General features: G+C 40.5%; 1 protein-coding gene across 1 annotated transcript; it reads left to right on the forward strand.

Annotated features, from left to right (window-relative positions):
• Window positions 1-3,532: 3,532 nt before the first annotated feature.
• LOC126457781 (uncharacterized) lies at window positions 3,533-115,526 on the forward strand. The gene is made up of 5 exons (XM_050094367.1): window positions 3,533-3,722; window positions 21,451-21,592; window positions 40,649-40,838; window positions 76,217-76,332; window positions 115,418-115,526. The coding sequence occupies exons 1-5, from the start codon at window positions 3,535-3,537 to the stop codon at window positions 115,508-115,510; spliced, it is 729 nt and encodes a 242-aa protein (XP_049950324.1). The 5' UTR covers window positions 3,533-3,534; the 3' UTR covers window positions 115,511-115,526.
• Window positions 115,527-144,179: the final 28,653 nt, after the last annotated feature.

The raw sequence follows: 144,179 nt of genomic DNA on the forward strand, positions 1-144,179 counted from the left end.
TGAGATCAGATGTTAAATCTGTGTGCTTGTGCAGAGATGCAATCAAAGATACGAACCGCACTTCATAGAATAAGACTCCATGGACATTGGGGATGCTGTCCACAAGAGCAAACCATGTCTTCAGGCTATCCTTTTTAAGCAGAGGCAGTTGTGGTAGACATCATGAAAGAACAGGCAGGAGTGGAACAGTGAACACAAGTGATGTTGCGGTGGTCTGTGGAATATACGGACGCTCAACTTTACATTGTTGTTGATGCTCGTACATATAATCCGATGCAGCAGATGTGGTTGCAGGAGTGACCGGCACAGTAGAAATGGCCATGGCCACTAAGAGATTCAGTACGCATGACACAGTACACTGCAGAGGTTTGTTTACTAGTTCTGGTGCACTGGGAATGCTCAGTCCAGGAGCACCAGGTGGGGTGGCAGTGAAAGTCACATTGTTCATTAATAAAAGGTCACTGTTCAAGCACCATTGCTGTTGCACTGAATCAAACACTTGTGGTTTACCACCAAATGCGATGAGGTTATGTGAATCTGCCAGCAATATGGCACCATGGTGCAGAGACAATGGCATCATATGTAGGTTACAATTAGATTTTGTCACACAGTAGCATTATTGCGTGCACAGAGACCCATCAGTGGAGAGGTGTAATGAGTAAATTGTCCTGGAAAATCTTCACAGGGCATAAGAGAATGTGCAGCGATGTTCATTGTCTGTGCACTTTGTTGAGCAAGTTGTGGCAATGCTGATGAATATTATTCACAGTTTTTTATTTTCACATGGTTTAAAGCACAATGATGCCAAATTGAAGCAGAAGATGTATGTGTAAGTGTAGAACTGGTGGATGAAGTTGGTTGCTACGTCGTAATGTCGGCCTCACCAGTGTGGCATGTAATGATATTTACAGCAAAATAATAACATTTAACACCACTTTATCATAATGATATACTTTATTCACTTCATGATCAGAAAATGTAACAACACAGAACAAAACTAGATATCAAGTCAGTTCAAAGATCAGCCTTAAAAGGGATCAACTGGATCGATGTATTGAACTGCCACAACCTCATATTCTGTTACACTTCTTAGGAAAAATGAATTAGGCCTGCTCATTTTAACTGAGTTTATTTGTAGTTGAACCATCAACTACTACCTTGAATGTCTTACTAAAATGTTTTATGAAGGCCTCACATAATTTCTCTGGTTCACTCTGTAAAAGGGACACCCTCCTCTAGCATTACTTTTCCTCAGCAGGAGTAGTTGATACCAGAAATGATTACAAACCTTTGAACAGGTTGATATTATCTCAGCTGTTTTTCTAAAAGAATTTCATATGATTTTGCACATGATGTGGTATATTTCAGGCTATAATCCATAAAAAGATATCACTTTATTTTCGTTGTTACAGTCAATATGCACTAGCTCTGTATGTACACTTAAAATTATTCTTTTTTTAAAAAATATTTGAAATTATGAAATATCTGGCACACTTAAAATTTCTATTATTAATTGTGCAATCTGACGATATTTATTATGTTTACTTCTGGATTCATTTATAAAATAATGATATAAATTGGTGGAAAGTCATTTGTCAAGAAAATTTGTGAACTCTGGAATATTGTTTGTACTGCAGAATGGATGAGGAGTAATGGGCATGCCTCTGATGTGATTGGACATGTTTTAATTTTGGTGATTGTGAAGTGGAAATTGTAAAGTCAGTGTGATATAGGAAAATGTAAAAGGATAAAAATTAGAGAAACAGAAATTTCTGCTCAGGCAGTTCTTCATAACCATGATAACCTATAATGCCAAAAATTTCAGCTTCAAGAATCAGCCCCTAGATGTGAAAAACTGGAGCCAATTATTAGAAAAGAAGATCAGTAAAAAGTTGATTGTAAATCTTACTCCTCTCGAAGCTTATGAAAAGAATTAATTATGAAGTCAGTGACAATCAACAAATGATGTGAGGAGGGGAAGATTACAGCTCACCAACAATCCATTTTCTTGTAGAATTATATTGCTGAAACTTGGACTCTCTTTACTTTCATGTTATTTGTTTAATACTTGTATTTTCCAAGCTCTTTTACCAACATTACTTGATTCACTTTCCTGTTAGCATAATAATGTGCTTTTAGAGTCTTCAGGGATACCCTGTATGTTTTTCTGGTGTTTTTGTACTTTGACAGGAAGTACTGCAATTTCATATCTCTGCAGACTAGATACAGGTCTTTCATATTTTCCTTTAAATTGTGGACTCCTGGAGGAACTTTAAGATTCTTTTTGTAATCTGATTTCCTTAGCTTTTTACTATTGGACAAATCTGATTAAATTTATGGTTAAATATTTTGCAGAAATGGCTCCACTATTATCTGATTTGTATATATTCTGACAGTCTCTGTGTGCAAAGTCCTCCTTAAGTTTATTGTTGTCAATTTTTCTTTTACAAATGGCTAAGCCATTATGCATACCTGTTTTGTGGTCTGTATTAATCTCTATGGATAGAGCTCTGTGGTCAAAGTACCGCTTATCAGAAAATCATTTGAATGTCCCATAAATTGAACAATTATGCCTTGAAGGTCAGAATTAGTAAAAAGTATGAGGATGGATTAACTAAATGCGCAGGAGGCATAGTGAAGGTCCAGAGCCTAAATGCAAATGAATATTATGTCAGACTGGTCTTTGAATATTGCATCCCATTTATGGAGTTAGAAACACACAAGCCAAAGGCCTTAAGCATATACAAATAGCTAGAATGAATGCTGGAAGCTTTACTGGGAAACTGGAAAGTGAACTAGTAGAATTTATAGAAAATTTTAGAGGATTATGTCATGTGGGCACTTAGTGTTTGTTTTATGCCAAACAGCACCACTTACAAAAATTCAGAATTGTACATGAATAGGCATTTTTCCATCAGTTTAAGGAGGGAAAAGTGATCCTGACATGTAGTCAATTAAATACTGATTGTAGAAATAAGGAAGCAAACTAAAAACATCTGCTAAATATTTTATAGGTCTAAAATATGTCACTCTGCAATGCATTACACCATATGGTATTATTTTACTAAAATTATTTAACAGTAAGTGTACATTTATGCAAATTAGTACATGTATACACTAGCTTACTTAGGAACAAATATTGAAGTTTAAATATTAAAAAAGTTTTTTACCATATTTTGATTTTGGGGAACATATTTCGTGGGAACTGTAGCAGTCAATGAAAAATGACAAGAAGTGTAGGTCTTGCCAGATATATAATAAGATGTTATTCAGGTGTACATGAATGGAAGATTTTTTTAAATGAATCTTCAGTGGAAAGTTCGAGAAGGACACTATTTGTTACTGACAGTTTCTGTTTTATAAGAATGTGAATCAAATTTATTATAAATATCACTCAATGTATGCTCTGAATAGCCATTGCATTTGTAGAAGAATTTATTTAAATATTGTCATAGAACTAAAAGTTTATTTTTACATTATATGTCTAAAAGTTTAATTAACGCCTTCACACTTACTTTTTATTTTCAGTGCATCATGCCAACTTGGTATTTGTCTGTAGACTTCCAGTTACAAATACTAGGAGCTATTCTTATCTACATGAAATGGCGTTTACCAAAGAGGGGATGGGTAGTGACTGGAGTTGTACTGGTACTATCAGTTGTTATGAGTTTCTCAGTGCTTTGCCAGAAGCAAACAGATATGTTCTTCACATATACTAAAGAGTGAGTACTACACACAGATGTTCACATAATATTTTACAATAATGTATGTGTTTGTTTGTTAAAGTCTTCTATCGTCTACTGCTGTTCATTTAAAAGTCCCAAAAATGTAATCCATAACCTATGCAACCTTCTGTTTCCTATATTACAGCATTTAGTTTTCAGTGAAGACTTGCCACTGAGTTCTGTTTCAATTCTTCTTAAAAAGTATTGCAATTAGGACGATTTTTGGTTTTCCAGCAAATGCAGTCAGCCACCTACAGCAGTTGAGTCAAGGAGGGATCTCTCCAAACAATGACTGGAGGAATTGCAAAGACAATGCCAGAGCACTTCGCAGTCACTCCCAGAGTGGATTCATTAAGTGTCAATTCATTATTGACATCAACTTTTCTGGTGGTGGCCTTACAACAGGCTTTTCTATACAGACAGCACTTTGTAGGAATATTTTTGACATAAGTAGGGCATACAATACAACTTGAAGGCACAATATTTCAGGGCAGCTCCATGAATGAGATTTCAATGGCCACATCTGCTCTCTGCTTCTATTTATTCAGCCCTTCTTGTCACAATGCTTTTTTTGCAACTAAGATGGTGAAGTTTGGTCTGACAGTTTTGAAGGGGAGAAAAGCATCTGTCAACTAAATATTTTAACTGTTATCACCTTTACCCTAGACACAAATAATATAGGGTGTCCATTAAGTCCCACAATCATTTCAAAAAAGCATAATTTGGAAACTATTAGAGATAGAGAATAGTGATTAGTTGGAAAATGTTTAGCAGCTCTCATTTTTTTTCCTTTGTCCTTTGTTGTAGATTTATGTCTGAGTGCATCAAAATGGTGACAGACCAGGAGAAGGTTCAGTGAGTCATCTGGTGTGCAGAATCCATATCTGTTGCAATAGTACTGCAGAACTATCAACATTGGTGTGAGAGGGCACAACTGACAAGATGAAGCATATTGAGGTACTTTAAAAATTTTAGTGGGAAATGTTTACCTAGACATCTTTGAACTGTGTCTGCTACCACAGATCAATGAGCTGCCCCCATCCGTCATCTTCCAGCATGATGGCACAGCCTCACATTGGAGTTTCAACATGTGAAATGTGCTGTTGATACATTTCCCAAGAGTTGGATTGGTCACGATGGTCACAGTGCATAGCCCACATGCTCTCCCGATGTTATGACATTAGACAATTTTCCAGAGGTTATGTTAAGTATTATGTGTTCACAACACCAGTCAATGATATTGCTATGCCTCATGTACAACCAATAAAGCAATCAGAAAAAAAATTAAGACCTGTTAAGTATTTTACAACAAACTATAGTGTTCTATCTGCAGCAGTTTCCAAGTTGTAATTTTTTGAATTGATAATTGGACCTTATGGACACCCTGTGTAGCATCCACATTAAGGAGTCCTGCACATTGTTCCTTATTTGTGTGCTTACTTGGTAGTTCCTAGTTTCTCTTCCAACCCTCTAACATGAAGTCCTCCAGTTGTAACTCACAGTGACGAGGTGGACTGCAGGGATAGATTTTTAATCTTTTACAGGTAAGGATGGATGTGCTGATTTTAATAGTTCTTCCCTTGCAAATGAGGGACACTATAGTACATTTAAATATTGCCACAAATTGTGCTGCATGCAAAGTGGAGTTACAGTTAGCATTACTAGCTGGTGCACTTCAAATCCAAACACCAAATAGTCTCTATTACTTATATTTATCATTTCTGGCAGGTTCTCAAAATTTCTTATGTTTGCAATGGTTGTATATTCTGGAACATTCGCAGTCTGTATAAACAGCAGCACTCTTTATAGTTCTGTTTCTGGCTGTGTTTTGCTGTTTCTAATACACATGCATTGAGTGCTAAGTGTTGTACTTTGTTGATGATCGTGATTCTGGATTTGGGCTCAGTAGTGATTATAATATGATATTCTCTGGTTGAGACATTAGGTACTTCAGAGGAGGGGGGGAGAAGGTCTACAGATTATGCTTATCCATTATGGATGTTTTAGAACCCATGACTGTTAACTCAATGTAAGTAAGTTACATAAAACTGCAACTAGTCACTTTTTTGAATAATTATGTTTTATTCCATTGACCGAAATATTAAAAAAAGGCACTAGTTGCAGTTTCGTGTAACTTATTTACAAAAAATCTACATCACCAAAGCTCTAATTAGGCAATGTAAAAACTATCACTTACATGAACAGGAACCAGAATACTACACACTTACAGATACAGTTTCAGAATGCCTTGACAAGAAAAAATTACCCATTGGCATATTCTGTGACCTGACTAAGGCTTTTGACTGCATTGATCACAGAATACTTTTACGAAAAGCAGCCCAATATGGAATCTGTGGACAAATGGGAAACTGACTCAGATCATTTCTAGAAGACAGAGAACAAAAAATAGTAGTAGGTGTTAACAGTATACAAGTAGGAGAGGTAGAGTCTGACTGGGGAACAGTACATCATGGAGTCCAACAAGGGTCAGTCCTTGGTCCCCTCCTATTTATTACATATATTAATGACCTACCCCTGTCCTCAAACAGTGCTAGCTATATCACAATGTTTGCAGATGACACAGGTATAGTGACAGCCAGCAAAACCTCCACTGATGTAGAGTTAAATGCAAGTTTCTAGCATTAAACCTCAGTAAAACAAATTACATGCAGTTCCAATCCAGTTACATAAGCCCAGAAGAGATTAACATTGCACACGAGAGCCAACAGCTACAGAGCATTCAGTGCACAAAGTTCCTAGGCTCAACTGGGAATTCCACAGACAGCAAACACTAAAAAAGCTTAGCTCAGCAACATTTGCCATCCGAATAATCTCCAAAATTGGAGACATCAACATATCAAAGTCTGCATATTTTGGATACTTTCATTCAGTGATGTGCTATGGAATAATCTTTTGGGGCAAATCACCACTTTCAAAAAAAATTTTTGTAAGCCAGAAAAAAGTAGTCTGAATTATATGTATGTTCCTCCAAGAACCTCATATCGCAATCTTTTTAAACAGTTAGGTATATTAACCATTATGTCACAATATCTCTCTCACTCATGGCTTTCACATTTCTCAATTCCTCTGAATATGGAACAAATGAGGCATACCATCATTATAACACAAGACGGAAAGGTGATATACTCTGTGAATGGAAAATGTCTCCGGTACAAAAAGGAGTAAAGTACACAAGTACAAAAATCTTTAACGCACTCCCGAGTAATATAAAGTGTCTAAAAGAAAAGAAAATGCTATTAAAAAAAAGCTAAAGGAATTCCTAATGGAAAATTTTTTCTAATCTTTAGATGAATTCTTCAGCAGAGATAAATAATTTGAGCAGTAATTCAGATTATTTCCTTTGTCATTGTATCTGCATTATTTTTATCACTATTGTATTGTTTATCATATCTATTATATTATTGTATTGTACCAGTTTTGAATCATTCATCTACCATGTGTAATATACCAGTATGTATTGTATTGTATGATATCTATATTGTATCTGCTTTGACATATTCCACATCCATGCATAATCACGCCATACTGGATCTATGGAATATGTATCTCAAATAAATAAAATACATGAAAATAAATATTGGTACATCATTCTGAGATCTGTATATTCAGAAGACTAATGGATTCCAAAACAGCAGTAAGTCAGCTGCACATCAAACATACATCAGTGTGTTCTAGAGACATTGGTCAGGAACTGACAAAATGACTGAAAGTATTTGTCTGAGCCAGAAAATACAGCAGGTATAAAGAGATTGGCAAATGTGTGCTATTATTTGGCCATACAGACCAGCAGTGGCTCAAGAAAATTCCAGGTAGAGCCCACATTTGATGGTAATCAGCAGCAAGTCTCTTTAGCAGAAGACATATTAAACAACAGGGCCCAGCATCATGAGGGAATGGTACAGTCTTACATACAGAATGTTTCGGCCCTGTATCACAATGTGAATCTGAATATGACAGAGGCTTACAAAATCTCACATTTGATGAAAAGGTCCAAAGAAGACCTGATCTAATTTATTGCACAACATAACATTATTTGGAAGTCACAGAAATGAAACAGTTGTACGTAGAAGTATACAAGTTAATGTGACATTATTGTAGATGCAATATAAAGTAAGGCAGAGTGGCTATATGCACAAAAAGTGGGGTAAAGCCCCAGTCCTTAGATCTAAATGAGTATTGCACTGAGATCTCTTCAAGTGCTATACTACAGTAATAGGCACAGAAACATAAGAGTGTGGCTGTGTTAATACACAGACCCCAACACCAAATATTGTAAATTTCATTATGCAGTTTGGGAGGACACTAGTGAGACTTAATAGAAATAACTATGAAGTAACTGTATGTGGAGATTTCAATATTTATCTCACTTCAGACAGTACTGGACAAAAATATGAGGAAACACTGTGAGAATGTGTGCTTGAATATTAATGCAGATACTAGCCAAGCCTGCAATTTGTGCTTTTGTATTTGACCATGAACAACACCTGTGCAATGTCCTCAATATGTTCTAAGAATCAGTTGTGGTCAGCACAGTGTTCTGTTTTCTTGTAAGTGCATTATGTCAGAGCTAAGTGAATTTGAATGTGGGCAAATTGATGGTGCTCATAAGAAGGGTGCTTCCATAACCAAAGGAGCAAAAGTGTTTGGTGTTCCAAGAGACACAATATCAAAGATTTACATTGGATACAGAGAAAGTGGAAAAATATCATCTACTAAGCCATAATGTGGATGAAAATGTGAATTGACTGACTGTGGTAGACTGAAGAGGATTGTAATGAAAAATAAGATGACAGTTGGAAAAGTCATTGCAGAACTGAATATTGCACTTGCAAATCCTGTCAGCATCAACACAACATCAAGAAAGCTAGTAAGCAGAGAACTATACGGAAAGCTGGAATTCCAAAACCAATCACCAGTGATGCAAATGCCTGTAACAGGAAAATGTGGTTCCAAAGCCATAAAACCTAAAGTGAGGAGCAATGGAGGAAATTAATTCAGACAAATGAGCCTTGATTCACATTGTTTCCAACTTCTGGTTGAGTTTAAGTTCCAAGACTGAAACATAATGGGGATTCGGCAATTATTTGGGCAGCCATATCATGGTATTCCACGGCCCACATGGTACAATGGTGATGCAGTGTTCCAAGACGAAAGGGGCCATGTTCACACAGCTCACATTGTCCAGGACTGGTTTTGTGAGCATGATGATGAATTGTTGCATCTCTCCTGGGTGACACAGTCACCAAATCTTAGTATTATTGAGGCTTTGTGGTCTGCTTTGGAGAGAAGGATACATGATCGCTATCCACCTCCATCATCCTAACATGAACTTACCGCTATTTTGCAGGCGGAATGGTATGAGGTTCCTTGAAAACTGCCCACCACTTGTGTTCATTCTGAGATGACTGGATGCTCTTTTTCATGCCAATGGTTTTTCTACATGGTAATGTGTTGTGTTTTTGGTGTTTTCATATTTTTGTCCATCCTCTGTACATTTATAAATGTTCAGCATTGGTTTTAATCCCACAGTAACATTTTTGTAATGGACAGAAGGACTTATTCTAAAAGTAAATATCTTTAATAATTTAGTTCTAAAACAAAACTGACTTTCACGTAAAGAAATAAAATTCAGCCCATAATAAAACAGTTGCCTGATCATGATCATCCAAGGCATCAGTAAAGCTCTCTATCAATCACCATTTAGCAATAAAGTAAAAAGATAATTTTTCACAAACTAACAAATTTGACTTGCTGATTTAATGGCGCCTAGAAATCTTACACTGTATTTTCACAAAGATACAGAGGTGATGACAAGAAAATAATTTTTTTCATAAAGATGGGACATTTCCAATGACAAACAAGTTTAGTATTTACAACAATAAAGTATCACTTACCACAAGCAGCTAATAAATGAAAGTAGACATCAAAATCCTGCAGACATGTTGCGCCAAAACTCACAGTAGTTATGAAATGTACAAATGATAAAGCCCAGAGTGGTTACATTAATATATAAAAATACTGGAAGCTTGTCAACATTTTGCAATTGCTAAGTATGTAGGGGCAGGAGCATGTACAGGAACTTTGGCTCAAGCGTAAAAGAGCAATTGACCATGCGCTGGATAGAAGGATAGAAATGTACTCAGTAGAACAGTTCATAATGAAAGGGAACCTCCATGGTATACAGTCACTGTAAAGAAACTTCTAAAGAAACAGAGATTAATGTATAAAAGGTGAAAAACAAAGTGTAAGGCTGTAGATAGGGAGATGCTGAATGAAACAAATTTGACTCTCAACAGAGCAATGCATGATGCCCTCAATGACTACCATATCAGAATATTATCAAATGATATTTCACAAAATCCAAAGAAATTCTGGTTATATGTAAAGACTGTTAGTGGCACCAAAGTTAATGTCCAGTCCCTAGTGAATAAGATGGAACTGAAACTGAGGGTAGCAAAGAACATGCTGAAATGCTTAACTTCATTTTCAAATGTTCCTTTTCAAAGGAAAACCCAGGAGAATTGCCCCAATTTAATCCCCATACCACTGAAAAGATGAATAAAATATGTATTAGTGTCAATGTCCATTATAATTATCCGGGCTGTTATGCCATGGTCGGTTGATGAATTCTGTGTCGATTCCCAACGTTTCGTCTCCGACTGCGGGAGACATCTTCAAGGGGATCCGTAGCTTGATGGAAGGTCCAACACACCCACTGGCTCGCTACTGGCTCTCCTCACAGAATTCATCAACCGACCACGGCATAACAGCTCGGATAATTATAATGGACATGATATTTCCAGCCGTGAAAGTCTACATTTTAGTATTAGTGTCAATGAAGTCAAGAAACAGCTGAAGTCGCTAAAAATTTAACAAAGCTCCAGAGCCTGATGGAATCCCTGTCTGATTCTATAATGAATTTGCAACTGAGTTAGCCTTTCTTTTAACTATGATCTATCACACATCCCTTGAGAAAAAACTTTGCCCAGCTCTAGGAACAAAGCACAGGTAACACCCTCCTTTGAGAAGGGTAATAGAAGTGATTCACAAAACTACTGTCTAATATCCTTGACATAGCTTTTTTTAGAATTTGAGAACACATTCTGAGCTCAAACATAATAAGGTATCTTGAACAAAATGACCTCATCAATATATATATATATATATATATATATATATAAGTCTTTCCGCTCCCGGGATTGGAATGACTCCTTACCCTCTCCCTTAAAACCCACATCCTTTCGTCTTTCCCTCTCCTTCCCTCTTTCCTGATGAGGCAACAGTTTGTTGCGAAAGCTTGAATTTTGTGTGTATGTTTGTGTTTGTTTGTGTGTCTGTCGACCTGCCAGCACTTTCATTTGGTAAGTCACATCATCTTTGTTTTTAGATATATATTTCCTACGTGGAATGTTTCCCTCTATTATAACTCTATATATATATATATATATATATATATATATATATATATATATATATATATATATATATATATATATATATATATATATATATATATATATATATATATATATAATGGAAGGAAACATTCCACGTGGGAAAAATTATATATAAAAACAAAGATGAGGTGACTTACCGAACAAAAGCGCTGGCAGGTCGATAGACACACAAACAAACACAAACATACACACAAAATTCAAGCTTTCGCAACAAACTGTTGCCTCATCAGGAAAGAGGGAAGGAGAGGGGAAGACGAAAGGAAGTGTGTTTTAAGGGAAAGGGTAAGGAGTCATTCCAATCCCGGGAGTGGAAAGACTTACCTTAAGGGGAAAAAAGGACAGGTATACACTCGTACACACGCACATATCCATCCACACATACAGACACAAGCAGACGTCTTTAAATATGTCTGCTTGTGTCTGTATGTGTGGATGGATATGTGCGTGTGTACGAGTGTATACCTGTCCTTTTTTCCCCTTAAGGTAAGTCTTTCCACTCCCGGGATTGGAATGACTCCTTACCCTTTCCCTTAAAACACACTTCCTTTCGTCTTCCCCTCTCCTTCCCTCTTTCCTGATGAGGCAACAGTTTGTTGCGAAAGCTTGAATTTTGTGTGTATGTTTGTGTGTCTATCGACCTGCCAGCGCTTTTGTTCGGTAAGTCACCTCATCTTATATATGTATATATATATATATATATATATATATATATATATATATATATATATATATATATATATATATATATATATATATATATATATATATATCAGACATATATATATATATATAGCAGACATATTTGTCTTTAAATATGTCTGCTTGTGTCTGTATATATATATATATCAGACATATATATATATATATATAGCAGACATATTTGTCTTTAAATATGTCTGCTTGTGTCTGTATATATGTGGATGGATATGTGTGTGTTTGCGAGTGTAGGAGTGTATACCCGTCCTTTTTTCCCCCTAAGGTAAGTCTTTCCGCTCCCGGGATTGGAATGACTCCTTACCCTCTCCCTTAAAACCCACATCCTTTCGTCTTTCCCTCTCCTTCCCTCTTTCCTGATGAGGCAACAGTTTGTTGCGAAAGCTTGAATTTTGTGTGTATGTTTGTGTTTGTTTGTGTGTCTGTCGACCTGCCAGCACTTTCATTTGGTAAGTCACATCATCTTTGTTTATATATATATATATATATATATATATATATATATATATATATATATATATATATATATAAAATCCTAAGACTATTAACATCAATGAATCACTGTTGGAATCAGCAGACTCTCACAAATGCTGGAGCATAATACTTTGTAGTGCTATGAAATGGAATGATCACATAGGCTCAGTTATGGATAAAGCAGGTGACAGACTTTGGTTTATTGCTAGAATACTGGGAAGTGAAATCAGTCTACAAAGGAAATAGCTTACAAATCACTCATGTGACTGGTTCTAGAATATTGCTCAAGTGCATGGGGCCAATACCAAATAGGACTAACAGGGGTTATTGAACATATACAGAAATGGGCAGCACAAATGGTCACAGGTTTGTTTGATCTGTGGGAGAGTGTCACAGAGATGCTGAAGAAATTGAACTGGAAGACTCTTGAAGATAAACTATTCAGAGAAAGTCTATTAACAAAGTTTCAAGAATTGGCTTTACATGAAGACTCCAGGGATATACGACAAACCCCTATCCATTGCTCACATAGGGATCATGGGGATGAGATTAGAATAATTACTGCATGCACAGAGGCATTCAAGCAGTCATTCTTCCCACATTCTATACATGAATGGAAAGGTAAGAAACCCTAATAACTAATAACTAATGACCTGATATATTAGTTGAAACTGACTACAGAAAATAAAATAAAACCACACATTTTCACAGACTGCATATTCTTTCTTGCAGGCACTTTCAATAGAAAATCTGTACATTATTGTTTAAAAAAAGGTATAGCCTCTGTCTATCTAAACATTAGTCTTTCCTTCTAATCCCATCCACTAAGTCTCCCCTGACCCACAGTTCTGGGTGACTTCCCTGAAATCTACTCCTTTTCGTAGACCTCTCCAGCCCTTTTCCTTCAGCCCTCTTCCTTCCCCTTCAACTCTTCTGCCTAAAGAAGGAGCCACTGGCTCCAAAAGCTTCCCTAAATATAACCTTCTTTTATGTGTGTGTTCTGCCATTGCTTGGTGAGTAGATTTTTTTATCTATTCAGTTACATTATAATATCAAAAATTGATTGCTTTCATTGTTATAAACATTAATAGAGTATCATGTAAAAGTCTGAAGTAAAACAGTCAAAAACTGTTCAAGATTTTTGCTAACCATTGTTGCCCTTTATGTATTATATATTTATGGTATATAGAACATATACACTGAAGTGCCAAAGATACTGGTATAGGCATGTGTATTCAAATACAGTGACACGTAAACAGGGAGAATAAGGTGCTGTGGTTGGCAATGCCTACATAAGACAACAAGTGTCTGATGCTATTATTAGATTGGTTATCGAGGTTTAAGTGCATCTGAACATGCTGTTATAGTTGACACTCGAAGGATGGGACACAGTATCTCTGAGATAGTGAAGAAGTGGGGATTTTCCCATATGGCAACTTCATGAGTGTACCATGAATAACAGGAATGTGGTAAAACATCAAATATCTGACATTGCTGTAGCCAGAGAAACATCCTGCAAGAACAGCACCAATGATGACTGAAGAGAATCATTCAGCATGACAGAAGTGCAACCCCCTCCGCAAATTATTGCAGATTTCAATGCTGGGCCATCAACAAGTGTCAGCATGTGAACCATTCAATGAAACATCATCAATTTGGGCTTTCAAAGCCAAAGGCCCATTTGTGAACCCTTGATGACTGCATGACACAAAGCCTTATGCCTCACATGGGCCCGTCAACACTGACATTGGACTGTTGATGACTGGAAACATGCGGTCTGCTCAGATGAGTCTCGTTTTCAATTATATTGAGCACATGCACAGATATGGAGACATCTCATAAATCCATGGCCCCTGCATGTCAACAGGGGACTGTTCAAGCTGGTGGTGGCTCTGTAATGGTGAGGGGTGCGTCCAGTTGGAGTGATATGCGACCCCTGATACGACTAGATGTGACTGACAGGTGATACATACTTAAGCATTCTGTCTGATCACCTGCATCCATTCATGTCCACTGTGCATTATGACAGAGTTGGGCAATTCGAGCAGGACAATGTGACACACCACACATCCAGAGTTGCTACAGAGTGGCTCCAGTAACATTCTTCTGAGTTTAAACACTTCTGCTGTCCACCAAACTCCCCAGACATGAATATTATTGAGCACATATCGGATGCCTTACAATGTGCTATTCAGAAGAGATCTCCACCCCTCATACTATTATGGTTTTATGGACAGCCCTGCAGGATTGATTGTGTCAGTTCCCTCTAGCACTACTTCAGAGAGTGGTTGAGTCCACGCCATGTCATGTTGCAGCACTTCTGTGTGCTTGCAGGTTCCCTACACGATATTAGGCAGGTGTACCATTTTCTTTGGCTCTTCAGCATATTTATATTATACAACAAATCTTTGTTCAGATGTTTACTGGAGCAATGCGTGAAAATTTGACCTAAATTAGTCAAGAGGTTTCGAGATTTTTGCTGACAGTCCCGCTTTTTATATGTCTATGTCAGTTCTAAAGATTATTGGAGTATCATGTAAAAACAGGAAATAAATTTGAAGTAAATCAGTCAAGAACTTTTCAAGATTCTTGCTAACAACGGTTCCCCTTAAATCTCAAGGGGTTCTGGACCAATTTATTTCCTGTTTTTACACAATATTCTAATAAACTTTAGAACTGACATTGAAGAGACAAAGAAACTGGTACACCTGCTTAATATCATGTAGGGCCCCTGCGAGCATGCAGAAGTGCCACAGCATGACATGGCATGGACTTAACTGATGTCTGATGTGGTGCTGGAGGGAATTCATGCCATGAATCTTGCTGGGCTGTCCATAAATCTGTAAGAGTATGAGGGGGTGGAGATCTCTTTTGAACAGCACATTGCGAGGCATCCCAGATATGCTCAATAATGTTCATGTCTGGAGAGTTTGGTGGCCAGCAGAAGTTTTTAAACTCAGAAGACAATTCGTGGAGCCACTCTGTAGCAACTCTGTACATGTGGAGTGTTGCACTGTCCTGCTGGAATTGCCCAAGTCTGTTGGCATGCACAATGGACATAAATGGATGCAGGTGATCAGACAGGATGCTTATGTACATGTCATCTGTCAGAGTTGTATCTAGACACATCAGTGGCTGCATATCACTCCAGTTGCGGAGCCTCCACCAGCCTGAATAGTCCCCTGCTGACATGCAAGGTCCTTGGATTGGTGAGGCTGTCTCCATACCCATACATGTTCATCTACTTGGTACAATTTGAAACGAGTCTCGTCTGACCAGGCAACATGTTTCGGTTCATCAACAGTTCGATGTTGATGGGCCCAGGTGAGGCATAAAGCCTTGTGTCATGCAGTCATCAAGGGTACATGAGTGGGCCTTTGGTTCCAAAAGCCCATATTGATAATGTTTTGCTGAATGGTTTGCACTCTGACACTTGTTGGTGGCCCAGCATTGCTATATGTAGCAATTTTTAGAATGGTTGCAATTCTGTCACACTGAATGATTCTCTTTGGTTGTTGCTGGTGCTGTCCTTGCAGGATCTTTTTCCAGGTGCAGCGATGTCGGTGATTTGATGTTTTACCAAATTCCTGATATTCATGATACACTCGTGAAATGGTCATCTGGGAAAATCCCCACTTTGTCACTACCTCAGAGATGCCGTGTCCCATCACTTGTGCACTGACTATAGCAGCACATTTGAACTCACTTAAATCTTGATAACCTGCCACTGTAGCAGCAGTAATTGATCTAACTGCACCAGACACTTGTTGTCTGATATAGACATTGCTGACCATAGTGCTGTATTCTACCTCTTTACATATCTCTGTGTTTGCATATGCGTGCCTATACCAGTTTCTTTGGTGCTTCAGTGTACAAAGTGGAACTGTTGTTAGCAGAAATCTCAAAACTTCTTGACTAACAAATTTAGTTAAAATTTTCACATGTTCCTCTAGCAAACATTCGAACAAACATTTGTTGTATATTTGTAAATATATGTTCAACATACCATAAATATACAGGGTGTACATAAAGTCTGGGAACACTTTCAATTATTTATTGCACAATAATTAAAAATTGTACAGATGTCATAATATTGCTTTTTGAAGAAAAACTGTGGAAGTTTTTGTACAAACATTTGACATGCAAACCACAAGTGATGTGGCAGGTGTCAATTTGGTAATCAAATTCTTGCCATACCTGTCCCAGCATTTCATCATCGAATGTGGCTGCCATTTCCCATATTCTCTCCTGGAGCCCTGCTACATCACGTGGTAGAGGTGGTACATACACCAGATTCTTTAATGTGTCCCCACAGAAAAAAGTCACAAAGAGTGAGAACTGGTGATCTGGGAGGCCATTTCATGAAACAGCTGTCCCCTTCTGTGGCACGGCTGATCCATTGGTGCAGCAGTCCTGTGTTCAGCTACTGATGAACTTCACAATGAAAATGGGTGGAGCCCTATCCTGCTGAAATATGAACAGAGAGTATGATTGCATTTGAGGCATCAGCCATTGCTGCAACATGTCCAAGTAGGAATATCCAGTGATAGTGCTCTTGGCGCAGAAGAATGGCTCTTACAGTTTTTGACATGACAAGGCACAAAAAAACATTTACCTTTGGGGAATCACACTCAAATTCAATGCATTCATGTGGATGCTTTGTACCCCAGATTCAACAATTGTGCCTGTTCACTTTCCCATTAGTGTGATAACTGGCTTCGTCGCTAAAAATTAAGCAATCAACAATGCCATCTCCATCTTCATTCAATTGTTGCAACTGCAAGCAAAACTCAAAATGCTTGTCTTTGTCATCATCATTGAGCTTCCACACTAGCTCCAATTTGAACGGTTTCATAGACAGCTTCTGTCGCAGGACTTTCCACACTGTCATTGGAGCCATTTCGAGTTCACGTGATGCATGTCGTACCAATTTCTTTGGACTCCTTATGAATGTCTCTCACAGGTGCTCCACATTCACTTCACTCACACTGGGATGTCCACTTCCATTTGCCAGGCACAAGCAACCCATCATAACGAATTTGTTATGCCAGTGGTAAATGGCCTTCTGGTTGCTTCTTACCATACTTGGTTCTAAAAATCTGTTGAACAGCTGTAGCACACTTGTTTTGTTGAACTCCAACACACAGAAAGCTCACTCCACACCTGAAGTCACTATGTTTGTGACTATCGCTGACTATTGGCAAATTACCAAACTACACTGTGGCGGTATACATGGGGGGTGGGAGGGGGTGGGGTGGGGGGTGGGGGGGGGGTGGGGGGGGGGGGGGGAAAGAAACCCTTTCAGAGTTTCTCTTCAGAATAACATATTTATGGTATATGTACAATGTTTGGTTCTTGTGCAATAAATAATTGAAATTGTTCCCAGACTTTATGTACACCCTGGATATGTAGTACATAAAGGGAATCATAGTTAGCAAAAATCTTGAAAAGTTCTTGACTGTTTTACTTCAGACTGTTATATGATTCTCTCTCTCTCTCTCTCTCTCTCACACACACACACACACATACCAAAAAAATATGTAGCCTACGTCCATCCAAACACTTTTTAGAGATTAGAGAATTGTGTAAAAATGTGAAGTAAATCAGTCAAGATCTTTTCGAAATTTTTGTTAACAATGTTTCTCCTTTATGTTTTAGGTATGTATTTATCTACTGCACATATTTAAAAACAATATGTATCCTATGTCTGTATAAATGTTTATTACCGCATCATGAAAAATTCGAAGTTAATTGTCCAAGTACCTTATGAGATTTTTTGGGAACAAGATAATTCAACAACTCGTTTCTACACACTAAGTATAGATAGGTAGATTTATTTATACATTATATGTATTTAAAAAATGTATATTCTATGTCTGTCTGAATTCTTATTAGAGCATTGCGTGGAAATGTTTAGTAAATTGGTCAAGAAGTTTTCAAGATTTTTTTGTAACAATTTCTCCTCCTAATATATTATATATATATTTATATATTATATATTGTAAAAATATACAGCCTATGTCTGTCCAAATGTTTATTAGAGTATCATGGGGAAATGTGAAGTAAACTTGTCAGGAACATTTTGAATCTTCTGCTAGCTATGTGTCTCCTTTATACCTGTATCAATGTTTATTAGAGTTTCATACAGAAGTATATATTTTATATTATATTAATACAATATTTAATATTAAATTTAAAAAAAAATTTACCCAGTGTCTGTCCAAACATTTATTAGGGTGTTGTATAAAAATCTAACATAAATCGGTCAAGAACATTTCAAGAATTTTTGTAACAACATTAAACTACAACTTGTCTTTATATAATAGTACAGATAATGATATGTGCTAATACATTCATAGGTGGTGATACATATTATTTCTTTATTATGTCTATGCATCGTATGGTAAAACAGCTGCACAAGTTATAGGACAACTAGAATATTATGCTTAGAACAAGATAAAAATAAAAAGAAATTGTATGAACTTATGACCAGTATAAAGCACATAGTGTTCTTAAGCTTTAAATTATAAAGGGGAGAGGATGGCATTATACAATTAATCCAAGTTTGCCTTCAGGTACTCATCAACAGAATAAAAAGTATGTTGCATTAGCATTTCCTTTAATTTTTCCCTAAATTGTATTTCAAATCCATAGAGGTTGACTATTGAAAAGTAGAATGCCCTTAATTATCACTGTGCTCAATTTGTGGCACACCTTGGTTTGTGTGTCATAATTGTGGATTTCTCCTTTTGTTGCAAGCAGATCAAGTTTTATTTACTTATTTGTTTACAAAACAGGCTGTATCTAGAATACAAATAGTGGATTCAGTACATTAAGTTACCTAAAAATAGTTTTTGTGACTGATATTCTGTTCATTATTTTTGTTATTCTTTTGGGCATTACCAAAATTTTTCTGTGAATAGTCCCCCAGTGTGTACACTTAGTGTCATAGTTTTTAGTGTGTTGTATCACATGATTTCTTGATGATTCTAAATGCTTAACAAAGACTGCTCAGTTTTTTTTTAACGGCTTCTCTATGTTGTGGTCCCATTGGAGTGAACTTCTAATCCACACTCCCAAAAATTCTGTCTCTGTTATGAGTTCAGTTTCCTTGCCATCAGTTTGTAAGGATGTAGTCAGTTTCACTATCCAATGAGAATTTGTAGGATGAGTGATGGGAAGAAGTTTATGAAGGGTAAATTCAAAATTCCCAGAGCAAAGCAAAGAATCCTACATCTACATCTACATCTACATCTACATCTATACTCTGCAAACCACCTTGAGGTGCCTGGCAGAGGGTATGTCACATAGCTGTATCTTGTTTAATATTCTACAAATTGCTAAATATATTGTACTATACACTTTGTAAAGTTGCCTATCTTCCTCAACAGGGTTCAAGTTACTTCACACCAAATTTCATGGATATTAGTTTAGTGGTTTAGTCATGAAAATGGAACAGGCAGAGTTACTTTTGCATTTATAATATTGGTATGGAAGTATGGATTGCCATAGATTAAACTTACTGAGGATTGTATAAGCATTGTATTCTAGCTGTTACCCACAGATGCACTCCATATTAGTAGAATGAAATGAAATGTGCATGTGGCTTTATTGTCCAGGAGAACCCAGTTTGAATGTTCCAGAGTTTGGGGCAAGTCCTTTTATTTGATGCTATTACACATTGATGATGATGATAATATGATGATGAGAATAATGTACACATCCACATATGAGCAGGAAAGAAAACTAACCCAGGTGGGAATTGAACCAAGGAACCTTAGATCATGAGACAACAATGCTAACTGCATGATCATGAGCTGTTACACACAAAGTTGAACACAAGAAAGAAGTTATGAGTAACGCATGATGTTCAGAGGCTAAAATGTGAGGGGATTGTGCCTCATATTAGTAAAGAAGTATAGATTAAACACATAGAGGATTGTATAAACATTGTATTCATTATGCTGAATCACATTATGTAGAACATATCAAACAACAAAAGCATTTTAACAAATATGACAGAGATCAAAAGTCAAAGAGTAAATAGCTTTTTCAAAGAGTAATTATTGTTCCATATTTCATGTTATGTTCTTCAAATCAATAAACATGTTGTACTACACACTTTCTAAAGTAGGCTATGTTCTTCAACATTCATGCTATATCCATATCAGATTTTATCAAGATCAGTTCAGCAGTTTAGTCATCTAAGTGTAAATGACAGAGTTACTTTCACATTTATAATGTTGGTATGGGTAGTAGGGATGTGAACACAGAGTTTGTGTGTGTGCGTGCATGTGTGTGTGTGTGTGTGTGTGTGTGTGTGTGTGTGTGTGTGTGTAGCATGTGTGGTGAATGATGCTGTGAAATTAATGAACAGCTAGTAGAAGAAAAAAAATCAGTCCAAGTTGCAACTTTTTACTTTTTATTCATTTCATGATTAGTTTCAGGCCAAGACACATTTTGAAATCATTGTAACATAGTCAAAAATGACATTTCCAAAGATATAAAAAATGTGCAATGAACATTTACAGTCGCATGTTTTAAACAGACAAGCCTATTATTTCGGAGGATGGGTGCTCTAATCCACATATGGTCATCCTGTTTTAAGTTTTCTGTGATTCCCCTAAATTACTTTAGGCAATCTTGGATGGTTGTTACTACATGACCATAACTAGTTAACTGTCTCCTCCTTGTCAAACTAGACCTACAAGAATGTAAATGGCTTTATATATGAATTATCTCTTTGTTCTTAATTGGTAATACTATGACAGGTTTCACTGTCTTGTAAAAGTGATCTACAGATGAAAAACAGCATCAACTAATGCTCTGTCTAGTGGTCTGTACCATCATCAGGGCCTCTGCTGGAAATTCTACATATTGCCTGTAAAATTACTTATATGAGCACCAATGTTCTTCATCTGTTTCTAATAAATGAATGCTTTTTTATTGACTGGAAAGGACAAAATTTGTGTGATATTACAAGATAATCAAGGTTTTATCTGTGAGAGGTAACTATTTGTTTTTTACTAATATTACTGTTCTTTGTATTTTATTCACAGATTTCACACAGATATAAGGACAGACCAAGTGTTTCAAGAGGTTTATATATCTACACTGGGCAGACTTCCTGCTTGTTTCATTGGTATTGTTGGTGGCCTAATTGTGTATAATCAGAGAGCTGCACCTTTCAGACTATCAAAGGTAATTAATATATAGGTGAATATTAAAAAATGGAAAATCCAGGATAGAATAACATTGATATTATGAAAAGGATAGATTCCTACTCACCATATTGAGGAGATGGTGAGTCACAGACAGCACAACAAAACAACTGTTAAAAATTAAGCTTTCAGTCAAAAGGCCTTAACACATACACATTCATGCAAGCACAACTCACACACACGTTACTACTTTCTCTGGCCACTGATGCCAGATTGTGAGCAACTTCACATGGTGGGAGGAGCAGTTTGGGTGGTGGAGAGAGGACGAGGCTGGGGTGCGAAGGGGAGTGATAGCAAGGGTGGGAGGGGGGACAGTAAAATGCTGTTTCCTCCCAATCTCCTCAAAATTATTTGAAGAATTGTTGCAACCCATTTCTAAAATTACAGAGCAAAATCTAATATCATCACATTAAATCAGTTTGGTTTCCAGAAAAGCAAGAGTACAACATGCGCCACCAACAAATTTGTCAAGAAAATTTGCTTATCTTTGAACCAGCCCCAAAAAGTCACAGGAACTATATGTGACTTTATGCAAGCTTATGAAAACTTTTTACTATGTAAAGCAGTTTTTACTGCTGCAGTAGAAGTTTGAAATAATTTAAACAATTTTTAACAGACAAAACAGAAAGGGTAGCTGTGATATTAAAACAGAGGAGTCTGGAAACAATCTGCTCTTGTTGCACTCCCATTAATGACTATATACCTTTCCATTGATTTTCATTTTGAATCTAGCAATCCATGCTCTGTACGTATTTGTTGCATGTGCCTAAATCTGTCTAGATATTATTTAGACCATATTTCACATTAATTCAGTATTCAGATCATAATTTTTGGTATGCTAATTACAATGATTCATTTAGTTATTTGGAAAACATGTTAAGAATAAATAATAACTGGAATTACTGCTATAGCAGGCAATGATAATTTTGTATAAAACATTCTCGGTATTCTTTCCACGTCAGTTCTAGATAAAATCTCGAGCTTTCGATGATTACCTCCATCGTCATCGTCAGGAGTTGACTGTCTCCACTGCTGCTATGATAGCCTCTATATAGCCCGAAAGCAGCTTCTGATTGGTCGGCTTATGATTGGTTGGCGATTACGTGGTGCTGTCTCAGATGGTGTCACTGTGTGCACCGGTGGCGCCACCACTTCCATTTGAACATAAACCTTGGAAAGAACGTCTCTGCTGCTTCTCTGCATGAAGCGCTCATTTCCACGCACAGCTCGGATGGTATCCGCTGTCGTGGTTAAAGTTCTTTTGGCTCATTCTTATTTCAACAGCCTCCTTAATAACAGAATCCCAGTATGTGGAGGCATGGGGCAGAATTTTAGTTTCATCGAACAATATTTTATGTTTGTTCGTGAGGCTGTGATCTGCAATTGCCATTTTCCCCAGCTCTCTATTTTCAATATGGTGTTGGTGTTCTGCACAGCGGTCGGAAACAGTACGAATAGTCTGACCTGTATAATTGCTTCCACACTCACAGGGTATATTATAAACCCCAGGGACCCTGAGGCTGAGATTGTCCTTAACAGGGCGCATCATCTCCTTAATTTTCTTAGGGGGACGAAAAATCGGTCTTATACCACGTCTACGCAGGACTCTTCCTATTTTGCTGGAAATTGCACCACAAAAAGGAAGAACCACAATCGGTGTTTCATCCTGTGAGGTTGCAGCATTTTCACGTTCTCTTCTTTTGGAGAATGCTGCCTTTATATTGCATGCACCATAGCCGCTCTTTCGGAACACGTTCTTCAGGTGATTAATCTCGGACCTTAAGTGGTCCTCGTCAGAAACAGTTTTGGCTCTATATACCAACATGTTCAAAACAGCTCTCTTCTGAGCAGGATGATGGAAACTCTGTGCATTCAGGTCTAAATCGGTATGCATCGGCTTACGGTATACAGAGTGGCCAACACGCCCATCTGCCTGTCGTTGTACTAAAACGTCTAAGAAAGGCAGTCTCCCTTCCTTCTCCATCTCGACAGTGAACTGGTTTTCGAATGGATGCTGTTCATGTGTTCCATGAATTGTTTGAGAGCTTCTTCGCCATGTGGCCAGATCATAAATGTATCGTCAACGTAATGATAATTTTTACTGACTTAATAAGTAGTTTTGGAAACGTTAAAACCTGCCATTAGAAAGCTAGAGATCCAGCCTTTACAGTAACATATTTTAATCTTCCTGGAACTCAGTAACTTATCAGATAACTGGTACTGAAGTTCCACCAAAATTAACTGTTGTTTTTGTGCCCTTAATACCCAAATTTATTATTACATCTTTGTTGCTCTAATTTTCCTGGAACAAATGACACTCATCATTAATCAAGTAACCCACTAATTAAGAATTTCCATAATTTAATGTAATTTCAAATATGGCAATGTACTCATAAATGAGGAATTGGGAGTGCATGTATACAAAATAGTTCTATAAGCTCTTGTAATTTACTAACTACTCATTATGCAAACCAAGTTATTGTTGGAACATACAGCTTATCCAACTTAGTAAATGTCAAGCATAAAGTTTTATACACAATTATGTAGTTTCCAAAATCACAAAATATCATCATGCCAGTCTGTAAACACATCTAACCCTGAAAATTCTACAGTCCTCCGGGAGTAGCACAAGACCAAGAACTACATAACAAGTCTGCTACCAGCATTCATACTCATTACACCTATGTATTATTAGGGTATCTTCTGTGGATATTGACTGTACTGCTGTCCTCATTTTTTCTCTAGTGTCTTTACTCTCGAGCAGCAAACTGTTGTTGTATTAAAGCCATCTGTTGCTTTTCCATTGCCATATGTTGGTGGTGTCACTCCTCAGCATCGATTTACAGAACTGTGCATTTGTGCAGTCATGTTGTTACTGTTGTGACATGGTGCAAAATCACATTTACTTGATGACAAGTAGAAGAAGAACATGAACAATTACACGAGTCCAGTACACAGAACCAAGTCCATTATTATCATCAGTAAACAGCAAGCATGAAACTAGCCAATACCACATCCATAGAGTGTCTGTAAAGTTTGCAAGTGACATTACAGGAGTGTAATTAAATAACATCAAACAAGGAATTACAAGAACCTGCTCATGCCTTGCTCTGTGGGCCAACTTATGCCATCCTGTGGTGGTGTCATATGATCCCACATGGTGGGGTGTGGGGGTGGCGGGTTATGTCTGCTCCTTGTGATCCTAATATTGCCACAATAAATAATAATTTAAATAATATGCTCATATACCATGAACAGTACAAGAAAAATGTTTTTGGTAAGTGAGAAGACAAAAATAGTCCTCCAACAGCAATACCTTGTAGCAGTCGTGAAAGAATGTGACAATCCTGTTGTACAAACTAAAGACAGCTTATTAATTGCCATATTATAGCTTAATTTGTAGATCAAATGGCTGCTTTCACAGGTAACCTTGCTTTAATGAGATAGGAGATGCATGTGAGAGGACTGGAGTAGGTGGCATTAGGAACATACGTGGGACAGGACTTGCATCTAGTTCTGTTACAAGGATATGAATATTGAGGCAAGTGGTTGGGAGTAGGGATGAACAGGGATATTGCATAGGTTTGGTGGTCAGTGGAACACCACTGTGAGTGGGGTGGGAAAGATAGTGGGTAGGTTACCTCATTTCAGTGCATGAAGAGAGAGAGTCAAAACTATGGTAGATAATGTGATTCAATTACTCCAAGTCCTGGGTGGAACTGAGTCTCAAGAGAGTGCTTCTTTGTAGCCAGAGAGTGAGTATGAGGGAGATAACTGGAAACACAAGGCATGGGAAAGCTGTTATTGAACAAGGCTGGAAGGCAATTTCAGTCTGTGAAGGCCTCAGTGAGACCCCTGATAAATTTGGAGAGGAACTGATCATCACAACAGATGCAATGACCACAGATAGGGTGGTTAGGCTGTATTGAAGGGACTTTTTGGTGTGGAATGGGTGGCAATTCTTGTCTTGGATGTATTGTTGGTGGTTGATGTGGACAGAGGTACTGATGGAGCCATCTTTGAGGAGGAGGTCTACATCAAGAAAGGTGGTTTTTGAGTTGAGGAGGACCAGGTGAAGTGGATGGGGATGAAGGTGTTGAGGTTCTAGAGCAACATGGATAGGGTGCCCTCACCCTTGGTCCAGATCACAAAAATGTCATCAGTGAATATCATACAGGTGAGAGATTTAGGATTCTGGGTGGCTAGGAAGGCATCCTGTAGATGGCCCATGAATACCATATTTACTCGAATGTAAGCCACACTTTTTTTCCAGTTTTTGTAATCCAAAAAACTGCCTGCAGCTTAGAATCGAGTGAAAAGTAAGCAGAAATTCTGAAAAATGTCGGTAGGTGCCACAACAACTAACTTCTGCCATCGAATATATGTAGCACTACACAGGCAAGCGTTGCAGGCACAAAGATAAATACTGGCGCCAAAACCTCTGCGTCAGTAAATAAATTAAAATAAAAGGTAGAAGAATGTAAACATTATGCCATGTATTCTTTCATGTTTGCTGCTATCTCATTTAAATCCTGTCTGCCTAATAAACTACGAAAAGAGAGTGAGACAACAGCAAATGCAGAAGAATATACATATCATATCATGTTTCTATTTGTATTATTCTTATGCTGAATAGTGTTACAGTCAGAAATGAAGCACGGCAACTGACTAGATTTTTAAATCTAAGATGAATCTAATTTCTGTGCAGAATGTAATGTACTAAAGAGGCGTCCACAAAGATTTTCAAATGGAGAAAAATTTTTGCTAAACTTTCGTTCAGAACATCTATCATATGCAGCCTATTATTTGGTTCTTGTTGATCATTATCAAAGAAAGCTGCAGTGTAAGTAACAACAAATAGCAGTCTCTTGCCACTGTTTTGCTTATGAGACAATTTCTCTCCTTTCTTATATTTAATCCACGGTAGCACTCATTATCAGAATGCGACAAACAATGCATGACACAGTACAATAATGCATTTTCAGTTTAGAATGACATAAACACCTATAACAAAGAGAATGGCACTTATCAGATCAAAGAAAAATAAGCAATCGATTCAAACCAGACGAAGCAAGTGAAAAAGGAAGGGTACCCATATAAATACGGATGGAGCGCCTGACATATACCAATGGCTACTTGGTAAAGCTTAACTGTTAAGCTTATGACTCGAACCAAACTACTGTAGCTGTATCTTCATCTGTTCAACCTCAATTGTGTCTCATGTTACAATGGACCAACTTTGTTTCGATTTGGAGGTGCGGTCTAAAACTTCTCTCTCCCCTTGAATTTCGAGTCTCAAATTTCAGGTGCAGCTTAGATTCGGGAAAATTTTTTTTCCTAGATTAGGAGTCTCACTTTTTAGGTGCAGCTTAGATTCGAGTGGGGCTTAGATTTGAGTAAATATGGTAGGTTGGCATAGGATGGTGTCATGTGGGTGCCCATTGTTGTATCTTGGATTTGTTTGTTGGTAAAGCTTTCAAAGGAGCAATAATTACAAGTGAGCCTATAGTTGGTCTCAATGAGCAGGAAGCAGGTTTGTAGGTGTTAAGTCAGTTTGGTGTTGAGAAAGGCAGTTTTCAATAGCTGTGGAGAGGAAAGCTATGGGTCAACCTAGTACGGCTGATATGAAGACGGTAGAAGATGGTAGATTCTGACCAGGAGAGGCAGAGGGAAGAATGCCATGTTGTGAGAGTCTCCTTGATTGCATGACTTTCATTAGATAGGGGAATAGCCAGCCCCTGAGAGTCAATCCACAACTTAGCAAAAAGGAATTTGATCTAAAGCTGCAAATCTGGGCACCAGAAGGATCATGGAGAATGGGAGTAAGTGGCTGCTTCCCCCCTCCCCCTTCCTCCACTCCAGCCAGATACTTAGCAACTTCTTTATCTGGGATACCCACATTGTGGCCAGGAACCAAAAGGAAATTAACTGAACAAGCATCAGCCCCAAGATTGGCAAGAAGGTCATGGATGGCAGAGACAAAGGGGTCATGGGAAAAACACTGGATGATAGTCTGAAGGCCGTTCATTGAGTCCATACATGACAAGCCTCTGGTGAAGGAGGACCATTTAATAATGCAGGAGGCCCAATACATGGCCATCAGTTCCACACTAAACACCGCACATGTGGCAGGCAAGAGATGGAATTCAATGACAACAGAAGACATAAAGGCGTATTCCATGTGACTGGCAGATTTTGAGCCATTGGTGAAACTCCAGAAGAGGCAGGCAGAACAAACAATGGAACATGACTGGAGTGATGGAGGCTTTCAGTCCCTTGACAGAAAAACACGTTTCATTCAGGATCTTTCTACTTATAGCCCTATGCTTGTTTTACACATATTAAGCAATAATCTCTGTTTCTTTAGAAGTTTCTGTACAATATCTGTACACCCAGAAAGTTCCCTGCCATTATGAACTGTTCTACAGAGTACATGGTCAACTAATCTTCTAAACTTGAGCTGTAGTTCCTCCACATGTTCCTGCCCTGTGCTGAAAGTTTGAAGTTCCTCATTCAGATATGACATTACTGATATTTTATCTAGTTGACTGATCATGTATATCTCTCTGTTTGTTTTTGTTGTCCTTTGTACTTCGGTTATCAGTGTTACCAAAACCGCATCATGGTCACTGATACCAGTTTAGATGTGGATATCTTCAAAGAGGTCATATCTATTTGTTGCCACTAGATCCATTATATTTTCATCATAAGTGGGATTCCTAACTAACTGCTCTAGGTAGTATTCAGAGAAGGCATTTATTAATGTTTCACAGGATGTCTTATCACACCCACTACTAAAAAAATTGTAATTTTCCCAGTTAACTGTTGGATGATTACATTGGCCGCCACTGATGATTAGAGTATGATTGGGGAACTTATGAACAAGTGAACTGAGGTTTTCTCTAATGTTCTCAGTTGCATCATGAGATCAGTCTGGTGGGTGATAGAACAATCTAGTTATCATTTAATGATACTTAGTCTTTGGTCTCCTACAATTTCTACAAATTAGAGACTCTATATTACAAGAGTGAGAACATTGAACTTGAGAGTTCAGAAACAGATCTCAGTATGGGCAATCTAGATTTAAGCATATTTCTTTGGTTTCGTCTCTTCCACTTCAGAAACTGTGACTCCAGATATGACTTGTATCCAATTTGGAATCAAAAGAAGACTCATTGATTGGTATATTTCTCCAAATGCACTTCCAGGATCATTTGTATTTATGCTTGTTTCTTCATCCACATTGCTGCAACTGTTTTCTAGTGCATTTCTTCTGTGTGATGATCATCAATGATGTATCAAGTACAAGAGCTTAAAATGACTTGTAAGTTTTTTCCATCCCATTTTCCACGCACATAATCAAATTTTTTACTGGATTTTCTTCTCCATATGGAAGTTAAGTCTACTCAGAACAAACCCTCTTGCATTTAATGTGGAAGACATTAGAAGTACTACTTGGTTCTTGAAAAGGAATGACCATACTGGCTTTCTCATACATTATCTGATCGTTACAACTCTCAGAGATGAACCACAATTATTGTTACACGAAGGACATAATCAGAAAATGGTTTTTCATGTTGGGGCAAAACTCTTGAGTTGAAAGTGAGTGTAAATGCAACTGTTTCTTTATTATGTGGCATTTTGTCTAATCACATTTTATATTTAATATTTCAGAGATCCGCTAAAACAGTCACTCCTTATTAAGCAATGTTTTGTTCATATATATATTGTCACTACACATAACTACCTCTAACTACAATTACAGGTTTTGTGCAATTCCCTTAAAATAATTTTGATTTCAGCTAGATGTTGGCTTTCTGCTATGTCACAGTTCCTAGCAGAAAACTTCTCTTCATTGATTTCAGAAACCCAGTAAACTGCTGTGCCCTGTTTTTGATGTAGAAAGATGAACCTTTTAAAAAGAATCTTCTTCACATTAACTGATATGTTTTGGTACACTGGCTGTGGGCAGTTGCAATATGTAGCTTTCAATTAAGAAGATAACTGATCACAAGGGTTATCATTTGGAGCTGTATTGGCTGATTTCTTGTTTTTACTGCTCATTGAAATACCCAAATCACTGAGAGCATTTTCCTTTTTTTCCCTCTCCAGATCTTAATCTGCCTGATCAAACCTAATACAAGTGTGGTGAAGTGTCCTAGAGTTTGTCCACTAATGATAGTTTCAGCTCAACAAGCATCCATGGCATCTGCATATAATGCATCTTGATACTGAGAATATTTTATATTGAGTTTTGTACCAGCTGTGCAATATAGGCAGTTGAAAAGACAAGACTCCATTTGTGTCTGATGGGCAATGTTCCACTATTACAATGCATGATGGTCACAGAAGGACACCAACAATGAGTGTTCTCCATACAAAATGCAATCAAGGAGTAATGTACAAGGCTCTGTTTGTAGACATATCAGAGCTACTTCATACTGGTAACAACAATTGGAGATATACTACTGCCTGACAGTTAGTTTCAGTGATCACAGTTTGTAGTCCCTCACCACCAACCATTCCTTGTACCACAGCTGCATGGCTCTTTGACTGAACAGTCATACATCACCCTGAAGAGGAATGGCACACTGTGTTATGTTGTGCTTGTTTCCTAGGCTGTTATGTCTGCTTGTCTATGACCTAATACCCACCAGAATGATATACAGGTTATTTGACTATTATAGGTACAAATGAAAGGGGGGAGTTGAGGAAAATGAAACAACAAATAATTCTAATAAACATAGGTTCAGAAACCAATGGTTCCTCTGATATGATGTATTATGATAGGGTACATGAACAAGTATAACAGAGTCCCTGGAGATCCAACCTGCAGATAACCACCTGAAGACAAACATGTAAGTTGTTTATAAGCATAAGCATATGATAATTATTTTCAAGTTCTTTTAGCTACAGATTATGATTATGCTGTGAGCAGTCCAAATGAACCACAGGGAAAACAAAATTACTTTGTGTTGAGGCAGAACATGGAATATTGTTATTGCAGTATTAAAAAATCAAACCCAAAGTGACCTCTAAAAATTTACCACCACAAAACTGCTCCCCTAAGGCATTATTAAATTATGTTAACAAAAAGGATGAAACAATGAGAAATAAATCTTTTCACACTGCAGAGGAAAGCCAAAAGTTGCTAATCTCCAAATGAAACAGAAGTAAAATTGAACTGCATGCAGGCAACCAATGGCGAAGTATAGCCACTGTATTTCAAAATAAGCGCAGTCAGAGTTTAACTTGCATAATAAAGCAAGGCTCAGAATTACTGTGTAGTCTATGCTTCTCTTTCTTTAGTATGGGATATGGACTGTGATTTTGGTGTTTAGATATGACCTGAGTTGGTAACCCTTTGCTCACAGCTCCAAGCAGTGCTGGCTTTAGTCACAAAGCTTGAGGATGTTGCCATTGGACTTCGCTGTGGGGGCCTGAAGGTGGGGATGCAGGGTATGTCTAGCATATCCCTGTGTCTCTGTACTGGTCCACTACTGTGAGTGCCTTGGTTACAACCTGCATTGAGGGCGACCCCTCACCCATGGTCTGGTGGGAGGTTGTTTCAAGATGTGGGAGGCATTGAAAGACTTTCTGGGTGGCCGATCGAAGGGCCTTCCTGGCTCTTCTGATAAACAAGTTCCAGACACTATCTGTGGCTGACAGAGATGGTGAGCTGGATACAGTCACTCACCCTGTTCAAGTGGAAGTCTCTGAGCCCACAAGATTTAGGCATTCATGAAGGAGGGGATTACTGGTAGTCAGGAGCTCCAATGTCAGGTGTGTTATGGAGCCCCTTAAGGATATGGCTGTCAAGGAGGGGAAGAAATCAAATGTACACTCTGTGTGCATCATTCCCAGTGTGGAATAAGTGCTTCCAGATGCCATGAAGATCACAGGGCGCAGCCAAATGCAGGTGATGGCTCATGTTGATACTGATGATGCATGTCACTTTTAACCAGAAGAGCTTCCCTCTGGTTTCAAGCAGCTAACTGAACTGGTAGAGGCAGCCAGTCACACATGAGAGATGGAGACAGAGCTCACCAACTGTAACACCAGAGATGTGACTGGCTGTGGACTTTTGGTACAGATCCAAAAGGAGGGTCCAAATCAGTGACTCAAATGGTTCTGTGATTATTTAGATTGCAGATTTGTTGACTTGTGCCATTGGGTGATGGGGTTTTGGGTTCCACTTAATAGGTCAGGTATCCACTACGTGCTGCAGGTGACTACACAGGTAACAGGGATTGTGAGGAATGGACTGGGCAGTTTTTTACATTAGAGGGTCTCAGGAAAGTGCAGAGAGTGCTTCAGCCTCATAGGGTGCAGGACAAACACAGGAACAGGGCAGACATAGCAACAATCAGTATTGTAACTGTAAATTGTTGTAGCTGTGTTGGGAAAGAACCAAGGCTTCAAGAGTTAATAGAAAGCACTGAAGCTCAAATCATTACTGATATCAAAAGCTGACTAAAGCCAGAGGTAAATTCAGCTGAAATTGTTACAAAAAACCTAATGATGTTCAGAAACAGTAGATTAAATGTAGTTGGTGGTGGTATGTTTGTTTCTGTTAGAAGTAGTTTATCTCACAGCAAACATGAATCAGCCAATTTCTGTAAGTTAATATGGATGGAGGCTATATTTGACAAGTGAAACAAATTAATAATTGTTTCCTTTTACCAACCTCCAAATCAGATGATTCAGTTGCTGAACAGTTCAAAGAAAAACTTGAGTATCATCTCAAATAGTTACCCCACTCATACAATTATAGTTGGTGGTGACCTCAATCTGCCTCAGTATGTTGGTGAAAATACATGTTCAGTGCTGGTAGGTAAAACATCATCAGAAATTGTACTAAATACTTTCTCTGAAAATTATTTTGAGCAATTAGCAGGAGCCCACTCAAAGTGTAATTTGTTGTGAAAATGTACTTGACCTCTTAGCAACAATTAAACCTGAGCAAATAGGGAGTGTCATGGCAGATACAGGAATTAGTGACCACAAGGTTATTGTAGCAAGATTGACCACTGCAACATCCAAATCCACTGGAAATAAATGCAAAATGTATCTGCTTAAAAAAAAGCGGATAAAAATTTGCTTGATGTATTCCTAATAGTTAGTCTACAGCCCTTCCCAACAAACTATGTAAGTGTAGACTGAATGTGGCTTAAATTTGTAGAAATAGTATCTGAAACAATTGAGAGATTTATACCAAATAAATTAATAAAGGATGGTACTGAGCCCACATTGTGCACATAACAGGCCAGAACATTGTTGCAAAAGCAATGAAAAAAGCATGCCAAATTAAAAAGAACACAAGAGCTCCAAGATTTGTAATGTTTTATTGAAGCTTGAAACTTAGTGCAGACTCCATTGTAAGATGCTTTTAATAACTTCCACAACAAAACTCTGTCTTGACATCTGACTGAAAATCTAAACAGATTCTAGTCATATGTAAAGTACACCAGTGGCAAGATACAATCAATAGTTGTTGAGTAATACCAGTGGTAATGCTGAAGATGACAGCGTCACTAAGTGGAGTTATTAAACATAGTTTTCTGAAATTCCTTGACCAAAGAAGATGAATTAAATATTCCAGAATCTGAATCAAGAACAATGGTCAACATGAGTAACTTAGAAGTAGATATCCTTGGTGTGGCAAAGCAGCTTAAAGCACTTAATAAAGGTAAGTATTCTGTTCCAGATAGCATTCCAATTAGGTTCCTTTCGGAGTATGCTGACACAATGGCCTCATACTTAGCAATGATATACAACTGCTCATTTGATGAAAGATCTGTGCTAAAAGACTGGAAAGTTGCATGGGCCACACCAACATTCAAGAAAGGAAATATGAGTAATCTGCTGAATTATGGACCCATATCACCGACATCAATTTGCAATAGGATTTTGAAACATATACTGTGTTCAAACATTATGAATTATCTCAAACATAATGGTCTATTGACACAAAGTCAGCATGTATTCAGAAATCATTGTTCTTCATTATTTGCATGAAGTAATGAGTACTATTGACAAGGGATCTCAAATTGATTCCATATTTCTAGATTTCCAGGAAGCTTTTGACGTCATTCCTCACAAGAGACTTTTAATCAAATTATGTTCCTATGGAACATGTGACTGAATTCATGATTTCCTGTCAGAAAGGTTTCAGTACACAGTGATCAATTAGACCTTTTCATGAAGTTTCAATCGCTAGCTTTCTCCTCTGAATGTGAAAATATATTGCTGTCACCAACCTACATAGGGAGAAATGATCAGCGTTATAAAATAAGAGAAATCAGAGCTCTTATGTAAATATTTAGCTGCTCATTTTTCTGACACACAGTTAGAGAGTGGAATAGTAGAGAAATAGTCTGAAGGTGGTTTGAAGAACACTCTGCCAAGCAATTAAGTTTGAGTTGTAGAATAGTGATGCAGATGTAGATATAGAGGTAGATACCTCAGTAAAGCTACATCAATCAAACAGGAAAAGATTTCCTCATTAAAGTTTTTTTTTTAAATCTTGCTTAGAAGAAGACTGCATAATCTGAGAAGAACAAATGTTACCACTTTTTCAGTGCTGCATCTTAATAACTTGGCAGATAGGTGATGTGTAAACAAAGAACTAAAAAGTGAAATACAGAGATACAAAATATTTGCTGGCAGTTTCAGAATGCAACATTTGTGTACTTAAGCAACTTACAGAAAAAAATCCATACTTCACATGGTTTTCACCTAAACAAACTAGGAAATAATGTTATAATAACAGTGATTTTAGAAGTAGTAAATAAGATCTCAGAAGTGTGATGTTACACACGTCATACTTCTCATGAACGAGAAGAATGTGTTACCTGGAAAATAAAGTATGAAATCTGCTGTTGTGAATCTACACCATTCCAAGCTGAATATTAGATTCTGTTGTAGCAAGGAAATACCCTCAATGAAACCAGTTCACAGAGAAGAATTCGAAGAACAGTGGTGCGTAGTGTACCTGGTACAACATATTATGGACTACCCTTGGAAGCGCCTCGAAGTAAGTGACCTGGGACAAATAGAGCTATGGTTCTGAGTGATATTTTTAATGGAATTATCCCAAAAATAAGAAAGCACAGACTTTGTCAGGGAGCCAGTCTAACAAACAATAACCTGTTAAACAGTTTCTGCAGCAATGTACCTACTACTAAAGAACAAGTGTATTTGATCAAAATACAAGGGGTATGAAGCAAACCGAAGTTTCTAAATCTTGACTTAGGTGGCACAGAATCCATAAGCCACGCACATATGTTATATCTCACAGAACACCATGTAGTGAGTGGAACTGAAATACCTCTAACTGATGGATAAACATTAGTAGCAAACTATTGTCAAACTATTAAAGAGAAAGCTGGAACTGCAGGTTATGTTTAAACTCTCATAATATTTAAATCCCTAGACATAAGTATTTACTGTGTAAATCTCCATTTTAAGCCTGTGGAACTGAAATTGCCATACTGATATGTCAGTTGCAGTGTTGGCAGTTTACAGGGCTCCTGCAGAGGAAGATGGGACAACCTTTGAACAAGATGTATTAAAATAAACAAAGGATGTAGATATTGTGGATGATTTTAATATCAGTTTCTTAGCTAAAAATAACATAAGGGAAAACTAGGACACCTGATGGAATTATATAACCTAACTGCAGTACTTAACTTTCCCACTGGAGTAACAAGTATCTGTAAGAGACTAATAATTGACAATATGTTTATTGATACAGGCAGGAGCACCAGTACCAGAGTAAGTCAAAATCTGAAGGTTCTCTCAGATATTTATGGACAAATTATTGCAGTAAATGACATAACCTGTGCTACAGAGTCAAACATCCTCCTAAATCTTTCAGGCCAGTCAATAATGATACATGAGGAACCTTCAACCTTTACTTGCAGTAGACTGACTGGAGCCCTGTTGCAAAAAGGGAAGTTAGTGACAAACTGAACCTCTTCGTCAATGAGTTTGTGTCATTTGCTTGAAGCTGTATTACAAATAATGATTATCAGGCTACTAAATGGAAACCCTCAGTATTACTAGAAGGATCAGAATACCCTGTAGAAGAAAAAGAAATTTATATGAATCAATGAGGATAGCTGATGATCCTTTAAAAAAGGAGAAAATAGAGAGTACTGTAATATTTTAAAAGGGTTATTAAAAGTCCAAAACTATGTAGATCACAACTGAAACTGACAACTCTAACAACAAAGCAAAAACCATCTGGAAAGTTATGGAAATGGAATGTGAGGGAAAAAAGTAGAGTGCATGTCTGATATAGAATTAGGTCAGCGTAGAAATATAATAAAAGCAGCTGAGGAAGTTGCTGATATCTTCAATAGGCATTTTTTTAACAGCTGCTGAGAAAACTGGTTGAAAATGCTCAATAACTGATGTGATAGCACTTCTGCACAAAACTAGGAGTGCCAAAATCAGTCAGCTGTGTGTAGCTCCCATCACAATAGGATCAAGAAAGCTGGAAGCAGAAAGTTTTTCTGGGGTTGATGTTATTTCCACAATGGTATCTGGACTGTGTAATGATTACATAAGTGCAATACTATATCACATATTTAACAAATCCCTATATCAAGACATGGTACCACAGAGTTAAAACACTAATGATGATGATGATTTGGAGGTGAGAATGCTAAACTGCAAGGTTGTGGCGGCAGCACCGTCCAACGCACAAAGGGCTGAACTACAGCACTGCCGACACAAGTAGGGGCAGCTGTACCGTTATGCGGAATTTCGGTAACGGTGCGTCGCACACCGGACCGCACGGGAACAAAGCCACCAGCAGTGCGTCGCCAGCGCGCCACGACACCCAAACCAGCAATCACGCGCCCGAGCCGCCGAACGCCGTCAGAATTCGGCGCCCACGAGCCGCCGTCCGCTGTAGAGACCCGACCTCCAGCTGCAAGTGCCTTCGGCCGGTAACTCCAGTCGAGCGTTCGTCACAGCTCCTGGACCTGCGTTCGCGTCGTTTGCCTCCGCCGCATCGGGCGTTGAGGCCGGATCGGCACCCGCGCCAGCTTACCTCATTCGCTTCTCCGTCGAGCTCCGGACATCGCGCACCACACCGCCCGGCTTGTCCGTAGTAGCTCCCGGACCCGCGTTCGAGTTCCGACGGTACTGCACTCTCGCAAGCGCCTTCGAGACGTCACCACCAATGACCTGCAACGCGCGCCTTCACGCGCATCGCTACGGACAGTCGCAGCCAGTGCCTGCTGCCGCTGTCACTAGCCGCCCGCGCGAGGACACGCCCACCGCACGCTCGCCGGTCCGGCGCGCTGACGTCACGGGCCGCTGCCCTTCCGACGCCGACCGACCCCCGCCAAAGCTGCCGCACTGCCATCTCGCAGTGCGCGAACTTTAAACACACGCGCACACCGAACGATTGCCGCTTTTTCGCAGCTACGGAGCTCCGCTCTCCAAGGGGGGATCTGTGTGGCGGCAGCACTGTCCAACGCATGAAGGGCTGAACTACAGCACTGCCGACACAAGTAGGGGCAGCTGTACCGTTATGCGGAATTTCGGCAACGGTGCGTCGCACACCGGACCGCACGGGAACAAAGCCACCAGCAGTGCGAGCTAGTCGACGCGACGTGACACACGTCTCCCCAGTTCTTCCGCCGCGGACCACGTGCGTCGAGTCAACGTGACTCCGCCGTAAATGCGTACGCGCGGTCGTAAACGCAGTCGCCGTTAAATTGTCTTTCGCTTCTTCGCGGACGTTACGGCGCCTCCGGTCGCGCCAAGAGTAGAACATTCTGTGACGCGGCCTTTTGTCTTGCTCGGTCCACGCGGCCGCGCCACGGCTCGTCACTGGAGTGTGCACCCTCCGGGATCGGTGACCGAGCCGTGCCACCAGTGCAACGCGCCTATATAGGCAGACATTAGCGAAGTATATTATTTGTCATTTATTGTAACGGCAGGAAAAATAAATGTGTCCTGTCCAGAAACCGCTTTAGTCATTTATTGCCACAAAGCCTCTCCCATGAGCATAGTGCGTGGGCGCGGCGATAAATGCCGGTTCACTGCACATGAGCGACTGTAAGCGGGGATACAACTCGTTCCCGCTTCAAGGTCAACAGCACTCTGAGTTAAAAATATTCGTGTGTGAAACTTTTTTCCGAGGTCCCAGAGAAACAGATATTTAGGAGAATTGTCAATCATTTGAACAGCTACAACTGTCTCAGTTAATGTCAGTTTGGTTTCCAGCAAGACTTATCAATTTATCCTTCTATTTTCTTCTTCATTAATTAAATTCTGCAATCTCTTAATTCTGCTATTCAAGGCTTTTGACTGTTTCCACCATAAAATTCTGCTAAACAGAACATAATTCTATGTATTAAGTTGAATAGTGGAAACATGGATTAACAGATAGGAAGCAGAGTGTAACAATTACTGTCAGCAATGGAATTCCAGCTTCATGTATGTGCAACACTGTCAACACTGAAGTGCCAAAGCCTTAGTGCAAGGGTCCTTGCTTTCTTATATTTATAAATGACCTTCCCCTCTGTACCACTACAGTAAGAAAATTCACTCTCACTGTAGATGATATTTCTCTCCTAGTGGATAAAATAGCAAGGAAAACTGGGAAACCTCTGTTGTCAGTATATTTAATGATATCCTCTACTACATGGATCAGTCATGCTAGTGGGACCACAAACGGGACTATGAACTATATTTGATGTCGATGTGCAATAAACACTCACAGGTGACAGGTGGCAGCACTAGCAGTGAAGAATGTATAAACTGTGTCACATGTCTGTGGAAAACAGTGCGGTTGTTGTTGTAATGTGTACATGGAGCAATTTATCTGACATCCAAGAGAGCCTCGAACCCTTGGATTTCAGGCCAATAGTGGAATCAGTTCAAGAATGGCTAGGTTTGTAAACAAAATCAAACCATGGAAAATCCAGGATGGAGTATAACAGACCCTGCATCTCTTCTGTATGTAAACTGCTGTTTGTAAACTGTTCATATGCCACTATTGTTAAAGTATATGGTACATGGCAAAATGGCACTGTCAAAAATTGGCACCAAGGCAACTGTGGTGCATTCTAGGCCATAAATGACAGGTGTGAATGACACATGAAGAGATATGTACAGGTGAATAGAAATGTGACTGTTGAGCAACTGACCACACAGATGAATCAAGGAGCTAACAACAGTGTCTCCTCAACAACTGTTCAGTGAACTTTGCTACATATCAGCCTTTGCAACTGACAATTTGTTGATGCACTCATGCTGACTATTGTTCATTGGTGATGGAGGCTGGAATATACACATTCAGTACTGCAACTGTAGGTCCACTGAGTGCAATAGGTGAATCGCAATTTATACTCCATCAGACAGATGGCCATTGGTATGTACGGCATGAAATGTCTGAAAGCAAACACCCTGCAACAATTTTTGGAAGGGTCCAGGCCAGAGCAGGGAGTGTGATGGTCTTGGGAATATTTATGTAGTCTTCCCTGGAAGATCTTGTCATTCTGGCAGGCACAATGCATCAACACACACACGCATCTATCCTTGGGGGTCATGTTCACCTCTTCATACAGGTTGTTTCTCCTCGTCATGATGGTATCTACCAGCAAGATAACACAGCATGTCATAGAACTCATTGTGCATGGCCATGGTTCAAAGATCATCAGGAAGAGTTTACCCTATTCTGCTGGCCACCGAGCCACCAAAGTCCCCAGATTTAAACCCAGTTGAGAACCCATGGGACCACCTTGAGTGGGCTTTTCATACCATGAATCCTCAACCAAGAAACCTATCACAGCTAGCCATGGGACTGGAGTCAGCATGGGTCCACATCTTTCCTACCACAGCTGGCCATGACGCTCGAGTCAGCATGGGTCCACATCCCTGTTGGTACCTTCCAGAACCTCATTAACTGTCTTACTGCTTGTCTCACAGTAGTCCATGGTGCAAAATTTGCTCATATTAATTTGACTAGACAGTGTAGTTTAGCTGATGACTCTTAATGATTGTTTGAAGAAATCCTTATGTACAATTTAATGTGACTCATAAAGAACAAGAGGACATCAATATAAAATGTAATGAACTTCAAATACAGGTTGGTTGGTTGATCTGTGGGATGGGACCAAGCAGTGAGGTCATTGGTTCCAGCAGATTAGGGAAGGATGGGGAGGGAAGTTGGTCATGCCCTATCAAAGGAACCATCCTGGCATTTGCCTGGAGCGATGAGGGGAAATCACAGAAAGCCTAAATCAGGTTTTCCAGACATGAGTTTGAAGCATCGTCCTCCCTAATGTGAGTCCAGTGTACTAACCAATGTGCCACCTTACTTGGTTACAAATACAGCAAGTAGACTCTGCTCAATTTTGGAGTGTGCACAGTAAAAGCAAATTAAATTGGTCTTACCATATCTCAGATCTAACAAAAAGACTTCATTCTGTAGCTTTTGTCTTGTGCATAATCACATCATCTACACATAAGGTTGCCATCAGATCTGCTTAGTTTGGATATTTCCATGCAATATTGTCTTCCAGCTTATCATCTGTGGTAATCATCTGCTGGAAATCTGTTCCAGAAACTGCAGGTTTTGACAATGATATCTTAGTACATCTTCTACTTTGTATATTTTAGTAATAAAAACTACTCTCTTTTGAAACCAAATAGTGTATGTCATGGCCATAACACAAGGCTGAAACTGGATTTTCATAATAATCAGACAAACTTCACCCTTCTGCAGAAAGGAGTAAAATGCTCAGGCATGAAGTTACCTAGAAGTATAAAAAGTCTTGCTCTTGAAACAGCAAAATTTATTAGTATATTGAAAAAATACCTGTTGCAAAATTCATTCTACTCAGTTAGTGAATTTATTGGCATAAATGAGTGGGGATGTGTGTAGTTTTATTATATAAGTGAGATGTCTCATTTAGTTTAAGCATAAATCTAAATTATTTTTGTTGTAAATGATATAATGATTTTCAATTATTATCTGCTAAACATTAATGTAATATGTATACATTTTCAGATCTGGTCCAATGTCTTGTTGGGTGCTGTAATTACTGTTTTATCATTTTCCCAATTTACTTGTTTTGTTATCTGTCCACCGGGCACCAACTGGCACAGTCTGAAAGCTGTAGCTTTCTACATACTACAGCAGATTGCTTTTGGTTTCATTATATGTGGAATAAGTGTGCATGTCTTGTATGGAGATACAGGTAAATTTAAAACTATTTAGTCTTTGTGTAAGGTCTTTTTCAACCCTATGTCATTCAGTAAAATTTATATTTTCTGATTGAATGATTTCTTAAACTTACATTTTGAATGTTGAGTGATCTGCAAGAAGCAAACATATACAAATCAGAAAGATTTTTAAGAGTACTGAAGCATATAATGTATTATTAATCTTCTCCTTTACGTGCTGCATTAGACCATTTATTGCCATTTGCTTCTATTTTTTCTTCTTCTACAAAGATTTCTTTCCCCATTCATCTTGATGGTTCTTTTTCTTATTTTTTCCTGGCAATCTTCTGACTCTAATCTCTGCATGTGCCCATACCATTTTCATCTATTTTGTTTGATCATTTCTTGAACACTACCTATCTGCAGTTCTATCCTAATGTCCTAATTTCTGATTCTATACTTCCTTTCATATCTTTAGTTAGTTCATATAACTTTCATTTCTGTTTACTGAAAAGATAATTCTTGTTCCTTTTGTAGACCCTATAATAACTTATATATCAAAATTGATCCATTGAGATAGCCATGCTTGCTTTGTGAATATGGTAGTACTAACTGTTGTATGCACTCAGAAGAATCAATGTGGAAAGGAGTGGGATACTGATGTACTCTGGAATGATTTGAAGTTATCTAAAATTGCAGATAATGTGATAATAAATGCCACACCAAGCAGTTCAGCTGAAGAGAAATGTACATTTCCAAAAAGGGCAATCACAGAAATACGACGGACAAACATAGGTACAAGAAAGGTAATTATGAAGAAATCTTGGGTAACAGAAGAAATACTTCAATTGATCAATGAAAGTAGGAAGGGAAAAATGTTAAGGGAAATTCAGGAATGAAATAAATAGGAAGTGCAGGAAGTTCAAGGTGAAATAGCTGCAGGAAAAAGTAATTAAATCAAAAAAGACACAGTCATCATAACGACTGATTCAGCATATACAAAAGTGAAAATAGCCTTTGGTGAATTTAAAAGCAAGGGCATCAACATTAACAGTGAGATAGGAATAACACTGTTAAACACAATGGAGATTGTAGACAAGTTGAAAGAGTACTCTGAAGGTCTCTCTGAGGCGAGGAACTGTCTGATGATGTGATAGACAAGGAAATATGCATTGATACAGAAGAAATTCGGGATCCAATATTAAAGCCAGAATTTAACAGGGCTTTGGAAGACCTGCATTCAAACAAGGCAAAATGAGTAGATATGATCCCTTTGGAATTTCTAAAATCATTGGGAGAAGTGGCAACCATGTGAATACTTAACTTGGTTTATAGAACGTATAAGTCTGGAGACAAACCACCAGATGTTCAGAAGAATATTATCCACGCAGTCCTGAAGAAACCAAGGGCAGATATACATGAGAATAATTGCACTAACAGCATCCAAGTTGCTAATAAGAATAATATACAGAAGAATGGAAAAGAGAATTGAGGATCAGTCTGTTTATCAGAAAGGTAAAGGCATCAGAGGGCAATTCTTTACTGTATGGTTAAATGATGACGGCGTCCTCTTGGGTAAAATATTCTGGAGGTAAAATAGTCCCCCATTTGGATCTCCGGATGGGGACTACTCAAGAGGATGCCATTATCAGGAGAAAGAAAACTGGCATTCTATGGATCGGAGTGCGGAATGTCAGATCCCTTAATTGGGCAGGTAGGTTAGAAAATTTAAAAAGGGAAATGGATAGGTTAAAGATAGATATAGTGGGAATTAGTGAAGTTCGGTGGCAGGAGGAACAAGACTTTTGGTCAGGTGAATTGGAATGCAGCATGGAGGGTAAAAATCGTGGAGGGAGACCAAGAGATGAATACACTAAACAGATTCAGAAGGATGTAGGTTGCAGTAGGTGTTGGGAGATGAAGAACCTTGCCCAGGATAGAGTAGCATGGAGAGCTGCATCAAATCAGTCTCTGGACTGAAGATCACAACAACAACAACAATAGATCAAGATAGAGCTGTGGACAAGGGATGCTCCACAAAGGTGTTACATGAATTGGCCGGGAGTAATAATGGTAGAGGGAAAAGTTGGAGCTCAGAAGAAAGGGACCAGATGCGGGTCACAATCATGGCAATCATAACCCCAGAGCTGGGCCAACATTGCAGGAGGTAGATGTCAGTATCTGAAAAGAGGAGACAGTAGTTTGGGTGCTTCATGAATCAGGAGTTGCATAACGCGTAAGTGATCAGCTGTTGCTAGTGCAGGACCTGCAGTGGTGGGACCTCTGCCTCCACTAGGAGGCTGATTACAGGGTAATCCAAAAGGCACCAGTTTCCAGTCACACCCCACAATGGAGTTTGTAATGTCAGAGGTGACACCAAGCTATATGCAAGTCTCCCATAATCTAGACAGGACTGGATCAATGCCGTGAACAGCAGTAGAGCAGTCCATGTGCCAATTGGTGTCGCTGGGGCATTGAAGAGTATTGAGGTGTGACCAAGATGGCCACTTTAGTTGACAACATTGGGGAAGTCATGTCAACCAGACATCAAAGACCGGATCCAGGAAACAATGATAGTCTGCTGCATTGAGGAACTGATCGTCATGGTGCTGCTCCATATGGGGATGGACTATATGGCGGTGACAGAAATGTATAACGCAGGCCTTGGCAGCCAAAAAATGGAGACCGAGAGCCCAAGATTGCTCTCGATGTATTGCTCCATGCAGTCTGCATTCAGCAATGCCCATTGTGGATGAACAAAAATAAATTCAAAACCATCAGCATACAAAGAGTAAGTCCAGCAGTAGCCAACAGATCATTGGCAGGCACTAAAAAGAGAGGGATATTCAAAACAGGACTGTGCACATCCCCATTCTCCTGCAGGTAGTAGGTGCTACAGTAGCTGCCAGCCTGTACCTGAAAAGTGTGACATGAAAGAATATTCTGGATAAAAATTGGGAGTGCACCATGGAGGCCCCACTCAAGTAAGGTGGAAAGGGTGTAGTGTCACCATGGATTTCATGCTTTATGCAGGTCAAGAAGACTGAAACAGGATGTTGACACTGGGCAAAAGCTGTTCGGATAGTATACTAAGGGTTAACTAAAGCGTTTGCACTAGAGAAACCTTGACAAAACCTATCCTGGCCCCCAGGATTCAAGAATCCAATACAGCCTTCGACTCACCTGTGTTCAGATAACTTGCAGAGGATATTAGTTAAACTGCACAGACAATAGATGTCAATCTGAAGAGGTTTACCCAGTTTCAAAACTGGAATAATGCCACTTTCTCACCATTGAGAAGGGAATGCCCCTTCGATCCAGGGACTGTTAAAAAGGGCAAGTATATGACGTTGGCTAGCCACCAAAAAGTGTCGAAGCGTTTGGTTGAGCACACGATCTGGTCCAGGAGCAATATTGGGGCAGAAAGCAAGGGTGCTCACTTACTAAGTGGGACGTTATAAACCCATGATTACAGTGGAGCAGCGCAACAGTGCATAGCAGAGCTGCACGTTGGGCAGCTGCCATTGTGCTGTTTTGCGCTCAGGTACAGTGAGGCAGGGAGCAGCATGGGGGCTGGCACACTCACTTGATTGTGTGGATGGCAAACGTGCAAGCTGGCAGATCTGCAATCTTTCTCAAACAATTTTAAAGAAACTATGCGGTGAAAAAATTTGATTCTCACATATCTCATAGCTTTACTCATCAGCTCCATGATAAACTGCTTACTATTTCATTACTGGTCATAGTTACAGTTATATTTAAATTTAAGTAATCTAGGACCTATTGCAACAGTTTCAGAAAGTTTGCATTGAAAAATAAGGGTCGCTATGAATTTGCATTTTGTGCATACTAGGCATATGTTTCTGCATAGGAAATGTTGCTAACATACTGAATTATTCTTTAAACTTAGAACAATATTGCTATTACCAATCTGGAGAAAAGTGATCATTTGTAAAGCACTTCATCCCAAACGCAAATGGCAGTCCTCCTGCGGGTCTGGGGGTTAGAATAGGACTGAGGTATTCCTGCCTGTTGTAAAAGGTGACTAAAAGGAGTATCACCTGTTTTGGCCTTTATGTGATGGTAGCCTGTAGGGTTTGACCTCCAATTTTAAAACTTTTCCTAAAGAGTGAGCCAATTGGAGAAGGGTGCCTTACATGGTGCATCATGTCCATCATGGGCTGAGACCTATTGCAACCTTTGTTGATGTGGATCTGCACTTCTGCTCATTCTCTAACTGTTGGGCAAGGTCACCCACCTGGGTGTGTATTTTTCCATCAACTGTGCAGTATTGTTCTCTACACTGATGATGAAAATGGACTTCTTAGCTTGGTCGCACCTGATATCCAGCGCGGTAGCCAGTCCATTGTGGTGGGACCACCATCCTGTTAGCTGTAGCCCCATGACCACACAGGGATCTATCTGCTGATGCCTGTGCCATTAACTCCCCATGTATGCTGAGGAGTAGATGTCTGTCACCCTGGGTCATCGAGACTCCTGGCAATGGCCTTCCTGCCAGGTGACCTTTGCTGTGGCTGGGTGGTGTCCGTGGGGAGGGCCCCTAGTTGGAGTGGGGGGCATCAGGGCGCATGACACGCAATGAAGCGTAGTACATCAACTCTTGCTGGTGGTCAAACACGGGCAGTCTCTAAGCGTTCACAGGCTCAATTCAATGGACAGAAGTATGACCCCAAATTGTTCCCCTCCCAGGCCACACCATGGGAGGAACGTCAGGCTAAGGATGGCAGTGGCTGTTATTTGCCCTGATACCTTGCATGTTCGAGAGCTGATGGGGAATCTTTCATGATGATGAAGCCTCAGTCTTTTGTTGAGCATTTAGAGGACAAGTTTGTGGAGCTGGAGGGCTTGTCCAAAATGAGATCTGGGTCAGTCTTGATCAAAACAGCATCCTCTGCTCAGTCATGGGTGTTACTCACTTGTGACAAGCTGGGGGATGTTTCTGTAACCATCACACCCCACGAGAGCTTAAATATGGTCCAGGGAATCATATTTCACAGGGACCTTTTTTGCAATCTGACAATGAGCTGCATGCCAATTTAGAGTGGTGAGTTGTACATTTTGCACAATGTGTCCACCAGGGCTGAGGGATAATCAGGTTGCCACCAGTGCCTTCATCCTGGCCTTTGAGGGTTATACATTATACTCCATGTGCCCCGTCTCCCAACTGTGTCACCTGTGGGGACATCATTCACCTTGCTCACCTGACTGCAGGATTCTCCAGAAAGAAAGGAGGATTACAGAATACAAGACCCTGGATTGACTGACCTTCACTGAAGCCAAGAGGAAATTTCAACACCTACATCCTGTACTTATGACATCATCTTACGCTGCCACTACAACAGTTCCAGGACAATCAGATCCACCAACCTCAGTCACCTCTCAGAAGCTGAAAGACTATACCTGCCCCCTTGATGGTGGGGTGCACTTGCCTCCCTGTTGCTGCTGCACCACCTACTTTGGGAGAAACACCTCCTCCCTCACAACCATCAGGGATATCAGTCTCCTCCACTCCTGCGCCAGAGAAGTCTAAGTCTTCTCATCCTCAATCCCAGAGACAGAATCAAAGAAGTCCTCCCAGCCAGAGAAACCCAAGGAGCAGTGAGAGAAATCCAGAAAGAAGATCTCCAAGACCAAGGGAATTGTGGTGGTACCCTCACCACTACTGCCTACAACTGGATATTCTGGCGTCTACTGAGGACCTAGATCTCGCTGGACCCTCAGACACAATGGATATAGACTGCTCAGACACTAAGTTGGTAGCAGCAGGTGACCCTGAGGTGTAAACTGCCTCATTGAATGTTCCATGCCTTCCCAGTCTCATGATGACATCATCCTCCAATGGAACTGAAGAAGTTTTTTCCACTACCTGGCTGAGTTGTGGCAACTGTTAAGGTTTACACCTGCTTTCTGCATTGCTCTCCAGGAAACCTGGTTCCTGGCAATGTGGACCCTGCCCTCTTCAGCTGTAAGGGATACTACTAGAACCGTAGAGACTGTAATCGAGTGCCAGGCAGAATTTGCCTTTATGTCCTAAACTCAATTGTAGTGAAACTCTGCTCCTTCAAACCCCTCTTGAAGCTGTGGCTGTCAGAATAAGGACGATGTAGGAAATAACTGTCTGCAATGTATGTCTTCCTCCAGATGGTGCAGTATTCCTGAATGTATTAGCTGCACTGATTGATCAACTCCCTAAACCTTTCCTACTTTTGGGAGATTTTAATGCTCATAAGCCCTTGTGGGGTAGCACCATGCTTACTGGCCTAGGCAGAGATGTCGAAACCTTACTGTCTCAGTTCAACCTCTGCCTCTTAAATACTGGGGCTTTCACGAATTTTAGTGTGGCTCATGGTAGTTACTTGGCCATTGATTTATCAGTCAGTTTGCAGCCCAGACTTCTCCCATCCATGCACCGGAGAGCACATGATGACCTGTGTGGTAGAGACTATAACACCCCCCCCCCCCCTCCCCCCCCTGCTTCCCGGGATTTGTGAAATTACAAGTTAACAATGACCGTGAATTATGAATTTTGCCCGTGTCAAGATAAGGCATCCGAATCCAAAGTATATAATGATTATTCCACAGGAAACAGGAGACGTTATACTTGATCATTATTGAATGAGTAATTTTATTCAATAACGATTGGTAAATGAAATAATGGAAATAATTTGGAAATAAATGTTGCCAGTGGAAATTTTCCTGAAAGAGATGATTAAGTTGTAAAAGCAATTAAAAAATCGGTCACCAGCTCAACTGATGAGCGACAGTACTGTTAAGTACGTGAATAATTGTGCCAAAAATAAGAATGGGAACTTTTATGTACATGCTGTGTCAGGCTCAGAAGTCATATAACATAATATCATAACAATCTAACTACACTTAAACATCAATTTGTCAGCTAAGTGCAATGCTGACAACACAGATAATTATTTATCGAGATTTTGAATAGTGGACTGTCATTCTGTCTTTAAAATTACGTACTTTGCACAGTTTAATCTACTGATAATGAAATATATTTTCAAGAATTGATTAACTATGATTTGAATGATAATAATTCATTAATTGGGCAATTGTCAGGTGGAATAAGATTTATAGTTTCATGAAATATCCTTGAACTAACTTCAGCTGAATATGCATTGAAATAAATCTTAATAATCAAATTTATTACATCAGTCTATTATTAAGTTACTACGGTTGGTGTAAGCTTATTAAGTGCAACAATGAACTAAGATAACCAATCGTTCAAAACAGTCTGAAATTTACTCTTCACCATCTATGCAAATAATTTGATAATTAACATATTTTCTCTTGATAGTGGCTTGACATACTCGGTTCAATAAGGTAAGGATCAGAAGGAACCTACTTGGTGTTACTGTCAGGTGGAATGTAACTGCAACACTTCGATTATAAAGTCCTTGTTATTAACTGTTCAACTTCAGAGAAAAGCATAGTCACTGGCAAGCCTTCTACAATTTTATCCTATGAAAATTATGTAGATCTTACTCCCCCCATTGTCGGTGGATCGACGGAAGTCCACAGCAGCAACACAATGTGGCAGTGGGCTTTCACTGTTGCAACTTGGCCCCACAGTGCGCTTCACATTTAAGCCCTCGTTTCTTCAGCACTATGCCCATTAATCCATAATAACTTGCCCAGCCATGCTTCCAGATATGCCAACCGATTACAGTCCTGTCGTACTTAGATCCACACACTAGCCATTAGGTATACCACAGCTAGGAATAGCGGCACTCTGAGCATGGCATCACTGCTACTACTGCCCGCTGGTGCGCTCCTGTGCCCGGTGGCACGACCAAACAATCTCTCTGACTTCAACATTAACTAAATATGCCCTGACTTGCCAGTGTTAAATATTACATAATTTAAACATAGTATTTACAATACATATTTACACTAGACAATACATTGTATACAAACAGTTTCATGTGTTAAGTAAGCGAAAAAATTCATAGCAAGGACTGTGTTGTAGCATCACAAGACCACTTTTCCATCTTCCTGACACTGCCCCGGCATCAGGCTCATGGACACCTGCCCAGATGGGCTTTAAACAAGGCAGACTGGGAAACTTTCACCTCTGCTGTCACCATTGAATCTCCCCCACACGGGAACATCAATGTGATGGTGGAGCAGGTGACTACAACAATCCTATCTGTGGCAGAAAACGTGATCCCTCACTCTTCAGGCTGCCCCCGGTGAAAGGCAGTCCCTTGGTCGTCGCTGGACGTCGCTGAAGCAATTAAGGAGCGTCGACGAGCTCTACAGCAGCATAAGTGGCACCCTTCCTTGGAGCACCTCACAGCCTTTCAATGGCTCTGTGCCCACTTTTACCAACTTATCAAATGACGGAAGCAGGATGGGTGACATACATCACCTTCCCAAGTCTGGGCAAGGATCAAACATGTTTTTGGGTACCAGACCCCAATAGATGTTCCCGGTGTTAACATAAATGGAGTGTTATCTACCCATGCAATCACAATTGCCGAGCACTTTGCTGAGCACTATGCTTGAGCCTCTGCATCGGAGAATTACCCCCCTCCCAGCTTTTTTCACTCTCAAATGGCAGCTGGAAGGGAAAGTCCTCTCGTTCACTACACGCCACAGTGAATCCTATAATGCCCCATTTACAGAGTGGGAGTTCCTCAGTGCCCTTGCACATTGCCCCGACACTGCTCCTGGGCCAGATTGGATCCACAGTCAGATGATTAAACATCTCTCATCTGACTACAAGTGACATCTCCTTGTCATTTTCAACCGGATCTGGTGCAATGGCATCTTTCCATCACAATGGCAGGAGAGCACCATCATTCCGGTGCTCAGACCTGGTAAAAACCTGCTTGATGTGGATAGCTATTGGCCCATCAGCCTCATCAACATTCTTTGTAAGCTCCTGGAAGATATGGTGTGTCGCCAGTTGGGTTGGGTCCTGGAGTCATGTGGCCTACTAGCTCCATGTCAGCGTGGCTTCCGCCATGATTGCTCTACTGCTGATAATCTTGTGTCCCTTGAGCCTGCCATCTGAATAGCCTTTTCCAGATGGCAACACCTGGTTGCCATCTTTTTTGATTCATGAAAAGCGTACGAAATGACCTGGCATCATCATATACTTGCCACATTATACGAGTAGGGTCTCCGAGGCCTGCTCCCAATTTTTATCCAAACTTTCCTGTCGCTCTGTACTTTCCATGTCCAAGTTGGTGCCTCCCATAGTTCCCCCCATATCCAGGAGAAGGGGGTCCCTCAGGGCACCGTATTGAGTGTATCTCTACTTTTAGTGGCCATTAATGGTCTAGCAGCAGCTGTAGGTCTGTCTGTCTCACCTTCCCTGTATGCAGACGACTTCTGCATTTCGTACTGCTCCACCAGTACTGGTGTTGCTGAGCGGTGCCTACAGGGAGCCATCCACAAGGCACAGTCATGGGCTCTAGCCCACAGTTTCCAGTTTACGGCCCCAATGTCATATATTATGCACTTCTGTCAGCATTGTACTGTTCATGCGGAACCAGAACTATACCTTCATGATGATCCACTCACTGTAGTGGAGACATATCAATTCTTAGGACTGGTTTTTGATGACCGATTGACTGGTCTTCCTCACCTTCGTCAGCTTGAGCAGAACTGCTGGCAGCACCTCAATGCACTCTGCTGCGTGAGCAACACCAACTGGGGTGCAGATCACTCTATGCTGCTGCAGCTCTACAGAGTAAGGACTCATTGCCATCCAACCTTGACTATGGAAGTCTGGTTTATGGTTTGGCAGCACCCTCAGCTTCTCTGCAAATGACCTGCATTCATTACTATGCCGCAAGGCATACATTATTATGCCACAAGATTTTGTGGCTTTGGGAGATGGAATGGATTAACCTCAATAGACACAATAAACTGAGTGCCATTAAGGAAACTACGAATGTGTGGAAGACCTCCATGCTGGCCTCTCGCAGGGACTCTGTGGTTCTCTGTTGGCTCCGCAAAGGCCATGCTTGGGTGACACATGGCTGCCTCCTGGGCCGCGATGATCTACATCAGTGTCGGTGCAGTGCCCGGCTGACAGTTGCCCATATCTTGATGACCTGTCCTTCTTTGGCTGCCCTGTGATGGACTCTTCAATTACCGGACTCATTGCCATTAATTTTAGCTGACAACACCTCATCGGCTAATTTAGTTTTACATTTTATATGTGACAGTGGGTTTTATCATTCTATATAAGTTTTCGGGCATGCCTTTGTCCCTTTGTGTTCTCCACTCTAATGCTTTTAGGCTGGATGTTTTAATGTGTCACAGAGTGGCTGGCTTTTCCTTTTTATTCTCATGGTTGACCAGCTACTGTCATCTGCTCTCTTGTTTCTGTCCCTTCTACCTGTTCCTTGCTTCTCTCTGTGATTTTCTTTTCCTGTTTTGTCCATAGTAGTGCTGGTTGTCTTTCTGTTGTTCTCCTGGTTCTTCCATTCTCCTTTTATTGTGCTGTATATCTCCTTTCTTTTCTTATTTCCCTTGTGTAATTATTTTAACAAGGGGCCAATGACCTTGCAGTTTGGTCACTCCCCCCCCCTCCCTCCCCACCTTTAAACCAAACAACCAACCAAATGGCAATGAAAATGCCAGAATGAAATGTCTGTAATATTCCTCATATCTCATAAACAGTTTGAGATAACCAGACAAGATTTTGGCAAATGAGAGTACACAAAGAGGAGAATATTTTGCTGTATGATTAATAAGTGAAACTTCTATAAGTAACCAATATTGAAGTCATTACAGATTTTTCCAGTGAAATAATCTCATTTTCAAGGACCATGGTTAGGTGATGAAATGAGAATTGCTACAGATTCCTAGAAACCAGAAGTCTTTGAGGTGTGGCTCTGATATTTTCAATGTGATTCACATTGATAAGTATTGTGGAACCAACCACCAAAGTGTTGTGGGATTGCCTCTAGCCACTCCACGTGTGAGTGCCTTTTTCTAAATACTGTAAATGATCTATGTAATGCACAGAATTTTACAACTGCACTCAATGATGTTGACAGAAAACACATTTGATTAAAAGACTCAGAAAATTCTATGCAATGTTTCATAGATACAAAAATTTTCATTTAATCTTACTACAAGCAGTTGCAGATCCTCAGGAGAAGTATATTATGATTGATGTTGGGGGGTATGGGAAGGACAGGGAAGGATGTAGATTTTATTTTTCTAGTGTCTTTCACTTGATGTAAGAAGGGCAGCTTAATATACAGCCAGACTCTCCACTTCTAAACACATCAGTTGGATTGCCTTTGTGTACATTGGAGGTTAGGCACATCCATTGTTGAGGCAGTTTATCAAATATTACACTCAATGAATTTTAGATCCATGGAATCAATATTTCAAGAAATGCTTTTCCAGACCATGAACAGAATGTGATTTTAGAATAATGAGCGCTAAGTGGAGCATATTTTTGATGCCAATATAAACTTCACTGTAATTTTCTGACAGTATTGTGAAGTATACATGCTCTCCACACTGCCATTGACCGACATGGATCCCTGAGTATCGATGAGCAACATACAGTAGACATCCAGTGTTCTATGAAAGGCAATAATCAGACAGGATGAAGCTTTAACAGATCTTCAAATGAAGCTGTCCAAATAAGATGGTTTTGAAAACTTTTTTTCACATAATAAAACACAACTTTCATGTGTTTCTCAGCTATACTACTTTAACTTTATTATTGCCTCTTGTTTTAAGACAATGAAAGAAATAAGAGATTAATTAAATGCATTTTCTATTTACAGTTTGTAATTCTGAAGCTACTTCATCATATAACTTCTCCAAAATGTATTAGCTGTGATGACAGATGTTTTGGTAGTCCTGTAAAGGATGCCTAGTAAAAACAGCTACTATCAAAGCTTCTGCTGATAACATTTTCTCAAAACTGCAACAAAAGAAACACAAGTGCCAGCAACAGTAGTGATGCTGCTACCTGCAGCAACAGTCAGATGCTACTGGTATTGCCCAACTGCAGTCTCCATCACTTGAACACTCTGTTTGCTGCTCTCAGAAACAAACATGTCTGATTTTCTCAGCCCCAATTTGTGCCACTCTGCTCTGCACAGCTCCGCTTGCAGCACTACAATAATCTATTACACTGAGCAGCATTGCTTTGTTTTGTAATTGCTACTCTGCTCGCTGCATCATACTGCCCCAATCATAACATGCTGCTCCAATGTAACCACAGGCTAAGGCTCCAGGTGGCAGGGAATGAAAGATAAAGGGAGTCATTCCAGATGATTGAGAAGACAGAATGTGGGGTGACAGCTGACCAGCGATGACACCTGGTTGAAATGCTGAGCAAAATGATCAGCAGTAGAATTTGGGGTGAGGATAACACCATTCAGGGAAACTCCCAGGACACATGTAGGAGGACAATGGCTAAAAATACACCTATCTTTGCCCATGCCTGCAAAGCAGGAGTATGCAGCCCTACGGCAGCAACATGTCATATCCAACAAATCCATTTCTAGCATTTAATAAGACAAGGAGTCTGGGCATGAAGACGTTTCAAGGCCAGGAGGTGGTCAAGAGATGGATGCCATTTGTAGACCTAGAGGGCATGAAGATCATCTCTAATAGCCGCAGCAATTTTGGGGGTTCACTAAGGGATAGTCTTCCATTGGGAAGAACTCAAGGGAGAAGGAATTGTTGAAGCAGCTGCCAGAAGGATAGTGGTGGTCAAATTCTGTATGGACTCATCAATGCTATTGGGTGGTGGAGCAGTTGGGATGGTAGCTGAGGAAAAGTCATCCCAATCCTCATTAGTTAAGACCCACCTGAGAGGGCGTCCAGGTGCATGCTACTGGAGAAGAGGTAAGACAATCAAACAATGATTGCTGTTGCATAAATTGTCACGAACTACCCATTAAATGAAGGAGAGGAATCCATGGCTACAGATGAAAAGATCAATAGCTCAGAAAGTGCTGTGTGCCACACTTAAGTGTGTGGAGGCTCCAGAGTTGAGGAGGCAGAGATGTAGCCCTACCAGCATGTCTTCAACGATTCTGTCCCGAGCAGTGGGTGTACTGTCACACCTCAGAGGGTTATGGGCATTAAAATTGCCAAGGAGAAGGAAGGGGTGAGCGAGCTGTCGGAAAAGGATAAGAAGAGCAGGAAGTGTTGGAGGCTGGTCTTGAGAAGAGATAAAGACTACATATCATTACTGCAGAGTCTAAATAGATGCAAAAGGTCACCACTTCCAGTGCAATATGAAGAGGAACCCAGGAACTAACAATGTCCTTACCAACCATTATACAGACACCACTGGAGCCTCACAAAGAACCAGCCAAGTTCTGGCAGAAGGCTTGGAATTCTCGAGAATTGGCGAATGGGTATCCACAAAATGAGAGTCTGTAATTCAACCCAAGTGACAGAGTAGGGAGAAAAACTGCAATTATGGAAGGTGATGATAATATTACACTTCCATTGGAGGAGAGTAGTACAAGAGGCCAGAAATGGTCATTGTGCCAAGTCAGTGTCTGTAACCGATAAGGACAGAGTGACATCTATGTATGTAAGATTGGGCACTGAGTGAGAGGGAGGGGCAACACCCCACTGGATGTTGGACTGGGGGGAGAGGAGGGGCCTTGTGCTAAGACTTAATGCATCTTCCTCTTCTCCTTTGGAGGGTGAGAGGGGGGTGTCATCAGGTAGAGAACAAGTCGCAGCAGTATCACGATCCGAAACAGAATGAGCGGCCTTGATGTCCACAGATCATGGATCTCACTTTCGACTCAACATAACAGGCTTCTTGTCTTGGAGACACAGGGTGGGTGGGCCTCATCCGCTGTGGGTGCCAGAGCAAAGGGCTTCTCCGGCCAAGGAGAAGAAGTGGTTCTGTGAGGGGAGTGAATGCCAACTGCCAGGGAGGAAGAAAGGGAAGGGGTTCAGGATGGAGATAAAAAGAATGAAAGAGGAGGAACGGACACAACAAAAGCAAAGGTAGACATTAAAGGTTCTGTTGGAGATGGTTGAATTTCCGTCGGGCCTCAGAGTAGGATAGACAGTTGATAGTTTGGAATTCCTGAATCTCCCTTTTCTTTTTATAGATCGAGCAATCCAGTAAGTGAGGAGAATGTGGGGCAACATTTCATGTACTTGTATGGTGGGTGCAAGAACTCCCCACATGGAAAGGGCAACCATAGTTGCTGCAAATAAGATTTGCCTCACATCCCGAAGACATGTGACCAAAACAGAGACATTGGAAACAGTGCATGTAAGGTGGGATATAGGGCTTCACTTCACAGTGGTAAACAATAACTTCAACTATTTTTGGAAGAGTATCCCCTCAAAAGCCAGGACAAAAACACTGGTATCAACACAATTGTCCTTAGGACCTATCTGGACCTGCAAAATGAAATGAACACCATGCCATGTGAGATTAGTCCTGAGTTCCTCATCAGACTGAAGATGGAGGTCCCTGTGGAAGACAATTCCCTGGGTCATATTTAAGGACTAGTGAGGAATGGCGCTCACCAGGACATCTCCTAAGCACTCACAGGCTCAAAGGGAAGCTGACTGACTGGCAGAAGCAAATCAAATCATATCTTAGTAAGTGAGCCAGCTTCACGAAACTTATCTCTGATATGTTCTACAGAAAACACCAGTTTAGAAGCAGTGGAAGCCTCCTCATCTCTCCTGTAACAAACCAAGTAACAAGGAGTGACCAGGGAGGAGAAGGTGATGAAGCAAATGTAGGATCATAGAGAGAACCATTTATGTCTGAAGAGATGACCACAGAAAAGTGGCCAGAAGTATGGAGCTTAGCACACTTTGTATGCAGTGCGTCCACCTGGTAACACCCACTCCAATCAGGGGTTCACTCTGTGGGCACCATCCAGCCAGAGCAAGAGCACTTGGCAAAGTGATCATTGCCACAAGTTCTGACACCCCAAAAGGATGAGCAACCACTCCTAGGCATATTTGAGGCAATGACAGCTCAGATACCAGAAGTGTGATCCCCGTATAGTCAGGGGGCTCAGCCATATGGGTACATAATATCCCCACAACATGGACTGGCTACACATGCTGGTGACCTAGTAAAGGGGGGATCTATAATGGGGTAGGATGGAGGGAAGGAAGGGGGGAGAGGAACTCACATCAGAGACACTATGGAGGATTTCTTTCCAAAATGGTTCACTCTATGGAAACTATATAGAAAGGGTCAAAAAAAGGGAGAGGGGAAACACGAGACACAAGAGGAAAAGGGAATAGCAGAATTGTGGGAACAGGTGGGTCATCGTAAAGAGAAACACCTAGGAGAAAGAGGATGGGAGGCAGGAGGGAGAGGAGCTAGGATGAAGGGAATGGTGAATGGAATGCATCCAGGGTGAGATGAAAGACTGCTATAGCCCAGAGCCCTGTGCATGCCGCACATGTTGAATGTAATGTGCAGTAGCAGAAATGAGATTAATTATAAAGTTAACATAAAAACTGTTGACAATAAAGCAAATGAAATTAAGGAATCCTGCTACCTTGGAAACAAAATAATGCCTTATAGATGAAATAAGGAGGACATAAGCAGACAAAAGCAGACTAGCACAGGCAAAGCAGGCATTTCTGTCCAAGTGAACTCTACTGGTATTAAACATGGGCCATATTTTGAGGAATAAATTTCTGACAATGTACGTTTGGAGAACAGAACTGTATGGTAATGATTCAAGAACTGCAAGAAAACAGAAAAGAAATGGATTGAAGCATTTGGGATGTGGAGCTATAGAAGGATGTTGAAAAATTAGATGACCAGTTAAAATATGAATGAAGAGGTTCTCTCGAGACTTTGCAAAGAAATGAATATATGGGAAACTCTGACAATAAGACAGGGCAGTATGATAGGACATGTGGTAAGACATCAGGGAATACTATCCATGGCAAAAAAAAAGACTGGAATACGTTTAACAAATAATTCTGAATATAGGGTGCAAGTGAAAGAAAGACTCTACCCAAATAAAATATTGAGTTACAAAAATTATCTAAAAAGCTTGTATTAGGTTACTAACATTACTGTAAAATGCTAAACTCCTGTCACCAGGCTGTGGTATCTAGTGACTAGAGATGATGTGGCTGCTATGCTGCCAAAAAGGGGGGCAACAGCAGCATATGTGGTTGCCTGTCAAGGAGGATTTCTGGTAGTTTTCTGACTCACCATTATGCTCCTAATGTGCTTCAAAATCATTTTAGTGCCTCCTTAGGTGATGTGAATACTAATATTACTTTAGTCATCTTGATTTTAAAATTATGTATAAAACCCTCAAACTCTCCACTGATATGGAGATGGAAAGGCTTGCACGTCAGATCAACTATTCCATTCCATTTGCAGAACTGACAAAATGCTTGTGCTGTGGATTTAAACCCATCATTCAAAACCATGTCTGTGGTAATCCTGCAGTTGAAATGATGGTGGAAAATCTTTTGGAGATCGTTACCTGCAGTGCTAGCTTTCATATTTAACATGTATGGGAAATTTGAGAGTATGGTAACTATCTACATATATATCTACACAGATACTCCACAAGCCACCATACGGTGTGTGGCAGAGGTTACCCTTTGCCACTGCTAGTCATTTCCTTTCCTGTTCCACTCACAAATACAAAGAGGGAAAAGTGACTATCTATATGCCTCCATACAAGCCCTAATTTCTAGTATTTTATCTTTGTGGGCCTAATGTGCAATGTATGTTGGTACAAATAGAACTGCTCAGGAGTCAGTTTCAAATGCCAGTTCTCTAAATTTTCTCAAAAGTGTTTCTCGAAAAGAACATCATCTTCCCTCCAGAGACTCCATTTGTGTTCCTGAAGGATCTCCGTAACAAAATGGTTCAAATGGCTCTGAGCACTAAGGGGCTTAACTTCTGAGGTCATCAGTCCCCTAGAACTTAGAACTACTTAAACCTAACTAACCTAAGGACATCACACACATCCATGCCCAAGGCAGGATTCGAACCTGCGACTGTAGCGGTCGCGCGGTTCCAGACTGTAGCACCTAGAACTGCTTGGCCACTCCGGCTGGCTCTCTGTAAGACTTACGTGTTGTTTGAACCTACTAGTAACAAATCTAGCAGCCCACCTCTGAATTGCTTTCATGGTCTAGTGGCTAGCATTGCTGCCTTTGTATCACAGGGTCCTGGGTTTGACTCCCAGCCGGGTTGGGGATTTTTCTCTCCCTGGAGACTGGGTGTTTGTGTTGTCTTCATCATCATCATTCGTGACAATGGTTAGATTGAACTGTGTAAAAATTGGGACTTTGTATGGGCACTGATGACCACGCAATTGAGCGCCCCACAAACCAGACATCATCATCATCATTATCATCATCATCATCATCTGAATTGTTTTGATATCTTCATTCAATCCAACCTGATACAGATTCCAAACACTCGCAACACTCAAGAATAGGTTGCACCAGTGTCCTACATGTGGTCTCCTTTACTGGTGAACCAATCTTTCCTAAAATTCTGACAGTAAACTGAAGCTGACCATTCACCTTCCCTACCACAGTTCTCATATGCTTGTTCCATTTCATACTGCTTTGCAACATTATGCCCAAATATTTAAACAACTTGACTGCGTCAAGCAGGACACTAGTAATACTGTATCTGAACATTACAAGTTTGATCTTCCTACTCATCTGCATTCACTTACATTTTTCCACATTAAGGGCTAGCTGCCATTCATTGCACCAACTGGAAATTTTTTCTAAGTCATGTTGTATCTTCCTACAGTTGCTCAACTTAGACATCTTACTGTACACAACAGTATTATCAGCAAACAACTGCAGATTGCTGCCTACCCTGCCTGCCAAATCATTTATGTATATAGAGAACAATGGCAGTCCTGTCACAGTTCCCTGGGGCACTCCTGACAATACTCTTGTCTCTGTTGAACATTTACTGTCAAGGACGACATACTGGGTTCTATTACTTAATAAGTCTTTGAGCCACTCACAAGTCTGTGAACTTATTTCATATATTCATACCTTTGTTAACAGCCTGCAATAGGGCACCATGTCAAATGCTTTCTGGAAATCTTACTGTTACCCTTCATCCATTGTTCACAGTATATCATGGGAGAAAAGAGCAAGCTCAGTTTTACATCAGTGTTGCTTTCTAAAACCATGCTGATTCAAGCACATAAGCTTCTCAGCCTCAAGAAAGTTTATTATATTCAAACTGAGTATATATGTTCAAGGATTCTACAGAAAACTGAATTTAGGGATATTTGTTTGTAATTTTGCAGGTCCATTCCTTTACCCTTCGCATATACTGGAGTCGCCTGCACTTTTTTCCACTCAGTTGTACTGGGCAACAGATTCATGATAAATGCAAGCAAGGTAAAGGACCAGTACCATAGGGTACTGGTAAAATTGAAATGGGATTCCATCCATACCTGGTGGTTTATTTGCTTTCAAATCTTTTGATTATTTCTCTATGCCAGGGATGCTTATTATTATGTCATCCATACAGGAGTCTGTCCAATGGTCAAAAGACTGTATGTTTGTATGATTATACTGTGTGAACCATTTCTTGAATGTGAAATTTAAAACTTCAGATTTTGTTTTGCTGTCTTCAACTGCCACACCAGACTGGGAAACAAGGGGCTGCATGGAAGTCTTAGACCAGCTTAGTGATTTTACATTAGACCAGAATTTTCTTGGGTAGATATTTTGATAATGTGTGGCAGTGGTAGTTTTTGTGTGCTTTGTGCATAGATCTTTTCACAGATGCATGAATCTCTACCAACCTTTGCTTTTTATCATTAGTGCATTCCATTTTGAACTGAGAGTGCAACAGTCTCTGCTTCCTCAGCATCCTCCAAATTTCATTATTAAACCATAGTGGGTCTTTTCTGTCCTTTATCCACTTACGAGGTACATAACTTTCCAGACCATGATTTATAATCTGCTTAAACTTTGCCCATATTTCCCCTACATCCATTTCACTGGAACTAAGTGATGCCAATTCACTGTGTAAGTGAGATGCTAATAACTGCTTATCTGCTCTATCTAGCAGAAACACTCTCTTAACCTTCTTGATTGACTTATCAACTTTTGTAATCGTAGTTGCTATAATGACATCATGATCTCTAATCCATATTTCTATACTAACATGGTTGATATGGTCTGGCCTATTTTTAGCTACAAGGTCTAAGATATTTTCATTTTGTGTGGACTGCTAAGCTAGCTGCTCGAGGCAGTTTTCAGAAAATATGTTCAAAAGTCTTTTGCATGACTATCTGTCTGTAACACATGGAATGAATCCATAGACATCCCAGTCTATACTCGGTAGGTTAAAATCAACTCCAACTAGTATTGTATGATTTGGGTATTTTTACACTATTGACCACAGACTTTCTTTGAATGACTCTAGAACTGTCACAACAGAATCGCATGGCTGGTAGAAACAATTAGCTTGGTTCCACCTATACCTGTTATATGTGACCAGATAACTTCACTGTGACATTCACCTTTGACCTCCATACAGACAATATTTTTGTCAACTGCAATGAGCACTTCCCCTCCTATGGCCTCTAATCTATCTTTCTGATATACATTCCACGACTTGCTAAATGTCTCAGAGCTTTCCATTTCAGGTTTCAGCCAGTTCTCGGCCCAAGAATAATTTGAGTGTGAGAATTTTCATGGGAGACAGTTAATTCCTGAACTTTATTTTGAATACTTCAACAGTTTACTGATAAAATTATGGCAGTGAAAGTGTCTTTATTCTGAACACTGTTTGACCTCCCTTGCTGCATATAGACTGGTGAGTGTTCATCGGAGCAACTCAAACTATTGCCTAGCCTATAAAAACCTTCATGTGCACTCCACAAGTACTCTGCTGCCTGAGTAGCTGCTTCCTTTGTGTAGTGCACCCCTGACTTATCAAGTAGAGTCCTACAAATCACCACATGATAATGCAGGTCTAAAAATCTGCAGCTAAGACCATCACAGAGTTGACAAAGCCTTTGGTTGAGACTCTCCACTTGGTTACAGACCAAAGGAACCTGATCAACTCTGAGAACAATGCTGCATATTGTGCACTCTGTTTGCACCTTGCATGCTAGGCTAGCAGTCTTAACCTCCTCTGTCAGCTGACTGTAAGAACCAAGGATTGCCTCACCAACATGAGCCACAGCTTGCAGACGACTGCACCCTGCACACTTGACAGCCACAGGCAAGGCCACCTCCGTATCTCGGATGAGACCCACCCAGTAGACATGCTGAGTGCACAGTGGCTTCCTTTCCAGTCCAGAACACTATCTGCCTAAGGGCTCCAAGTGCACCTAACATTGGAGCTCCCAGTAACTAGTAAACATCTCTCCCCTGGTGAAGGAGTGGCAACCTGTCCAACCCCAGGGTGAATGGGTGATGCCAGGAGGCCAGTCTCCACATTGTCCCTCCACCTCATGTGATGGGAATACTCTACCACATGCCAGTCACCCTGCTTTGAGGGTGGATCCACTGCATTGGTTGCACTAGGAACTACCTCAGAAGCAGAGTCTGTGAGCAAAACGAGTGACACCACACCTGAGGTGTCCCATGCAGTGTGCCAGATTCTACACCACTGCCACACCCAAAGGCAGTGGCTAGAAGATGACTGACCACAGCCAAAAGCACATTCAGCGGTTTGCGAACTGCAGGCTGCTCCTCCTGCATTCGTACACAGCATACACACATCCTAACCATCCTAGAAAGACTAAATAAAGAAGTAAACCATAAAAGCAGACAGATTCCAAGATATGCAGCTTGCTGCCCTCCTTATTTGCCACCAATGGATGCCAAAGTGTTAATGAACGATGTAGCTGGCTGTTTGGTGATCAACTACTGTGCTACAGACTGAAAGAATTTACACTTACAAAAATGCAGGATTAAACCTCTTCAACAGAAAAACAAGCATGAAATTTAATAAATATACTATGAGGAAAACAAAATAGAGAAAATATAACACTTAACTTGCCACTTTTTAGTTGTATATCAGCTGAGAGGTGGAGCCTGACTGACTGGCTTGCTAAATGAATAGATGGTTGCTTTCAAAACAAAACAAATGAGCAACTGCTGCACCACAGACTAAATGCATTTACACTTACAAATAAATGAGATTAAAACCCTTAATATGCTAAAAGGAAAACACCGAAAAAGATAAACATTTAACTTGCCACTCTGTAGTTGCATATCAGCTGAGAGATTGAGCCTGACTATGATCAGATTCATAGATTTGAGGAATGCTTCTGCAAACTTGATTTGCACATGCCCTAACGGTTCAGTGTTTACATACTGAGAGAGCCTCTGCATATGACCCTTTTTTTGATGCCTGTTGACCCGAGCTGTTGAGACACTTGTTTAGGTATTAATACCATAAAACTCAATATAAACTAAGTTCATAAAAGACTGAGGATTGGGGAATTCTTTGATTAACTGAATGACAACTATGGCAGTCACAAATTTGTATACAATTATTTCTGCATTTACAAAATGATGTCTGAGTGTTTCTACAATATAAAAGGGCTAGGCTAAATAGAAGTGGTTTGTGTATTTGGTGACAATAGCAATCACAGTAAATGGTGAACTAACTGACAATGTATTTATTATTTGCATTTATACTGTTACAATTTCAGTAGCTCAACCAGTGTGCTGAGTTGTTCTATGAGCTTTCTGGACCATCTGTTCTCATTGGAGTTTTCTATAGCTGTGAATGAATGGTATTCCTCCAAATTCACCAGCCCAAGTCTGTGTTTCAACCTGCTTCACACTTAAGAATGTAATTTTCAAAGACTACAGCAGCAAATTATTCATACTCTAATTTACCATTAAATTTATGCAGTATTTTAATGCAGCAAATTTCATATTTATTTTAAAATAATAAACAGTTACACCACATAGTAAACTTGTTATTTAGTGGTGATCACTTAAAACAGACCGTCATTTCTCATTTTGTTCAAAGTTGAGTAAGTTTTCTTCTGAATTAATCTAACATGTAGCTACACCAGAATTAACATTGTGGAATTGCAGAGCTCGTCAAGAGATTCCTGACATCAAAAGCCATTCTAGCACTGAGTCAGCTTGGATATGCAACATACCTCATACATGGTATACCCAAACTGTATGAGGTGGGGATCAGCCGTCATCCGCTGCACTTAAATATTTATCAATCTGTAAGTAACATCCAGGCTTAAAAAATCTGTTAAACTGATCATAGCTATCAGTAATGCTGTGTTTATATATTATTCATCAGTTTTCTGTCTCCAATAAAACAAGTTGGTTTTATGTGTGCAGTAAGTGGCAGGCATCAGTTGGTTGATGATTAATAATAAATGTCAGATGATAAAACAGAGATCTCTTGTGGTTTGGTTATATGAATTTAATGAGAATGGTAACTCCTCAAGTCCAAGGTATATTGAAAAGTGGTATGAACTGGTAAATTTGAACTATTAAACTACCATCTGAATTGCAGAATTTCAAATATGAAGTGAAATAACTAGAATACATTTTAAGTGCTGATATGTGCTCCTAAAAGATTATGAGAACTGTTATAGGAGGTGATGCTTCTTGTTGAAGTAGTATGTTGAAGTATTAACAGCCTTAATCAAACAATGGAAAATCCAGCAAGGAATGTAATGATATTAGAGAAGGAAAGTTGCTACTCACCATATAGCGGAGATGCTGAGTTCCAGATAGACACAACAAAAAGATTCTCACAATTATAGCTTTTGGCCATTAAGGTCTTTGTCAGTAACAGACAGACACATACACACACACACACACACACACACACACACACACACACAAAACTTGTACATGCCCTAACAAACAAAGGTTGAGGCCAGGAGGGTTATGGAAATGTAAGATGTATTGCAGGGAAAGTTCCCACCTGTGCAATTCAGAAAAGCTGGCATTGGTGAAAGGCACAGGCTGTGAAGCGGTCATTGAAATAAAGGATATCATGTTTGGCAGCATGTTCAGCAACAGGATGTTTCACATGTTTCTTGGTATCTTGGCCTCAGTTTGTTGGTGACCATTCATGTGGACAGACAGCTTGTTGGTTGTCATGCCTACATAGAATGCAGCACAGTGGTTGCAGCTTAGCTTGTAAATCACATGACTGGTTTCACAGGTAGCCCTGCCTTTGATGGAATAAGTGATGTTAGTGACCAGACTACCAAGGGTCTCACTGAAGCCTTCAATGACCATAATTATCCTTGCAACTTTGTACAAAAACAAATCTCCCATGCCTTATCTTTTAGTCTCCCACCTCCTCCCAGTCCCACTGTCCGGCCACAGAGGAGCATTCCCCTAGTAACTCAGTACCACCCACGACTGGAGCAACTGAATTACATTCTCCACCAGGGTTTTGATTACCTCTTGTCGTGCTCTGAAATGAGAAATGTTCTGCCCACAATCCTTCCCACCCCTCCTACAGTGGTATTCTGCTGTCCACCGAACCTACACAATATACTCGTCCATCCTTACACAACCCCTGCTTCCAGTCCCTTACCTCATGGTTCATATCCCTGTAATAGACCTAGATGCAAGACCTGTCCCATACATCCTCATACCACCACCTATTCCAGACTGGTCACTAACATCACTTATCCCATCAAAGGCAGGGCTACCTGTGAAAACAGTCATGTTAATTACAATCTAAGCTGCAACCACTGTGGTGTATTCTATGTAGGCATGACAACCAACAAGCTGTCTGTCATGGCCAAGAAACAAGTCAAATACCCTGTTGCCGAACACGCTGCTGAACATGATATCCTTCATTTCAATGACTGCTTCACAGCCTGTGCCATATGGATCCTTCCCACCAACACCATCTTTTCTGAATTGCGCAGGTGGGAAATTTCCCTGCAATACAGCCTGCCTCAACCATCGCTAATCACTGCCCTCACCCATCCAGCCGCCTCCCTGTTTCCGTTCCAGCACTACACAGCCGTTGTTTCACCACCACACCCAATCTTTTTATTTCTCTCCTGTTCTGCTACCTTCCCCCCCCCCCCCCCCTCCCCACCTTCCCCTGCCATCTGTCTAAACTGCAGCACTTCACTGTCTGCTACCCCCACCATACTATCCCTCCTCCTCCCCACCCCAGCCTCCTCCTACCACCACCCAGTCACCACTCCCATTATGCACTGGTGCTGCTGCTCACAGTGTAGTTTCAGTTGCCTGAGACCGCAGTCATGTGTGCGAGTTGCATTTGTGTGTGTGTGTGTGTGTGTCTAATATTGACAAAACCTTAATGGTCAAATGCTATAATTGTGAGAATCTTTTATTGTGCCTATCTGCGACTCAGCATCTCCACTATATCGTGAGTAGCAACTTTCCTTCTCCAATATTATTAACTGCCTTCATCACATAGTGGAGAACAACCACATTACTTTGAAGCATGTTAATGATCTGTTCCATTTTCAGGCATCAAAGAAACACATGTGAAAGCTAATCTGCAAATTTCAAAATTGTATGATGTAGAAGTCATGGAAGAGGTCCTTAGCTGTGCCTTACATTGCACTGTTAGCCACGCAGTTTTCTTATGTACAGGGTGTATGTAAGGTCCGGGAACAATTTCAGTTGTTTATTGTACAAGAGCCAAACATTTTACACATATCATATGAATGTCATTTTGAAGAGAAACCCTGAAAGTCTCTTCCCCCCCCCCTCCCGCCCCCCCCCCCCCCCACACACACACACAGTGTAATCTGGTACTTTCCCTATAGTCAGTGCTAGTTGCAAACATTTCGAATTCAGGTGTGGAGCGAGCTTTCTGTGTGTTGGAGTTAGACAACAACAGATGTGCTACAACCTTTCAACAGATGTTTAGAACCAAGGAAGGCCATTTACCACTGGCACAACAAATTCGTTATGACAGGTTGCTTGTGCCCGGCGAAGAGAAGCTGACATCACAGTGTGAGTGAAGTGAATGTGGAGCATGTATGAGAGACATTCATAAGGAGTCCAGAGAAATTGGTGCGTCGTGCATCCCATGAACTCGAAATGACTTCAATGACAGTGTGGAAAGTCCTGCGACAGAAGCTCTCTATGAAACCATTCAAATAGGAGATTGTGTGGAAGCTCAATGATGACAACTAAGACATGTATTTTGGGTTTTGTTCGCTGTTGCAACAATTGAATGAGGATGGGAATGGCATTGTTGATCGCTTAATTTTTAGCGACAAAGCCACTTTTCACTCTAATGGGAAAGTGAACAGGCATAATTGTCCAATTTGGGGTACAGAGCATCCAAACAAATGCCTTGAATTTGAGTGTTTCCGCAAAGGTAAATTTTTTTGTGCCTTGTCACGCCAGAAACTGTATGGGCCACTTTTCTTTACCGAGAGCACTGACACTGGATATTGATACTTGGACATGATGCAGCAATGGCTGATGCCTCAAATGCAATTGGAATCTTCTTTCAGCTTTCAGCAGGATGGGGCTCCTTCCCATTTTCATTGTGAAGTTTGTGGGTACCTGAATACAGAGCTGCCACATCAATGGATTGGCTGTGCTACAGAAGGGGACAGCTGTTTCATGAAATGGCCTCCTTGATCAACAGATCTCACTCCATGTGCCTTTTTTCTGTGAGGACACATTAAAGATCTGAAAAAAAACTTTCATAGTTTCCCTTCAGCATACAATATGTATCATGTCTGTACAATGTTTAGTTCTTGTGCAATAAATAATTGGAAGTGTTCTCGGACTTTATTTACACCCTGTACTTCCAGGATGATTTCAAATGTGAATCTATACTGCAAGAATTGCCTTTGGAGATTCTTATCTTCTCATCTTTCCCCGACAATTGGCATTCTACAAAATGGAAAATACTGTGACTGTAGATATCACTGCATAATTTTGGTTTGCATGGTTATCACGCTGCCCAAAAGAAATTATTCTGTTTTCATAAAGTGTGGCTGTCTCTATTCTGTACTGTAGTAGGGTGGATGTGAACCTTTACAGAACACAATCAAAGCAGAGTCCTTAAACTTTTCTCTGTCCCTTGCTTATACAGCCCATATCAAGCTACAATAAAGAGTCAGTTCAACACCCAATGTGGAAACTGATCCCAACTACAAGGGCATCTTTTCTTTTCTCACCAGTGGTTCCATTATAATTGGCTGATATACATCCCCAAATACCACAAGAACAGCTGCTTCCTCTGCTGCACAGCCTAATAACAATGGGACTTCCCCTTTTGTCCATGGACAAATAGAACTTTTGATGATTTCCTGAGACTGCATTCAGTTTTACCTGGCAGTGTGATTGTAGCAGATTCCAACAAAAAACTAATGTCCATGTTATACTGTAAGTGTGATCATATAGTTTCAAATGTGGACCCAAATGCATCAGTCAGAATGAGAAAAATTTTCAGTGCTACAAGAGAGAAAAGGGCACTGTACAAGAAGGAAGGAAACTTACACCATTTTTAAGTTTAGAAAAAACATATGACAATACTGACTATCATACTCTCTTTGAAATTCTGAAGTTATCAGGAAAGAAATATATATTATGTAGAACATGCACGGAAGTCAGAATTCAGTCATAAGAGGCAAAGGACAGAACTCCAGTTGTGTATCTGTTTTAGCAGGGCTACTTACTTTGCTGTAAGAGTATGTGTATTTTGCGAACAATGTTTGTAGTGTAAATTTTAGTGCTAGTATTTATTTATCTTGTCTACATTTTGGGTCCACCTGTTTTTAGTAGTGTTCATTTACACTGCCTGCACTGCCACAGTTAGATGATTTTATCCCTTGTTGCAGACAGCTTGTTCTTTATCAAGCAGTAAGCCCTGATTCCTTAAAAAATCAAACTCAGATGTATAAAACAGCTTCAAACTTCTGATTACTCTAAAAATAAGTGAAGGTGCTAGATGTGTGACATTAAGAATGCAAGTGAGATAAAGTTTAGAAAAGGTGAATTGAAATTATGTTTAAAGTTCTGTTGGAAGTGACTCTCATTATCAAACACTGGATGAGTATAGTCTGGGTAATTGGCGCTCCATTTTAAGTGAAAACTAGTTTTTCATGCATCTCAATGTTTATTCACATCTTCTGAAGTATGTGTTGCAAAATGATATAATTTTGTAGGTACATTAAGCATATATGTGGATACTGACAGCAGTTTTACTGCATCAACAGTCAAAATGTAGTAAGCAATGAACTTTTATTCTTTCATCACTCTGGGAGGGGGGGGATGTCACTGAGAAAAAGCTTTTTATATGTTTGAAGTTATGTGTAAACTTGGTTGCAAGTTTCTAAGTGCTCAGATACTGTTTGGGCATGGTGAGTTACACTGCCTCAAGACACATACACAGTTTCTAACTGGAACACATGTCAACCCCCAGTAGCTGAGCGGTCAGCCTGACAGAATGTCAATCCTATGGGCCTGGGTTTGGTTCCTGGCTGGGTCAGAGATTTTCTCCGCTCAGGGACTCGGTGTTGTGTTGTCCTAATCATCATCATTTCATCCCCATTGACGTGCAAGTTGCTGAAGTGGCAACACATCGAAAGACTTGCACCCGGTGAACTGTCTACCTGACGGGAGGCCCTAGTCACCCAAAATTTCCATTTAACTGTAACACTTGTCTTACTGTGGTAAATATTTAACATAAGATTATATCTCTTAATGAATAGATTATCACAGCATTTTAAATTTTCAAATTCAAACAATAATTTTATGAAATATTGAATATCAGATTTAGTTGCCCCTGGTAGCAACCTGCAACTGGGATCATGTGTGACAAACCATAAACCAGAATGGGAGTGTGTGCTGATATGAAGCTTCCTGGCAGATTCAAACTGTGTGTTGGACTGAGATTCGGACTCAGGACCTTCGCCTATTGTGGGCATGTATTCTGTCTGGCTGCCAAGATACCCAAGCATGACTCATGGCCCATCCCCACAGCTTTACTTCTGCCAACACTTCATCTCCTTCCTCCCAAACTTCACAGAAGTTCTCCTGCAAAACTTACAGGACGAGCACTTCTGGAAGAAAGAATAATGTGGAAACATGGCTTAGCCACAGTCTGGCAATGTTTCCAGAACAGGCACAGGTCCTGAGTTTGAATCTCAGTCTGGCACACAGTTTTAACCTGCCAGGAAGCTTTAACCATAAACTGGGTTGGCCATTTAATAAAATTGATTGATTTGGTTTCTAATTTTTTTTGTGATTTTACATCATAGGATATAGATAGGAACTTAGGCAAATTGTGTGCAGACACGAGGAGAATTGGACACTGTTTGGAACAGTTAGAAGCTTCATTGGACATGACTGACAATATTGAGGTTGTAGCAATGGTGTTAAGGCATCAGTGTTGAAAGCCATAACATCTTTGGTGCCAGTTGAATCCTCTGGAAACTCCAACATCACTGCACTTTCCATTGCAATTCATCCGTTTAATTTGTCATAAAGTAGTGGCATTGCTTACTTCTGTGGAGAAGGTAAATGTGGAAACTGGCTACGTGAATGACCCCTTCTGCCTTAGCAACAGATATGACATGCTGCCATGTTTTGATAACACATCTGACCTAGCACAGAATACCTCTAAATGTTGTGTCAGTGCTCAAATTTTCTGCCAAGCCTGGACAAGAATTGACTGTGGCTATGATGGTCATTGTGAACTACAATGTCAGGCAGATAATGGAAGTCCTCATGGAAATAGCAGACAGATCAGGAAAGGATGACAATGTGCACTCAGTATGTTTTCTGGACATTCATTTGAGAATATGGTGGAGGTCATATTGGCAGCTGTTGAATGCACTGGGTGCAACAAGCTGCAAGTTGTAGCTCGTGTAGGACGAATTGTGTTTGCTGCATGTGTTCTGAGACCATCCTCAGTTTCTTTTGCCAAGTGCATAGACTGGTGAACACAGCTAGCTTCATACATGGGGTGCAAGTATGGCTCACTCTTTGCAATATTCTATCCAGGGTCAATTGCAGTCATCTGATTTGGAGCTGAGTGAAAGGACTAGACTAGAGGCTTAGTAATGCACTGCATTTTTTTATTGAACCATTCTTTATAGAACATAATGAGAATTACACACGTGAAAGATTGGTGTTTTATCTGGACACCCTCTTTTTCTGTGTAATCTCCATCCCTTTCTATGACCTTCCTCCAGTGCAAAACAAGGATGCGTATGCCCTGTCAGTACCAATCCTTGCCCTGGTGGTGGAGCCAGTGCTTCACAATGTGCATCACCTCCTCATCCTGCTCAAAATGTCTTCTATTTGCGACATCATTTAATGGCCCAAACAAGTGGAAGTCCGAGGGTGCTAGGTCAGGTGTGACAGCCGTGGATGGTCTCCCCAACCACTGCAAATTGTAGAGCTCCATCTAACTGCCTTGTAATGACCTCACCCTCCGTGCCCAGTGACTAACTGTGCTTCTGTCAACAGCAGATGCTCCACACACTTTGCATAAGCATTTGTGAATATTCGCCGCAGTTTCTTTCTCTGTGGTAAAAAATTCAATGATGGCACATTGCTTGCAACACACATCACCTACAGACGCCATTTTGAAACTGTCCTGCAACTATGCTATCTGTAAGAAGTGACAGAAACTTGGTGCACTCATTCAGGAGATAATACATATGTAATGTTTTGCATTCATAGTATTGTTTTCGGCTGAGGAAAAAAATGTGGTACATTACTTTCTGGGCAACACCTGTATGTATATTTGCGTGTGTGTGTGTGTGTGTGTGTGTGTGTGTGTGTGTGTGTGTGTAAAATCCAGGGGATAATCCTGGAAGCTCTATGAGGTTGTTTGCAGACCATGCTGTCGTCTATAGAACAGTTGCAACACCAGAAGATTGTAGCAAAATGCAGAAAGTCCTGTAGGGTATTAACAATTGGTGGAAGGACTGCCAATTGACTCTAAATGTAAATACATGTAACATTTCATACATAAATAGGTGAATATATCCATTACTGTATCCATTAAGCTATTGGTGATAAGCAACTGCAAAGAGTACCATAAAATATCTATGAGTAATCAACCATTTGGAGCAACTTGAAGTGAAATGACCGCATAAAACAAATAGTAGGTAAAGCAAATACCAAGCTGAAAATCATTGGAAGAATCTTAAGGAAATGAAACTCATCTATCAAAGAAGTGACTTATAAAACAGATTCTCGAATGAACTATTGTTCATCAGTCTGTGACCCTTACCAAGTTGATTAACAGAAGAGACGGGGAAGAGTCAATGAAGCGTGGCCATTTTGTCATGGGACCATTTAGTCAGCACAAGAACATTACAGAGAGGCTCAACACACTACAGTTGCATACACTGCAAGACAGATGTTGTGAATTACACAGAGTATTGCTCTGGAGATTATGAGAGCATTTGCTCCAAGAAGAGTTGGCCAACATATTACTTCATATCATGTACAGATAGTGAAATGATGAAGATGAGAAAATTAGAGAAACTGGAGGTCGTACAAAGATTTATGGATAGCTGCTCTTTCTATGTATCATTTGTGAATGGGGATAGGGCGGGGGAGGAAAGATAATGATAACAGAAGTGCAACTGCCCTCTTCCACACACTATTAGGTGTGTTGTGGAGTATAGGTGTGAACGTAGATGTAGATGTAGAGGCAAAAGAGAGGCCTCAAGTTATTAAATTTGTAAACAGATCAAGCAGTAAAGAGAAACTAAGGAGTCATTCAAAAAAGAATTAAAATTGAGGGCAAGAAAATTTAAAAAAACATGTTATTAGTGATGGGAAATGACTTGGGAAATCAGATGGACAGCAAATAAGTTTGTGACATAGCATGGTGGTTCTACCCCTCTGGTATGGTTTAGACCTCTGCTAATAACTATTTTTTTTTCCTTTCTGTAATTTTCTGCTATATTTTCAATACCATTACACACTGAGGTGACAAAAAGTCAAGGTATAGTGATATCCACATGTAGAGATGGTGGTAGAATCGCAACATATAAATGATCAGTACATTGGTAAAGCTGTCATTTTTATTCATGTGATTCATGTAAAAAGATTTCCGATGTACTTATGGCCACATGATGGGAATTAAAGAACTCTGAATGCAGAATGGTAGTGGGAGCTAGACATATGGGACACTCCATATCAGAATTTGTTAGGAATTTCAGTATCCTGAGATCCACAGTGTCAAGGGTGCACCGAGAATATCAGATTTCAGGCATTACCTGAAGAGCAGAGGCATTGATGTACAGTTGTCAGTGATAACAGACCAGAAAAACTGCATGAAATAACCACAGAAATCAATGTGGGATGTATGACAAACATATGCATTAGGACAGTGCAGCAAAATTTGGCATTAATGGGCTGTGGCAGCAGATGACCAATTCAAGTGTCATTGTTAACAGCATGACATCACCTGCAGCACCTCTCCTGTACTCATGACCCTAGGTGACTGGAAGACCTTGGTCTGATCAGCTGGTAAGAGCTAATGGTAGGGTTCAAGTGTGGCCCAGACCCCATTAAGCCATGGACCCAGGTTATCAACAAGGCACAGTGAAAGACAGTGGTGGCTCCATAATGGTGAGGGCTGGTCCAACTGAACCGATCATTAACTGGAAATGGTTTTGTTCAGGTACTTGGAGACAGTTTGCAGCCATTCATGGACTTCATGTTCCCAAAACTTGATGGAATTCTTATGGATGACAATGTGCCATGTCACCAGATCACAGTTGTTCACGGACAATTTGAAGAACATTCTGGAAAATGCAAGTGAATGATTTGACCACCTAGGTCACCCAACTTGAGTCCACTGAACATTTATGGGACATAATCAAGAGATCAGTTCATGCACAAAATCCTGTACTAGTGACACTTCTGCAATTATGGAGTGTATTTTAGGCAGTGTGGCTCAGTTTTTCTGCAGGGTGTTCCAATGACCTGTGGAGTCTATGCCATGGCAAGCTGTTGCATTATGCCAGACAAAAGGAGGTCAATCATGGTAGTAAGAGGTATTCTACCTCAGTGTATAAGAAATAGGGTGTACTTAAGCTTCCCCTATTTAAATTTATTGTTCAGACTTTCCTTTTGGCTAGGCTGATTCAAGAAGTAATGTTAGTATGGCTATAGAGCATTTTAATTAAATGTTACATTTAGTTAAATATGTCACTATAGCTTGATACACATAAAACTTAGTGACTACTCAGTGTAATCCCATATAACGTTGCATATAATCTGAAAACTAAGCATTTTGAATTTTCATCAATGTATCTTACATTACCCAAAAGTAATTATCTTATACAACAGTTAAACTTGAAGTTCAGAGCCATCTCAAAATGCACTGCAGATTTTGTCATAACTAAAAGGTGTACCACTTTTCTTCCACCGTTTGCCAATAGTTGGCAACAACGGTAAGTAGCGGTCAAAAGAAACAGATTGCAGATGTCAGGCAGTTAGCTTGGACCTCCATCAACATAACCTCATTCAAACTTTAGTCAATTTGTGTCTGCATCATGGAGTTGTTCTTGATTGAAAATGTCAGATTACAAGCCTAATTCTCATCATTTGTGGAAGGTGTTACTGTTTTGTTTCAATATGAAGAAAACAGCAGCTGAGTCTCATCAAATGCTCTCAAGTACATATGGTAAGAATGCTATTAGTGAAAAAACGTGTCATGAGTGGTTTCAATGCTTCAAGAACAGTGATTTTTAACATTGTAGACCAGCATAGTGGTGGAAGAGAGAATGTTTTCATAGATGCAGAATTGGAGACATTGCTGAGTGAAGACTCACATCAAACTCAAGCAGAATTGGCACAATTAGTGGGAGTGACACAGCAAGCCATTTCAAAATGTCTTAAGGCTATCGGCATGTCCTGTGTGAACTGAAACCAAGAGACGTTGAATGGTGTCTGTTTGTTTGTGAGCAGTTGCTTCAGAGACAAAAACAGAAGGGATTTCTGTATTGCATTGTGACTGTAGATGAAAAATATCTTCATTACGACAACTCTAAATGCAAAAAATCATGGGTATATCCTGGCCATGTTTCCTTGTCAACGGCCAAACTGAATATTCACAGCTCCAAGACCATGCTCTGCATTTGGTGGGACCAGCTTGGCATCATGTACTATGAGGTGTTAAAACCAAGTGAAACAATCACAGGTGCTCATTATTGAATGTAATTAATGTGTTTGAGCAGAGCATTAAAAGACAAATGGCTGCAGTACAGTGAGAGGCTTGATAAAGTGATTTTGCAGCGTGACAATGCTCGACCCCACGTTGCAAAAGAGGTCAAAGCATACTTGGAAATGTTAAAATGGGAAGTCCTACCCCACCCACCATATTCTCCAGACATTGCTCCCTTGGACTATCACCTGTTTAGATCAATGGCACATGGCCTGGCTGACCAACACTTCCAATCTCATGAAGAAGTCACAAATTAGATCGATTCATGGATTGCTTCAAAAGATGAACAATTTTTTCAACATGAGATTCGTACACTGCCTGGAAGATGGGAGAAAGTAGTGGCCAGCAATGGAAAATACTTTGAATCATACAAGCGTAACCAATTTGTTTCACTAAAGCCTCAAATGTCAGGGAAAAAACGGTGGAAGTGAAGTTGTACACCTTGTATGTTCACACAGAAAAAAAAATTTGAACTGATCTAGAATCTTAATGCTTGTTTTTCTGAAATACTGTAGTCCAGTCACTTTTTGTCAATACTCTGCTAATGAATGAAATAGATGTATGCTATTCACTACTGTCAGTGGATAAACAAAATGGTAAATTTAGATCTAGATGGTTTAAATCTTACTCCTAACTAATTCTCTCAAAAAATTTTCATTTTTTCACATCTAGGTTATATTTTTGTTCCTTAAATTTGATAAATGAGGATCATTCAAAAAATAGCTTCAGAACACATCTCCTATGAAATTTGCATCACCCAAAAAATGATATGAGCATCCACTGCTTTCTTAAATATTTTTAAGGGTGGTAATGGGCAAACTGTTGATAGCTACCATAAGATCTCTATTTGGTGTTACCAAAGAAGGTGGCCCAGTGAACTCAAATTTGGGAGCATGGCAGTTTAAAACATGTCCAGCAATCCAGATTTAAGTTTCCAATGGTTTCCATAATTTGCTTGAGACAATGATAAGTGTCAATGATAGATACTCATCTAGTTTAAGATAAAATGGAAATGTGACATAAAATGCAGAATCCTGGTCATGATAAGCCCAACATAATGTAAAAATATAAGACTGTAATCACTTTAAAGTGAGCATAAATTTGCAGAACAGGATATAGTTAGCAGAATATTTAAATATGGCTGGTAAAAGAAATATTTAGTCACATTGAGAAGTAAATGTGTTAGTTTCCCATGCATTTGTAGGACATTTGACCCACTTGTTAAGTAAAGAATAGGATCTTCATCAGATGGAAAACATTAAGGACAGAATGAGAGCAGATGATAACATTCTGTATTAGGACATCAGCTGTCACAAAACATGCACATCTTTCAGCAAGCATTCTTATAAGCAAGTTTCTCAACTTCATATTGTTTTGGATACTACAAAGTCTATATGAAAAATTTGGTGATTGTTTTCAGGAAATGAAGGAAATAAAAGTTGCAAAGAAAATTTCTTTACTAATTCTCAAAGTAAATACCATTAGCTACAACACATTTCTGACAATGATTGTAAAGCTGTTGGAAACCATTTCTTGTGGGATTGCACCATGGTCAAAAATTGTTGAATATTCATGTCGTTACAGAGGATGACAACTGCTGCTATCAGTATGATCCAGAGACCAATTGACAGTCAATGGGATGGTGTTCATCATCTTTCTGGCCTCCCTAAGGTAGAAATTCATGACAGACAAAGCCCTTGCTGTCAAAAAGGTGATGAACATCATCTTAATCTTGGATTTTCTGAGCTAAATTTCTTTGAGAGGCAGGGAAGACAATGAACGCCACGTCACTGTCTGCTGCTTGTTCTCCAGATTGTATTGATAACAGCAGGTCTCATCTCATGTAATGATACAGATATACAGCAATGCATGACCAAAGTGCTTTGAGCGAGTTCACAAGAAGCTTTATGAACAATGTCAGAAGTGTATTGTACCTAATGGTGATTACTTTGGAGGGCAGTAAAGGTATTTTGTTTGTAACTATTGACTGAGTAGATGTCTGAAGATGGTCTTGTAAGTCGAAAACCAGTTAATACAATAAAAGTAATAATGTAGAACTAAAAGCAAACTGGTGCTTTTCATATATTATAATGTTGTTCTACCAAGGACCGACAAAAGATTCTGTTAACTATTGTTTCCTTTATTTTCTGATGCCATTCACCAAACTTTTCAGATGAGCCTTGTATTTAACACTTTATTCTCTCATGAGAATTTGTTTGTTGTTTTGAGTGTATGTGTAATGTTTTTGTTCAGGTGTGGGCACTAGTGGCAGACTACTGCATAATTCACTTTGCTGCCCTCCTCCTGTACCTCACAGTGGAGGCACCATTGCGGTCAGCAACCCGACTACTCTTCCTCTCTTTCAGATAGTAAGTACATGCTGGCTAAATAAGTTCAGTTAACCCTCACAGTGAAAACTATAAAAGCAAAAAATATTTATTATTAAGCTGCATTATGGACTGACATCACACTACCACATCTGTCTAAGAATATGCTACCTAGTATGGATGACATCTTCCAAATGGGTAAAATGGGTACTTGAAATTGAATGCCGAAGAATGGGAACAGTTACTGGAATGCTTAATCATATATACAATAGACTCATACATCAATCAGCCTATATAAAACCTTACAGATAACAACTTATTTGCTAAAGATGGGCATTGCACACCGAAATTTAGATATGATATGTATATCTGGCCACTCACAATTGCTCAGTTAATCAGAATGTTAGATGATGACAACACAAACTAAATCCCATCAGTATCAAAAATTGAAATACAATCACATGTTACATCAAAACCAGATAAATTTTGTAAATGCACTGCAACACAACCCTGTTCCAGGTACAATTTCTACATACACATCTATAGTTTGCAATTCACCATACAGTGTTTGGTAGATAGTACACTGAGTACAACCTGCTTGTCATCACTCTCCTATTCTGTTCACAAACAGTATACCAGAAGAAAGACTGTTGGTACCTACCCATTTATTTTCTTCTTTTCCCATATCGCTCTTGTGATTGGTTTGATGTGGTCAGTCATCCCCTCCTAGACTAACCTTTTCATCCCAGAAGAGAACTTGATTTCAACAACCTAAACTATCTGTTGGATATATTCAGATCTCAGTCTTCCTCTACAATTTTTACCTCTACATCTATTTCAAATACCATGGAAGTTATTCCTTGTTGTATTAACACATGTCAGATCATTCTTTTCCTTGTTGTTAATGTTTTTCGTTTGTTCCTCTCCTCACCAGATCTGTGGAGAACCTTCTCATTTCTTATTAGACCACTTAATTTTCAACATACTTCTATAGCACTGCATCTCAAATCCTCTTGTTTTTTTTTTTTAATTTTTCCACGGTGCATAATTCACATCCATAAAATGTTGTGCTTCAAACATACATTCTTAGACATGGTCAGTAACGCCCTCTTTGCTGGTGCTAGTTTGCTTCATTCATCATGTGCTACTTTGCTTCTAAAGTAGTAGAATTCTTTCACTACATCTTCTTTGTGTTCTCCAATCACAATGTCAAGTTTACTACTAAGCTCATTCCGCTACACACCATCACTTTAGTCTTTCTTCAGTTTACTCTCAATCCACAGTGTGCACTCATTAGACTGTTTATTCCATTCATCAGGTTCTTCTGCCCTTTCACCAAGGATAGCAGTGTCATCAGCAAATCTTATCACCGATATCCTGTCACCTTCAAACAATGGAAAGTCCAAGATTTAATGGCAACAATATTATGAATGCTACACAACACACAAAGGAGGAGCTAATTGCAGGTACGCAAAATGAAAAGACTACTAAACATTTCAGCTTTTGGGCAAAAGAATCCTTCTTGGGTATGGAAAACCCACACACACATTCACACAAAGACAACTCACATAAACAAGGCCACTGCCTCCAGCTGCTGAGGTCCAGTGAAGGTTCCTGTCATCCACCTACCCATCCTGTTCCCACTCAAGCATTACATATGCCTCCTATTCTGCCAGTACATCAATGGTCTTTTCCCATTCTCTATCATTCATCTTATCCCCTCTTCATTTTATCTTATCTACCCCTCTATGCAGAGCCTCCCAACTCTGCACCTAACAGCTCTGTCCTGTCGCCACCACAGCGACCTGCACATTCTCACGGGCAGCCAACATCTTCTCCCATCCCTACACTTCTATCCCTGCCCCTTCCATCCCATGCCTCCTCCTTAACCCCACTGCCCACCCCAGATTGCTGCTCACATCAGAGGCAGTTGCAGTCCTTAGTTGGGCCACAGTGACCAGAGACAGTGGATATGTGTGTGTGAGTTGTGCTTGTGTGAACGTCTCTGTGTTTTCTATTTCCAAAGCAGGACTCTTCTGCCTGAAAGCTTAAATGTTTAGCAGTCTTTTCATTGTGCCTGTTGTGAATCAGACACACAATACCAGACAAATATCACATATCAGACACACACCTCTTTAACTCATATCTGCAGGCCTAGAAAACCACAAAATGCATAAATATGAATGGTTTGAGAAAAATTTACATTTACGCTGTAACCAAAACAGTAATGCAAGGCATGCTACAGGGATCAATTCTGCGACCATTTATTTTTATGGCTTATGTAAATGACATTGTACATTCTTCTAATTACCATATAATTACTTAAGCTGATGACACCTCTCTGTTGTTTTATGATGACAATGAGATTTTTCATCACTAAATAATTTAATGTCATGGTTGTTGTTATGATCTTCAGTCTAGAGACTGGTCTGATGCAGCTCTTCATGCTACTCTATCCTGTGCAAGCTTCTTCATCTCCAAGTAACTACTGCAACCTACATCCTTCTGAATCTGCTTAGTGTATTCATCCATTAGTCTCCCTCTATGATTTTTAATCCTCCACACTCCCCTCCAATACTAAATCTGGGATCCCTTAATGCCTCAGAACATGTCCTACCAACTGAACATCTAACAGATAGTTCAGTAATTTTCACACCTGTCAATGCCTGCTTTCTTTGGGATTGGAATTATTACATTCTTCATGAAGTCTGAGGGTATTTTGCCTGTCTCATACATCTTGATCACCAGATAGAAGAGTTTTGTCATACCTGGCTCCCCCCAAGGCTATCAGTAGTTCTAATGGATTGTTGTCTACTCCTGGTGCCTTGTTTCAACTTAAGTCTTTCAGTGTTCTATCAAATTCTTCATATCTCCCATTTCATCTTCATCTACATCCTCTTCCATTTCCATAAAATTTCCCTCAAGTACCTTTCCCCCATGAACCATGGACCTTGCCATTGGTGGGGAGGCTTGTGTGCCTCAGCGATACAGATGGCCGTACCGTAGGTGCAACCACAACGGAGGGGTTCTGTTGAGAGGCCAGACAAACATGTGGTTCCTGAAGAGGGGCAGCAGCCTTTTCAGTAGTTGCAGGGGCAACAGTCTGGATGATTGACTGATCTGGCCTTGCAGCACTAACCAAAATGGCCTTGCCGTGCTGGTACTGTGAATGGCTGAAAGCAAGGGGAAACTACAGCCATAATTCTTCCCAAGGGCATGCAGCTTTACTGTATGGTTAAATGATGATGGTGTCCTCTTGGGTAAAATATTCCAGAGGTAAAATAGTCCCCCATTCGGATCTCCGGGCGGGGACTACTCAAGAGGACATCGTTATCAGGAGAAAGAAAACTGGGGTTCTACGGATCGGAGTGTGGAATGTCAGATCCCTTAATCGGGCAGGTAGGTTAGAAAATTTAAAAAGGGAAATGGATAGGTTGAAGTTAGATATAGTGGGAATTAGTGAAGTTTGGTGGCAGGAGGAACAAGACTTTTGGTCAGGTGAATACAGGGTTATAAATATAAAATCAAATAGGGGTAATGCAGGAGTAGGTTTAATAATGAATAAAAAAATAGGAGTGCAGGTAAGCTACTACCAACAGCTTAGTGAATGCATTATTGTGGCCAAGATAGACACAAAGCCCATGCCTACAAGTTTATATTCCAACTAGCTCTGTAGATGATGAAGAAATTGATGAAATGTATGATGAGATAAAAGAAATTATTCAGGTAGTGAAGGGAGATGAAAATTTAATAGTCATGGGTGACTGGAATTCGAGAGTAGGAAAAAGGAGAGAAGGAAACATAGTGGGTGAATATGAATTGGGGGAGAGAAATGAAAGAGGAAGCCATCTGGTAGAATTTTGCACAGAGCATAACTTAATCATAGCTAACACTTGGTTCAAAAATCATAAAAGAAGGTTGCATACATGGAAGAATCCTGGAGGTACTAGAAGGTATCAGATAGATTATATAATGGTAAGACAGAGATTTAGGAACCAGGTTTTAAATTGTAAGACATTTCCAGGGGCAGATGTGGACTTTGACCACAATCTATTGGTTATGAACTGTAGATTAAAACTGAAGAAACTGCAAAAAGGTGGGAATTTAAGAAGATGGGGCCTGGATAAACCAAAAGAACCAGAGGTTGTACAGAGTTTCAGGGAGAGCATAAGGGAACAATTGACAGGAATGGGGGAAAGAAATTCAGTAGAAGAAGAATGAGTAGGGCTAGTAGAAATCCTTGGGTAACAGAAGAAATATTGAATTTAATTTATGAAAGGAGAAAATATAAAAACGCAGTAAATGAAGCAGGCAAAAGGGAATACAAACGCCTCAAAAATGAGATCGACAGGAAGTGCAAAATTGCTAAGCAAGGATGGCTAGAGGACAAATGTAAGGATGTAGAGGCTTAACTCACTAGGGGTAAGATAAATACTGCCTAAAGGAAAATTAAAGAGACCTCTGGAGAAAAGAGAGCCACTTGTATGAATATCAAGAGCTCAGATGGAAACCCAGTACTAAGTAAAGAAGGGAAAGCAGAAAGGTGGAAGGAGTATATAGAGAGTCTATACAAGGGCAATGTACTTGAGGACAATATTATGGAAATGGAAGAGAATGTATACAACATTCTTTCATGATTCTTAACCCTCCGTTACTCATGCAAAAATTCATGACATGGTCACTCGCACGGATGACAGGTGTCATCCTCAAAGCAAGCAGTCTATTTGTATACTTTGAATGGTCTTTTTGACTGAATTTTTTGTTAAATATAAATATAATACATTTAATAATCATACACAGTATAATATATTCTAACATTTGAAACAGTTCGACTGTTCGAAGAACAATATCTTCAGCTGAATTACTGGCATTAAATGGTCCCTCTGGTTGCTTATCAACATACAGTTCTAAATTCAAAGGGTAAGCTGTTTTTACATCAACCAAAGCAAACACTTTTAACCCATACTTTGCTGGTTTGCTAGGGATATATTGCCTGAATGAAATGGGCAGTTTACTCTAAATGCCAAAAGCTGTTTGTCAACAGTAAGATTTCACTAGGTGAAAAATATTTTTGGCAATTGTTCGTGAATAATTCAAGTACCTCTCTGATAGGAGCCAACTTGTCAGTCTCTCTGCAAACATCTTTATCATGGATATTATGAGACCTAAAACATCTCAATAGAAATCTGTATCAGTTTTCACTTATGCATAAAGAACATGATTCAAGTCCATTTCCCTTTGAGTTATCCCACAATTTCGATATACTCTTCCTAGAACATCTCAAAGATCCACACAGATATAACAAACCACTGAAAGCTCTGATATCTATTGCATCTGTTTCTTTTGTATCCCTTTTCCTAGAGAAGTTACCATGACCTTCACTGATGGATGTAGTAGTGCAGGTTGTGATAATGCTTATTATCTTCTCATCCAAGAACAAATTCATCATTTCTATTTCTGTCTTTTTACTCGAGCTTGATTTTTTGGTCCAGGCAAATGCATAATAACATTACAAGATCTGCTTCTAACAATGGTAGGATATTTATTTTTCCTCTGTTTGTTATGCATCTTTCCCTAAAAGAAATGCATCCTCTTGAGTTACTTCTTCCTGTGACTCATATTCATCATTCTCTGGCACTTCTTGTTCTGTTCCTGAATCATGACCACTTTCATGGGCACAGTCTTCAGTCTCTGAGGCAGTGCTATCACTGTGAGCATCTTCATCACTCAGCTCATTGAACCATTCCAACCATACATTAGGATCTCTACTAAACTCTGTCCGAGGTTTTTTTGCTTTTGACATTTCTTCCACAATTTAAAAATAAAGAGAATATTAGGTAACATGGAAGGTAACTGCAGTCAGTTTCAATAAGTTCAAATTTATGCACATGAAAGTTCGATTGAATCTAGGAAAGCAATAAAGTAATACAGACTTACTGTGTTTCAGATTGTAGCAGCAGAGCTCGCGCGGATGACTGGTGTCCTCCAGACTATAATAATGTTTCATAAACAATGTATCTTTTGTAACTGAGAGCCAACAATAATTGGAGATAACTGCTGGAGAGTTAACAGAAAGGTACTGAAAATGGCGCAATCTCAATCCTGCCTGTCAGACAAAATTGAGCAGGAAAGTCATGTGGATGATGAGTGTCATCCGCGTGAGTGACAGAGGGTTAAACCAAGCTTTGGCTCTGTTTAAGTTATGCTCTGTGCAAAATTTGACCTGGCAGCTTCCTCTTTCCTTATGCCCATTCCATATTCTCCTACAGCTTCTCCGTCTTTTCCTCTCCCCACAGTTACTGAATTGGAATTCAAAGCAAGCAACTCATGTCCCAGATTTATAGAATACATTTTTGGAATTTCACAGACAGACAATGAAGACTGTAAATTTCTTAGTTTACAATTGGATGGCAATCATTGATGGGAAAACCATGGAATTTGATGAAACTTGATTTTCTCGTAATGTGTAAAATGTTCAAACAACTTACAGGAATCAGGAGGAGGGTAACAACTCCAATATGAATATTTTGATAGGTGTACACCTCCTCATTTTCAAGGCACAAAGGCAATGAGCATCACCACACAACCAACGATGAGAAACACCAGAAGTTATCAACAATGAACATTAATTACCAAAGGGTGAGCAACCATCATTAACTCTGTTGTTTCATGTGGTAGAGTGCAGGATTCCACGCAGAATATAAACAAAATCCTCTGTCTCTATTTACAAGGTCACTTGCTAATTTACTCTCAAGTGCTTACTTAATAAACATACCCCAATGCCTGGAAGTTCAAGCCAGAAACTATGTGTCATTATATTCTATGAGATGACCAGTACCAAGGCAATGTTATGCAATACTAGATTTTCTCAGCTATTACAATCATGTATGACGTTTTCACTTAATTCACTGGTCCTTCACAGTCCTGATGGTCTGACCAATGCATGACATGCCATGACTGAAAGAGATACAGTAGAAACCCAACTTACACAAATGAGATGATCATTTACAGACCCTAAACAGGCCCTAATCTTACACGGGGGTTGGACAAAACACTTCACACACTGTTTCTGCAAAATATAACCAATCCTATTGGACATGCTACCAGTGTGGTAAAAGTGCACAAAATTAGGTGCCACCTCATTATTTTCAACTCTCATCCAACCAACAGTTGGTTGTTAGCACAATGCACATCTGATCTGTCTTTCACTATAAACATTCTGGCAAAAGTTGATTTCAGGGTTGGTTAACTCAGTTGACAAACTTACAGAGTCTGAGATGACAAGGGTCCTATGAACCCTTCATACTGCACTGGATGGTGTCAACTATCAGCTGAAGAGAAAAATCATTATGAGTTTGCTTCATATAACAGCATATCATGAAATACCATCAACCTTCCTCCTGATCAACATGTCAGGGAAGGGAAGGCAACCATCCTTTTCCAACTTCATAGTGAAGTGAATATCTGGGTGGATTGAATTCAGAGGTACTAAAAAGCTATTTTCATTGAGTAAAAACAGCTTTTTAGAACACCTGAATTCAATCCACCCAAATATTTGTTTCACTATGGAGGTGGAAAAGGATGCCTGCCTTCCCTTCCTTTATGTGTTGGTCAGGAAGAAGGCCAATGCCACATTGAGACATGCTACTTATAGGAAGCCATCTTACACTGATTTGTGTCTTCAGGCTGATAGTTGCCACCATCCTGCTCAATGTGGTGAGGTACTTCATATCTTGGTTCATAGGACACATTCCATCTCAGGACCTGAAAGTTTTTCAGCTGAATTAGTCCACTTTAAAGTCAACTTTTGCCAAATGCCAATAGTAAAAGACAGGTCAGACATTCATCGCACTGTCAACCAGCCATTAATCAGGTGAGAAATGAAAATATTGAGGTGGCACCTAAGTCCATGGCCTCTTAGCCTTCTGCAGGTAGCATTATGATAGGTTTGGTTGCATTCTACACAAATGTAGAGTAAATTCTGTTTTTTGCCACTATCTTAAGATAGTGCACCATACAAACTTTCAACAGCTGAGCGAATCTGCTACTGAAGAAAACTACCTTGGCATTACTCATCCTATGGAATATAACAACACAGAGATTGTGGTGCACACTTACAGCTATGGGAATAGTGTTACTAAGGAATTGCTGGAGATTAAACTGTCAAGTGACCCTGTAACAAAGCAGTGGATCCTATCCAGCTGCTATATTTCTCTCTCCTCCCTCAGATTATTATTATTGAAAATTCTGTTATACATTTGATATTGTCATTTATATACCATATGCACAATACCTAAAAATTTCAAATGCTGACTAAGGACTTGCTGAACTCTATTATCTGTTACCTTCTTTTGGTTAGAAATCCATAAGTCTGATTAATTTCCAAAAATATCATGTTTGTTACAAAATATCAGTAATTTCAGATTTTGGTAGCATTGTTCTTATGTAAACATATACCCAATTACTAACTTCTTGGTAAAGTGGTTGCAGAAGCTATATAAATAACTAATGTATCAACCAAAGACAAAAATATGTTAGCAACTCTTGGACTCAATTAATTCTGGAATAATTAACAGCCTTAGTTATAAAATGTTACTCAAATATTATTCAATATTCAGTTGAAATTTGTACTGTATCTGAAAGTCATTGTTAAAATGAATTTCCCTCCACAATCCATCAGTCAGAAATGTAAATCGTTAATTGCAGTCAGTGAAAATATAGCAAACAACAATAGCTAATTTCAATTTTAATTATTGTAAACTTGTAAAAGAGTCATATTAGAAGCCTTTTTAAGTTCAGTCCGGAGAGAGTTATGAAACATACAAGATCTACAGCCACCAATACAGGGAAATGTGCCAGAGAGATCCTAGTACAAGTTACATGTCAGAAAATGTAATGCATTTTATCTAAATATCATATCTTGTAGTTAGTTCATTGACTTATTGACTGATTAAATGAATAATTGGTAAATGAATGATTAAATGTAATGGACTATGTCAAACTTCAATAATGTTCACTGTGACAATAGGATCAGACTGTAAACCGTGTTATTACCAAATGCTAATTACTCTGCACATTATGTTGATACCTATTAGAACACAGGATGTGAAAGACAACCTTTCAAGATCATAATTCTGTGACTGTGTTAAATATTTGTTTACGACATTTGAACTTTCATGAATAGTTACTTCAGTATCTGGTTGCATTTGACCAACATTACAGGACATCAGTTTAGTATGTGGCTATCCATTTAGCTGTACTGTAATTATAATAATAGATGAGATCTGATCTGGCCATAAACATTAGTTTATCCAACATCCAAGTGCATAAAATGCTTGAACTGCAAAACTGGTGTAGACTACATAATTGACAGCAGCCTACTTTCAACATCCACTTTTCAGCCTGTTTCAAAGGAGGCACAGGTTCCAAAGGTAAAGATGTGTAAGTAACAGGTAGGCTACAACCTGTGGTAGTAATTTTTAAGTTAATTAAAAGACATGCTCTCTGACCACTAGATAGCAATAACATCTGTGACAACGATAAAAGATAGCAAGGCCAGAGATGATTATTAATGAGCAATCCAGTGCTCAATAATTAATTAGTAGCTGTCTGTCTGTATTTAGATCTGAAAGAGACCAGGTGCATATGATGACTTGTTTAAAAAAAATGTATGCACACCAAGTATTATTAACCATGTGAATGTATAGTGTAAAGGTTGTGTTTGAATACATATTCTGGACAGTTTTAAAAAGTTGTTTGAATGTTTACTTATTAGTACATGAAAGTACATCATAATAAATGTTTCAACAATCATGAGGATCTGCAAGGACACCACAACACTAAAGAGGTATAACAAAGCATTTGAAGAAGGGACATAAGAACATTTTTAATTTTTATATCTATGTATTCATAACAAAATTTTATTGTTTGACCTTTTCTTCATTAGCTTCAGTGACTGTTCAGACAGTTTAAACCCCTCTTTAATATGCTAATATATTCCAGAATAATCTTAAAAGACCATTTAACTCTTTAACTAATATTTTATTTATTGTTTCCAAATCCTTTTCCCATAATTTTATGAAACTTATAAATAAAGTCAAAGGTTTCTGTTTAAATTCCACTTGGAATCCTCTCTCCCTGGTCAAACAACAGAGGAACAGAGTGAATGCTACATGCTCACACACTGGTAATTGATATTCATCTTGATAACTTCTGATATGAATCATCTCTGGTTGTGTGGTGGTGCTTGTGTATTTGTGTTGTCTTTCCGCACATGCTCTATGATGATTGGCATAGCTGTATCTATTGAAGGTTTAAATTTCCTAGCACAGCACTCTCTCATTGCACTTGTTTCTTGAAAATGACAGGATGTGCACCTGTTGAAATATCAGCAGTTGTCGCAAGTGTTATCTGGCTGCATTCCCATTAGTTGTTTGAACAAGTTTATATGCAGGAAAATAAGCTGTACATTGTACTTACTTAGCCTGTTGTCCAAAACAGTATGTAATAAAATGCTAAAAACATTATACTATGGTATAATTTTCCATTCGTAAATTATAGAATAGAATTGTGAAGTTGTACCGCTGCTGATCTCCACTTGAAACGAATACTACAGACATAGGCTGATACATGATCTGAGGTACAGGAAGACTTGTTATGGTGCTCTTACCCAAAACATCTTTGTGTGTGTGTGTGTGTGTGTGTGTGCCAGCCGCGGTGGTCTAGCGGTTCTAGGCGCTCAGTCCGGAACGCGCGACTGCTACGGTCGCAGGTTCGAATCCTGCCTCGGGCATGGATGTGTGTGATGTCCTTAGGTTAGTTAGGTTTAATTAGTTCTAAGTTCTAGGGGACTGATGACCACAGATGTTAAGTCCCATAGTGCTCAGAGCCATTTGAACCATTTTTGTGTGTGTGTGTGTGTGTGTGTGTGTGTGTGTGTGTGTGTGTGTGTGTGTGTGTGTGTGTGAGTGTGTGTGTGCGCGCGTGTGGGTGGGTGTGTTTTTATGTGTGCGTATGACATACCCAAATTTGCTGCGTTGTACTGGTATATAACTACAATACAAGAAATACGCACAGTTATTACAAAGTACAAAATTAAAAATAACAGACCACAGACCATTTATCAGTGGCTCTTTGTGGTATAAATAATTGTCAGAATCCGTAAGACATACACCAGGGATGCATTAATACAAAATTCAAATATTTTCTTATAAATAGATGTCCGTATACACTGAAAGAATTCTAAGATATATAGGGTGAGTCATGTAAGGCATAACACCGCTTTTACCTCAGGCATTGACATAAGGTTTTTGACAAATAATAGTACATTAAGGGACATGTACCTTGGTATGTGATAAGTTGTCTTAACTCTTGTATTGACTGAGATATTGAAGCAAGTATGATTTTTTAAACATAAAGATATATTTTTAATGGCATCCGAAAGCATTTGAAAAGACAAGTACAATGATATAATGCTTTTAATGTTGAAGCTGAAACACTTTGTCAAAGAATCCAAGAAATATTCTAACACTGGGAAGCAATTTGGTCAGAGTCAGCTATAGTGGTGTCAACACCTCCAGGCAAAGCTCTCATGTGAAACTCGGTCATTACACGCACCAAGATAGGCCTATGATACTAAGATAAAACATTTCCTGTATGAGACAGATAAAAGCTATGAATTTGTATTTGGAACTACAGCATATTCTAGCTTCTCGTGCATCAGATGGGGCTTAGGAAAGCTATTTCAAACGAGTTTATGTTTCCAGATTTTTGTAGAAACAACTACTTACAGTTCGTAAGGTATTTTTCCACTCAAACCTTTCCCATTGCTGCTTACTTGTCAAAGCTAAAACACAGGTTACATCAGTCATTCATAGTTCATAATGATAAACAGCCCTTTTCAATGAAAAAATGAAACTACTATGTTAACTTTCTTTGATTTGAAAAGAAAAGAACAATACTTGACCTGTCTCTGCCTGGAGATGCCTGAATAATTCTTAAAGCAAACCACCTGCTGTCTGACAACTGTGTTTGTAAATACCACTTGCAATTGCAATTAGACAGAATACACCTGAAATAAACTTAACAATTTATTGAGAATGACTGACAACATGACACCCACAAAATTAATACTTTTCTTAACAAAAACACACTTTTACACTTTTCTTAAGTATGTGCTCAAATTGTTTGCCATTGACTGGAAGGCACATTTGCAATTGCCATTTGAGAGATAACTGGACACACAAAAGTGGGTGTTATGCCACTGCACTCTGTGGCAGTTCAGCAGCACATATTGTCTGGCATACTAAGGGCACCATGGTGAACAGCATCTTTCAGTGCTCCCTGTAGAAAGAAATCAAGAGGAGTCAAATCAAGAGCCTGGCCAGCTATTGTACTGCAGCGATCCATCCCATCGAATGGTCAGGAATCTTTTCATTCCATACTTGCACTGCAATACTGGAAGAGTAGCTGGGCAGCCATTGTTTTTCAACCACATACTCCTGCACTGTTGATTACCCAGTGGGATCTCTTGTAGAGAAACAGCAGACTGTTTGTAAGAAAGTGTGCATACAGATTTCGATTTAACATTCCTGGGATGAAGTAAGATCCAACTGTGGCGTTTCCTATGATGCTGCATCATAAGTTTAAGCTTCGCCATCATTGTTGTTGTACCTAACGAAGCCAGTGTGTGTTTTCAGATGTCCAGTAGAGATGTTACTTAAATTTCCATTACTGTGGTTCATAACTGTTACTTCATTGGTCAAGGGCACACAGAAAAATGAAATTATGTCTCCCAAGTGATGCAGAGCAAACAAAATTCTATACGACTTTCAATATCACATCGTCTGAGTGCCTGATGTAGTGAGAGATGAGGAGGGTGGAATTTATGTCAATGTAAGATGTGTACGATATTCTTTTGCTGTTCATAGTATGCTTTTACGCTAGAAGTACCACGTGGGTCATTTTTGACCCACAGTGGCTTTTCGAGGGCCCTATACTCTCCATAATCATCGCAGGACCAAATTCTCCCGTCACTTTTCATCATTTATAGTGTTGTACAAGTCACCAGAACTTCATCCTCCTAGCCCACATACAAGTATGAAAAACTTAGCTGTTATACCAGTAGTACCAAGTGGGCAATTTTTGAGCCACACTCATTTTAACGCTGCTTGATCTCAGGGGCACCAATTTTCAGACACTAAATAGCTTCTGGGTGTACCTCGACATTATTCACAAGATGTTGGAGTGTATTAGGACACTTTGGGTCAGAAAGAATGTGAAATACGAAGAATTCTTCGGAGGTCGGGCTATACTTTATATCAGCACGGCTTTCCATTTTATACAGACTGGCGATATGCAGACCTATGGAGTGACATTGGGAAGCTACAGAGTAACATATTCTACAGTTGGAAGTCCCCCCCCCCCCCCCCCCCGCCCCCCCATACACTGCTGCTGCACATGCACGGCTAATAGTTCTCTTACACAACAGCAGCTGTCAGGAGGCACTTTGCCCTTACAGAACATCACGAATGATCTCTGTGAAACTGCCAGATGAGCCGAAACAGAAAGGAACAAGTGTAGTTGGCATGCTTCGCTGATCACTCAAGGAGATCACTCCTGCAGCACGAAGTGGAGACGATGCATTGTACGCAACATACTTACAAATCAGGCGACAATCTTCTCACAGCACACCAAGGAAAACAGAAAAAAATGTCACAGACAGACAAACAGGCGGAACATTGGAGCCCTCCGCAGATTGTCCTTTTAGCATGTTTTTAGTTCAAGAATGTATACCTTTTAATTCTGTTACTGTGCTGCATGAATCAAATATTACTAACGTTGTTGTTACTAATGATAACCAATATTAATTAATGATTATAAATAATTACTTGTTCATCATTATTGTCTTTTAAAAATTACGTTGATAATCTTATTAAACCAAAAAAGCTACATTATTGTGTTGACTAAATCATTTAAGTTATCCCAAAAGCTAATTCCTGACCTTATGTTTGCTGACATAGTCTGACACTTCACAGACAAGCTACAACCTAGCGTTAATAATTATCTGAAATCTTAATTTTTACATAGTACATTATCTGTAGGGTTTAGTCCTATTTGCGAAACCTGAGTTTCTCCCAGTGTATATAATGTTCAAATAAATTATGGGAATGCAGCCAGGTGGCAAGGGTGTGCTCCTGTGAAAATATCAGCACTTGTCGACGACATCACCTGCTGCATTCCCGTAAGTTATTCGAAAAGAGACACATTATTACAGTTTTATGGATATAAATAGGTTTAAAAAATCGAAGAGCGTTGTTCTCCGCTGTTGCCGTCACAGCTGCTACAGTTCTACCTAGTCGCTCAGACCCGCTTTTCTGTTCAAATTTGAATAAGAAAAGCTAGAAATAGAACGAATCCTTAGCTGTAAAGCTAAACATCAACAAAGACCTACACAATCACATAGGAAAATAATTCGCAGTCTAGAAAGAAGCGTCCTATTGGTTGCAATGCAATGAAATCTTTTCATGATACATAGGTGTAAGGTTAGCTGCATAAGACTAGCAAAATACGAAGTATCTCTTACACACTAACTGATACAGTCACAGTAGTTATCAATAGGCATCAGTAACAACATACTCAGTTTAAACTTCATTAACTAAATCTCCGATTCCGTGTCTGAAAGAAAATCGCTAATATAAAAGCAGGATCTCATTTTATGTAACTACACAACACAGGGTATCTTATGTTTATTTACAAGCGCAACTCATCATATCTATAAAACATAACTGTCATATACACTGATGAATCAAAACACTACAGCCACTTGCTTAAAAGCGTGTTGGTCCACCTTTGGAAAGCAATGAAGTAACGATTCTGCTTGGTATGCCCAGAGCACGCATTCGTCGTTAAGTATGGGTCGGTGGTCTCTGGGCGCTAAGCTGGTGCCCTATAGCGTCCCAGATGTGTCTCATTGGGTTAAGAACAGGCGCATGTGGTATCCAAGTCATCAGCATGTGATCACTATGACGCTCTTCAAACCACTGTAGCACAAGTTTGGCCTTGTGACACAGGCAGTTGTCTCATTGGAAGATACCAGGGAAGACATCAAACTCCGTCCACAGGCCCTGGTCAGCACAACACTTCCCTGGACGTTGTCAGTTTTTGTGACCTGGAGCCGCTATTACTCGGTCAAGTAGCTCCCCAGTAAGCCTCTCGAGGATGAGTGCACTCCGTTGCAATCCTCCCACCTAAGAAAACTCCTACAGTATAATACTGCCCCACCCATTCTGCTTCTGTGGCGCGCTGCATGTTTAAAGCAGCCATTCGTTAGGCTGCAATGTGTCTGGACACGGCCATCTACTTGATGTAACAAGAATTCTGGTTCATAAGGCCGCTTTGAGAACATTTTTCCACACAAGCGACTTATCATTTGGCGCCTGCATTTCCCCTCTTTACCCTGATACACCTTTCCAGTATCAGTTTTCGCTACTAATTGTGATACGCAGTGTATACAAATCTTACCCTTGTGCTAGTCATTCATCCAACCAGGCGCCAGGTTTCCATTGATCTACGGCCCATTATCGATGATCCCGTGCCTACTGCAATCGTAACTGACGATGTCGTTGGGGCAGCATGGGAACACCTGGGGATCGTATGCTGCAGAGCACCGTGTTCAACAACTCACGGTGAATGGTGTGCCCTGAAACACTTGCCCATGCACCGGAATCGTAGCCTGTCGTAGATCTGTTGCAGATCACCCCCTACTTTGCTTTACAAGATTTCGACCTCCAGGTTTTGCGATGGGACGTGGCCATCCAAAACTTTGTCGCCTACTCGTGGTATCACCGTCCTTCAACCCCTTCCATAAACTAGATCTCATATTCTATGCATGAAAAAAAGTAAAACTGCGTGCTTATGGAATATCGTCTCAGTTACGTGACTGAATTTGCGATTTCCTGTCAGAGAGCTCACAGTTAGTAGTAATTGACGGAAAGTCATCGAGTAAAACAGAAGTGATTTCAGGTGTTCCTCAAGGTAGTGTTATAGGCCCTTTGCTGTTACGACGCTGTCGTTTATCGACTAATAAAGTCATCAGAAGATCAAAACAAACTGCAAAACGATTTAGAAGAAATATCGGAATGGTGCGAAAAGTGGCAGTTGACCTTAAATAACGAAAAGTGTGAGGTCATCAACATGAGTGCGAAAAGGAACTCGTTAAACGTCGGTTACATGATAAATCAGTCTAATCTAAAAGCCGTAAATTGAACTAAATACCTAGGTATTACAATTACAAACAACTTAAATTGGAAAGAACACATAGAAAATATTATGGGGAAGGCTAACCAAACGCTGCGTTTTATTGGCAGGACACTTAGAAAATGTAACAGACCTACTAAGCAGACTGCCTACACTACGCTTGTCCGTCCTCTTTTAGAATACTGCTGCGCGGTGTGGGATCCTGACGGAGTACATCGAAAAAGTTCAAAGAAAGGCAGCACGTTTTGTACGAGGGCAGTTCAATAAGTAATGCAACACATTTTTTTCTGAAACAGGGGTTGTTTTATTCAGCATTGAAATACACCAGGTTATTCCCCAATCTTTTAGCTACACAACACTATTTTTCAACGCAATCTCCATTCAATGCTACGGCCTTACGCCACCTTGAAATGAGGGCCTGTATGCCTGCACGGTACCATTCCACTGGTCGATGTCGGAGCCAACGTCGTACTGCATCAATAACTTCTTCATCATCCGCGTAGTGCCTCCCATGGATTGCGTCCTTCATTGGGCCAAACATATGGAAATCCGACGGTGCGAGTTCGGGGCTGTAGGGTGCATGAGGAAGAACAGTCCACTGAAGTTTTGTGAGCTCCTCTCGGGTGTGAAGACTTGTGTGAGGTCTTGCGTTGTCATGAAGAAGGAGAAGTTCGTTCAGATTTTTGTGCCTACGAACACGCTGAAGTCGTTTCTTCAATTTCTGAAGAGTAGCACAATACACTTCAGAGTTGATCGTTTGACCATGGGGAAGGACATCGAACAGAATAACCCCTTCAGCGTCCCAGAAGACTGTAACCATGACTTTACCGGCTGAGGGTATGGCTTTAAACTTTTTCTTGGTAGAGGAGTGGGTGTGGCGCCACTCCATTGATTGCCGTTTTGTTTCAGGTTCGAAGTGATGAACCCATGTTTCATCGCCTGTAACAATCTTTGACAAGAAATTGTCACCCTCAGCCACATGACGAGCAAGCAATTCCGCACAGATGGTTCTCCTTTGCTCTTTATGGTGTTCGGTTAGACAATGAGGGACCCAGCGGGAACAAACCTTTGAATATCCCAACTGGTGAACAATTGTGACAGCACTACCAACAGAAATGTCAAGTTGAGCACTGAGTTGTTTGATGGTGATCCGTCGATCATCTCGAACGAGTGTGTTCGCACGCTCCGCCTTTGTAGGAGTCACAGCTGTGCACGGCCGGCCCGCACGCGGGAGATCAGACAGTCTTGCTTGACCTTGCGGCGATGATGACACACGCTTTGCCCAACGACTCACCGTGCTTTTGTCCACTGCCAGATCACCGTAGACATTCTGCAAGCGCCTATGAATATCTGAGATGCCCTGGTTTTCCGCCAAAAGAAACTCGATCACTGCCCGTTGTTTGCAACGCACATCCGTTACAGACGCCATTTTAACAGCTCCGTACAGCGCTGCCACCTGTCGGAAGTCAATGAAACTATACGAGACGAAGCGGGAATGTTTGAAAATATGCCACAAGAAATTTCCGGTTTTTTCAACCAAAATTGGCCGACAAAAAGAATGTGTTGCATTACTTATTGAACTGCCCTCGTATTATCGCGAAATATGGGAGAGAGTGTCACAGAAATGATACAGGGTTTGTGCTGGAAATCATTAAAACAAAGGCGTTTTTCGTTGCGACAGAATCTTCTCACGAACTTCCAATAACCAACTTTCTCCTCCGAATGCGAAAATATTTTGTTGACACCGATCTACATAGGGCGGAACGATCACCACGATAAAATAAGGGAAATCAGAGCTTGTACGGAAAGATATAGGTGTTCATTCTTCCCGCGCGCTACACGAGAGTGGAATAATAGAGAATTGTGAAGGTGGTTCGATGAACTCACTGCCAGGCACTTAAATGTGATTTGCAGAGTATCCATGTAGATGTAGATAGAAACAGCTTCGCCGTTACCGACATGCTCGTTCCCAGGCACCGGACCTTCCGTTCTTTCAGACGTGCATGCATGTCCGAAGGAACAGGCACTGCGGCGGCTACAGCCGTTATGAACTGCATTCGCAATTGCGAATACGAACAACCATCAGCTGTAAAAGGAAGTGAGGATGGTGAAAATTTTGTCAGGACTCGAACTCAGGTTTTCCGCTTTACCTTAACCGTTTTGCCTATTCGTGCATGACCCGCAACTGCAACCAGCCCCAAACTTTCACATGTCGTCATTCCTGCGTCACAACCCTACTCGTACACAAATTATGTAATTCCCGTACAAAGCAGGACATTTTAATTGAAAATCGGAGCCTCGTACCGGCAGATAAATATGATATTGCAATGTCTGTGTTGTTAAGAATGATGCAATGTTCCTTCTGGCATACGGGAATTACATTATGTGTGTACGAGTAGGCCTGTGACAGAGAAACGACGACATATGGAAGTATGGGTGTGGCCGTGAACTGTGCGCGGACAGCCATAGTGGTTAAAGTGACTGTGTGCGTAAACGAGAAATACGGATTCGAGTCCCGATCCGGCACAGATTTCCATTGTCGTCATTCCCTTATACAGCTGACGGTTGTTCGTCTTCGTAACTGCGAATACATTTCAAGTAAAGTCGTTTATGTCAGTATATTTCCGCATTTGCAGTCAGTATCGTCGCTAGAATGATTCCCCATTCGTCTCTGCTCCGCTAATAAACTTAACCGCATGACATGCAGGCTACGCCAGCAGGAGGGGTTAAGTTTCACGATGGGCACTGGTCAAAGTGTTTTGGCTCAGCAATGTATAACGTTATAGCAAGTATTCAGTGATATACATGTTGTGTAAAATATTGAGAAATTTTTTCATTTCCACACTCTGCGAACCCAAATATCTTACGAATTGAGTGACTACTTCGCTCTAATACCTTTCTGTTTGTAAAATTTCAGTATTTTCTGAGTCACCTTTGTCGGAAGCTAAACACTGCCACTACTCCATGACAGAAAACGGGACTAAGAACAATGCTGCAAGACCTAATAGGCTGGTGGTTTATCGGCTCTTGCAGAATATGGGAAAATGAATTGCAATCTATATTCCATTTAGTGTCAGAGCTGCTAGGAGAAAGTAATCACGACCTTTAGAAACGACATTACAATAAAAAAATACTGGAAACAATCAATCACAGTCATATGACGTGCTACAATGCAGGATATCGCTTGTTTGCTTGGGACCATACTTCAAAAACAAGTGCCACGTACCACTTTCAGCTATCGCTCGAGAATAACTCTCAGATTTTCCTGTAGATGTTACCTCAGGTAACTACAAATTGCTGATTTACTGCCCATTCAACCGATTCATTCCTCCATAAGTGTAGCAGTGCTTCCACACAAGGGCAGAAAGAGCCTGCACTCTCTTAATAGAAGGCTGTATGGAGAGAGGCTGTACTCCTCACCCCTGAGCAGAAACGTCTTTACAATGTGGACTATGAAAACTGGTTGTGTACTGTCCTATACAGCAGCGATATTTAGGCCAAACTGATTGTATCCTATACTGTGCAGAGTCGTGAAGTATTTTGGACAAGTGTTTATTGCTTCATTCACATCTGAATGTCGAACATACTCGGTTCACAATGAAAACATTAGCCACAGAAACAGTGTCACTGACAGAATAGTGAAATGATACTGACTGTGTTATGGATTAAAGAAATCGGTTTCTCAAAAATAATTTCAGGACGGCTGTTTGTCCCGGATTTCGGAGCAATATTTTCGCACTATTTTTTCTCCAAATTCTTGCGTGCGCCTCCAGCTGTTACGCTAAATACGAAACGTTTTATATCATTATAACAGACCGCGTTTCCTTTATTGTCCCTTTACTCTCTTCAGTTTAAGTTTTGCACCAATGTGGTTCTCTTTTTCCCTGTCTGAGTCGTATCGCGGTTAATTTGTTATTAAAGTACTTTTTTTTCTCAAATGAAACTCAAAATGCCAAAGAGAAAGTTTTCATTTCAAGAAAAATAATAATATCTTCATAAAACAAGGGAGAAGCGAGTATGAAGTAGAATGTGTAATTTGTATTATGCTTCCGTTGCAGCCACTCACAAAGTTGTAGATAGCGAAACTTGATAGATATGATACTACATTAATGTAGATTCGATTTATAGTGGAAAAAATTGTTTCCCATTTCGGCCACCAGTGCAAATCTGGCTCTGTAAAGTACTTCGTCGACGTCTCCGGTGTTCGTACTGCACAAAATTGTGTAAGCGGCGGTTACTATTAAAATCAACATTATGCCTTTCTCGCATGTTTGACCTTTTCTCCCCAAGTCTTGCTCCTAATCCATTACATATAGAAACATTTCTGTACATCTCTTCTGTATTTACGTCCGATTTGCGTCTGATGGCCAAAATTGGATCCTGCATTAACACATTAGAATATCTACCAAGTTTGGCTGTCATACGATAATTACTGCCCACACTGGACATCTGTGAATAGTTGCACTTTAATTATAACCACCCGGTATTAATGACAATTTAGCTAGTGTAAAACATAAATAGAACGTGTACTCTGCAAGCACTTAAGAATGGATGGCTATTTTGTTTTAAATTCCCTTAAACAGGAAAAATTAGGAAAAGCAGCGGAATTAGCAATGTACTGTCTTACCGTTAAACATCATATGTAATTGAAATCAGTGGACTGTACTTCAAAATTAAACTCCAAACTTTTAATGATTCCGAGGCAGTAAAAAATGTGACGTTGGGCAGAACAAAATCAACAGCAGTTGTGAAATCAGTGTTAGCACACGAAACTGTCAAACAAAAAATGCGATGGTCTTTCAAAGGTCCGGTATTTTCGTATAAAAACAGACGGTAGTAATCACAAAACCGAGGAAATTTTATCATTAATTAATTAACATTTTTAAGCGTAAGAGAAGTGTCATGGTTTCTGCCTCCCAAATTACGTCCATTTTTACTCACTTTAAGAAAAATGTCATAGTTTGTCAGACAGACATAATGGCAATCCTATTTTTCTATCAAAATAAATGTACAAGAGCAATATCTGTAAGCATCCTTCTCTCAAAAAACGAAAACACCACTTAAACTTGGTGCGCTTTCCAGTATTGGTGCTGTCCATGAACATTAATGTAGACGAATATACACTCAGACTGTACCCCCGTGTGTGTTAAACTTCTCAAGGACAATAAATTCCGATAAGAACTGCGTATCCTCTCCTTTAGCGAACTGTTTATCAGTGGACAAGTATCTGCTGAAGACTGATAGTTTATTTCGGACATTTCAACATAACCTTCAGGACACAGACTGTTCTTTACAATGCTATATTCCAAAACGAAGTTTCCACCCTGCGTGGAATCTGTCTGTAAACAAACTTCCTGAGAAGCATCTAGAGTCGAATCCGAATCTTTACGTTTTTCTTCCCCTTTAACTTTCGCCTTTACGAATTAAAAATTCTTTATTGCAGCATTGTTAGACAAGAACAAGTATTGTACCCACATTGCATTCCATTGCAACAGTAGAGACTAGTTTTTCTGTGCCACTATGCCATGAATATAATTATGATTATCATGCACACAACATGAACAATAATTTAAATATGTAGTTTCAAAGTTTTGTTATCCCATACATAAAGAACTGTCCAACCCACCATGCGTAATTATTTTTCTCATTCAGTATGTTACCTGCGTGACTTGCGTCTCCTCTTCAGTCGAATCTCTGCCACTATGAACAACGCAAAGGATCCCTAGTGCTCTCAGTTTCCTGTGATGTTGATATTCCTTCATTCTCCAGCTTTATAATGTTTTCTTCTCCTCTGTTTCTTTTTATAGTGAAAGTACTCAAAGACTTTTGGTAAGTCCAGTTACCTGTTTTCTCTATATGTCTCCGGATAACTGGATCCTCCGTTTTCTTATAGCCTCTGATATTCTGTCATATTCTACTCGGTACTTGGTTGCCGCGCAGCAAGAAACATCCTTTTTTTGCCGCACTTTTATTTGGGTCTTTCGCTCCTCCTCCTGTGGCAATTCAGTGTTTTTTCGTTATTACTAATTCTATAGACTCTGAAGTATACGGGCACTGAGATTTAACCACTGGAGGTGTCTTAGTTTCTCTGAACAGAACTAGTCAAAGATCCTGCTGGTTACCGAAATAAAATACCTGTCAAAACGTGTCATTGAATATCACTCGTCAAAAGTGAAGAAACAGGAATAAGCCATAAAACGCGACTTGTTCTATTCTCACAAAATTTACGCCAATTGTATTACCGTTAATGATATTTGTATACGGAGAAATCGCAACGCCAGAGAAATTTGGCTAAATGAAGAAAAACCTACAGAGGGTCGGTACTCGATGCGGAGACTGGCAGTTGTCCCTTTATTTAAGAAGGGCGTTAACTAACTAATGCAACACATTTTCTATCGACCAATTTCAGCTTAAAAAGTGCGGAATTTGTTGTGGGACATCGTGGAATAGCCCCGCTTCAGTCCCGACAGTTTCATGAAGTTCCGATGGGTGGCGTGAACAAAAGCACGGTGAGTCGTTGGGCGAGGCGTCTGTCATCATCTCAACAAGGTCGCGCAAACCTGTCCGATCCACCGCGTGCGGGCCGGCCGCACACAGCTGTGGCTCCTATAATACTGGAATGTGAGCTCAGTCAAACACCCGCTGCTCAAATAGACGTCTCTGGTGGTAGCTCTGATGCAGTCGTCCACCAGTGTGAGTACTCAAAGGTTTGTGCCTCCTGTGTTACTCGCCGAGACCATAAAGAGCAATGGAGCCAAACGAACTTCTGCTTCTCCATGACAACGCAAGGCAGCACACAAGTCTGCGCACCCGAGAGCAGCTTACAAAACTTCATCGGGCTGTTCTTTATCGTCCACACTGCAGCCCGGATCTCGTACCTTTCGACTTCCATCTGTAAGTGGATAATGGGAAGGTTATTGTTGCAGCAAGACCTTGGCTCGGACGTCGACCAACTATGCTGAAAAAAAGGGTTTTGTAGCCAAAAGAGTGGGGAATAATGTGGTGTACTGCAGTCCTGAATACGAACAACCTACTTTCAAAAAAAAAAATGTCTTACATTACTTATTAAGCGCCCCTCGTAGACAATCATATTTAATGTACTGAGCATATATAGGGCTAAGTCTCCGTCACTATATGATTACATGACTAGCGATTAATCAAATTGGTTCAAATGGCTCTGAGCACTATGGAACTTAACACCAGAGGTCATCAGTCCCCTAGAACTTAGAACTACTCAAACCTAACTAACCTAAGGATATCGCACACATCCATGCCCGAGGCAGGATTCGAACCTGCGACCGTAGCGGTCGCGCGGTTCCAGACTAATGCGCCTAGAACCGCTCGGCCACATCGGCCGGTAGCGATTAATCGTTGGAAACAGTCGCAACATTAAACATCTAGATAAATGTGAATATCGCATAGCATTGTCGCATGGATTATTCTCTGTCAGTTCAGCCACCTAGTCCAAAATGGCTTTCTTTATACGCGCTCACTGAGTACTTTTAACCTGAGAAGTGCTAATGTTGTGTCTTCAGTGTGACTGTTTTACTGTACCTGCCTATGAATAGTAAGCGTGGTAGCACCGAAGAAGGCCGTCGAGATAAATGTCCGCATCCGACTAACGGAACACCAGCAGCAACATGTGCCCTCACTCCACGAGGTGCTGCCGAGAGATTTGGGTTGGGTTGGGTTGTTTGGGGGAAGAGACCAAACAGCGAAGTCATCGGTCTCATCGGAGTAGGGAAGGATGAAGAAGGAAGTAAGCCGTGTCCTTTCAAAGGAACCATCCCAGCATTTGCCTGGAGCGATTTAGGGAAATCACGGAAAACCTAAATCATGATGGCCGGACGTGGGATTGAACCGTCGTCCTCCAGAATGGGAGAGATTTGGAATTTAATCCAGGATATTGGTGTAAAGTCTGGTACATCCTTTACCCCTACTACCACTTTGCGTCTGAATACTGCCGAAGAAACGTCTTCCAGCCCCAAGATTCGAACTGGGTAACCCCATTCGAGACCCCGACAATGTTGCGTATTACCAGCCTTGGTTATGGAGGCGGGTAAACCTTTAGGAGTATGCGTATGGAGATATTTAAAGGGCCCTTACCACATTAAACTTGTTGTAGGGAAGAGACATATCACACTATTTTTCATTGGAATAATCAAAGCCAACGTACTCCACTGACGAAGGGGAGGAGGGGTGGCAACTTACACCACTTTAGCATTCTAGTTTGACTCCTTCCTATTGTTCGTCAATTGGGGATTCGTTTTATAAACTCAAGATTGCGAATGAGATACTCATGAAACTACTGCTGTAGACGCTACAAGAGAGCGTCGTGTGAAACTTCCTGGCAGATTAAAACTGCGTGCCGGACCGAGACTCGAACTCGGGACCTTTGCCTTTCGCGGGAAAGTGCTCTACCAACTGAGCTACCCAAGCACGACTCACGCCCCGTCCTCACAGCTTGACTTCTGCCAGTACCTCGTCTCCTACCTTAGCGTCGTGTATCGCAGAGAGATCTGCTGTTAAAAATCGGAGAAACACGTTCCATGAAGAGTCAGGCCACGTAAAATGTATCTCGCTTATAGGTCATAACGGTAAAATAATAGAAATTCCACCTCTTATGGAAGCTTATAGATAATATTTCATTCTGTGAATGGGATAGGAAAAAATGCATACTGAGTATGGGTGTAAAAGTAGAATATATTGCATCTTTTCATAGCATCAGTTTTTTAATGCTGCCTAGTATAACTAAAGCTCAACAAATGTTTGTTGAAAGATAGACTTTTTGTCGTTTGTGTAAAGTGTAGCTAATTCCCAACATTCCTATAGATGGACTGAGTATCTCACATGTTGTAAATCAGGAAATCATCTTTTACCTCTTTTTGACACAGTACGAAGATAAACTTAACGAACTTGCAACACATTGCAGGTGAAAAATACGTCCGCAACTTGGTTTTTTAACTGCAATAAATGGTTGTTGCTCCTTCATAAGTTGCATTGACAGGTATATTTTTTTACTTCTTGATAGTGACTTGTTCGGACACCTGTGTCCATTTTCAAATCCTCCTACAAAGAAAATTACAGGTAGCATGACAATTTTATACAAATGAGGTACATATTTGCAACACAGTTATAGTTCACTAATATACTTGACATTCGTCATGGTTATTCAGTTTTACGAACTGCCTTACTAATTACATACCATATCGTAAGTGTAACAAATACAGGCGGTAGCCTATGTGCAAAAACTGCTCCTGCAGTGATGATCAAAGCGGCACTATGGCCGACTCAGAAACAGTAAATAGATCACACAGGACGGAGATTAGAGAACTGGTTTGCAGAGACACCAGTGGTTATCAGGTAAAATTCTAGAGGCTGCTAACATTCTTTCGTTTATTTAATATAGAATTATAAACACTACAATGCCATAAAATTCTTTTGCTCAGAGCATTCAGTGGTCTCCAGTGGATCGAATTACACCTAAGTGCTATGCGGTATGTCATGACATGACGTCACCTCAGAAGACGCTGCAGTTGCATGAGCTACGCTCGGTAGTTACAATGTTATGCATTACACGTAATTTACATCCAGTCCCTAAAAAGTTACGTTTCTTTACTACAACTCAAAACCAAAGTGTGCGGCAGCCCCCACTCCAAAAATAAGCCTGTCAATTTACAGGAAGACTGCCTCCTAAGCAGTTCATCTCAACAGTATTTCATTAGTTTATATTCAGTCCTCTACTGGAGAAGTGCCTTACTTTCATATAAACAGGGCGTAAACGTGGACGAGGAAAAAAATTCCTGGATTTTTCCCGGATTTCCCGGTTAAAAATACACTTTCTCCCGGATGAAAACATATTATTTCCGTGTCAAGTAACAGTATACTTTTCCTCGGAACTGTTAAACTTATCAATCCTTTCAATGGTAGTGGTTTTATACACCGACCTAAAATTTCCCGCCACTTTAAAAAACAGAACTCAGGGGAAAAAACACGTTTTGGAAAGATGTCTGATGTGCAGCAACATGTACACTGCATATTTTCGTATTACGAAAGTATAAATTCGAATTCCACCAAACAACGCATGTTACTTTCCGAAGGATTGAATTCAAGATTGCGGTGCGCATTTGTAAGCCAGTCGTAGCTCATGTCGAGCGATCTCGCCAGCCGATAACAGAAGATATTCAGAGCATAGGACATGTGATGTAGTCAGCCAATAGCAACATCACTGTTAATAGGCACAAACACACAAACAGGAAAAGGCAATGGATTAAATTAATATACAGATTGTTGCTACAAGAAGCTTTACGTATAATATTGGTCTCTAAGATTAATAAGCTGCAAGAGAAGCTATACTGTCACACATAAAGGTGATCTTTCTTGTGCGAGTAACACTTTAAGATAGATCACACAAATGTGCCAGTAAAATTTTTAACAACGACATAAATGTCTGATCTTTTGGGCTCGAAAATATTCTAAATGGTCATCCTCAAAGATCTGATTTTTGAATGAGAGTCAAACGCTCAGTGATTTTAGAAATTCATCGGACATTCGAGCATAGAGTTCATCTTGCAAAATAGGAAATTTACTTTTCAAACAACAATTCGGAATATTTTCCCGCGACCTGTCAGAAATAGATTCGTTTCAGTAGTTCCAGAGAGCGCCAGATAACAGGCGTCGCCGCGCTTGCGCAGCTACGATGACGCAGAAAGTCAGTACACTCGTACGTATAAAACATGAAAAGATCTTACATTATGTCACAAAAGAAACAAGACATGGAAATTTTATGAACCATACTAAAAGTGCATGATTCGGCCTAAAGCGCACATTCGTATGTCCAGATTCAGATGTAAATTTTCTTGGAGTACCAGTGCTGTATTATCTTATTTTTGAGCAGAGTCAAGCAGTATATTGCTCCCTCCTACGTATATCTCGCGAAGAGACCATGAGGATAAAATCAGAGCGATTAGAGCCCACACAGAGGCATACCGACAATCCTTCTTTCCACGAACAATACGAGACTGGAATGGAAGGGATAACCGATAGAGGTACTCAATGTACCCTCTGCCACACACCATCAGGTGGCTTGTGGAGTATGGATGTAGATGTAGATTATGGCATAACGCCATACGTGCTAGAAGATGAAAACGTGAACTTGAAATGCAGCGAACAGTTGAAACTAGCCAATAGTGCTGAATTAAACACTTAGTTTCAAATAAACTGACTGCCTCAGCAGAAAAGATTAATAAAAGTCAAATTTCTTTAACAACCCGACAAAAATAACTTCACTGTTCTACAAGGCGATTAACGCTTGACTGTCAGAAAGGTGGAAACAAAAAACAATCTGAAACCAATAACATATTTTACCCTTCCGTAATTATGTGAATGTATTTTAATTCACTTGATAGCTCCCGGCCACAGAAATCCGTTTTGTTTTCATTTGATGTAAGAGCAATAAACGAAGAGGAAACAGCGAAATCGCCGGCCGGGGTGGGCGAGCGGTTCTAGACGAGCGCGCAACCGCTACGGTCGCAGGTTCGAATCGGGCCTCGGGCATGGATGTGTGTGATGTCCTTGGTTAGTTAGGTTTAAGTAGTTCTAAGTTCTAGGGGACTGATGACCTCAGATGTTAAGTCCCATAGTGCTCAGAGCCATTTGAACCATTTTTGAAGCAGCGAAATCACTTAACGTAAGCACGGGTCAAGTGGAGACTACCATCTCCCCGCTACAGCTCAGATTGCTCTGTGCATCAAGTCCAGATCTACAATATTTCCGAACCGGAGCAATATTAGATAGTGGCATCCCTCCCTCGAGCGTTTGAGGTAGGACGCCAAAAATTTAAAAAATCGACCTTTCAGAGATATCTTCATTTTTTAGCACTCATCTTCCTGAAGAGTCTGTTACATAAAACGTATGTGTTCGACGAAGCGTAATACATGTTATTTGGTCTTAAGTGTGCCGAAGTGCAGTGCCACGCCTCATCACACAGCATTCTTCCATCGCACGTCTATTTCGCTCTGTGGAATTCAAACGTGCAATATTTTGTAAAGGAGCCACCAAACTATATTCAGGTAAGTCGAAATTAAAATGTCCTGCGGTGCCTCTCCTGCTCTCAGTCGGCCGGTTTGACATCCCACCCTTCTTTAAAAAAAATCTTGGAATTAATACTGGATAGGATTATTTGTAACCGGCAGAACAAGAGCTCTCATTACTTTATATTCAGTCCTCTAATGGAGAAGTGCCTTACTTTCATATAAACAGGGCGTATACGTGGACGAGGAAAAAAATTCCCAGAGTCTTTACTGTCTGTTAGCTAATAACTGTTTTGTGTGACACAAAATTAAATACAGGATACATAAAACGAGTAAAAACAAGAGACAAGCAAGACAGTACACATTTCTTCAATCCTTAAGTCCTAGCTTTTTCTCTCTCTCTAATCTTGCCACAGCTTTGTATCGCGTACTTTCCTTTCTGGGAAAGAATCTATTACCTCATCAAAGTTCGTCAACATTTTGCTACATGAAAAAACGAAATGTCCGTTGTCTAATACTAGAAACTCTGTTAATACAAATAGTACCCAAGACTGGTGTGGTTTCTCGATCTGATTACATGCATTTTGTCACTGTCTGCTAGATAAAACGAAATAGACCTGGCTAATATTGCAGCAATTGTTACACACACCAAATAAACGAGACTGTTTTGGCATAAATGGTCATTTTTATAACACGACAGAATAAAATATAACATAATATAATGTAAGTGCCAATATCAAATGCCTATTAGGCCTACTACAAGCAAAAAGTTTTATGTTAGGAAATAGTTTCACATTTCATTCATACTCTCTAGCTTCTGAAGCATGAGATCGAAAAGTAGTAGTACGAAATTTTTATATACATTTTGAATCGTCATATTCTTCCGTAATTTGTGTGAGTCCCCTTTTCTTCTCCTTCCTCGTTCTAACAAACACTCTTATCATTAACTCTGTGACTATTCCTGCCAGCGTCAAAACTTATTCTCTGGTTAACTTCACTAAGCCTGCCACGATCACCGGTTTAGTTATCCCGCATTTATTCTCCGGTTAGGCATTATTACGTGTTCGTACAACGCGTTTTCCGCACGACTCCCATAATAGAACTTCAGCGGCTGCTAGCTGGGGACTGTATAACTGGCCCTTAGAAGTGTAGCGGTCTGGCCAAGAATTTTCTGTCAAAATTTCATTTTCTTGGATACTCGGAGAAGACAAGACATAATATTTGTAGCCTGTTATTCCTGTTAGTCACTTATTTCCACTCTGGTAGTCTGAATCTATGGAATTCGCTAGTAATTATAACAATGCTCATCATTTGCATACCCACTCAACCACATAAACAGTGATTGGCATTCACCCGTTCGGCTCTATTCGCTCAGCTCTTTTGTCTGCAGAAAAGTTTATTTCTAGATGCGACGGGGATTCCCCTGGCAGAGACATCACGTACACATGCTTTCAAAAATCGACTTACGATTCATTCAGAAATCAACTTAGAATTTGATCAAAAATGTTAAAAAAACAACAGGGATGCGTAAAAAATCATATGAGTAATCGATAGACCAACGTGCGCTGGATGATGCTAGGCGCTTTGTGGAACAAGGACTTTTTCCTCAATAATATGAATTTGCCCCCCCCCCCCTCCACTTGAAACTGCCGCCTGGGGAAGATACCCCGGTTTATCAAATGGTTCAAATGGCTCTGAGCACTATGCGACTTAACTTCTGAGGTCATCAGTCGCCTAGAACTTAGAACTAATTAAACCGAACTAACCTAAGGACATCACACACATCCAAGCCCGAGGCAGGATTCGAACCTGCGACCGTAGCGGTCACGCGGTTCCAGACTGAAGCGCCTTTAACCGCACGTCCACACCGGCCGGCCGACCCCGGTTTGCCCCCGCCCCCTAGTTCCGGGCCTGTTGCGCATACGTGAATCTTGCAGCTTAGGCGCACCAGTAAAAATTTTTCCGGATAGTATCTGGTTACTTGCTGCTATTGCTTATGCTGCTATCTCGCTTCTGTAGCCAGAAGCGGGAGAAGGTACTACTCATACGCGACTCAACTGCACATGCGCATTAGCTCGCTCGCAACCGCTCACACGAATCTAAGGTAAACAGTTGTGACGTCACGCTCATCGGAGGCAATTTGTTGTTATGAAACATAGCATAGTCTTCCTAAAGCCTTTGACACATCTTGCTGTTGGTAGACGCTTGTATGAGGACTGCGTTTTGTTGTTGTATATGGTGCATTTCCTTTGCAACTTAAGTTTTATATTAGTTTTTCTTCTCTCGTTCGTGTTTTATTGCTGCAGTATTATTCTGCAGTAGCGAGATACAGTAGTATTCTTCGTTAGAGTATTGTTTCTTACCAGTCGAAGTTACAAAGATTTCACTGAAAACTAAAACAGTGAAAACTTCCCAGAATTCTAAAAAATTCCCGGGTTTTTCAAAAATGGCTCTGAGCACTATGGGACTCAACTGCTGTGGTCATAAGTCCCCTAGAACTTAGAACTACTTAAACCTAACTATCCTAAGGACAGCACACAACACCCAGCCATCACGAGGCAGAGAAAATCCCTGACCCCGCCGGGAATCGAACCCGGGAACCCGGGCGTGGGAAGCGAGAACGCTACCGCACGACCACGAGATGCGGGCTCCCGGGTTTTTCCCGGATCTCACGGTTGTCCCGGGTCGTATACACCCTGCTAAAACAGTAAAACAGTTTTATATAAAGTGACCGAAAATTACGTTTGATTATTACAATTAATAAGACTACGAAGTAGAATCAGACAATCAGCATACAGTACATTACACTTAGACAAGCCATTTACCACAGATTTACGTAGTTTTACATACTGTGCTCTAATTGACAAACATTTCTTTTTTTACAAATCAAATTCATAGCACAAATAGTACGACAGTACATCCAGTATTGTAAAGTCTTGCACCGCCGACTGGCGAAAACCAGATGAAATTAGCAAAATGCACTTTTAAAAATTCTTAAGGTAAATCATAAAAGTACTAAATCCTTTCTTTTTACAGATTAAATTTCTTATTTTACAACTCAACTTCGATTCTCAGTGCAAACTGGTGCGAGAGCACAGTCTCATATTAAAACTTAATTGAGTTACGGTAAAACAGCCGATTGGCGGAAACCAAATAAACGAGCAGAAATTGCATTATTTAAAATATTTAAAATACATCATCAAATAACAAATCCTTTCTTATAGCAAATTAACTTATTACGTGGCTAAATTCTTCCATGGAAGCGGCGTGTTAGCGCGTACAATATAGCATTGCACCGTTAGCACAATACAGATACGCCAACAGAAACTGCTGTGTGCATGGCATGAGTGATGGCACTTACTTGCTCTAAAATATCCAAAAAATTATGACTACACGTTGGTCTTAAATGGCTAGAAATACATTAAAGTACTCTTGCGCTGCGTCAGACAATGATGCTACATGTTGTTGACACTACAGTACCACAGACTACGCTCTGTATTCATACTACTGTACAATGTACCTTAATAAAATATCGTACCTAATGAGACGAAAGTTACCATGGGAAATCGTCTCAACTGTTGATATAGATTTACTCTAATGCCTGACCTCGGGCATGGGTGTGTGTGTTGTCCATAGCGTAAGTTAGTTTAAGTTAGATTAAGCAGTGTATAGGCTTAGGGACCGATGACCTCAGCAGTTTGGTCCCATAAGACCTTACCACAAACTTCCAGTTTCTAATGCCTGAGATAAGAGGTTTTTTTCAGTTACAAGTTGCAAACAACATTAATGACGGTGTTTGCATTCATTCTTCCAATGAGCAAAAATGCTACAGCATCGAAAACCATAATGTGCGCAAACACGCACGAAGACCGAAATAACTACCTGCTTATAGTAATCCGATCGCCATGTAAAGTTACGTTGTGCAAGACGCGACAGTTGGCTGCGACTGCGACGCTGCCCCCTCCTCTTTTCCCACCCTGGCAGACGGCGACACGGCCGCAACTCGACTGGAGTCGTCGCTGTTTCCCAAGCTCCGGTCGGCGGCGGCGGATTCAAATACATAAGAAAAAATAAGAATTCCGATTTTCTTGCTGTAAAAAATACTGTATGTTAATGCAACAAAGTTACATCGGCTCCCAGAGTTAGTTTTTCGATACAGATTCTCCTTTTACTTTAAAAAATTGAAAAGTATCTCTTCCGGTTTTGCGTGTTTTTTTCGCTGTATATTACTTCTCTATTAATTGTGAGGAAAGTAGAGGGCACAAAAAATTGATGTTTGCGTATCTTACAGTTTCACATCACAGCTTGACAATGAGGTGTCTATTTTTCCGATATTCGTCACAGTTATTCCGATACTTAATTTACAAGTAACCTACTGCATAAAATTTGAATTGTGTACAGTGAAAAATGTGGTCGCTGGCTACTTTACGTATGGTTCACGTTAGGTCATACATAGTTGCCGATGAAAAGAAGCTAACATATCGAAATTATTTTTAAAGTTGAGATCAGAATGATATCGATCTCCGTTTCCGAGATTTGGGCTCATGTATCTCCGGGAGCGTCGCGACTAGCCGCCAGTTCTGTCGACGCGCAACGAGAATCGTGTGGTCATCACACGATAGAGAATGCATTTGTTTTGTTTCGCTGACACATTTGGACCTAATGAAACCATTTTATGTCATATTTCTCCGGTATGAGTTACTAATATTTCTCCATATGCTCTTGACAATTTCATTTAAAATGCCACGAAATGTAGGTTTCTTAAAGCCAAGTGATCAAGCAGAACCCATTTTTTTGGTTTTGCTGGTGGCATCTGAACCTGTTCCAAGCTTTCTTTCTCGTTTATTTCTCTGATACGAGTCCCGAATATTCCTCCATCTGTTTTTGCACATTTCACCTAAAATTCCAATGAAAGACAAGTTTATTAACAATAAGCGCACGCTAGCGTCATTGCATTGATTCAAGTTCTTGACAACAAGATCGGGTTACACCTTAAACATTTCTAGAATTTTGATTCTGAACGTCTACAGTATACACTGGCAGAAATGTGGAAGAAATAATGTCCGTGCTTGTTCACAAAATTTCCCGAAATTATACTTGTCAGTTTCTGCTATGCAGAAACTTTTGGAACAAGCTAAGGCAACTTTCATAGCCGACTGAATCTTTATTCCCATCCAAATGAACTTCCATATTCTTATATTCTGACAGCATACATCGTTATGGATGACATGAACATTTAATCTTGCCAAGCTGCACTCAAAAGATGACTCCAGGATTTACAAAAGACGAATTCCAATTGTGAACTGTGTCAGACCAGAAGGGCCTTGTAAAACAGTAGTGCACTTTTGGCACAAGTTTTTTGAGCACCATCTTCTACCAATGAATTGAAGTGAATGTGACAAATTACTTACTGCAGCATACTGTTTGCGCAATCTGTTGAGAAACGCCTTCCTCAAAAACGGACATCTATTGATTACAGAAAGCTGTACAACAATCTGGTGATGGTTTTTCACAACTAGAAGGTATCATCAAGACACCAATTTACCGTTTACTTTCAAAGTGAAGGTATTGTAAAATGTAACCTTCTCGTTGTACTTTAGATTGTTCATTTCATAATGTACTTGCCGTTTTCAATTTTTATCGTCACAAAAAAGAGTAATGCGAAAATTGACCTTCAAGTTCATTTTCATCATTCTAATTCTACATCTGCATGGATTATACTGATTTTCATAACAGGCCTGAAAAATTTGCATTAATGGGAAAATATTATATATTTCACTCACCTGCCAGTTTCAAGTGTGCACCAATTTCTTCCCAAATTCTGTCTCTGAACATAGTGTCTCTATATTTAGGGTTCTTCAAATCGTAAAGGCAAGGATGTTGCGAGACCAGCTCACAGAGCATCACATCCTGTGAGTGGCTTATTTCAGTTTTCCTTGACTGGCTCTATATCTTTCTGGCAGCCGTACGTCTTTGTGTCGTGCGACTTCCGTCGCATCACTGCTCACTGGTGCAGTGCTGCGGCAGCTGCCGCAACAGTCGCGCGTCGCATCCCAAACTCGAACTGCGCATGCGCCAGCAGGCAACTTCTGACGTCACGTAGCGACCGTCGCAGTCGCTAGTGTGCGTCGCGTCTTGGACAACGTACCTTAAACCGCTGACAACTAAAAATCACCTGACATTAGGAATGATTGCAATTTCTTTATAACCACATAAAATAAAACATCAACTAAACGCTGACGTACAACAACCCATTATGTGCAAAGCAAATGAAAAACCACATTATACAAACTATTAACAGCCGAATGAGCTGCATATGATGTCCACCAGTTTAATAATATTCAAAATGTGTCCATAGTAAGCACATTTTAGTCCTTGAACCATTCATTGTAAGGGACAACAGTCACATCAACGAACAGGCTATGCAACTTCGTCCCCTACATTCCAATGCAGGGAGCCATGCTCCTCATATTTCAAAATAACCAGAATATTGTACAAACGCCTATGGTGCGAAACAGGTCAAAAACACCGTAAAATACATGATGTCATTGTGACGTGACATACGATAACCAACTGTTTACAGTGTGTTTACACTAGCAGTACACACTCCATAGCAGGAGTTGGTATCCCCTCCCCTACAGTTCCTGTTTAAACAGAGAAAAAAACCGTTATATCTAAAATCTGCTTGTCCGTTTAGTACTTTATCTGATTCCTTGATTTATTGCCTCTAAATTCCTTATTCTTCAAGAACGTCCAATTGCAGGCCTTTGGAACAACGTGCAGCACTTCCATCGTTTCTTGTATCGTCCGCGCTACCTGCCCTTCACTCCTTAAGTGCAGGCCAAATGCCGTTCTGTTATTCCAACTAACGTGTGTCCTGAAGCTAATTGATAAGGACCTGCCCGTCTGACCTATATAAAATTTATCATAGTATCTGCACTTGAGCTTATAAACCCATGACGCCTCAATTTTTTGAGCGTTACCATTATGAACTCCATTGCCGTCTGTGCGTGTCTATGCTTGAGGTGACCATTTGTACGAAATGCCATTTGGAATTTTTTCAGGAAAGCAGATGCCAGTTTTATAGACATAGGCCTCCGTTACTGTAAAGTCAAGAACTTTTTACTCTCATTACATGGGATCTTACACTGTCTATGTTTTTTATATATCTGTGTAACTAGGTTATTTCTGTATCCATTCGCCACCATAGTCTGCTTCAACAGCTCAAGCTCTTTTACTGAGTTCGCTTACCCTTAACGGGAGTCTGTTCATCCGTGCCAACATTGCGTGAAGAAAGTCCTTCTTTTGCTTCACCGGATAATTAGAATCATTGCTCATTATGATATCTGTTTGAGAGGGTTTCCGAAAAATCGAAAAACCTGATTCACTCCCCCTTAGTATCACCGTTAGGACCAAAAAGTTAATTTTATTGTCTTTTTCACTATTGTGCATACATTTAATATTCCCATGCTGTTGGTTAAATAAACTATGCACAGTTGATACCTGCCCCACTCCTCCATTTACTACAAGGAATCATTCACATAACGTTTACAGACAGTGATTGTGTCCGCTAACCATAGATTACTGGCAAATACCTTTCACTCTAAATCATTAATAATAACGTCCGCTGACAGGCCTGAAAGGCAATTGCCTATCGCTAAACCTTTTCTCTGCTGATATCCTCCCTCATGGAATCCAAAAAAATTGTAACTCAAGGTAAACTACAAAAGGTCCGTAAACTCTATTATTTCCCCTTTCCCTACGGCGTTCTTAGGCAATAAATTCTCTTTTATAATTTTAAACGTATATTCAATGGAGGCGTTCGTATAGAGATTAACAATATCAAGGAAGGCAAATACCGTATTCCCTGTGAGTTAAATTTCCTTAGTCTTACGAGCAGAGACTGCGGTATTCGCCAGACTAGTTTTTTCGGAACTTACAAAGATTTTGAAGTTTTTTAAAAAGTAAATTATCCAATGCAGCCGTGGGACCATTTCTACACTCACGTTCCTGTTCTCTTTATGCAACTTTATTTTTGCGTTCAAAGAGGGTAATTTAGGGTTAATACTGATCACCTTACGTTTCTCCGCGGGAAGTAGCAGGAATTGGCTCCCTTCCACTTTCTTTTTAAATCCCACGTGATAATATCTAGTGGGGTCTTTAAGTACTTTCTCTTTGTCATTTCGTGATAAGAACTGCTACACTTTAGTCCTATACTCTGCTTCAAAGATAACCACTGAAGTAGCACCCTTATCTGCCTTTATTATTATTACTTTCTTCTTACGTAATTTGTAATTTATTCCGTCAATAAGCCACAGTACTTTCACCAACATCCTATTTTCTTAGTAGTTCCCTGGACAAGAGTCCTGTGCCTTAACTGCTGCCCTTGTTTCTTCCAAAGCGTTAGGTTTCCCCTTAGCACATGCTGACTAATTTCAGTTATAACTTGAGCTATAGCTGCGTCTGAAAGAGGGACGTACGGAGAAAACTCCAACCCCTTGTTAGGGATTGCCATCTCTTCTGTACTCAAGGAAGTGTTGGTCAAGTTTACCACCCTATCGCCAAAAGTATGGATCCTCTTTCTATCACTATAGACATTATCATTGTAAATCTGCTTCCCAGACAAACGTCAGATATTACCATTGTGCTTCAAAAAAAGCTCCCGACGTTTATCTTCTACTACCTCCTCAATATTCTCGTGGAAAACTTGAAACTGTAAATAATCCATGCTCATACGTAGCTTTAGGTATAACGAACCAATGCTTTTTTTAGTCTGTCTTTAAAACCATAAGCTTCTCTAATTTTACTTTTACCCTTTGAATTTCGGTGCTACGTTTTATTGCCACTGCACTTTTACTTTTGGTGCGTATTGGGACCTTCGCATACACAGGCATCACACAACACAGTAACTCACGACAGTGCTACAGTGCTAGTGGTGTCCATTCTAAGCAGAGCAATGACTACCATAAACGAAGCAGACATAGTATTATGTTTACAACAGCAGTTGCCGAAGTTGACATTCCGTCAGAAAGAAACTCAAAGAATTTCGCAGAGTGAAAAACAAGTAGCAGATGAAATATTAGCCTCTCTGCAAGATGAGTCAGTGGCATGTGCGGTGTCGTATACGCTCGGCTGTGAAGACAATGTACATGAAGAGTACAATGATGATGATACGTGCTTAACAAGTGAAAGTGATGTGAAACAGGTGTCGATCCATGTAGTTCATCATCCTTATCGGACAGGGAGCCACAAATAACATCTGCAGTGAAACGTAGTAAAGGATACTTGTTGTCCAAGGAGCGGGTACTAAACGTAATTAGATACATGGAAGATCATCCTCAGCATAGTAAAAAAGCCATTATGAACAGCTTTCGAATAAGTCCGCTGTAATATGACTGTGTAGTGCATAATGAAAACTACGGATTTTCCAGGGAGGACAAGGTGCACCTGTTACAAAAACTTGTGTTCGTTCATTTCAAGGATACTCGATACAGTTTACAGGAGTACAATGATGACGACATGTGCTTAACAAGTTATGCATATTAAATTGCGCACGACGTAGATTACAGTGATTTCAAGGGAAGTAGGGGTGGTTGCATAACTTCAAACAGTGCTGCAGAATTAGAAGATGTATGATAACGAAATTTCACACAAAGAGTCATCCTAACGATGCACAGCAAACTGTGAAATCAGAAAGAAAAAGCAAACTTATCCAATCGTTCAGTAAGGAATATGTTTTCATCTTCGACCAGTCGGGATTTGAAGAGGAAATGCATACGAAAGAAACCCTGGAAATTACTGGTACCAAGTGAGTTGTATCAAGATCACCTAACATCAGTGCCTTAACGCTTTCGTATTCAATTATGCCGACTGTTAATCCATATGGTAAATTGACTGGAAAGTTATTTACTGTGCTGCGAGAAGTTGGAGGTTCTCTGCTCCATACGATCCTTTCTCGCGTGCGTAATCTTGCAAGGGCAGTACGTAATATTTACATCGCAGCAAGGAAGAGGGGAAAATGGGCGTTAGAGAATTATAACTATGGTGTGAGTACTGCTTTTGGACACTAGCTGGTCAAAATAACTTGCTTTTGCCTGATTCCTGGTCTGCGTATAAAAATCATACTCATTTAGAGCAAACTATCCCTCCTGAAAAGTTGCAGTTCGTACCATCTGGAACCACTGGACAAATTCTGTCTCTGGATGTTTGTTTTTTCCGTGCCTAAAAAACATATTATCGCATTATCTGCAGCTACGCCTTAAAGGATAGCTAGTTTCACGATAAGGTCCACGACAGACTGTTTCCCGTTTGGTTGAGTTCTCATCACCCCGCTACACCAATGTGATTCTATATGCATTCATTAAGAGTGGATATCTAACTGGACTTACTGCGCGGTTTGTAACGCCCAAGGAGTTCAGTCTTCATGGTGCGAACTTTTATGATAACTGTGGCGTGATTCGGTGTTCGTGGTGCAAATTAATGACTTGTTTTGAATATTTCTTGAATGTCGACGATGTCCATTTTGTGAAGTGTAATACATACATCTCACAGAAGTTTGATCTCTGGTCCTCCCACACATTCATTTTTTGTCGCCCTCCTCATGCACATGGTGAGTCGTTAGCAGCTCATATTTTTCCTGTCATAATTGTCAACACAATACTTTCAAATGAGCCTTACTAAAGTTTGAATTTGCGACCTCGAACTCAAGGGGTTGAGTACTGGAAACGAAAACAATTGACAGCATGAATACGAAACTGCCGTATTTCTGATTTTCTAGCCATGTTGTAATAGAAGTCATAACTGAGACCCATTTATTTATCTAGTTGTTTTCTTTTCAGGTTACATGGACTCAAGTGCAGCGTCAAGTTTCAACACATATTTCGAGAAGAAAACGGCGCAGCATTGAACATTATGCACCTACTGTCACCTAACGTACTTCAGACTAACACCCGTCAACAGCTGAAGCACGGCAACGAACAGTGTCAGAATGACAGTTACTCAAGTCTGATTTTGGCTTTCAGGGCGGGTCTAGTGACTATCGAGCAAGCAGCTTAAACGGAACACACAACTGCAGCAGAATGTTCCGGTGTTGCAAAATATCGATTTTGAGCTTAACGTATGATTATATGATTTTTACAAAACTGTGTAGATGTTCAAGTTTATGTTTCATTTAGAATTAAAAGTGGGTCAAATTGAAATATTACTGTATCTCATTGCTACCGATCAGAACCCCTCGGAGAGCATTAAAGATAAACACCAGTCCTAATTGCCTGATTGTAAAGTGACCGGTTTCCAAATTACATACAAAAATAACCACTATTTCAGTATACATATAATTCGAAAATGATGCTTTGCTGATTAACATTGTTCTTATGTGAGAAACATAATATAAATGTGAAATTAATACTGTAAATAATCGAAAGAAATGTAGCACATGGTCAGGATGTACCAGTAAACCTATCATTATAAAATTACAACAGCAAATTAAATAGAACACATAAATAAAGCATGTTAATTGAATCTCTGATGTATGTTAGCACTAAAATTCAGGCACTAGTTGATTTGTTATAAACAAATTTAGAAATGTAATTGTTACCTGTAACACAATTAGTCAGAAAATGTTATATTAACTCATAACTAAGTTGAAAATAGGTTCACCTTGTTCAACACTATGATTGTAAATTTTTAGCAAAGTGTATCTCATATTCGGTTTAACTTTTAATTGTGATTTTACATAAAATTGTAATTTTCATTGTAGGTAATTGTTAACAAAAGTATAGCTGGAGGTCTCGCAGGCGCCTTGGGGCACTCGTATTTTGGCTAGGGTTGCGAGCAAATGTATTGTAGGCTCACTCGTTTGTTGATTGTTGTGAACACTGTGTCGTTTGATGTTAACTTTGGGCACATGTGATGTAACCGGTACAGTTCACCGGGCTCGGACACCAGAGTCCTGGAAATATATTGGTGTTAAAACTGCACTGTACTTTGGAATTTATTTGGAAGTCTTCCGCAATCCTTTTCATAGGCTGCACAGCGACGAGACATGAATCCAGGAATTCTACAAAACCCCGAGAACTAAACAACTCTCAATGTTGGTAGAATTGACGTGAAAACAACAGCGCATCGACTGGGCATTTCACACAAAAAAAAACATTTGCAACGCGGAGGTGGGAAAACATAAACAACTCAAAATGGAACAGCGACAAATTTTAAACTGGAGAAAACAGTAAGGTTTGCTCATTTTACACAAGAGTACAGTTGATAATTTATGCGATATCAGGTGAGTCCACTCCTGTAGCAGGGATCACTAAGTGACGTTTGCACAGTGATACCCTGCCAATGGTAGCTGGTTTAAATCCTGCAATCGGAGGTATCAGTATGTAACTCCTGGTGAACAGAATATGTTATGACGGGACGGTTCATTTCGATCTAAGTGTAGGCTAATTTTCGCCTCCTAACTGAGGCATTTCTACGCTCTCTCGGCCTATAATTTTTAATTATTGTCTGTGGCACTGGCGACAAATACAGGGGTGGCCCATAGGAAATGGTACATATTAATGTTGTTATTACGAGATTTAGCGTATAGTTGCAGCAATGTAACTTATAAATAACTTTTCTGCACACATTACCATTACTGAAAAGCCATAAAAAATACATTGCACATACGAATTTTATCACTGGCGATGCACTACAGATGACGTTCAGTAAGTTACCTATTATGTCCTCAATCATTTCTTGAGAAATAGCCTCTGTCTCTTCCCGCATTGCGGCATTTAACTCATCAGTGTTGTGGATTCATGTAGTGTGTAGTGAGTAACTCAGGTTTTTGAAATGCAGCCCGCCATCAGTTAAGCACCGGTGACTGGAATGTAATAATGTACCACAATAGTACGAATTAAGACATTTCTTATGATTTCTAATTGTTGGCTACGCCCGAAACGCACAAGCAAATATAATTTTTAAGAACAAGTGATCTGTTTATGTAGCGACCTAACGAAGCAATGATATCAGTGACCTAGCCGCGGTGAATCGCCCAAATTAAGCGCTGTCCGGCTTGGCTAGCACCTGGAATGGTTGACCGTCTGGGTCTCCCGAGTGCTGTTGGCAAGTTCTGTGCATTCAGCCCTTGTGAGCAAACTGAGGAGCTACTTGACCGAGAAGTAGCGGCTCCGGGCACGAAAACTGACAACGGCCTGGAAACGGTGTGCTGACCACATACCCCTCCATATCTGCAGCTGCTGACGCCTGTGGTTGAGGATGACACGGCGGTCGGTCGATACCGTTGGTCCTTTACGCCCTGTTCGGATGGATTTTATTTTAGTGAATCAGTGATGTAATACGTGCTCAAAGTTAATTTGAACTGCTGAAACATGTTGCATGACGTCTTTGGCTTACTGTTGCTTCCAGAATGGAGCTACCAACCATATCTTAGAAGATGCAGTGAGATATGTGGTGCAGTGACTAAAAGTATGGACTCGTATTCAGGAGGAATACAGTTTGACGATGGGCCCAGGCCGGAAACCAGGCCGGCCGGTGTGGTCGAGCGGTTCTAGGCGCTTCAGTCTGGAACCGCGCGACCGCTACGGTCGCAGGTTCGAATACTGCCTCGGGCATGGATGTGTGTGATGTCCTTAGGTTAGTTAGGTTTAAATAGTTCTAAGTTCTAGGGGACTGATGACCTTAGATGTTAAGTCCCGTAGTGCTCAGAGCCATTTGATTTGAACCGGAAACCAGTTACGTTGAAGTTAACCATTCATTCAAAAAGCGCAGCTGGTTTAAGTTTTTTATTCAATGATGAAACGCCTATCGCCACATGTTGGAATATGGCAGCGACACCATCAAGGCCTATGCAGACTACCTTTTACCGTTTCACAATATTGCTGCTCTTATTGGTCGAGATCTCACGATTATCACACGCATACGGAATTGATCGGTTCAGGAGAGGCATACTCAACTCCATGCATTATCTCAATGACTGCACTCAACCGGCTCCCGAGGGGACAGATACGTTGATCGCTCGGACATTGAGGACCGTGCAGCCACGTTATGCACCTCAAGTGAGAAAATGGGCTTCTTTGTAGCAAGGCAAGTAGCCATAAACGTAGTGAGACGACGTTTGGAACACCACAGAGTGCCAACGTGGCGACAGTTGCTGCAGCTACCCTTGTCGCTAGAGGAGAGACCGTTGAGTCGACTGTGATGTTGCCATTCGAAAACACTGGGCGCCTTGTCAGTTTGTCAGAGTCCCTTTCCTGCGTATTGCATCACGATGAATGTATCTGTGAGTGGAGCCGTCAAAGAGGTTGAGTCCAACTGCATTCATTATAATCACACAGTTTCAACATCTGGCATGGTGGTATGTGACGCCTTTCGATGTACTAGATGGTCACCTCTGGTTCGTACAACCGTTAATTTTGACAGCAGACCTTACACTTCTGGCGTGTTAAGGTAAGTGGTAGTGCCCTAGCTTCGAGACGTTGTCTTTTAACAAGATAACAGAAGACCACGTGTTGCCTGTGCCCTCTCAATGCAAAGGATGTTTTCCAGATCTGTCACTCACTGATAACTCCTGGTCACTGGTTGCAAAGAGACTGGCGCACCACCATTCACCAGACATTACGACTGATGAGTTCTGGCACAGTGTTGGAGCAGCATGGAATGCCGCACTGCGGTCGGCAACGCCTTTATAAAAAAAAATGACGCAGTTGTTAGAACGATTACTGCTGCTGTAATGGTAGGTTATCAAGTTTTAAGTGAGTTTGAACCTGGTATTACCGTCGGCGCACGAGCGATGGCACACAGCATCTCCAAGGTAGCGGAGAAACGGGGATTTCCCGTACGACGATTTCACGAGTGTAAATAAAATATCAGGAAACCGCTAAAACATCAAATCTCCGACGTCGCTACGCCCGGAAAAAGGTCCTGCAAGAACGGGAAAAACAACGACTCAAGAGAATCGTTCAACGTGACAGAAGTGCCACCCTTTCGCAGATTGCTGCAGATTTCAATGCCGGGCCATCAACAAGTATCAGCGTGCGAACCATTCGACGAAGCATCATCGATATGGGCTTTCGGAGCCGAAGGCTCACTTGTGTACCCTTGATGTCTGCACGACACAAAGCTTTCCGCCTGGCCTGGGCCCGTTAACAGCGACATTGGACTGTTGATGCCTGGAAAGATGTTGCCTGGTCCGACGAGTCTCGTTTCAAATTGTATCGAGCGGATGGACGTGTACGGGTAAGGAGACAACCTCGTGAATCTATGGACGCTGAATGTCAGCAGGTGACTGTTCAAGCTGATGGAGGCTCTGTAATGATGCAGTTGCAGTGGTGCTCGTCTAGAGACGACTCCGGCAGGTGACAAGTACGTAACCATCCTGTCTGATGACCTGCATCCATTCACGTCGATTGTGCATTCCGACGGAATTGGGCAATTCCAACAGGACATTGCGGCACTCCACATGTCCAGAATTGCTACAAAGTGGCTCCAGCAGCACTCTTCTGAGTTTAAACCATTCCACTGGCCACCAAACTCCACAGACATGAACATCATTGAGCATATCTGGGATGCCTTGCAACGTGCTGTTCAGAAGAGACCTCCATCCCGTCGTACTCTACGTGTTTATGGACAGCCCTGTAGGATTCGTGGGGTCAGTTTCCTTCTGCACTACTTCAGACCTTAGTCGAGTTCATGTTGCGTCGTATTGCGGCTCTGCTGCGTGCTCGCGGGGCCCTACACGGTATTAGGCAGGTGTACCAGTTTCTTTGGATCTTCAGAATATCTATAAGAATTAGCAGTTAACGATGGAGATCAATATGAATTGATTTTCTTTGTGTTTTCTTCGTAAGTTCTTACTAATACATCTGTCTTTGTGCAGATTCGAGAGTCCACAGTAATGTGGAATTCAGTTAATGTTTCGAACTTTGCTGGGAGGAAATATAAAGAACATGGTATGCATTGTAAATCACCTACTTCTGCTGAAGACATACGTATGTCTTATTGATTACTTAATTTCTTGGACATTCATTCGAATCATGCCCATATTTCGTTAGAAATTGTGGAAAAATTGAAGAAAGATGAAATGACTCACTCTGGCAGTTGCGTAAATTGTGGCTCTAACGATGATTATTGTGCTAATTAAAGTTTGGAACAAAAGTACAGCACCTTCCTAGCCTAAAGAAAACATGTTGCGTAATGGCTTTCAGTGACAAAGAAAAGGCTGTAAATTTTTTGGTTAAACGAAGGAGGGAGAAAGCGCTTACAGTAAGCAGTGACCAAAGCCGGCTTCGTATCTTAATATTTTGAACGTGAGTTGTATGAATGGAAGAAAGGTTTACACGAAGTACAAAATATGCACCAAAATTAAATTTGCAAAAGTGTGAAAGCAACACTATTCCATAGATTCAGAACTGCTGATGAGAGTCTATGCACTGTTACCGAGGGAGATCTGCGAGATTGGGCCCTCTGAATTGCAAATGAGATGAACATTACTGATTTCCAAGCTTCTTCGGCGTGGTTAAACGAGAGTCAGAAAATTACGGAAAAGAAAGTCTCAAAATTATGAATTTTACTTCAAGTAAACATGTAGAAGTGATGTCATTAATAGGTAATACTACAGAGAAATTTGTAGCTGACATGAAGATGAAGCTTCTTGTTATCTCCTAAAATGCTCTGTATAAAGCCAATTAATCAGGTATCGCGAAAGAACTGAGTGCAAACCGCAGTTTATCTTTTCGAGTCAAAGAAAGAGTATCACTTGTGCAGTCGATGAATGCTGTGACACATTCATATACAATAATGCCATTGATAGGTATCAGTGGATTTCTGTTTTGGCAGCTTTACATCATTCTGCCATCAGGAACCTCAATGTACGTCATGACCAAAAATTTAAAGAAAAGAGTTGTTTAGTTGCAAACATCTAGAATTCAACGTAATAAAACCTGGAAAAATGGTAGAGATTAATTTTCAGTATTACATTCGAAACGTCTTCTTACCAGTTACAGAAAATAATATAATTCGTATTCCACTTGGAACTAATGGCGTGAATCAGCCTCTTGATAAAGACAGTGTTTGTTTTCGTCATCCAATACTACTCTTCACAGTTTTGTGGCAGCCACAGGGGATAAGCAAGAGACTGTTTCATTATTAGTAAAATATACATTAGGAGTATATAGAGGGTCTATACAAGGGCGATGTACTTGAGGACAATATTATGGAAATGGAAGAGGATGTAGATGAAGATGAAATGGGAGATATGATATTGCGTGAAGAGTTTGACAGAGCACTGAAAGACCTGAGTCGAAACAAGGCCCCCGGAGTAGACAATATTCCATTGGAACTACTGACGGCCGTTGGAGAGCCAGTCCTGACAAAACTCTACCATCTGGTGAGCAAGATGTATGAAACAGGCGAAATACCCTCAGACTTCAAGAAGAATATAATAATTCCAATCCCAAAGAAAGCAGGTGTTGACAGATGTGAAAATTACCGAACTATCAGCTTAATAAGTCACAGCTGCAAAATACTAACACGAATTCTTTACAGACGAATGGAAAAACTAGTAGAAGCCAACCTCGGGGAAGATCAGTTTGGATTCCGTAGAAACACTGGAACACGGGAGGCAATACTGACCTTACGACTTATCTTAGAAGAAAGATTAAGGAAAGGCAAACCTACGTTTCTAGCATTTGTAGACTTAGAGAAAGCTTTTGACAATGTTGACTGGAATACTCTCTTTCAAATTCTAAAGGTGGCAGGGGTAAAATACAGGGAGCGAAAGGCTATTTACAATTTGTACAGAAACCAGATGGCAGTTATAAGAGTCGAGGGACATGAAAGGGAAGCAGTGGTTGGGAAGGGAGTAAGACAGGGTTGTAGCCTCTCCCCGATGTTGTTCAATCTGTATATTGAGCAAGCAGTAAAGGAAACAAAAGAAAAATTCGGAGTAGGTATTAAAATTCATGGAGAAGAAATAAAAACTTTGAGGTTCGCCGATGACATTGTAATTCTGTCAGAGACAGCAAAGGACTTGGAAGAGCAGTTGAATGGAATGGATGGTGTCTTGAAAGGAGGATATAAGATGAACATCAACAAAAGCAAAACAAGGATAATGGAATGTAGTCTAATTAAGTCGGGTGATGCTGAGGGAATTAGATTAGGAAATGAGGCACTTAAAGTAGTAAAGGAGTTTTGCTATTTGGGGAGCAAAATAACTGATGATGGTCGAAGTAGAGAGGATATAAAATGTAGGCTGGCAATGGCAAGGAAAGCGTTTCTGAAGAAGAGAAATTTGTTAACATCCAGTATTGATTTAAGTGTCAGGAAGTCATTTCTGAAAGTATTCGTATGGAGTGTAGCCATGTATGGAAGTGAAACATGGACGATAAATAGTTTGGACAAGAAGAGAATAGAAGCTTTCGAAATGTGGTGCTACAGAAGAATGCTGAAGATTAGATGGGTAGATCACATAACTAATGAGGAAGTATTGAATAGGATTGGGGTGAAGAGAAGTTTGTGGCACAACTTGACCAGAAGAAGGGATCGGTTGATAGGACATGTTCTGAGGCATCAAGGGATCACCAATTTAGTATTGGAGGGCAGCGTGGAGGGTAAAAATCGTAGAGGGAGACCAAGAGATGATTACACTAAGCAGATTCAGAAGGATGTGGGTTGCAGTAGGTACTGGGAGATGAAAAGGCTTGCACAGGATAGAGTAGCATGGAGGGCTGCATCAAACCAGTCTCAGGACTGAAGACCACAACAACAACATTAGTCAAAAATTATCTTAAGAGCTCTGCTATAAGAATTATTACGAAATGTTTCATGACAATAAATGAAGTCCCGGTTGATGGAAGTTGTCTCTAACACCATAACTTTCTTGGTTTTCTTTCCTCTGTTTGTCGCTTGTGTGACAATTACATCTGGAACAGTGTAGCTATCAACATGAATTGCAAGTTATTCAAAAAATTAATGGTTTGAGACATTTTTGGTATAATTTAAGTTCTTAAAATATGCGTGTGTGCACTTTAGACCTCGCGCTTACGCGGCGCTACATTCTCCGAGTCTGCGTACTCGCCAAATCGCAAGTCAGGAAGGAATGTCTAACAAATTGTTGTTATAAGCTCTTCCTTGTGCAGCAAAAATGAGAAACATTTTTAAAATAATACTTGTAGCTCGTCTTAGAAACTAAAATTTTGACAGTGCATTCGTTTTGGTATATTCGGGATAGATTTCGATATGTTTGACTGGACTATTCTCTTGTTAGTTTTATGCAATGCCACTGTTGCTACCAGAGGTGGTAACTCGGTCCACTATATTTTGAACTATTTATGCCACCAAATCACCTACAAATTTAACAGCGAATTCTTCCTGCTGCAGTGGAAACACACATTAGGCAAAATTTCGTTATTCAGTATCTTTCCTGGTGTTGTAGCTTCATTGCCTAACCGTGTATTTTTGCTTCAAGCACCCCTATGTGCTTGAAACTATGAAACTGTCGATTGCCAAAAAATGGTTCAAATAGCTCTGAGCACTATGGGACTTAACTTCTAAGGTCATCAGTACCCTAGAACTTAGAACTACTTAAACCTAACTAACCTAAGGACATCACACACATCCATGTCCGAGGCAGGATTCGAACCTGCGACCGTAGCGGTCGCTCGGTTCCAGATGTCGATTGTCGTTTACAGCTCGGCTGTAAACGATGGTAGTGGCAAGTTGGTTGTTTTGTGAAATTGTCCTGCAAAGTTTCAATAACACCTCACAATGATGATACTTAAATAACATTCCTTGTGATTTATTTATTACGGTAAGTCATTGTTTTCAAATATTTCTAGGGTAAAGATACATTTTTAAACAGTAAATTAGACCTAAAATTTTATCCTTAAAAATAGCTCAGTGAATATTTAACATTGTTTGCTTATAAACTGAATGCACTTTACACTTATCACTGTTTACTTGCTTAACGAGTTAACGAAACAGTGCTGTGAAGCCACCCAAAAATAAAAATTTTAATGGCCCCACCTATTACAGCTTACGATAAAAAGATCTGCATTACCAATTTTTGCAGCAATAGAGTATAACAACCTTACAAATAAATCTCTGATGCAGTACAATGCAAAATTAATTTCATTGTTGCCTTGTTACAGCACGTAAAAATGTTAAGGGTGACCCTTAGCATTTCATCTAGCATATTGTCACGTAAATTCGTGTAAACCATGGCAAGCGACGCGACACTGCTTACTTGCTTTAATAATTATTCACGTTTACCTGATTAGCAACCAATTCTGAGTCGTATTTCCGTTAAGGAATATATTCAAGATCGTTATCTAAGTCGTATTTGTCCACGTCATCCCCAGATTTGTAGGAATCGTCCCTGAGAATCATTTTCCTGGCAGGAGTACTTCACATGTCACGACTACCATCAGTCTTGCTTTCAGCATTTATCGCTGTTTACATGCATCCGTCCTTCCAAAGTTACCATTAGAGACGTAGCTGCCATTTCTCGGTTTATCATGGAAAAATCAATTAATATGAATAAAGCACTTCACGTGTCATGTTTTACATGCAATAACTGTCTCGTACCATAGGTTACAGCTGAGCTCTTCATATGTACATCCTTCCAATTTATAACCATTTATTAGTCTGTTTATTATTGAAATTAGTGTGATATTGAAGCAAAAGGGAAGCAAATTTTCCTAACAGCGACAACAGGCGCTACCTTCACTGTTAGTTTTAGTAGGACTTAATTGGACACCTGAAGCCTTCCAGCAGCATCTTACACGTAATCTGATTCCCTAAAATACACTGGCTGCAGTAGATACTAGCTAAATATTTTTCTCGTTCTGTGCGTCATGTTTGTGGTACTTAATCATGACAGGACAAGACTCAACTGCTTTACAGATATACTGCGTGTTGTTGGATAGCAGACCGTGGCAAATGCTTTGTTTAGAAGGTAGTTTCAATACCTTGAAATGTTTAAGAATGTCTCAGTGCATCATTTCTGTGTGAGATCATCTATATAGATGATCATCATTAGATCACTAAAAGCGGCAGTGTAGATGTATAAATTACTGTTTGAAGTCTACAAATGATACTTTTCTACCAAAAAGATAATTCGTCTGAGAAGAAAATTTGGGCATATAAATTGCGTTGGTGCTGTTATAATGTTGTGTCTGATGCATAAACTAAACCTCAGGCCGTGAAAGACTGTACAGTACAATATGACTAGGAGCCTTAAGGTGAACCTAGGTGTGGATTCTTAGAGAGAAAGTTTTTGGCGGAAGAAACACACTGACCCTTCGCGGCCTGAGCGAAGGCCGTAGGAGTGCCATTCAGTGCAGCGGCCACCGGTCACGCCAGTAATGGCAACTGACAGATGTTGCCAAACCACTTTTCGTCTTGTGGAACGAGCGCCGGCAACAAGGCTGCACGACCCTGGCACCGTTTAGGGGCCGCCTACACGCACTACGTGGTCAGTGGTGCAGACTGCGACGCTCTGACTTCCGAGACCTTACAAATCGGGTGAGGAGGAAATGATCCTCCATGGAAGATCGGACTTTCTAAACTACAGAGAACGAAGTCCACACCACCCACGTGCCTCGGAAAGCTCGTGTGACTTGGTCGATCAGGAAATCTCTACATACAGCCACACGTATAATGTAAGTAATGGAAAATCTGTGTGGAGTTCAGTAAAAGCGAGCTATATTTGCTATCGTGAGTGGAACAAGCCAGCTCGTTAGAGATGGGTTGATCGCGAACTAACGGGTCCAATGGAACGGTTCACCAAGATGAACGGAACGAGCGAGGAACGAATTCTAAGGAACGGTCTTTCATAGTTCATTCGGTCGCGGCTTTCTACTTATAGTTCCCGGGAACAGGAAACGGTCGCTCTCGTTCACGAACGGCACGTTGGCCGGTCTCATTCCAGCCTCGGTCCCGTTCCCGACTGTCTCGGTCTCGGTCTAGCTCGGTCGGACTCGTCCTTTAGTTAGTTCAGTATCGAGGTGTTGTTGTTCGTTTCGTTCTCTTCGCATGCCCATTCTAGATCTGTTTCAAACCTTTTTCGAACTCTTTACTACTGGTTCTTTTCGTATTCTATTCAGCGTCCACATCCGGTAATTAAAATGTATTTTATAATTATGTAAACTACATAAAAATTACGTGGTATGTAATACATACATCTTTTCAGGTTACAAATCGACACATCAGCTTACTTCACTATTTCGATAAACAGCAGAAGAAATACTTGTAAAAAAGCAGATTTTTTGTTATTACGCATGCAAAGGACGTCGGCACGGCACACACGAGTGGCCATTTTCCGTCTTTTTTTGATCCAAGGTAAAAGAGCACGTTCATCATTATGGAAGGCAGACCGATTTAACAACCGAATGAAGCCCGCGTTTCGTTATCGAGTGTATGGTGTCACATTTTGTAAAGAGAATACGATAACTCCTACAATATTATTTCAGTGGCACAGGAAAAATCGGCCCCGAATACTACACTGCTCATTGTCGCTTACCAACCGTCATCTATTGTTTCGAAGTTGTTTGCATTAGCTTATTTGTTATTTCTTCACTGCCTAATAATTACATGTTTACCTATTCTGCTCGTAGCGGTCAACAAATCGTGCGTAATTGGCGAGCAGTCTGTACTCGAGGCTGGTTTTTCGTACGCCACCTTACATTGTTTCACTGCGATCAGCCACATTACGCTACAGTTGGCTAAACGAGATGTTTTGCAGAATCACGAAAATTACAAGTGTGTGAGAATTCTGTTATGAATGAAAACTCTGAGCTCCAGTGGGGAGGCATGTACCCCCTCTTGGCGCCTTCCATCTTCACTCACCTATGCTACTAATTTTCAATTTTTCATAAGAACCATATAGTAAGCATAATGAACGGTGAACGAGTAAAAATGAAAGGTTCCCAAAAAAGAGCGTTCACCAGTGACCAAGTTCCCAAGGATGAATGACTTTGCCCATCCCTACAGCTTGTGTTAGTTCATTATCTAATTACTTGTTCCACAGTCCACATTCACGATAAACATTATGATGCGAAACTTGTCAACTAGGGCAACCAACACTTGATCACGGTTTTAAGGGAGGTGACCAATATCTGACCATGATGTTAAGAGGAGATTTACTCGCAATGAATTTCAGCTGCACAACTAAATTGCCTCTGGAACAAACTGCCCCTTACCTTGCGCGAAATTCGATCTCCTGCTGCTTTTAAGAAGAAGTTGAAGCATTTCCTACTATCATCCTCACAAAGTTCTCCACAAAATTAATGTACAAGGACAATCCCCTCATCTGTCAAATAGCAAAGCTAGCGTCTCCTATTTTGCTCCTGAGATGCCTTCCTCTTCATCTTTCTCTATTAGCCACGCAATCTTCTTTTCCTTTATATTTCCTTAATTATGTTTCATCATGTCTCTATTATTCTCCTCCCTTCACCATGAGTCTCCCTCATACTCCCTGCTGCCGGCACTCCTATCTAAAATCTGTCTCTTCAATAATGTCTAATTATAACAGTACTTGTGACCTAAGAATATAAACTCTATATGTATGTATTTTTCCAGGTGTACCTTTCAAATTGTTTATTTCACTTTTTGTACTAGATGTAGTTTAACATGCCTACTAAAACATATGAATGTAAAATAAGTAGAATGCCTGGTTAGATGTAAGAGAGGGCCTGATGGCCCTAATATTGCCAGGTTAAATAAATAAATAAATAAATAAATAAATAAATTGCAGTTTCTAGAAATGGGCGATACAGAGAAATGTCCACATATTTTCAAACGAAGTATTTCAGTGTCTACACGTAATGAATCACTTGCATGTTTTGTTGCATTATGCAGTATGTGACTCGAGAATTTCGTCGCACCAGATGCTTGTTATCTTCTTGAAGCAGTTTAAACGACCCGTAATTTATATTTGCATTACCTGAGGCGTCTTGCCTCGGCTCGCGCGGCTCTCTCTGTCGGAGGTTCGAGTCCTCCCTCGGGCATGGGTGTGTGTGTGTTGTCCTTAGTGCAAGTTAGATTAAGTAGTGTGTAAGCCTAGGGACCGATGATCTCAGCAGTTTGGTCCCATAGGGACTTAACACAAATTTCCATTACCTGCCTAGTATACAGTCAGTTTCCTTACATCTGAATTATGTAATTTCAGTGAAGACTTGCTCAGACTGTGAGCAGCACTAGGTGTCTCATCAGCCTGCTCAGCAAAGTCCGGAAGCGTATTTCTAACTCCATTTCCAGGATCCAAATACGTTAAAAACAGAGATGGCATATTTCTGGGTTTGTGGTTGAAGGCATCACTGCAATAGAGAAAAAGTTGCTTGATTTAGCTGGATCTTTCTAGAGATCAGTGGAATTCAGAAAACTTCTTGGAGCCTAAACCTCTTTCACAATTGCTTCTGCCGTAGTCCGAGTGTATGACATCATCTTAACCAAATTAGTGTTATGGAAAGATCCCTCGGATATTTATTTTCACAATCCATATTTCTGTGGCTGATATTACGTTTCACAGTACGAAAAACTATTGCTAGCTCCTCAACAACGTTGTTGAATTTGTGGACGACTTCTAATTGGTTACGCTTATGAATTTCTGTACAAAAATGTTGACTGCAGCCGGCATTACTTCCACGAGTGATGCATAACACACAGTAAGCTCATCACAGTCAATTGAGAAACAATTTATAAAACGAATGTGTCTGAACATGAACGTATCTATAATCCACTTTCGTGAGTCCTTGTTACTTCCGTGTGTTATTTATACCATAGCTGCCGACCGGAATGAGGCGATCGCATCCCTGGGTTGCCAGTACTGAACGAGAAACAAGTAAACATTCATTCCCCCCCTCTAACGATTCCTCTAGATGCGTAGGATGTATCATTCTCTCTCCGCTCCTCGCATTACCATGAGCCAAACCGTCTTTTTCCATAGAAGAGCGATTAGAAAAAATATTGTATGTCGATAATAATATGGATTATATAAGAAAAGTTTCGAGATCGCTAGGTTAGGGAATTGGAACTGTCGATACTACTTTCCGGGGTGCGTAGTAGACTAGCCTCCACGTGGTGCACCCCGGGCAACGCGATTATATCGCGGCTAAATAGTCTACAAACTTGGCTACCAGACTATCCTTTGGGATCTCCTCGTAATTCAAACATGCAACGAAGTGACCAAACGAACGATTCCTTTGGGAACCATCCGACTAGAAGATTGGGACCATCAGGCCGGACCTGCCAGCTAAATATTTAGGGAATTAGTCGATCCAAATCTGAATATCTTTCAAAGTTTCTATTGGACAATAGCATCGATGTGGTACTCCTTCAGGAAACACATACCGACTCGCAGGAAGACTTACAAAGAAGAGGACGTATTCAAGGCTTCCAACAAATAGGCGCAACATATCATCACGCCTATGGCACCGCCACATATGCCCGATCCGATATTGAACATGCACACCTGCTGTCCACAAGCACAGAAAACAACATCCATGTTGTTGATATAAAAGTAGACAACATAAGACTTATAAATGTCTACAAACCACCAAACCAAATCTGGCCAAGTATTGTACTACCCGTACATGAACACCCAACGATATATGCCGGTGATTTTAATAGCCATCATGAAATGTGGCGATACACCCAAAATAATGAACATGGAGAAGCGCTGGTGGAATGGGCCGACGAGAACAATCTACATCTTATATTCGATGCCAAGGAGAGGGGCACATTCCACTCGGCCGCCTGGCGCAGGGACTACAATCCGGACCTCTGCTTTGTAACTACCGATAACGAGGGAAAACCAGTGCCAATACATAGAAGGGTTGCCACAGATTTCCCACACAGCCAGCATAGGCCTGTTATTTTAGACATCGGTGTCACAATACCCCTGATACGGTCCTTCCCTCGATCTAGATGGAATTTCCAAAAAGCTGACTGGGAGAAGTATTCAGCGGACCTTGATAAATGCATCCGGTTTATACCGTCACTACCTAAATGCTACGATCGTTTCAGGAAAGCTATAATTACCACAGCTATAAAACACATCCCTAGGGGGTTTCGAAAAGAATACATCCCAGGATGGGATGCAAAATGCCATCAGCTATATGAGGATTTTACTAGTAGTGGTGACCAAGAAATAGCTGATGACCTCCTCCACAATCTAGATTCCGCAAGAAGACAACGATGGACTGAAGCAACTGAAAGAATGAATTTCACTCAATCAAGTAGGAAGGCGTGGAGTTTGTTACGTAAACTCGGAGGTACGACAAGACCAGCCCAGAAAAATCCAACCATAACACCAGAGAAAATTGCAAATAACATTGTCGAAATGTCAAGAGCTCTGAGAGACAAACCACATACCAGGATGATTAAGCGCGAACTCAGAACACTAAAAAAGAATACTCCAAATATATCAGAGCTTTCCAGACCATTCACTGAGGATGATGTCATTACTGCCCTCAAGGATACGAAACCGGGCAAAGCCCCAGGTTTTGACAACATACATTCAGAATTTCTAACCTACGCTGGAAAGAACGTAGTCAAATGGCTGGCAAATTTCTTTTCGAACATTTTGACTACAAACCATCTCCCTAGAGAATTCAAAAAGGCAAGAATAATAGCTTTGCTGAAACCAGGGAAACCAGCAGACCAACCGCTAAGCTACAGACCAATAGCACTTCTTAGCTGTAAATACAAACTTCTCGAACGACTTGTCCATAATCGAATTAGCGGCATTATTATGGAGAACTTACCTATAGAACAGGCAGGCTTCAGACCCGGCCGTAGTTACTGTGACCAAGTTCTGGCATTAACATCCTACATAGAGGCTGGCTTTCAACAGAGATTGAAAACAAGTGCTGTATTTCTAGACTTAACATCTGCATATGATACTGTTTGGAGAGATGGAATAATTTAAAAACTCTTAAGAGTGATTCCTTGCCAGATTCTAACATCCTTAATACATAATATGCTGAGTAACAGAACCTTCCAGGTCACCCTAAACGGAAAGACAAGCAAAACAAAACTTATTAACAACGAGCTTCCGCAAGGCTCCGTATTGGCCCCTCTTCTGTTTAACCTCTATATAGCAGATCTCCCAAACACAAAGTCAAGAAAATTTTGCTATGCGGATGACATAGCACTGGCTACCAGAGACAAGTATCTCTTCAACACAGAGGAAGTCCTTAATAATGACGTTGAAATACTATACAATTATTTCAAGAAATGGAGACTCAAGCCAAACCCTAACAAAACTGAAGTATCTACATTCCATCTTAATAACAAAATGGCAAATGAAATTATTAATATAAAACTCGGAAACACCAACCTCAAACATAATAAGTTTCCAAAGTACTTAGGTATAACATTGGATCGCACTCTTTCTTACCGAAAACATCTGGAGAACACCACTGCAAAAATTGGAACACGGAATAACATCATCCAAAAACTTAGCGGTACTACTTGGGGAGCTAACGCAAAAACATTACGCACCTCATCTATCGCCTTAGTGTTCTCTGTGGCTGAGTACTGCGCTCCAGTCTGGATTAATAGCTGTCACACTAAACTTATTGACAGGCAATTAAATAAGACAATGAGGTTGATTTCTGGAACTGTTAAATCAACGCCCACGTACTGGTTACCGGTGCTATGTAATATCCTGCCCCCGGACCTGCGTAGAAAAGCGGCCCTACTGCACGAATTCAGAAAGATTGAGACAAAACCAGAACTACCAATTAAAGAAGAATTCTCACAACTGCGACACACTCGATTGAAATCAAGAAAGCCACCCAAACGCACAGCTGAGCAGCTTCAAAATAATAACTATGACCACATGAAACAATGGAGACTAGACTGGAACCAAAAGACAAATGACTAACTACAGACCTGGTTTGAGAGCTATAACTGCAACATCTCTGGAATGGAACTAACACGGAAAACATGGTCCGCATTAAATCGAATACGTACTGGACATGGCAGGTGTGCGGATTCACTACACAAATGGGGAAGAGCGATGTCACCAGAATGCGACTGCGGTGCCCCTAGACAGACGATCCAACACATCCATGGTGAATGCTCCTTGCGAGCAGATGCAGGGAACTGGTCCGACTTCCTGGAGGATCCCCATCGGCGCTAGAATGGATCTCAAACCTCGATATAACCTTTTAACTGACCAATATAAACATAAATTATATTTATGATTGTTATAAGATTTTAATGTCTAACACTTGATGTATTAATGTTGCATGTATAGCCATACACTAAATAAATAATCCGGGATTAATATTTGTAACAGTAATCTCTAAGGAAATATGCAGGAGAATCAGGCGGTTGATATGAGAGAAAGGACGACTGAAAACAAATTGTTGTAATACGGAAGAATTGTCGTCTTAGTGTCAAGTCACAGAACAAGCACAAGAAAACACACACAGACATTATGTGTATTACTTGACAAAGAAAGTTAAACAGCCAGAAGAGAAGAAGGAAAAGAAACGAAACTTCACTTGTTGAGAAATCATATTTCAGTGACTACAAAATAGAGTCAAATTTACGAACAACTTGACAGTATGAGCGTACATATCAAAATGGCGTTGTACCTCGTCTGGCCTGAATGCATCCACTGATTTGGTTGGTAAGAGTGTCTCATAAAGCCGTAGTGTCCTCCCCTGAGACAAGATGGCTTATAACTGTTGTAACCGATCCTTGATCCTTGTTCCCCAGTATACTAATACTGGGATATGACATCCGAGCTGATCCCATATCTGTTACAGCAGGGACACATCTAACAAGGGAACTTCCCCATCGCACCCCCCTCAGATTTAGTTATAAGTTGGCACAGTGGATAGGCCTTGAAAAACTGAACACAGATCAATTGAGAAAACAGGAAGAAATTGTGTGGAACTATGAAAAAAATAAGCAAAATATACAAACTGAGTAGTCCATGTGCAATATAGGCAACATCAAGGATAGTGTGAGCATGGGAGCGCAGTGGTCCCGTGGTTAGCGTGAGCAGCTGCGGAATAAGAGGTCCTTGGTTCAAATCTTCCCTCGAGTGAAAAGTTTAATTTCTTTATTTTCGCAAAGTTATGATCTGTCCGTTCATTGACGTCTCTGTTCACTGTAATAAGTTTAGTGTCTGTGTTTTCGGACCGCACCGCAAAACCGTGCGATTAGTAGACAAAAGGACGTGCCTTTCCAATGGGAACCGAAAACATTTGATCGCAAGGTCATAGGTCAACCGATTCCTCCACAGGAAAACTCGTCTGATATATTCTATACGACACTGGTGACGGCATATGCGTCACATGACAGGAATATATTGTCGACCCACCTAACTTGTACACTTGGCGAATGGGTAAAAAGATTCTTCTACCTTGCCCGATTTAGGTTTCTTGTGGATGTGATAATCACTCCCAAAAAAGTGATGAAAATATAAGAGTTTGTCACATAAACTGCAACAAATGAATGCAACAGTTTCACAGTCGCACAGTTTTTCCTGTGCTCTGTCAAAACATATGTTTTTAACGTTTTCAAATTTTTCCGTGTGTAGATCGTCAAATCCTGCATATGTCCAAGCAAATCTGAACATGTCCTGGAATTTTGGAGAGCGAAGTTGATTATGTGTGAGTGCCTGAACTTTGATAACTGTCTGAAAATAAAAATTTAAACTTTCCACTCGAGGGAAGGCTTGAACCAAGGACCTTTCGTTCCGCAGCTACTCACACTACCCACGGGACCACGGCGCTCCTGACCTCACAACCTCCTTGATGTTGCACATCCTGCGCATGGACTACTCAGTTTGTATATTTTGTTTATTTTTTTCATAGTTCCACACAACTTCTTCATGTTTTCTCGATTGATCTGTGTTTAGTTTTTCAAGGCCTATCCACTGTGACAACTTATAACTAAATCTGAGGCGGTGCGATGGGGAGGTTCCCTTGTAAGTACCTTGCTGGCCACAGGAGAATATCAATATCACGCAGACAGTTCATAGAGGCACATGCCGTTTATGGATGAGCATAGTTCTCTTAAAAAATGGCACCACAATGCTGTCGCATTAGAGGTAACACTTGAGAATGCAGAAATGTCCATGTCGTACCGTCAAAGTTCCGTCAGTGACAACCAACCGTGACGTGAAGTCATATCCGATGGATTTCCAAACGATGACGCCGGAGTAACACCGCTGTGCCTCTGCAAAACATTGGATCCATCGGACCTCTCCCCAAGTCGCTGCCATATTCGCCGACGATCGTCATCCAGAGTAGTGCAGAACTATAGTTCGTTGCTGACGCCATTTATCAGCAGTCCGTGCTCTTCGGTTATGGCACCACTCCAAACGCAGCCATTTGTGTTTGGTGTTAATGGTAGCCTACACATGGGAAGGTAAAGCCGCTAGTCTCCGACCAATGATGTGTGACCAACAGGGTACTGCAGTGGTCCGGTCCACTACTTGTTCTCGGATGGCAGGCGCAGATGTGAGGATTTACGATGTGCTTGGTGGATAGTATGACGGTCCTCCCTTGTGATGGTCAGACGTAGACGACCAGAACCTTAAAGACGAGTATTCCTGCCTCACGTTGCCATGCATTTCAGCATCCAGCCACGATTACTTCCAAATGTACCACGAATCCTGATACTGCAAGACTCTACCCGGCCAAATGGAGAACTACAACGAGGCCCATATCAACCTCTGCCAGGTGCCGACAACGCTGACTCACACGAGTAAACGGTATCCCCATGTCCTTCACAATGGTCTCTCAGCATCTGTCACTGTTCACGCCACTTATTTTGGCAACAGCACTAAACACGATCAATGCCTGTGGCCTCTGGTGGCCCTTCTACCTGTCAGTGAATGACAACTTTAATCTTTTCATTTCCCTCTGACAGTGTGTACGTGTACGAACTTATTTGGCGATTTTAGTGTTGTGGTAGAGGGTAGCCAGGTGGCCTTACTGACGCCACCACTGTCTCCCAGCACAGGACTCGCTTGCCGCATCTGTCTTCGTCGGGTGTTATTTCGTGTGCAAATGGGAGAACATTTTGTAAATTTTTGTGAATCGTGTAACTGAGCCGGAACGTGGGTAACATCCCAGTATTCACCTAGTCGGATGTGCGAGAGCGCCTAAAAACCACATCCAGGGTGGCTGGAACATCCATATATATGAGCTGGGCATTGACAGCTATTTTTATAGAAATGAATAATTATTTCTGTTCAAGAGCTGCATATAGAAGAAGTTGTTAAGGAGAAATATCATTAATTTGCATTTGGAAACATGTCAGTTATCTGCCACGCATTTTATTTCCGTGGATAGATTGTCAAAGAGTTCTGTAGCTGCAGATTTCATCCCTTTATGTGCCAAAGTTAGTCTAATTATTGGGAAATGCGGGTCATTTATCCTTGTGGTGCTGTACTCGTGATTACTCCTGTTATTTTTAAACTCAAATGGATTGTTGACAAATTTCGTAATTGGATGGATAAATGTGCTTTAGGCTTCCCAGCTGTTTAAAAAGATACTTAAAAGATGTGTGTTTGTGAATACCGTTCATGATCCTAATTGCTTTGTTTTATGTAATCAATACCTTTTGCCTAGGAGCAGAGTTGCCCCAAAATATTATCCAAAAAGACACGAGGGAATTAAAATATACACAATACGTTAACTTACCGACTTCTGTAGTTTGCAGTTGTTCTTATGGTAAGAATGCGTTATGGGTATGGAGATGGGAGGTTAATTTCTATTTCACCAAATGTCATCTGTACTTCTTCGGTGTGCTGTTCTGCTTGCTCATATGAACTATTTGCAGCACTGTTTAGAAAGAAATGATTAAAAATATTTACTGTGATTCAGCTGTCTTTTAAAAAGCTCCCCTTCTGTTTCAATGACATCTTGTATGGCTTCCTTTCCGTACCTCACTTTTCAAAATATTCTGTATTGATTTAATTGTCTGATCCATCAATTTGTGACAAAGTGGGCATGCTCGTACATTTTTTTGACGATTATTCTTAATATATTACAGTACCTTTAATAATGTGAATCAGTAATTTTGTTGGCTATTTTGCACGAGTCATTTTTTCGTTGTGAAGAGACTGGTATGTGGTGATCCAAGTTTATTTAATGCCTTCTTATTACTACATCTAATTATCTCTCCAGGAAAACTACTTTCAAAAACAGACACAAAATCACTGAGAAATATGTTAAACTTAAATGTAGCATTACGTTCATTGCAAATTTCACCCCACCCATTTTTTTTAAATTTCTGTAAAATATTCAGCAGTTTTGCAAATAGGGCGCACTACACAGTCCATGTAGAAGTCGAATGGTCACTTGAAGCTGACGGTGTATGTGTTTTCAAATTGTAGCAATACGGCTTGTCAGGGCGGAAGATGCCAATCGAATTGGCGTACACTACAACGACGTCATTCGAACATTCAACAGCTATTGCGAGACACCCGCTGTCACCAACAGTTGATGGCCTCCACCTATAAATTGTGGATCGCAGATACCTTCGAGGGAATGCGACAGCACTGCGTGGGTCTTGTATGAGGTGACTGGGTGCTCTTATAAAGGATGGGGGCCCTCCACGCCCACACCAACGTGGTGACCAAACCAAAAGTTCTACTGTCACCTCCGTAAACATGTTAGTTTTTGAATCAGGCGTCACAGGATGCGGGCTGTGATGTTATCCATGCGTCTGGGTAAGACTACTCATTAACATGGTCCATCAGGAGATAGAAGTGGTCGAAAACGATCGAAGGGTAGCAGTTTTAAGGGCAGAGGAAAAAAAGTGTCAAGGCCAGCGCCAAGGGAAAAAAACCTCCTCGACAGTAGGACGGGTAGTAAGGGCAGTAGCGGCTTGCTAGCTGCGACAGAGCGTGCAAGGTGAGGTAAGGTTAGCGTGGGGTATCGTGCATCGTTACCTATGTGCGGCGTGTTCGTTAGCTGGGTCAGTCCGGGTGCTGCGGTTGGGCTTGCTTGTAGTCTCCTGGGCCGGCCGCAGTGACTTCCTCCCTGTAACATAAGAGTTCGGCGCGGCAACTCATGTGTTGCTTTTAGGCCCTCTGCTGCGCCTTGTCGTCGGTGACTTGGTGCAGCTTCATCAGGCTGGTGCAGAACGGCAGCGATCGGCTACCGTCCAGCGTCCTCCACTACTGCACGCCGCAGCCCTTCCGTAATGTAGGTTCCATGAGCTCCGCTTGTTCGGAGAGCTGCGCCAGTTCAGCGTCGGAGGAAGTGTTACCGTTCGCTCGCGCTTGTGCGATAAAGGCTGCCCTTTTGCCTTCTCGATCCCTTGCGGGGCCCGCTCCCGCAGCAGTCGGCGTTGCCACCGGTTCAGCTGGGGCGGCGGTTTTCTTCTTTGCACCTTTCACCTGCGGTGCTGCTGGGGCAACCACTGGGACAGGCGCGCGAATGTCCTTCTGCGTGGTCGCAGGAGTGTTCGCAGGTACTACTGCGCTGGGGCCTTGGGCGAAGACTGCTCACAGTTGCCTCAAGGCCTCTTCCTTCTCTGCAGCCACGGCGGCTGCGAAGGCAGCCCTCTCTGCCGCAATGACGGGTTGCGTCCTGGCTGCCCGTTTCCGCAACCGTATCCACATGATTAATTTGGTCTCTAGGGGCCCATTACGAACAACAGTACAATATCCCCAGCAACGTGGTGCTCGAGGAAATTTGTCAAGGTATAACCTAGATTGGCCTTGGTCAGTGGCGTTCTATTTTCTTCTCCGACGAGTGCAGGATTTGTCTGGTGATTGATGATCGCCGTAGAAGAGTGTGAAAGCGAAAGGTATCAGAGCGCGTCTCAATCATGCAGCCCCACAGCTTCAGCAGGAAAGAAGGCCAGTCTTGTTTTGGGCCAGTATTTTGTAGGGATGTCAGGAACTTCCATCGTTACCGAATATACGGTAATTTGAGTACTCTGCAGTATCGGAACTGGAGCCTTCAACTTCACCTAAGCCGTACAGCCAGCTTTTTGGTGACGTTTCAGTCTTACAAGAGGATATTTGCACGACCACTCTGCGCCCTCTTCGGGAACATCCTCCTCGAGGAGGCAGGAATCAACCGATAGTGATCTGTGGTATCTACAATGATCAGCCAGAACATTATGACCACCTAGCTAATAGCCAGTATGTCCACCTTTGGCAAGCATAACTGCGGCGACACGTCGTGGCGTGGAAAGCCATGAGGTCTTGGTAAGTCGCTGGAGAAAATTGGTACCACATCTGCAGACACAATTTCCGTAATTTCCGTGGAGGCGGGCAATGAGCTGTGATACCACGTTCAATCGCATCCCAGATGTGTTCGATCGGGTTAAAACAAGATCAACTGGAACTCGCCACTGTGTTCCTCGAACTGTTCCATCACACTTTTGGCGTTGTGACATGGCGCATTATCTTGTTGAAAAATGCCACTTTCGTCAGGAAACATATTCACCGTGAAGGAGTATACTTAGTCTGCAACCAGTGTACGTTATTCCTTGGCCATAATGGTGCTTGCACCAGCTCCACTGGACCCATAGATGGCCATGTAAATGTTCCATTGAGCATAATGGAGCTGCCGCCAGCTTGTCTCCAGCCTGCTCTACAGGTATCAAGGAGATGTTCCCCTGGAAGACGCGGATTGGCACCTCTACCATTGGCGTGATGAAGAAGGTATCGGGAGTCATCAGACCATGCAAGCTTTGCCAGGGCGTCAACTTCCAGTGCCGATGGTTACGGCCCATTTCAGTCGCAGTTGCTGATGTCGGGGTGTTAACATTGGTTCATGCATGGGTCGTTGGTTGCACAGGTCCATCGTTAGGAGTGTTCGGTGCACTGTGTATTCAGACACGCTTGTGCTCTGCCCAGCATTTAAGTCTGATGTTAGTTCCGCCACAGTTCGCCGCCTGTCCTGTTTTACCAGCATGCCGAGCCTAAGCCATCTGGCATCTGTAATGAGGGGCACCTGCCCAACCCTACGACATCTGCACGTGGTTTCACCTTGGTGTGGCCACGTGTTGGAGACACTCACCACAGCACTCCTCGAGCACCCGACAAGTCGTGCAGTTTCCGAAATGCTCGTACCGAGCCTCTGGGCCATCACAATCTGCCCTCAGTTACACTCAGATAGTCGCACGCCTTTTCCATTTACACACGGACAGCGCACTCACTGATATTATATGCACCGAGCGTTTGTCTGAATAGCAGTTACTCCTCGCGAGGTGACGCTACTGTCGCCTGGACGGGCTTTTATCGATGGTAGATTGGTGGTCATAATGTTCTTGTTGGTCAGTGTATCTGCGTGATTGTGATTCAGCATGCTTGGAACCAGTATAAACGTGTAGCAAGCAATCGCGATAAGGCCCCTCATCCACTAGACGACGTTAGGAGAGCCGCCATCGAAGAGCGAAACATACTGGAGTAGCAACATCTCGACTACCTTGTGGATAACCTGACAAAGATGGTCCAAGGCGAGGCAACATAATACTGCATGTTATTCAGCGTCAGATTTCATCTCGCATTTGTGCAAAGATGTGCACTCTTGAATAGATTGCCTTTGTAGTTTTGTTATGTAACGCACAGTCTTATATATAAGGGTTATTCTTTCATTTTCTGCTCCCCTTGAATCTAAACCGACACATGAACGCAGGTACGCAGTTGGTACAAAACTTTTTTGAGCATTTTCGTTTGCTTCGAATGTAACACAAATAAACAATAATAACGATAATAAAACATCTACCAATCCACATACCACTTTCGTACTAAACTTTCCCTTCCTTCTTCTTTCCAAAAAAACAAGTCCCAAAGCTACCCATGATATGACACTAACATCTTATTTTCACCCCAGTCGTTATAAACTGACTTTGACTCAGTTCTTCAGGCAAGCGAATGGGAAGTGGCGGTACACAAAATAATCTTGTCGTCAGCTGATAATGTGTGTAGTGTTGTGAAACAGTGTGCGTATAGTGCATGTAGTGTGCGCAATGGCAGCAGTGGCTGGAAGTGAGAGATGAATGAACATCTACATCTATATAATTACTCTGCAATTCACAGTTAAGTGCCTGGCAGAGGGTTCATCGAATCGCCTTCAAGCTACTTTCCAACGGTGGGCGGGAAAAACGAGAACTTAAATCTTTCTATGTGAGCTCTGATTTCTCTTATTTTGTCATGATGATCATTTTTCCCTATGAAGGTGAGTGCCAACAGACTTTTTTCACAGCCGGATGGGAAAGTTTGTGATCGAAATTTCACGAGAAGATCAAGCCGCAAAGAGAAACGCCGTTGTTTTAACGAATGTCGCCCCAATTCACATATCACGTCCGACGCACTCGATATCCTCCGGCAGTCCCACCTGGTGCGGATACCACACCTCGCAGAAATACTCCAGAAGAGGGTGGTCAAGCGCGGTGTAAACAGTCTCTTTAGCAGACCTGCCGCACTTTCTAAGTGTTCTGTCAATTTAGTTTTCTTCTCTACGACATCCTCTATGTGATCGTTTAAGTTTCATGTTGTTCATATTTAGTTGAATTTACAGATTTGTTTGATTTATCGTGTAACCGAGATTTAGCGGATTTCTTTTAGTAAAGTTTACGAGGCATAACGTGGACTTCTAGGTTAAAGTTCCATTGCGTTGAAATGCTTCTTATCGTGAGCTAATATATAGCGCAGAAGTCTGAAAGCAGTGACTGTAGAAAGACAGTCTTACCTAGTGAACTGACTTCAATATTAAGAATGTACTCCAAACTGCATATTAATATCAGTGTGCCTCTTGCCGTGAACTAATTTATCGTGTAGTAATATGAAAGCATTGACTATAGAATGATGGGTTTTTGGAGTGGAATGACTGTTTACCATACACAGAAAACTACAACATTCTAACGTGAATACAACTGCTTATTGCTTACAGTGACGGCAGTAAACATTATGTCGTTAAGTAAACATTATCGTACATTTGTTCTACATTGTCGGCCACCAACGCTTCAACCTACAAGCGCTGGAATACGTGTGTAGACCGCCAGTGTGGGACGACAACTCGCTGTTACTCTCAGCTAAATCTCTTTAGGGGGACTCTTCTGCCGTGAATATGTTTCGTGAAGGGATTTGTTACATAAAACCAACTTATTTTGATGAATTCATATGCATGGTTTATCAATGTTATCCACTTCATGTGACTTAGTAACAGAATCATTAAATAATTCTAAAAGTAATTTCGAAGACTGAACCCACTGTATTATACATTTACTGCAAAATATGAAAAAAAGATATCTCTCTACTTCACATTCTTATAGCACTTGCATGCATTACACATTCCTGACTTTCTGCACTAATAAGAAATATTCTATTTTTTCTATTCTTTTGTCCTTATTGTAGAGGAAGTGGTGGCGATTTGGACCCCCAGTTTGTTTTCCAATAAAATATTGTACCCTAATACAGTAATAATATCTTAATTGATATAGTTATACTCTACTGACAGTTAACTAAGACATTATATTGATTAAATTCCTTAAAATGACAGAATATATTTTTTTATTATTTTGTTTCCCAAAGATGATAAATTTGACTTCGAACAAGATGTGCAGTTAATATGGCCCCCGTGGTGTTTGTAATATGGACCCCCAGTATATTTTAAGGATTTTTTGCTGCAAGGAAAACCAAGAATTGCTTTTTAATTAAAATACGTATTTATTATGAAATATAAAACCATAAAAGTACAAAGTAGCACAGCACTAGCGACAGAAGTCACAATCATAGTCCCTTTTCTCCGCCCCCGCACATTTGTTGTGAGCATTGCACCCATAATTCATCATGAACATCATTTGAAAACTTTCTGTCACAGAATAGGCAAAGAGCATCGTCTTTATCTGGCTGGAGTTCACCAACCGGAAGGTCACATGGAGAATCACCAGAACCAGTTGAGAGCCCCATGACGTCATCGTCAACACAAACTGAGTCATCACCGTTCATTTCTTCTTGCTTAATCAAATTTTTCTTTAACTGTCTACTATTCTTACTAAGTCTCTTCCACGACCAGATGCACCACGCCCTCTACTACGAGTTTGGGTTTGGTTCCAGAACAGGATGACTGAGATATATCATAAGTCAAGTTCCTTTTGATAGCTGTTAATTGTCCTCGTCCGCGTTCACGGCCACGAAGATTATCTGCAGCTTTTTTCTCTTCTATGTACGCTTCTAATTCGTTTTTATATGGAGATCCTGTCACAAGACTAGCAACACACGGTTTTCGCCCACGAGACGATGTTTTCATCTTCTCAGGTATGGGATGGATATCCCTTGGAGACACACTAAATGCAATTTTAATAGGCTCTTGGACATCAATTTTAATAGCACCAAGGTCCTCCTCAGTCTGAACTCTCTTTTCGGGTTCCTGTTGTTTCAGTTGGTCAGCAGGCCCAGGAATCGGGACTTCTTCCCCAGCGATGAATTCGTCATCTTGAAATATATTTCTTTCTAAGGGATAAATTCCTGTTACCCTAAACCCATTTACTGCTTTAATAACAGTTGCACACCGGAGGTAGGCCTTGCCAATGAGATACTGCATATCATAGGGTCCAACAGGGTTGCTTTCATGGAGCATCCACTGACGAATATTCCCGCTGCAGTGAGTCGTAAGTGCACCCATAAAAGTACGATCCAGGGGTTGCAGTTTGTGTGTTGTGTGTGAAGGCAGTGACAAAATTGTGATGAAGTTTTTTCTTGCCATATCAATCATATCAATATTCCTTACACGGGAGAACTCACCATCAAGAATGAGTAGAATAGGCGAAGTCTCTGTTGGCTTTGTTTTTTCAACAAAATGTTTCAACCAGTACGTGAATAGGTTTGCTTGAACCCAACCAGATGGGTGGGGTCTCCCAATTGACCCAGGAGGAGCACCTTTCATAAGAGCGTCTGCCATATTCGTTCTCGGGAATATGAACATCGGGGGGGAACATAAGAACCTCCCGCAATCATCGAACAGATGACCATTACTAGAGACCCACGCTCTGCAGCAGTCAGAGAACAAATTTGGCGTTTACCCCTGCTTACAGTTACTTGCGGTATCTTAGTTTGAACTACTCTAAGGCCTGTTTCGTCGACGTTCCATAAAAAATCTTTTGGATATTTATGTTTCTGGTATTCAGCTTGTAGCAGGTCGTAGAATGAGTTAACTCTCTCACGCGTAAAGCCTTTTGCTCGAGCATACGACGTTCCGGTTGGCTTTCTAATTGAAAGCTTATCTTGATGACGTCGAAGAAAATGGTCAAGCAAAGCACTTCCAGCAATTTCATTTCTGAAGTTTGTTGCAATTCCATTCCTAACTGCAAGTTGGTAGGCCATTTTTCGAACATCCATACGACTAAAACCACAGAACTTGGCATCCATATACTGTAAGTAATACCACTAGTTCACTTTATGGACCGCTGGTAGAACTGGTTTTCTTCCAAGCTTTTTAGTTTCAACATTTGCCAACTGTGAGGTATTAGCCTCACACACATACCGGCGCAGAGTTGTTTTGGGGCAGCAAAATGTTTCGATGCATTTTTAACTCCCATCGTTTTGCCTACGACAGCAGACACTGCCTTTCGCATTTTGTTTTTATCCCACACCTGCCTTTTGGGGGT

The sequence above is a fragment of the Schistocerca serialis genome, chromosome 2 (genome assembly GCF_023864345.2).
Source record: "Schistocerca serialis cubense isolate TAMUIC-IGC-003099 chromosome 2, iqSchSeri2.2, whole genome shotgun sequence".
Taxonomy (NCBI): Eukaryota; Metazoa; Arthropoda; class Insecta; order Orthoptera; family Acrididae; genus Schistocerca; species Schistocerca serialis.

Excerpts from the sequence above, each read along its gene's own strand:
- LOC126457781 (XM_050094367.1), top strand. The coding sequence starts at position 3,535 with ATGCCAACTTGGTATTTGTCTGTAGACTTCCAGTTACAAATACTAGGA. Across the intron at positions 21,593-40,648 it reads CACCTTTCAGACTATCAAAG|ATCTGGTCCAATGTCTTGTT; the intron begins GTAATTAATATA and ends ATACATTTTCAG. Across the intron at positions 40,839-76,216 it reads TGTCTTGTATGGAGATACAG|GTGTGGGCACTAGTGGCAGA; the intron begins GTAAATTTAAAA and ends GTTTTTGTTCAG.